Source organism: Scyliorhinus canicula, chromosome 14, assembly GCF_902713615.1.
Source record: "Scyliorhinus canicula chromosome 14, sScyCan1.1, whole genome shotgun sequence".
NCBI classification, from domain to species: domain Eukaryota; kingdom Metazoa; phylum Chordata; class Chondrichthyes; order Carcharhiniformes; family Scyliorhinidae; genus Scyliorhinus; species Scyliorhinus canicula.
In genome coordinates, this window is record NC_052159.1 from 153,857,677 (window position 1) to 153,981,216 (window position 123,540).

General features: G+C 43.3%; 1 protein-coding gene across 9 annotated transcripts; it reads left to right on the forward strand.

Moving 5' to 3' along the window:
• Positions 1-5,256: 5,256 nt before the first annotated feature.
• On the forward strand, positions 5,257-114,644 carry mbnl2 (muscleblind-like splicing regulator 2). Of its 9 annotated transcripts, none has more exons than XM_038818801.1 (10): positions 7,346-7,673; positions 39,304-40,158; positions 72,889-73,053; positions 75,304-75,507; positions 79,736-79,999; positions 88,154-88,198; positions 88,861-89,011; positions 91,706-91,744; positions 92,871-92,965; positions 100,528-100,547. In XM_038818801.1, the coding sequence occupies exons 2-10, from the start codon at positions 39,985-39,987 to the stop codon at positions 100,528-100,530; spliced, it is 1,140 nt and encodes a 379-aa protein (XP_038674729.1). In that variant the 5' UTR covers positions 7,346-7,673; positions 39,304-39,984; the 3' UTR covers positions 100,531-100,547. The 9 variants fall into 9 exon arrangements, with proteins under 9 accessions (XP_038674726.1, XP_038674729.1, XP_038674722.1 ...); XM_038818800.1 differs by lacking the exon at positions 100,528-100,547 and adding an exon at positions 113,599-114,644 and having other exon boundaries at positions 7,347-7,673; XM_038818798.1 differs by lacking the exons at positions 7,346-7,673; positions 92,871-92,965; positions 100,528-100,547 and adding exons at positions 5,257-5,274; positions 113,599-114,644.
• The last annotated feature ends 8,896 nt before the right edge of the window (positions 114,645-123,540 follow it).

Genomic DNA, 123,540 nt, shown 5'->3' on the forward strand with positions numbered 1-123,540 from the left:
AATAACTTAGCCTAACCTGCACATCTTTAAACACTGAGAGACAACTCAGCATGGCCAATCCACCTAACCTGCACATCTTTGGAATGTGGGAGGAAACCGGAGAACCCGGAGGAAACTCAGGCAGACACGGGGAGAACGTGCAAACTCCACACAGACAGTAACCCAAGGCCGGAATTGAACCCGGATCTCTGGCGCTGTGAGGCAGTGGTGCTAATCACTGTGACACCGTGCTGACTTCAATTAAATCATGGTTGAATTTCACATCAACTCCATTTACCCACCTTCGTTCCATATTTATTGATACTTACCAAACATCTATTGATCTCTGTTTTGAAACTTTAATTGATCCCCAGCATCCACAGCATTTTGGGGGAGCAGGTTACAGATATCCACTATCCTTTATGTGAATAAGTGTTTTCTGATTTCGCTCTCAAATATCCCTAATTTTGTGTCCTCTTGTTCTTGATGACCTCACTCAAGGAAATTGTTTATCTGTTTCTACTCTATCGAATCCATTTATCATTTTAAACACTCATCAATCTTCTCAACTCAAGGGAATACAAACAGGTTTATGCAACCTGTTCTTACAAGTTCTAAGCTTTTGACTTCCATGCTTGATCTTGTCCCTTCAGCACTACCTGTAGATTTGTCTTCTGTAGCTCACAATGGATTAATTATCCACCCATTTGCATTAATGGATGGAAAATCTAGCGCCGCTTCCTCCTGGTTTGATTAACTCTTCATTAACCTGATGCAACATTAATACATGTAGGGAGAATTGTACGGGAGAAATTTTAACCCAACTAATTTGGTTAGAAACCAACAGGATTAGGGCGGCATGGTGGTGCAGTGGTTAGCAATGCTGCCTGTAGTGCTGAGGATCTGGGCTCGATCCCGGCCCTGGATCACTCTCCATGTGGAGTTTGCATATTCTCCCGGTGTCTGCGTGGGTCTCACCCCCACAACCCAAAGATGTGCAGGGTAGGTGAATTGGCCATGCTAAATTGCCCCTTAATTGGAAAATAAAAATTGGGTACTTTAAATTTTAAAAAAAAGAAACCAACAGGTTCTGGTGGAATGCTGATATAATTCCCCGTCCAATGGGACCATTTTAAACAATCCTTTTAATTGGCCGCAATGTTGGTTTTCCACCCATCCCACTCAACCCTAATTCTACTCTCCATTGTAGACAATTGGCGCTATCCAACGGCCACGCTACGGCAGTAAAGCAGCTCGTCGCGGTGCAATGTGGCCAAAGGAAGCCAGGATACCCCGTTCCCGGGATCTACCCGGCTCACTACGTCGCTCAAAATCCTACACGATCCAGCCAAGGTACCTGAGGGTTGGGGATCTATCCCTTTTGCCTCAGAGACCTCGAGCGAGCAACATTCAGCACTGGTCCCCACAAACGGGAACCAAACGGAACGGCACTCGTGTGGGTCTTCCAGGGGATCGGAGGCCCTCAGCTGCATACCCTTTTGGCAGGGTGGTGCCCTGGCACAACTAGTGCCAGCTTGGCACCCTGGTAGTGCCACCTGGTAGCCACCTGTGTGCCAGCCTGGTAGCCACCTGTGTGCCTGCATGGCACCGCCAAGATGCCCAGATGGCACTGCCAGTTGTCATGGGCATTGCTAGGGTGTAGATTGGTACTGCCAAGGTGCCAAGCTGGCATTTTGTGCACGCGTACGATCGAGTCAGGAATGCGAGTATAGGTGCTGGGAGGGGTTGGCGGGAACCCTCCGATAGTGCGTTAGGGCTGAGGGGGGAGATCGGGGATCATTTTGGAGACCTTGAAGATCGGGAAATGGCATCCCAATCTCTTGCTACACTGGGGAGTTCCGGTGAGCAGAGCTCCCCACTGTACAAAATAGGAATATGGACGGCTTTGGCTGTTCAGGTTTCTTATACAACGCGAGTCGCGTTGAATAGGCACTGAGTGGCGGGGAACACGCGGCTAAGCGCATTCGCTAAGGGACTTTGTTCCCTTTTGGAAGAATCGCTTCCAATGTGTAATATTGGGCAGGGTGTAAAATTAGTATTCCCCATCACCCTTTGGGGTTCCCATCTGGTAAGTTAAGTTAAAATAAACTCCCATTTGTCAATAATAAAATTTGATACAACAAGAATGCACTTATATATATAGCATTTTGATGTGGTAAAATGATCCAAGATACTTTAGAGGATTGATTATCCAGCAAAACCTGTCACCAAGCCACATTAGGAGATAGGTAGTTCATTAACCATAGTCCGCAAGGAACTGTAGGTATCTCCCTTGAGTAGAGATGTTGCATAGCTTGGGGGGCACCATTCCACGTCAAGCATAGGTTGGGTAAGGAGGAATGTCCCAAGTCTACTTCAGCTGGAACAGGAATTAAACCTGAGCTGTTGGTGTACTGCACACTGGCCTTCGAGACAACTGAGTTAACCATCCTGCACGTAAAGAGACATTCGGACACATATCTTAGAGGTATGCTTTAAGGAGCATCTTAGCGGAAGAGGAAAAGGCACAGGGGTAGGGAGGGATTTTGGGATGCAATTCCAGAATTTAGAGCCCAGGCAACTAAAGGCAAGGGTGCGAAGGGTGGAGCAACGGAAATCAGGGATGTGCAAGCAGATAGAATTGGAAGAGTTGAGAAATCTTGGGGTTAGATGTTGTAGGGCTTGAGGACGTTATAGAGATAAGAAGAGGTGAGGTGATGGAGGGGTTTGAAATAACTTGAAATTAGACCAGGAATAAGCAAAGCCCAGGTCACTGGGATAGAATGCATTCTTTAGGTTCCACAGCCTTGTTTGAATTCACCCAGGAAGAATGTCCCTCCAACCACTTATGGAACTCTTCATGGTCCAAGCTTGGGAAGGCATAGTATGTTTTCTAGTGGACATTGGACCTTACTCCAAATCCACTTACGGTTTGACACTAAGAGGCTTAAAAAAAGTTGTTTTTCAGACAATGCGAGAAATTCTACTGGTGATGACCAAAATGACAATGCACGTTTTTGAAATGTGTAATTTCTATACTTGTAATTTTGTTGTGCAGGGGAAAAGAAATCAATGTCCCCAAAGACTAAGAGGGAACTTAACATGTTACCCACCAATTCCTGAACAGGCTCCAGGGCATTGAGCATGGTGGACTTTAATACCATAGGTGGTGGACTGCAGATGGTTGAATGACCTTGTCAGTCTTCAAGGATAAGCACTGCCGTCAAAGCATCTGTCATGGCAGAAACCTTTCCACACTACTGCTCCTTCACATTATTAGAGGCCACCCCTCCAGGAATAAAAGATTAATCTCCGGAACACTGCTGAGAGCAAACGAGGAGGAAAATAATAGGGGACTGCTTTCATTAATCAGTTGCATTTTTTAAAATGGGAGTTTGGGAAAAAGAAATGTTTGACCAAACAGTTGGAAGTCCTGCAATGATTACATCCAATTAGAGTTGGCTTCGTACACCATATTCAAATGCCTGCTGTGGTACAATAACTGCCTGGATTAGCTCCTATTGTGATTTGTTCGCCACTAGTGCTCTAACAACTCCTGAACTTTCCTTGCCATTGTTACACTGGGCTAAATCGCTGGCTTTTAAAGCAGACCAAGGCAGGCCAGCAGCACGGTTCAATTCCCGTACCAGCCTTCCCGAACAGGCGCCGGAATGTGGCGACTAGGGGCTTTTCACAGTAAGTTCATTGAAGCCTACTTGTGACAATAAGCGATTTTCATTTCATTTTTCATTTAATTTAATTTCTTTCTAGTCAAACATGCTCCTGGCCTTAGAAAATATATTTTCTTGTTCCATGGAGAGTAAATTTTAAATTTAGGTTCAAGTACAAACAAATGGGCCTCGCTTCATTGCCACAGTCAGGAGGGGTTTTCAGATTGCGACTATAACAGTAAACCATACATTTTAAATAGGCTGCCACGAGCTCAGTTTGATTGGCAAATCTAGGCCTTTGATTCTATGTATTTCAAAGTACTGGTTGATTATAGTTAATTTACATTGTCAAAGTTAACAATCTAATTTTAGAAATCGCAGTGAGGAGGCAACGGACAATTAATTTTTATTATTTTTCCATCCTAATGATTTTCATGTATGTCTGTTTATATGTGGTGCGCGATTCTGTGGACAACGGCTAAAGTTTTTTTTAATAAATGTTTTTTATTGGGTTTTTGAACAAAGTATATTTACCGTTATGTGCACAGGATAAAAGACAACGGTTAAAGTTTGGTTTCGGGCACATTTGGCATGGTATTTTTCAGGACACAGTGGCTGAGAATCACCCGGCTATTCAAAGGTGAGAAAGTCGACAAACAGCTGCCACCTCCGAGAGAACGCTAGCGTAGACCCTCTTGGGGCAAACTTTATTTTCTCGAGGCTGAGAAACCCAGCCATGTTGTTAACCCAAGTCTCTACACTTGGGGGCTTCGAGTCCCTCCACATTAATAGAATCCGTCTCCGGGCTACTAGGGAGGCAAAGGCCAAGACGTCGGTCTCTTTTGCCCGGGGGGGGGGGGGGGGGGTGCGGTGTCTTAATGGCCTGCGAGACCCCCTGAGGTGCCATTCTGACTGGTCCATGTTTGTGTAGGCTCGTGCTAAATGGCATCCTGGCAAGGTCTCGCAGGTGCAGCAGTTGCCTCCCGGGCGCTGGGTGAGCTGAATGGTGCAGAGCCCAATTTACCCGTTGCGCCTGGATCCGCGCTGGGCGCAATGCGGTCGCTGAATCGCACCCTTGGTTTTTGTCGTCTAAATTAGCTGAAAACTGTTTAAAACATTAAAAAAACTTGACAAATGTTTAATCAAGAACTAGCAACCCTTACTGAAATGTGTGTTTTTATATATATATATATATTATATATATATATATATAGTGATATCTTGGTAAAGTCCAGCCATTGACAGTACTACTGAGAAAATTCCAAATGCTGTGTTTTCCTTTAGGAGAAAAAAAGACTCAATCCTTACTAAATGCAGGAACTTTGCACGGCTGTGATGAGGGGCAACCTCAGTTTTAGTCCAGCTCGCATTCATCCTCATCCAGACACAGCTAGAGATTTGCTGGGGCTTGGTGACCCCTGCCCCTGCAAGCTGAAGCTGAAATATCTTCAAGCTACAGATTATCAGTCAGATAATGCAGATGAAAACTGTGCAGATTGAAACTGGGGGAGCCGGTCGGTGTTCTGGCATTTGATTTTTATTCCTCTTCCCAGGAAACTGTGGTACTTCTTTAAAAGTAGAATCGCACCAATGGAGGATATGGGTCAGCTTCAGCTGGAATTAGGTGAGATTTTAGAAGCAAAGAACAAGACAAAGCTGAAACAGCCATCCTACGCCGAGACATTTAATTATTTGCAGCAAAGAAATTGAGAAGAGCGGGTTTATATTTGGAGGGTCGGTTTGGTGACTGGGTGGAGCTGAAGGAGAGGGCAGGCCTTGGTGGGGTGGATATGTTCAGCTACTTTCAGCTGCGCGATTGGATCCGTCGAGCTTTTGCTACATTCCCGGTGGCGCAGCCGTCCACTTTGCTGGAAGGATTGTTTCCGGCACGGGGTTGGTGGAGCGGTATATGGACGCATCATGGGGGAGGAGCAGGTCTCGGTGGGGGAGGTGAAGGCCAGGTGGGAGGAGGAGCTGGGGCCCATTTTGGAAGAGGTGTGAAGTGAGTCTCTCCGTAGGGTGAATGCATGAGCACTGGAGTTTAGAAGAATGAGGGGTAATTCATAGAAACCTGCAAAATTCTAACAGGACTGGGCAGGGTAGATGCCAAAAGCATGCCCCTGATCACAGAGGAGTCCAGAACCAGGGATCATAGTCTAAGGATATGGGATCATAGTCTAAGGATATGGGATCAACCATTGCAGTCTGAAATGAGGAGAAATTTCTTCACCCCGCTTGTGCAATTTGCTGCCAGGTTAGAGGGATATGGGGAACAGATGGGGAGGTGGACTTGAGACTAGGAAGAGATTAGCTATGATCTGCTGGAATGTCAGAGCAGGCTCGAAGGGCTGAATTGCCTACTTCTGCTCCTAATTCCTGGGGCAGCATGGTAGCACAGTGGTTAGCACTATGATTTCACAGATCCAGGTTCGATTCCTGGCTGGGTCACTGTCTGTGTGGAGTCTACACATTTTCCCTATGTCTGCATGGGTTTCCTCCCACAAGTCCCGAAAGACGTGCTGTTAGGTAATTTAGCTATACTCCATTTGACGGGTCTCTGCCCACCCATTTAACCTATCTCTATACCTTTGTAGCCTCCTTACGTCCTCTTCATATCTTCCTTTACTACCTTTGTGTTATCATATAGGTGAGTAGATAGGGGAAAACTGTTCTCACTGGTTAAAAGAGCAAGGACGGCTTTGAAAGGCAGCACAGTAGCACAGTGGATTACTTCACAGCTGCCCGGGTCCCGGGTTTGATTCCCGGCTTGGGTCACTGTCTGTGCGGAGTCTGCACGTTCTCACCGTGGGTTTCCTCCGGGTGCTCCGGTTTCCTCCCACAAGTCCCGAAAGACGTGCTGTTAGGTGGATTGGACATTCTGAATTCTCCCTCTGTGTACCCGAACTGGTGCCGGAGTGTGGCGACTAGGGGATTTCCACAGTAACTTCATTGCAGTGTTAATGTAAGCCTACTTGTGACAATAATAAAGATTGTTATTATTAAATTGGCAAAAAAAGCAAAAGCAAAATGAGGGAGAAAACCTCAATGGTTATGGGTCTGCAATGCACTGAAGGGGAAGTGGAAGGCAGGTTCAGTTGAGGCATTGGGGAGGGAATTAGATGATTATTTGAGAGTAAACCATCTGCAGGGTTCCGGGGAGCAGGCAGGGGAGCTGAATGGCTCAATCAGAGGGCCGGCACAGACACGACGGGCCGAATGGCCTCCTCCTGCGCTGCAGTGATTCTGTGAACTGGAGAAACGGGCGGGGCGGACAGCCAGTGACAAAATCAACCAATTCCTCCCGCTCCCGTGGATCGAATTCTTTTTCAAACCGGTGCTTCGCATGCTGCGGCTGGGCGCGCCCTGCGGACTAGGCCTCGTTGCCAGGGTGACCAGCGAGGCCCCGCCCCATCGGAGTGCACCAAGTCCCCACCGCAGCGCAGTAAGAGAGAGAGAGACAGAGGGGGGGAGCAATCATCACCGCGTCAAATATGAAGCCGTCAGCGCCCCAATCAAGCAGGAGCAACGATGCAGTTGCAGTTTTGAAAAATATCAGCGTGATAGCTAGAAGGTGCAGAGGCGAAGTTGGGTGGGTTTTTGCAACACGACCAGCAGTGAGGACACCGTCTCCCCCTTCCGGGCTGCGGGGTTGGTGCGATCCGCCAGGCTGTCAATCACTCCGAGGGCGGGAGCGGCGCGCTGGCAGTCGGGCGTCTGACGGTGACGCCCGCGCATCGGTCCTGGAGGTGCGCCGCTGCTGCTCCTCCTCTAAATGCGTTTAAAAAAAACAAACATCGCCAATCCTTCTTTTTCTTCCCCGCTCTCCCTCATTTCGTATCCACCTCGTAAACAATATTCACCACTCGATCTTCCACCTCAAACTTGAAGTTTATCCCAGCCCACCCGTCCCTCACTTGACTTTCCAGCTAGGACCTGGGGAGCTGTTTTTCTCCCTATTATTATTTTTTTGCAAATAAATAACCGCAATCAACTGAAGCGTTTATCTGTGGGAGCGATGTCCCGGTAAGTTGAATTTCTTTTCATTATCTGTCCCCCTACCCTTGACTGACTGTAACTTGCTTTCCCTCATTTCTGTCTAGCCAATTTAAGACTCATTTTATAAACAGTCCAAAGATCTGCAGGTTAGGTGGATTGGCCATGCTAACTTGTCCCTTAGTGTCCAAAAAGGTTGGGTGGGGATAGGGTGGAGGTGTGGGCTTAGGTAGGGTGCTTTTTCCAAGGGCTGGTGCAGACTCGATGGGCCAAATGGCTTCCTGCACTGTAAATTCTATGATAAACAGAAAATATGCATTAGAAGATCTTGTTTATCTTATCCCTGTGTTTGGAAAGTCTTAAACCACAGATTTGATCTTGTTCTCCCCCCCCCCCCCCCTTTCCAGTTAAATGCTAAAACGGAGTGAGGACAATATTGGACACTGTCCTGGATTTTGCATTAGGCTAATTTTGCAATTGCAGATGGGTAAAAATAAAAAATTGCTCCGACACAATGTATCTTGTGGTGAAATTCAATTACTACCTTTGTGGTGGCACAGTGGTTAGCACTGCTGCCTCACAGCACCAGGGACCTGGGTCCAATTCTGACCTTGGGTCACTGTCTGAGCGGTCTGCACGTTCTCCCTGTGTCTACGTGGGTTTCCTCCGGGTGCTCTGGTTTCCTTTCACAGTCCAAAGATGTCAATTACCCCTTTGTTCCCAACGATGTGTAGGTTAGATGGGGTTACCGTATGACATAGGAACAGAATTAGGCCACTCGGCCCATCGAGTCTTCTCTGCCATTCGATCATGGCTGATTTTTTTCTCATCCCCATTCTCCTGCCTCCTCCCCATATCCCCTTATTAATCAAGGACCTAGCTATCTCTGTCTTAAAGACACTCAGTGATTTGGCCTCCACAGCCTTCTGCGGCAAAGAGTTCCACAGATTCACCACCCTCTGGCTGAAGAAATTCCTCCTCATCACTGTTTTAAAGGATCGTCCCTTTAGTCTGAGATGGTGTCCACTGTTTCTAGTTTTCCCTACAAGTGGAAACATCCTCTCCACATCCTCTCTATTCAGGCCTCTCAGTATCCTGTAAGTTTCAATCAGATCCCCCCTCATCCATCTGAACTCCCAATGAGTACAGACCCAGAGTCTCAACCGTTCCTCAATGGACAAGCTCTTCATTCCAGTGAATGTCCTCGAGACCCTTTCCAAGGCCAGCACAGTCTTGCTTCGACACGGGACCCAAAACTGCTCACTGTACTCAAAATGGGGTCTGACCGGAGCCTTGTACAGCCTCAGAAGTACGCCCCTGCTCTTGTGTTCTAGCCCTCTTGACATGAATGCTAACATTGCATTTGCCTTCCTAACTGCCGACTGAGCCTTCACATTAACCTTAAAAGAATCGTGAACAAGGACTCCCAAGTCCCTTTGTACTTCTGATTTCTTAAGCATTTCCCCATTTAGAAAATATCACATTTCCTAAGTTACAGAGATAGGGTGGGGCCCTAGGTAAGGTGCAGACCCAATGGGCCAAATGGTCCCCTTTGGCATAGTAGGGGTTCTATGTTCTAAGCAAAGTCTGAAACTGTAATCCGACTGTTACATGCGGGTCAATCAGTCGTGGCAACATTGAGAAGTTTTCTAACCATTCATTGCTGCTATTCACTGTTCTGAAGAAGAGTCACAGGACTCAAAGTTAACTCTTTCTCTCTTCACATAGTCTGCCAGACCTGCTGAGCTTTCCCAACGTGTCCTGAATTTATTTCACAATTTCAGCACCCGCAGTATTTTGGGCTTCCTTCATTTGTAAAGTGTATCGTTTAAAACTTAAAGGTCATGGGCTATTAATCATCTTCACACTGCCTTGGTGTGTGCTTTCTAACACTGGGGGGAAATAAATGCCACGTAGTAACTAGGTGACTTTATGTAGGGGAAAAATAAGTATTTTGCTCCGAAAACGTGTGAACGTGACATACTGTAGCCAAAATGCAGTAGCAGAATGTTCCTGGAAGTCTGCAATTTAAAAAAAATGCTGGAAAAACAGCAGATCAGGCAGCATCTGTGAGAGAGAGAAATGGCTATCATTTCTGACCTTCACAAAATGCAAACCCAACTCGTTTGGCCAATTCTGAAGTGAAGTTCAAAGAAAAAAGGGAAACTTTGCAAACTGGGATGAGAACGCTCAAACATATTCGGAACCTGAAATGAAAAAGTATTTTGTAAGATCCAGCATGCATGGTTACCACGTGCAGAAGAATAGGTTGAGCTGACCAGGATTAACCAACGTATAAAATTGCATTGTTCCATTCAAGCAACCAGTGTTTAACCTTCATAAAATGATGGTTCTCCAATTAAAGACAGACTCTAAAGCCACAGTGTTTTAAGCTGACTTCAGAAATATTTCATTTTTCAAGGTAGAGAATGATTTTGTTTCTGTGGTTTGTTTGCTGCTCCTCCCGTTGAATTTGAAGGATGCAGCGGAGGCGTGGCTAATGGAATTTCTCCAGCGCTTGTGTGTGGCGCCGATGCGCAGTTCAGGTCTCCGTGATGAGAACCGCTCTGTACACCAAGACTTTTGTTGACTTGCCGAGATCTTTGTTGTCAGACACTCGCTTCCGTGGTTTGTAGAAGGCCGGGCTGGGGCAGCTGATCCGGTGAACCCCTCGACACTAACCTTTTGAAAGAGCTGGCTGCCATGGTATGGGTGGTGGTGTATTTGGCTAACCAATTATGTGTTGATATGAGTTTTGTTTTGGCAACATATGAGGACAGGCTGAGTTTATTGCATGCAGAATGGAAGAGATCGAGAGTGACTTGCAAAGCTGGTGCAGATTTGGCAATGACACTACAGTCGCCCACAACTCTAGATCATGTATATCTATGGTGGTCAGTTTAGAGTTGATACAGAGACTAGCACCACAAACATTTGTGAAAAATTCCTGCAAAATCAAGTTTGGAATGTGCACTCTTTATTCCCATCAGCACATGTTCTCCCAACTCCCAAATGGCCAACGTTCCAGGTGAGGACAAGGAAAGCATTCTAAAGGTACTCTGAAGGCCTCCTTGGAGCATGGCAACATTAACCTTAATAACCAGGAGGTATTTGCTACCCATTTTTAGAATGACGGTAATCTATCCAAGTTGCATCACACTTCGGATGGGATTCTCCAGACCATTCTCTGGCGACGGGATTCTCTATTCCCGTCGCTTGTCAATGGGATTTCCCACTGAAGCCACCCACGCCACCGGGAAACCCGGCAGGGGTATGCTGCCAGTGGGAATCCCAGCAGCTGGAGAATTCTGACCTTGTGAGTCACAACATCTTAATCAGGAGGCAGAGTGGTGGCAGAGAGGGAAAAAGGAAGCAAATCCTGTGCATCTGATCCCCACTACCTTGTGGAACAACTTCCTCGTGTGCCCAAAGATCTGTGGGTGGTGAATTGGCCTGTTCAGTCACAAGAACACCGGTGCCAGAAAATAGTGACCCTGAGTAGATGCCATCCCCTAATTAAAGGACGGTGGATGACTAGTTTAAGACGTTGACTAGTTCTTTTGGGATTGCAGCTTTACGACTGGCAGACAGTGAAAGAGCAGAGAACAATTCATAAATGTACACGTTTTGCCAAATTCTATAAAATAATATCTTGGGTGCCAGAAGGATATTTATAGGATGTTCATTTCTGATTGATGTGTGGAGAAAATTATGATTTTCCCTTTTCTAGTGGGGCTCGGTTACGTTTTTTTGCAAATTGCACAATAGCGTTATTGATCTCAATCTTGTTATAGTTACAAGATTCTAGTTAAAAGGAAAAAAATGCAAAACTCAACTGATTAGTCAAATATTTCTAAAACATTTGTTTAACTTTTGAAGTTGCACTTTGTTCAATCGAACTTCATTTTATTCCTGCGGCATACGAGCTATGGTAAGAAGAGGTTTAATGTTTGAATGCTACATGGAAGGTAGAATAATTAAGAATCCTAAAATAACCATCTTGTGAAAATTGTACCAATTGGAATGTGGAAATGTTGAAGGGAAATTAGCTTGAGGTGGATTCCCAATATTGAGGGAAAAAATGTGCAGTTGTATGGTCCAATCAATGGTGTTTGGACGGTGGCAGAGTGGTTAGCACTGCTGCCTCAAAGCTCCAGAGTACCAGGTTCAAGTCCAGCCTCGGATGAATGTGTGGAGTTTGCAAGATAATCTTTTTATTGTCACAAGTAGGCTTACATTAACACTGCAATGAAGTTACTGTGAAAAGCCTATAGTCGCCACATTTCGGCGCCTGTTCTGGTACACAGAGGGAGAATTCAGAATTCTCAGCCGGTATGGGAATTGAACCAGCGCTGCTGTCCTTGTTCTGCATTACAAACCAGCTGTCTAGCCCACTGAGCTAAACCAGCCCTCCTTATCCCCATGTCTGCGTGGATTTCCTCCGGGTGCTCTGGTTTCCTTCCACAGTCCAAAGCTGTGCAGGTTAGATGGATTGGCCATGCTAAATTGCCCCTTAGTGTCCAAAAGGTTAGGCCGGGTTACTGGATAGGGTGGAGGAGTGGTCTTAAGTAGGGTGCTCTTTCCAAGGGCCGGTGCAAACTTGATGGCCGAATGGCCACCTTCTGCACTATGAAATCTGGTTGACAAGTTTAATTTAATTGCACAGGTATTTAAATAGCTTCTTGAAGCTTATTTAAATGGGATATCTGCAGTCTGTTTCAAATGAGGTTTTACGGCATTGTTTAGAATAGTGTCGGGCATGTTATTACTTGGCCTGTTATTAGTGCAGTTTATATCAGTTTTCTAAAGATCACCAATCTGCAGTCATCTCAACAAATCTATAGAGGACCTCACAACAGGCAGAGTAAGATTTCACAGCATGTTTCTCTAATTCTTCCGCACGACTTTGAACAGCAAAAGGTTGATGAGGGCAATTCTCAAAATGACTGATAAAAACAATTTATTGCTGTGGAGTCTGAGTGTACACATACCACAACCCATGCAATGTTTTCTATTCAATAAGCCAAGATGCTGGTCACTTCCCTGTTCAGATGCAAAATATCCCAGTGCATTATTCAAAAAAAGAAGCAAGGTTTTCCTGGTGACCTTGCCAACATTTATCTCTTGGCCCACACCATCAGAGCAGATTAATTGGCCATTCATCTTGTTGTTTGTGGGATGTATCTGTGTGCAAATGATTTGTTGTATTTGCCTATAAAGCAGTAGTGACTGCATTTCAGAAAACAAACTGGTTAGTTGTTTTGGGTATTTTGGAAATGTGAATATCTCTGCCATAGATATCAGTGTAGAGGTCGACCATTGGAGCCTCAAAAGACCCCTCATAAAAACAGGGGTCGACTATGAAAATGAATCACTAGTGTGCATCCGGGCAACCGCCATTTTGAATGTTATGGCCATCCAAAGCGAAGAGTGGCCATGCCTTAAACTCCTAAGCATCTTTGCAACACAGTCCATATTACCTACATAGCCTTTTGCACCCAGTTATAAGGTACTGATAAGTAAAACATACTTGAGGTGTGAGGTGAAAAATTGAGGCTGGTTACTAATGTGAGCATATCCTATCGTGGCTGAAAAGGGGAGTTGACTTGTACATTTGAGTATTGCAAACGTGATTTTTAGGATGCCTTATAGTTGTCTTCTACACCACCATTTATACTACATAGATTTAAGTAAAATATGCAAGTTGGAAGAGAATGATTCTGTGGTGCAAAGCAATATTAAGACATGTTGTCTTTATGCCATATGGTCAAAGATTAAATCCATTTTAATCCAGTGTTGTCAAACTCACTCCTTCCATTTCAAGCCTTGCAAAATGAAGAATTTTATGAATGGATTGGGAAGTCAGCAGAAAAGTGATGGTTGCACTGCTACTTCACTAATTTGTGCCCCAACCTGTTTCTCTACCCCCTTTATCTAGGTTAGGTGGATTGGCCATGCTAAATTGCCCTTGGTGTCCAAAAAGGTTAGGTGGGATTTTGGGGTTATGGGGATAGGAAGGAGGTGTGGTCTTAAGTATGGTGCCCTTTACAAGGGCCGGTACAGACTCGATGGGCCGAATGGCCTCCTGCTCTGTAAATTCTATGACTTTCTGCCAAAATACTTAATCAGAGCGGCATTACTTTGAGGTACAATTTAGATTCTTTCCTTCATCGGAGTCATCGTTGCTTATCATTGCAGGAGAAACAAAACTGTTAAATTTACCCATCATCCAATAAGCTAACAATCAGAAAATGCATGGTTCTTTGTGTATACATAATATCTACCTGTCTGTTTTAATTTTAAGATGAACTATTTCTGCAGTTAATTATCAGTGGGGATGTGAGCTATCCAGCAGCTGTTCTGAATTTGTTTATTTAACCAGAATTGTGCACACATTAGAACATAGAACATACAGTGCAGAAGGAGGCCATTCAGCCCATTGAGTCTGCACCAACCCACTTAAGCCCTCACTTCCACCCTATCCCCCGAACCCAATAACCCCTCCTTTTTGGACACTAAGGGCAATTTAGTGTGGCCGATCCACCTAACCTGCACATCTTTGGACTGTGGGAAGAAACCGGAGCACCCGGAGGAAACCCACAGACACGGGGATAACGTGCAGACTTCGCACAGACAGTGACCCAGCAGGGAATTGAACCTGGGACACTGGCCCTGTGAAGCCACAGTGCTAACCACTATGCTACCGTGCTGCCACTTAACATGGACTAGCAATATAAAAGGTTCCATATTAGTATTGTTGTTTCAGAAAGTTTTTTTTTTCCAAATGAAGGAATGAAAACGGCAATCAAGCCATGGCAGATGAGCCACCCCATGGTTCATCAAGTCTGTTCTGTATAGTTGTGAAGCCAAGTGTCGTCTCTTAAGCAGTCCTTCGGGATCAGGGTTGACTTCACTCCACGTCAATAGGTTCTGGATGAATCTTCTCCAATTTGGTCAGTCACAGACCATTACTCCCCAATAGGTGGCTGATAAGTCCAGTGCTTAATCTGCGGACTCTGCCATGGTTGGGGCAGGCTGTGCTTAAAGGGTTGGACCGAGGGGTTGTTTGAAAGTTTGTGTGCTTTCTCCACCTTGACCTCAACTCTGTGTGTTCCTGAATTGTGTTTTTTAAATTCATTTATGGGATGTTGGCGTCGCTGGCTAGACCAGCATTGATTGCCCATCCCTAGTTGCCCTTGAGATGGTGGTGGTCTGTTGCCTTCTTGAGCAGCAGTCCCTGAGGTATAGGTACCCCCACAGTACAGCTCGGGAGGGATTTTGACCCAAGGACAGTGAAAGGGGACAGTGATATAGTTCCAAGACAGGAGGGTGAGTGACTTGGAGGTGAACTCTCCAGGTGGTGGTGGTCCCAGGAACTGCTGCTCTTAATCTTCTAGATGGTAGGGGTCATGGGTTTGGAATGTGCTACCTAAGGAACCTTGGTGAGTTACTGCAGCATATCTTTTAGTTTGCACACACGGCTGTTACTGTTCGGTAGTGGGAGAGACTGAATATTTGTGGAAAGGGTGGTAATCAAGCTGGGCTGCTTTGTCCTGGACAATGTTGAGATTCTTGAGTGTTGTTGGAGCCGCACTCACCCAGGCAAGTGGAGAGTATTCCATTACACTCCTGACTTGTGCCTTGTTGATGGCAGACAGGCTTTGGGGAGTCAGGAAGTGAGTTACTCACCGCAGAATTCCGAACCTTTGACCTACTCTGATATGCGGCTAGTCCAGTTTGGTTTCTGGTCAACCCCCAGGATATTGATTGTGGGGGATTCAGCAATGGTAATGCCATTGAATGTCAAGGGGCAATGGTTAGATCTTCTCTTGTTGAAGATAGTCATTGCCTAGCACTTGTGTAGTGCTAGTGTTATTTGTCGCATGTCAGCCAAAACCTGGATATTGTCCGGATCTTGCTGCTATTGGACATGGACTGCTTCGGTATCTATGGGGTTGCGAATGGTGCTAAACATTTTGCAGTCATCTGCAAACATCCCCACTTCTGACCTTATGATGGAAGGAAGGTCATTAATGAAGCAGATTAACATGGATGGGCCCAGGGCGTTGCACTGAGGAACTCCTGCAGATGTCCGGAGCTGAGAGGATTGACCACAACCCTCTTCCTTTGTGTCAGGGATGACTCCAACCAGCGGAGGGTTTTCCCCCTGATTCCCATTGACTCCAATTTTGCTAGGGCTCGTTAATGCCATACTTGGTCTAAAGCTGCCTTAATGTTAAGGGCAGTCACTCTCACCTCACCTCTGGTATTTAGCTCTTTGTCCATGTTTGAACCAAAGCTGTAATGAGGTAAGGAATTAAGTGACCCCGGTGGAGCCCAGACTGGGTGTCTGAGAGCAGGTTATTGCTGAGCAAGTGTTGCTTGATAGCGCTGTTGGTGACTCCTTCCATCACTTTACCTATGATCGAAAGTAGACTGAAGGGGCGGTAATTGGACGAGTTGGATTTGTCCTATTTCTTGTGTACAGGACATACCTGGGAAATTTTCTACATTGCCGGGTAGATGCCAGTGCTATAGCTGTACTGGAACAACTTGGCTAGGGGTGCGGCAAGTTCAGGAGCACAAGTCTTCAGTACTATTGCTGGAATATTGTCAGAGCCCATAGCTTTTGCAGTATGCAGTACCTTAAGCTGTTCCTTGATATCACTTGGAGTGAATCAAATTGGTTGAAGACTTGACATCTGGGGACCTCCGGAGGAGTGTTCAATCCGGATGTGTTCAATGCCTTCCCGAATGAACCTTCTCCATTTCGGCCAGCCACAGGTCATGAGCCAGCAGGTATGTTTGACCTCAGGACATCCTTAAAACATTTTCACTGTCCTCTGGGGAGTAATGGTCTGTGACTGACCAAATTGGAGAAGATTCATTCAGGAGGCGCTGAACACATTTGAGAGAAAAGGAAGATGCCTCGTCCTCTGAATCCTTTTCAGAGGCTCAATATCCCCACTGTGTGAGATGGCGGAAACGGCATTTTAGCTGGGGCCTAACCAGGGTCTTGTACAAAATCAAAATGGTGGGCTTTGTTTTACAGTGATTTGTCCTCCAATTTAAAACTCTATTCACTTTAACTATAGCTTCATAGCATTGGCCATGAGCGTTCAAGAATGATGCACTGAGATCCAGATCTTTCCTTCACCACTGGCTTTAAATGTTATCTGTAGGGTAAAAGTATATAGTTATTTATCTTTCTTCATGAGTCCATCTACCCACATGAATAATACTGCTCTAAACTAACCATCTTTTGTCAAATAGCGACCATTATTCCAATACATTTTGCAGTAGTGGAGCATCCTATACAATCGGAACACGTGCACAAATCCTGGATCATGCAAACTTGCGAATCATTATCCTAGCAGCACCAGCTAATTGTGAGAATGGTTCTTCAACAAAGATCCCAACACCAATACTAGCAAGACACTATTGGTAATCTGTCTCCAATGATCCAGATCCATTGACTACAGCCTCCTGTGTCTAGACATTTAGCCAGTTCTCAAACCACTGTTGCAGTTTACCTCTAATTCTACAGGATTATACCTTTGTAGAGAAGCTCCCGCTGAGGTATTTTTTCAAAAGCTTAATTTGAATTTCAGGTGACGCTCATCCGTTAACCTGGTGATATCGTCAAAAACGGATAAAATGTTTCAACCCAATGGATCACCTTTTTCGGAGGTTGTGTTGGCTGTCCCTGATGAGGGATATATAGTGGGTCATATAGGGAATGTCTATAAAGGTTCCTCGCGCATATCTTGCCTATTAATATAGCTCATAGACCTATCGTTGCCCAGTTTCTGCCTGGTCACCCTTTCTAAAGCCTTTTAATTAAAAAAAAATCTTGTAATATTTATAGAATATGCAATATGGTAGCAGCACAGCTTTTATGTACCTTAAATATTATGTGTTTTTGAAGTGTTTGTGCTCCTTTTCCTCACCTGGAGATGGGGATGGTGCAAATTTGAAAATGGGCTTTTTATCCAGCGACATAGTCTGAAAAGAAGGCAGTTTAGTTACAGATTGCAGGGCCTCTGCTGTCTTTGAACAAAGAATGGTTTACAGTAAAGGAGAGTGGGACGCAAGTAAGCTGATTTAATAAATCTCCTTAAAGTTTATTCTTTTGCTGACTCTAATACTGGGAGGTGACTTATGCTGTCAGAACATATCCTCCCAGAATTGTGTAGGCAATGTATAAAACTCTCAGCCTGTCATTCCCGTATCCAACAACAATTGAATCAAATCAACCATATGTAGCTGAGTAGCACACCCATAGTAGGACTGGGTCTACAACCAGGTGCACTTCCAGGCAATCCTAGAGCAACACTTCCATTCAAAAGCTAAAATTGTGATGTTTAGCTGATTCTGAAGAATTCCAGTGTTAAATTTACTATCCGGGATGGGTATGAACAAAATGTGTAAATAGTGATTTCATGGCCGCTGAATAGGATTAATCCTTTCACTAAAGCATTTGTTCAAGCAACTTGGGACTGCCTGCATCACAATTGGCCAATTACGAGTATGGGTTTCGCGATGGGATCTGTAGTTTCTAAACCTTTTTGGGGACCGTCCCTACCTCCGAAAGGAAACCCAACCTTCAAGTTTCTCGGAAAATTAAAATGGAAATGGAAGCTAAAATGGAAATTGAAACTTCATATTTCTGGGAAAAGTGCAACTTGTTGAGACCATATAAAAGATACTGAGCACTCTTGAGCTTGGCACAGGCAGGTTGAAGAAGATGGAGGCTGAATCCAGGAACTGGGAAGAGGCAAATTCACTGTTTGCTGCAATCGTTTCTGTTACTTTGAAGGTAACATGAGAGTGACATCATCAATTCCACTGTAAAGTTCAGGAGGTCCTGCAGACTCGTGCCGTTTTGGTGAAGACAAATGTTTGTGGAACTCTGGGTACTTTTTTTTAACAAACATTTTATTGAGGTATTTTTGGTATAGAAATAACAACAAAATAGACAAGATCGTGTGGGTTTCCTCCGGGTGCTCCGGTTTACTCCCACAGTCCAAAGATGTGCGGGTTAGGTGGATTGGCCATGCTAAATTGCCCGTAGTGTAAGGTTAATGGGGGGATTGTTGGGTTACGGGTATACGGGTTACGTGGGTTTAAGTAGGGTGATCATTGCTCGGCACAACATCGAGGGCCGAAGGGCCTGTTCTGTGCTGTACTGTTCTATGTTCTATACATAAACATAGTGCAAAAGCCGTTTTACCTTTCGTACTGGCCCCACCCGTAATTTTCTCCATGCAGAGAAAGCTAACCATGTCCGATAGCCAGGTCTCCAACTTCAGGGGCTTTGGGTCCCTCCATGCCATTATCCGTCTCCGGGCTACCAGGGAAGCAAAGGCCAGAACATCTGCCTTTTTCTCCTCCTGGATTTCTGGACCTTCCGACACCCTGAAAATCGCCACCCCTGGACCCAGCAGCACCCTTGTTTTTAAAACCTTGGACATGACGTCCGCAAGCCCCTGCCAAAATCCCCGAAGCTTTGGGCATGTCCAAAACATACGGACATGGTTCGCTGGTCCTCCCGCGCATTTTGTGCACCTGTCCTGCACCCCAAAGAATCTGCTCATCTGGGCCACTCATGTGAGCCCGGTGCACAACCTTAAATTGTATCAGGCTGAGCCTGGCACATGTTGCAGACGCGTTGACTCAACTCAACGCGTCTGCCCATAAACCATCCTTTATCTCGCCTCCCAGCTCCTCCTCCCACTTGCGCTTCAGCTCCTCGGTCTGAGTCTCCTCTGACCCCATAAGCTCCTTTATAGATGTCCGAAACGCTCCCCTCCCCTACCCACCCTCTGGAAATTACCCTGTCCTGAATCCCACTCAGCGGTAGGAGTGGGAAGGTTGCCACCTGTTTACGAAGGAAGTCCCGCACCTGCAAGTATCTGAATTTGTTTCCCCTCGCCAGCCCAAACTTTTCCTCCGCCCCCTCGTACTCTGAAAGCTCCCCTCTATGAACACATCCCCCATCCTCCTCAATTCCCACTCTCCGCCATACCCAGAACCCACAATCCATACTCCCCGGGACAAACCGGTGGTTATCACAAATTGGGGCCCAGATCGATGCTTCCACATGCTGTCTCCACTGGCCCCAAACTCTCAGGGCCGTCACCACCACGAGGCTGGTGGAGTACCATGCCGGCGGGAACGGCAGAGGCACAGTTACCAACGCCCCAGACTGGTGCCCTTACAAGAAGCCGCCTCCATACGCAACCACGCCGACCCCTCCCCCACCCCCACCATCCACTTCCTGATCATGGCTATGTTAGCCACCCAATAATAATTACTAAAATTTGGCAGTGCCAGCCTGCCCTCTCCCTGGCTCCGCTCGAGCATTACCTTCCTTACCTGCGGGGTCTTGCCCGCCCAGACGAAGCCCATGAGGAACTCTGGGTACTTGTCTGCTGCTATCAGCTGGGGATCAGGCTAAATCGGCTGGACAAAGTGAAGCTGAAATTCTTCGTGAGGAAGATGGTGATTTGAGGACAGTGGTGTAGAGGTGGACATTCTGAGAAATCTGTTAAGATACATCTTTGTGTTGGCTACTTAGTGTAATTTATAGTTTCTACTCCGTATAATCTTGTTGTTTCCTGTTTAATTGATGTTGACCTTGGTTTAATTGTTTCAGTAGGCATTTTAATAAGTGAAACCTTGTCCATTGGTTCTTTCTGTTGGGGTCATTTTGGATGTTTGGTTCTTTCACGCTATTGGTCTCTGTGCGGATTGTAACAGTTAAGTCACATCCTTTTCGGGACTGATCTTGTACCAAATGGTGTAACAATTTGGAGCGATGATTAATTGAAGTACCACAGTTGGCTTTTAAATTCAGTTTGATGTACTTTTGTAGATCATTATAATAAGTCATAGCATGTAAATATGAAATTGTACAGTCATGGTGGGTATCTGCACAATTTCAGAAAGCTTCTCTCGTGTAGCATATTGATTAGAAGAATGTCCCTACCTAATGCTGAACTTCGAAATACCTTAACTTTGAAATATTTATCACTTAATTATTACCGTCAGTTCTTGTAAATAGCATCCAAATCAGACTTTTATTCATTCAGGATGTGGGCACTGCTGTCTGGGCCAGCATTTATTTCTCATCCCTAATTGCATTTGAACTGGGTGGCTTGCTAGACCATTTTGTAGGACATTTAAGGGTCAACCACATTACTGGAGTCACATATTGGCCACACCAAGTAGGGTAGCAGATGCATGATCAAATGCGAAACAACACATCAGCTTTGGTGGTTTCTTGTGTTTGATATCCCAGCAAGGATGTTGCTGTTGCAATCTTGTATGCTGCTAGTTGAGTTTGGGCAGTGACTTGTGAAAGCTGTAACAAAACAAACCGCCATAAAAGCAAGATGGTGTCTTCCAGCAGTAGTAGAAGTGTTAAAGATGAATGGACCATGGGTTTCCTATACTAGAGAATTGAGGATAACACTAAGTATCTTGTCCTTCAGATGAATTTGCCTCTTCTCTCTTCCCTGGTAACTTACTTTAAGATTGCCAGACGCATTGATATTGAAGAACAGTGACTTTCAGCTGCATTTTCTGACTGAAGTCAGTCATGTCAAGTTGCGCTTTTTAACTCCTATTTAAATTAGAAACTGTAAATTAAAGCACTAGCCCATCATTTTTTAATGTTTGACCTGGACTTGTAGTTTGGGGGGGGGGGGGGGGGGGGGTTGGAAAGAGTGAGGGTAAATTTAAAACACATCTCTGAGGATGCTGTGATCGAAGGGCTCCTCTGTGGATTGGGCTTCTCGGGGAGCAGAGAGGGTTGATTCATTCAATTGGACATTGGTCTTTTTTCAGAATATAATATCTTGAATAGAGTATATAAGTAATTTGAGGCATGACATAGGGAAAGTGTAACATGCACGGAGAGGACCAAGTGACTTGGGGGTAGTAGTTCCCAAAGCTCTCCCACTGAGGGTTTTCCTGGTCTCCTGTCTGGGTCTATTGCAGACTAATTGATAGAGATTGATGGCCATGCTGAGTCAACAACCCCATTATCTTTTTACGCAATTGCCAGCATGTTAGAAAGTAACTAGATCTTTTATCCTCCCGTAATTTCTGTTTCCTATACTCTTATTGACGTTACACGATATTTTTGCATATCACCATTCTGAACTTGCATTTTGAAAATGGCCGTTTTACAGCAACTTTTGGCACCAGTAAGTTTCCTGCTACATGGAATTAAACTGAGTTTTATCTAAAGAATGTCAAACCCATGTGTATTGCTGCCCCATTGAATATTCAATTAACTGTTTAACTGATTATACCTACCTTACTGAGGTTTGGAGTTCCCCTCCTTGCCAGCCACTTAACACGCCATTTTCTTATGTTTTCTCAGTAAAATCTTTGGTTCCCTCTTAACAATCCAAACAGTAAAACGGTTTTGCTGTACTTGCGGTGCACCATTATTGTGCACTAACCTAGTTGGAAAGTGTGATAAAATACTGGGATAGAATGTTGAATAACCTGGCAATTTATTATGGCATTAGGTTCCACCCCCACCCCTCCCAATGTCGTATGGAAAGTGTAACATACTCGAAAAGGAACCAGTGACTTGGGATGTAAAGCTTTCCCACTGAGGGTTTTCCTTATCTCCTGTCTGGGTTTGAATCCAAGCTTTGACTGTTCCACTGACTTTCTCTTGTTAAATACTCACTTGACTATTTTTGGTAGCGTAGTCCCTTCGGGGACAGGATTAGCGGCTCAAATGACTGGTCCGTCATCAGCCGCATGGGAGTGCCGAACCCCGGCCAGTAGCGCGTCAGCTGGGACAGAGGCAGAGTGAAAGCCAGAGCTGGGGAGTTAACACCTATATATAGTTGCTCTGAGCCAGTATCACACTAGCTTTTTGTCTGCTACGATAAACCCCTTCGGTTTACACTTAAAGCTTCCAGCATATCTGTCTCAAGCCACCAGACTATTCAAGTGCTCTCCTGACCATCTCCTACATGCTTCTATTTGTAAATTTGAGGTCATCCTAAACTCTTTGTCCTTCCTCACACCATGTCCCAGTCACCCATTGCCCCTTTTATTACTGACCCACGCTGACTCCCAGTTGAGCAGCGCTTTGATTTTAAAATTCTCGCCGTTGATTTCACACACCCCTGTGGCCTCGCCCTCCCGACCTCTTAACATCCTTGGGTCCCAGAACCTTACAAGATAATAGATCTGACCTCTTGTGCATCGCCAATTTTAATTGTACCACGATAGGTGGCTGTGCTTTCAGCTGCCTCCTTAAAGCTCTCCGCTTCCTTCTCCTCCTCCTCCTCCAAGGTGCTCATTTAAAAACTATCTCTTTGACAAACCATTTGGCCATCTGGCCTAATATTACCTTGTGTGGTTAGCTGTCAAATTTTATTTAATATCTCTCCTGTGCAGCACCGTGGGATGTTTTATTACATTAAAGATGCCAAGTAGTTGTGTATAACTGTGAGTTATACAATGCAAGACTGTTGGCACTCACCAGTTAAGTGGCTTGAAATGTTTGCTGATTTTTCTCACTCGTTTTGTATATTTTGGTAAAACTTTAAAGAAACATTGTTTCTCTGACTATATTTAGAACTTTAGCTAGTTAGAAGTAAATTACAGGGGTGCGGCACATGGCACAGTGGTTAGCACAGACTACTGTGCTGAGGACCCGGGTTCGAATCCTGGCCCTGTCACGTACACTGTCCGTGTATAGTTGGCACATTCTCCCCATGCCTGTGTGGGTTTCATCCCAACAAACCAAAGATGTGCAGGTTACATGAATTGGCCACGCTAAATTGCTCCTTAATTGGAAAAAAATAATTGGGTACTCTAAAAAAAAATTTTAAAGAAGTAAATTACAGGCTTATTGCTGACTGACAATTATGCTACTAGGAGAAGGTAAATTTCAGATGCTCTTGCATGCATTGACTTTGAGAAACTAATGAACAGTCAGTCTCTCTCTCTCTCTCTCTGTCTCTGTCTGACACTACTCCTGTGAAGTGCCTGGGAATGTTTCATTATGCTAAAAGTACTGTACAAAAATGTTACTGGGCGATCTAAATTGCAGCAGCAAAAACTAATGAGTAACAATCTTGAAATATCATTGTACTGCATTGGATTGTTAAGAGGGAACCAAAGATTTATGAATTTGTTCAGTTGGTAGTGGATAGCCTGGCATTGCCCATAGCAAACGAGTAGATGCTGAGTCTGTTAACTACATTTTCTTAGCGTTTCTTTCTGTGCTCTGAGAGGCTGTTGGGCCTATACTCTTTGGAGTTTAGAATATTGAGAGGCAATCTCATTGCAACACACAAGATTCTGAAGGGGTTTGATAGAGAGATTGTTTCCATTGGTCGGGGAATCTAGAACACTGGGACACAGTCTCTGGTTAAAGGGTTGATCATCTAGGGATGAGACGAGGAGAAATTACTTCATTCAAAGGATTGTGAATCTTAGGAATTCTCTACCTCAGAAGTTTGTGCATACTTAAAGGCTACGGTAAGACATATTTTTGTGTTCTCAGAATCGAGGGATAAGGGGAGCGGGCAGGAAAGGAGTTGAAATCCAAGATCAACCATGATTGAATTGAGTGGAGGAGCAGGATCAAAAGGCCAAATGGTCTATCCCTCCTATTTCCTGTGTTCTTTCTTGCTCTTTTTTTCACTCTTTTTTGGTCCTCCTTTTCTTTCGTCCCCTTCCTTGATCATTTTGATCTTTCCTCTTTTTAATCTTTGTTTTTCTCTATAACCTTGAGGCGCAGGTAATGGATGGAGGGCACAGGCAATTTTCCGGTGATGGGTGTGGAAAGGAAATCTCTCCCGTGTGAAGGAGAGTTCCCCCACTCTTCGAAGTAGCGGCCATGGGATTTTAAAAAACATCTTTCTAATTAAAGGTCAATTTAGCGTGACCAATCCACTTACCCTGCACATATTTGGGTGAGACCCATGCAGACGCAGGGAGAATGTGTAAACTCCATACGGACACTGACCCAGAGCTGGGATCGAACGCAGGTCCTCTGCACTGAGGCTGCAGTGCTAACCATTACGCCACCGTGCTGCCCCTCCCATGGGATCTTTTAATTCCAGCTGAGAGGGTGTAGGAAGGAAATCGCTCTTTTCCCCAATGACATTTAAAAAAAAAAAAAATTATGGATTCTGCTTCTACTTTTTCTGATGATCACGTACATTAATTCTCTGCATCAAAACATTCCTAACCTCATCCTTATTCCTTTGGTGATCTGAAATTCCTGCTCATTAGTCACTCGTGCAAATAGTTTTTTTCTTAATTTATGTTACTTACAAATGGAGGTTTAAATACCTTTCTTGGATCTCCTTTTGAACTTGTTTTCAATAATGAAAGTTTTCCGTGATATCAAATGAAATGTACTACTTAGCAACTCCAGAAATTAGTGTCATCAAATATAAGTGGCACCAGAGGATGATCAAGCTATGCAGCACCATCTGGTGATGTGACAGGGAGCTGTTACAGGCCAGTAGAGATATTAATGTTTGAGGTTCCATTACAGCACCTCCAGTGATGTAACTGGTAAGTGTTCATATTTGAACATTGGTATTCCTATCAGAAATGCGTGCATCGCAGGTTTGAGTGAAGCTGGGAATACTATGTAGGATCTTTAGGAATAGTCATCATGGGCAAGGTCTTGAGGAGTGTAACTTGTAGAAAATTGATTTAAAGGTACTTTGGACAATGTCAAAAAGCATTTCATGTTGAAATTTTTTTTTTTGCGAACAAGCAATTCAGTGTTGTTACACCTAGGGTACGAATGCGTGAAGCATGCCAGAAATGTACCAAATTAAAATGGTGGCATTGTGGGCAGTCTTTTTCATCTCGAGCAAATACTAACGTTGATAGCTACTGTGTTGGATTCACAACGGAAGTGCCATACAGGAAACCTCAGTCACAAAATAACTGAACTCATCAGAGCAGACTTTAGGTGGTAGACTTTGAGGGAGCATGTTTGCACTGATACGATTGCAGGTCAACCTATTTCATTTCTCTTTCCCTTAATAATGAATTGTTATGCTTATCAAAGGAGATAAAGAGGATTTGAAAGTATAAGGGTGAAAATAATCCTGAAAAGACAGAAAAAGCGTATACTTTGCTGTTTTTCTATTGAGAAATTGCTGTGCTGAGGCTGCCCGATCCATGGGCGTGGGCCAGCAAACAACAGGCTAACAGGCTTGAAGTAAACCTAACACCCGAGGTAAATTACTAGCGGGTGCTAGAAACTTGAAATATAAAGAGAAAATGCCAGCAATGCTAAACAGGCCAGGCAGCATCGAAGTAAACGTGCTGGTGACCTAGAAAGCTATTAGTTTTGGGACAGGGAATCTGAGTTCACTTCAGGGTTGCCACTGGCTGAACCCGACCTATGCCTTGGGAAGCAGTGACTGCTGCATTAGTTTCATGCAGCATGAAAGCAGCTTTTGTCTGGTGCCTTTCCCAGTTGTCACAATTATGCTGCTGGTGAACAAGACCGTCTTTCAGAATAATAACGGTATTTTTATTTCTTCTTGGTGGTGCGCGAGTATTGCAAACTTCTGATGCCATGAATTTTAAAATGGCCCTTTGTTGCTGCCAGCTTTAGCAGACCCAGCAAAGGTAACTTTGATGTTGCTTCTGGTTGTGTGAGATCCGTGTGTTTGGAGCCAGCAGCAGTACCAGCATGGCATTTTGGGGAAAGTAAAAGCACCGTTAGTCTGAGCTGACTGGACACTTTGGGCACCTAACTACCCGTTTATCCAGCTTGGTGTTCACTTCTTGCCTCTTTGCACCCACCCACCCATTATGTATTGAAAATACATAATGCAGATAATTCATTTTTTTTCAGTTTGTAATTTATATACCCATTTACAAAATGAACGAAGGAGCAAAGCAGTAGTGTTAACTGCCAGGTTAAACATTAATGTCTTATTTGCAATATTACCTGCCTGGAGAGAGAAAATTGCTATTCAGCTAATTTTTATTTTAATGTTAACTTGATCTGTGCAACACGGATATTAGAATGACTCCTATAAATACAGCATCGGAGGGGCAGCACGGTGGCACAGTGGCTAGCACCGCTGCCTCACCTCACTGAGGTCCCAGGTTCGATCCCGGCCCTGGTCACTGTCCGTGTGATGTTTGCACATTCTCCCTGTGTTTGCGTGGGTTTCACCCCCACAATCCAAAGATGTGCAGGGTAGGTGGATTTGCCACGCTAAATTGCCCCTTAATTGGAAAAACGAATTGGGTACTCTAAATTTCTAAAACAAAATACAACATTGGCTCTAACAATGATGAAATGGACAGCATCTTGGTTCAGATGTGGTGGGACATCCCCAAATGTTCTCATTTTGAAACAGCGTCTCGCACTGTATTGAACATGTACAAGCTATTTTCTAAATATTCAACACTTAGCGTAATGGGCAGCACGATAGCACAGTGGGTAGCACTGCTGCGTCACAGTGCCAGGGTCCCAGGTTCGATTCCCAGCTTGGGTCACTGTCTGTGCAGAGTCTGATCATTCTCCCTGTGTCTGTGTGGGTTTCCTCCGGGTGCTCTGGTTTCCTCCCACAAGTCCAGAAAGACGTGCTGTTGGGTAATTTGGACATTCTGCATTCTCCCTCTGTATCACCGAACAGGCGCCGGAAGGTGGTGACCACGGGCTTTTCACAGTTATTTCATTGCAGTGTTAATGTAAGCCTACTTGTGACAATAAAGATTATTATAAGATTATTATTATAAGCAGCTTGGTAATTGTGCTTTTTTTGAGCTACTCGATTCCATGTTCTAATGAAAAGCATGCTGTTTTGCTTTAATGGTGAGTTTAACTCAGTCAAGATGGCAAAAGAATATTCATCAACGGTACCACTAGCACAAAATAATTATTGCTGGAATGTGGAATAAATTTGCAGATTAAAGGAGAAGGAAAATCTTGGGGGGAGCATACTCCCTTCAAAGTAAACCAACCCCCCACCCCTACTCGTGCATGGGCAGAAGAGTTATAAAAGTATTTATTACATTTTCTAAAAGAATGTTATATTTCCTGCCCTATTGGGTGCCCATTATTTTGCGCCTCCTTCACGAAAGGATCAGCCCAGTGATACAGGGGGAGAAAAACTGACTTAAATTGGCTTCATTTGATTTATTTTGTGGAATTCAATATTTCAGACCACTTTGTGAGGCAACTTAACCCTGGGAAAACACCCCCGAGGCAGCGCGCACAGCTTACTCAGCCTATGGTCTCTCCAAGATTGGATCCTCTCCTTTGCCTCCCAGAGTGGTTTAGAGTAGCATTAAAATTAATTCCCCATTAATGCTCCTGGAGTGACCCTGTCAATGATGGGTGTTTGCTTAGGGAATTTGACATTCTCCAATTTTCTGGACACAAAAGTACTTTTTTTTTACATAATCGTGGAAGAGGAAATACTGTCTCCTATCTTCCCCGACTGTCCCTACCCCAGATTTTCCTTTCTCTTTAATGTTAGTGACCTTCCAATAAATGTGGACCAGAGGAATTTAAAGCTTTTAAGGTTTACTGATATCTTGGGGCTTAAACTTTCAGTGCTAACTCTGAACTCTCTATGTTTGAACCTGATTGTTGTCCAAAAACAATGTTGAAATGAGCAAACAAAAAAGACAGGATGTCCCACCCTTGGCTGTGATTTAAAGTGCAATCATTGCAGGATCTGTTCTGACAAAGCCATCCTGTTTAGAAAATGTTTCTACAAGAATGTGTAGAACTTGTATCTTTATCAGAAAGTGTTTATGGAATTTATTATGTGCCTTCGTGAAAGTTTGTCACCTTTTGCGTGAGGCTATCACAGAAAGAAGGGAACCATAATCTGCCTTTTCATCTGCAGTTCCTGGAATTGTTACTGTTACAGTATTAATTGAACCGATCCTTGGAAATTACTTTGGACTTGCCCAGGTTGTGTGGACTTGAAGTGGAGTTTTTTTTTAAAGACTGTTTTAATCCCTTTGCTCCAAGCAGCCAAAAACACAGCTCTTTGTGCAATATGAATTGACAATGTACAACCCAGAAAACCGAGCAATTTCTGGGGTGAAATAAATATTTCTGCTGCATGACCCATTCCATCAAGTTGCCTGCTTTATTCCTCCCGAGTGCTTCCTTGTGTGAGAGAGAGTGTCGTTGCACTGAATGTCGGATACTGCAGTTCTACTGCAGAATGAAAGAAGGCTCATTAAATTTCAAGGAAACCTAATTTGCACACTGAACAGATTACCTCGGCAATAAATCCAACGGCTGTTTGTTTTTTTGTCAACCTGCAGCTTGTTTGCATTTAGTTTTGCCAACTTTGACAAACAGACAGGCGAGAAGCCCAGGTTCCACATTGCAGGTTTCTTTCAGTGAAGGTGCCTGTCACTGTGGCCAGATTTTGGAATGAATTCCATCAGTTCTTGGCCAGGCTGTGCGGGTGGAGTGCTTTGCAATGGCAAACTTTCCGCTGGAAGGGGTGGAAGGAAAATCTGACAATGTCCCGAGTTATCCTGCCGCAAATACAGTAAGCAAGGGTGTGGTCTTTCAATTCCTTGCATAACCACTTGATTGTATCGTACTGTTTGCCCACCACAGTATTTATGGAGGGAATCTATGTTGGATATTACTGCAAACTGACTCTGCTGGGTCTATCTTGAAATGTAGACCGGGCTTTTTCCACCCCCTTTGTTTAAATTGGCTTGCATCTAAATGTAAATTGTGCGGTGGTCTCCTGCTAATCTTAAATCTGGATGAAGCGGGTGAAGGATGTATTAAAAGATTCTGCACATTTGTTGGTTTTAATTCGAACAGATAATCTTTTGGACCCTCTCTCTCTCCCCCCCCCCCACCACCACCTCCATATTCACAATGAGCAGCATACATCCTAAAAATGAAAACCCATTATGCTTCACAGTTTTTCACAGAATTACATGTGTGTACAAAGTAGTTAGGACTGTCCATACTATACAAGCATTTTAGTTAACCTGGGTAGGATACGTTGGAAAAAACAAAATGCACAGATGGAGTAAAGGACCCTTTCGATGGGAGTCTTTGCCACCTTTGCTGGAGTTGCATTAAATTTGGGTCAAACCGAAATGGCTGGCTGGTTCTTTCACTGAGTATCACTGCACCCTTCTGGAATCTATTTGGGTTGTATAACTGTGATATTGCAATTTTCACTTTGTTGCAAAAACAGGAAACATTAAATAAACCCTCAATGACTTGGAGAAAGTATATCACATATTTTGCAAGGTTTATTAGGTAGAGAAAGTTTTCATGGTAATGAGGAGAGCATTTTGTGTAAGCCGGTTCCCAGATGGGCAGCCAACATTGATCATGGCCACCCTGTTCTCTAATTACAGCATTTAAATATTAACAAAGATAGTATTAGCAAACACAATATGCTTTTCCAAATTATTCAGAAAGAGGAGGTTCTATCAGCAGTTGTGTTTGCCGAACAAACTTGCGCAACAGATTTGTCATTACCGTTTAAAAGATGAATTTGTATTTTGGGCAGAGATCTTTTGTCAGTTCTGAAAAGGTATGGCAGGTGAGCGTCTATCCGGAGCAAAAATACAAACCTACTGGAAACACTCAATCAGTGTGTGCAGATAGAACAATGCAGGTGTAAATCTTTCATCAGAACTAGAAGATATTGAAGATGAACAACATTCAAAAAGAAATAGAACAGAAAATGAGGGAAAGCACTTTCCTGCGCACATGAATGAAGAAACAGACTTGTAAAAAGACTGAAATTATTTTAGCATGAGGTACTAAGAAGCATAATGTGAGAATTTTGAGAGATGTTGAGTGAGGGAGGTAGAGATGCTCAATAACTGGCTACGTGAAGCAGTTGGTAGCAGCCTTGGAATCTAAGAGAAGGGAAAAACAGGTAATGACTGGAGTATGAACTGCCCTGGCAGAAGCCTTCCAAAGCCAAGTATCAACATGTTTCCCCCTCTCTTATGTTCTCTGCACTCCTTCCCCACCCAGTGCCTCCCCCACTAAACTAACTGACATGAAGTAGGGAAGAATTACAGATGAAGGGGTGGCACAGTGGTTAGCACTGCCACTTACAGCACCAAGGACCCGGGTTAAAATCCGACCTTGTGTGAATGTCTGTGCGGAGTTTGTACTTTTTCCGTGTCTGCGTGGATTTCCACCCATTATCCAAAAATGTGCAGGTTAGGTGGATTGGCCATGAGAAATTGACCCTTAGTGTCCAAAGATGTGCAGGTTAGGTGGGTTATGGGGATAGGGCAGTGGGCCTCGGTTAGGGTGCTTTTACAGAAGGTTGGTGCAGACACTGTGGGCCGAATGGCCTCCTGAACGGTAAGAATTCTATGGTAAGTTAAGGCCCCAAAACACTCGATGCAAAATATTCAGTGGATTGAATGGGCCAGCAACAGATATTTGTTTTAAAAAGTAAAAGCTTGACAAGGGGGCCCCATATAACACACACAACAATCAATTTTAACCCAAGACCAAACCCCTCCAGGACTTCAAACAGGTACCTCCTCGCCACCCTATCGAATGGCTTCTTGGCATCTCAAGACACTTATCACCTCTGGTGTGGGCTCCTGGGATGGGGGAGAACCACATTCAACAGCCTCCTGAGATTGCTTGACAACTGCCGCCCCTTGACAAAGCCTGTCTGATCCTCCACAATCACCTTGGGAAGATAGAGCTCCAACCATACTGCCAGTACCTTAGCCAATATTTTGGCATGCACATTTAGCAGCGACATAGGCCGGTATGACACTCTCCATTGAATCCGTACCATTTTACAACAGTGGTGAAATGGAGGCTTGCGAGAGTGTAGCAGACGAGGACCCTGGGACAGAGTCGTTGAACATGTCTACCAAAATCGGAACCAACTGATCTGCAAACTTCTTATAAAATTTGACTGGAAACCCATCAGGCCCAGGCATTTTACCTGTTCGCATCCGCCCAATACCAGTCAAAATCTCTGGACCTAATGGGGCCTCCAACTCCTCCCGTCTCTCATCCCCTACACTGGAAACTCCCATCCGCCAAAGAAAGTCTACATGTCTGCTCTCCCCCTACAGAGGGCTCTGATTTATAAAGATTCTTGTTAAAAAGCCTCAAATGTCGTGTTAACTTTATCAGGGGTGGAAACCAAACTCCCACTCAAATCCCTCACCTGAATAATCTGCCTGGAGGCCACCTGCCACCTCAGCTGATGAGCTAACAGACGCCTGGCCTTCTCCCCATACACATAAAAAGACCCCCCTCTTCTCCTCCCCCCCCCCCCCCCCCCGCCCGACCGCTGCAACTGTCTCACCACCTTCCCCGTAGACAACAATCAAACTGTGCCTGCAGCTTTTTCCTGCTTGCCAGGAGCTCTGGGGTAGGGGTCGTATGAGTACCTATGGCCCACCTCCAAGATCTCATCGACCAGCCTCTGCAGTTCTACCCTTTCCTCCCTCTCCATATGCACCTATAATTTATCCTCTAATCACCACCTTCAAGGCTTCCCAAAGCGTGGAGGGTAAGACCAAATCATTCTGATTGAATTCCACATACTCACTAATGGCCTTAGACATGTGCCCACAAAACCCCAGGTCCGCCAACAATTCTACATCTAAACTCCACGATGGATGCTGAATGGGGCGAAACTTCAGAACCGAATCTGCCAAATGAGAGTCATGATCTGAGACGACAATGGCTGAGTATTCTGTCCTCCTCCCCTGAACCAAACTCCACCCAAATATCCATATTGATCACATTCCAGAGATCAGCACCCCTCCTAACCATCCCCAACCAAACAAAAGGGCTAGGCTCATCGAAGCACTAAATCCAGTCCAACAGGCCGCAGACCACCCCCCCACTTCACTCGCGTTCGCTAGCTAAAGCTTTACCAGCTCCGAGAGAAAAGTGCCTCTACCCATCTCGGCTACCAAAATATAACAAAAACTCAGCACCCCTTCCAAAAATACGTTCCCACTGGGAGCCATATATTTCCGAATACAAGAGAAATATTGCCGTAAACAGTATCCCACAAAACAGTTATCCTCCCTTCCCCTACCATTTAACTTGTACAAAACAACCCCATCCCAGCCATAACGGAGCCTATTTTTCAATCCCAGTCCACACTCTAACAAACGCTTGTACCTGCCCCGAAGTATGGTCTTTTGACCCGAAGGCAACTCGCAGCCTCACAAGGTACACCACTCCAAACCTCGCTCCACTCTTGCATGACGCCACTTTGGCCTTTTTAAAGGCTGCCTGCTTCTTTACCAGCTCTGCACCATGACCCTGATATATTCAAACGTGACTTCCTTCCCATCTTGGGTCACGTTTCCCCTTGGCCAATTCAGGACCGGCTCCTTCTCCTGGAAGCTGTGGAATCTGGCTATCACCGCTCGTGGTGGCAAGTTCACCCGAGGCTTCTGCTGGAGTGTTCGATGGGCCCCATTCAACTCTGGACGGGACGCCAGTACCCCCTCCCCCACCATCTTACCGAACGTCTGCAAGCAGTTGGATTCAGGCCCCCCAGCACCCCACTGTTTCTGCGCCTTTGTCCCCCCGACTGATTCTCCAGGTCATCCACCTTCACCCTCTGATTCTTGTTTTTTCCGCCACCACCGAGATCTCTGCATCCAGTGAGGCGATCTGGTCGCTGTGCATCAACAAAGCCTCCACCCCTTTCTACACCTCACCGTTCCTTTACAGCCTCTGATGTCTTCTCCACCTTCTCACGAACAGGACCCAGTCAATCGGCACGCTGAGTGTCGAGCGTCACCCTGCATTGCCTCTCAAATTATTTCTCAAACTGTTTTTCATTTTCTTTTAAATTAAGGGGCAATTTAGCGTGGCGAATCCACCTACCCTGCACATCTTTGGGTTGTGGGGACCCACGCAGACACGGGGAGAATGTGCAAACTCCACACGGACAGTGACCCAGAGCTGGGATTGAACCTGGGACCTCAGCGCCGTGAGGCAGCATGCTAACCACTGCGCCACCGTGCTCCCCTTTCAAACTGTTTTTCTAACTTGATGGCCAGTACCCCCGTTGTCATATCTGCCGTGACCGGGGCGGGCCCGACTGCCTCACCCACCGCTGCCATCTTCACTACTGAGGCTCGACGTGGAACCTTCGAGTCAGTTGAAGGACTTACAGCCACAGACTTCTTAGTTGTGGTCTTTATCGATACGCTTCTCCTCCAGAACCCCTCTACTTTCTTATAGGAAGAGATTATCCATCAAAACCCCGGTGACGGGGCATCAAGGGCCAAAAGAACAAGTATCCTAGCGGGAGCTACCTAATGCACGACCTTCCACATGCCACCACCGGAGGTCTGCCCTCTGTCAACTCGACGTCAACCAAAACGGTGCCCTTGTCCGAAATCAAGTTCCATCCATCCATCACACTGTAGCCATTAACCTACATTGGCTCCTGTTTAAGCAACGCCTTGCTTTCAAAATTCCCACCCTTGTTTCCAAATCCCCCTCTGACCTTGCCCCCTCCTATCCCTGTAATTTACTCCACTCTCACAGCCCTCAGTTGGGGGTAGGTTTAGCACAGTGGGTTAAACAGCTGGCTTGTAAAGCAGAACAAGGCCAGCAGCGCGCGTTCAATTCCCGTACCGGCCTCCCCGAACAGGTGCCGGAATGTGGCGACTAGGGGCTTTTCACAGTAACTTCATTTGAAGCCTACTTGTGACAATAGGCGATTATTATTATTTTTATTATTACGACCTACGTTCCTCCAATTCTGGCCTCTTCCCGCATCCCTCGATTTTGACCATTTTATCGTTGGCAGCTGCCAAGGCCATGAGCTCTGGAATTCCCCCTCTAGGCTTGTCCACTCCTCTTTTTCCTCCTCCAATACCCTCCATAAAACCTACTTCGGCGACCCAAGCTTTTGGCCATTTGCCCTGATATCTCCTCATATGGCTCAATGTCCTATTTTGCTTTATAATGCCTGACGAGCCTGGGGTGTTTTATTATGTTAAAATCACTATATTAATATGACTTGTGGAGTTAAACTGGTAAGATGATGTAAACAAGGATAATCATGATGTTACAAATAATGGAAACCTGATATGTTTTTTATGTAATGTTGAATTAAATAGCATCCATAAACAGTCGCCTTTAAAAGTGGGGGTGAGATTGGTACCAGGGGATACTGTAGATTCCCTTTGCAAGATTTCTATATCACAGTGTTGGATACTGGATGGCTATTCTCAGCTTTATTTTGTGGTTTCCTCACCATTGAAGAATAATAGAAAACCAGATGGAGCTTGCTCTTTATAGGGCTCTTAAAGATACCTAGAAAAATATATGCCCTATTATCAGTGTCCAGAAGTGACTTGCTGAATAACGAAGATTAAAATTGGAGAGTAATTACCTTGAGCCACAATTTGTTCCTAAATGTGTACATTTCCTTTGATCTGGATCTTCTTCATCTTGAGAATATAGGAAGTGAATTGGTTGCACGAACTGGAATAGGCCGTTGCAGAAGTTTTTAAAATGTTAAACTAGCCCGGGGTTTAAGCCAGGAGTTGCAACATTGGGGCATTGGCCTCCCAGTAAGAATGGCCTCCTTCTGCACTGTAAATTCTATCTATCTATCTATCTAATTAACACTTTGGATCTGAACTTTAATCTGCTTGCCAGTTTTGGTGGAATTGTCTAGACCATTTCCTGGCAGAAATACCCATTGGCGCATATGGTAATATGGAGTGGGCAGGCGAGAATTATCTGGCTACCTGGGGATTAACTTGAGAAGAAAATACATTAGGGAGGCAGTGGACAATTTAATATTTGACTCTGCCATCACTGTTCCGCAATATTTTCCCTAGTTCTTTGCATCTCGTGAGATCAAAAGCAACAAAGTCTAACCGGCCATGAATCCTCATTTTAATGGCCTTGGATCAGCAATGTAAAAGCAGATTTTTCCACTTCTGGCTGTAGATTAATCAAACATTTGAGCACAATAAAAGATTTTTAAAAATAACTTTTAAATAAAAGTTTTGACCTTGTTCCAAATGTGTTATTGTGACCATTTAAAAAAAAAAATCAAAATACTGTTTATTACTTTGCTGCCAAAGTGCCTTTTTTTTTGAAGAGTTGTCAAAACCCTTTGCAGCACTGGGTGTAAGAGAAAACCAATTTCTATACTTGTGGAGATATAAATAAACCTTTATGCACTTTCAGGGATGTTTGCATTTATGAGCATGGCAAAGTCGACTCCAGATAAAGCTGTTGTTAATATTTAACCACTGGGCGATGCTGAAACACTAAAATATAACGTGGCTTAAATCGTGTCGCGTTTTTTTGATGCTTTCTTTCATTAATCAACACTGGCCAATTCTTACAACGTCGGTCCTGTAATCAGTGCTTCTGACGCTTAACGACCCTCTGGAATGGCCTAACAAGCCACTCAATTGTATTCAAGAAGGTGGCTCACCGTGACCTTCTCAAGGGCAAGTAGGGATGGACAACACCATGACGCCGACATCCATGAATGTTTAAAAAAAATAATGTAATCATTTACTCTCCTATCCTCCAAATCAAAAGCACATTTTTCCTAATTATGAAGATATTTCATGCATGCCACTGTCAAACCAGGGGAAGAAGGTAAATAAGCTGATGAGTAGAATTGCACAAGAATGTGCAATTTTAGAGTTGTGAGTGAGAAGGTTAGTGGCAGTAATCAAAGTAGCATGGGCCTTATTAGAGCTGATAAGATTGAGAGTGACATGTCACAAATCTTCCAAGATTCTGAAAGTTTATATCGGATAAATTCCACATTGAGATGGACACAAATTTAAGTTCTCATAAAATTGTTTGGGAGGTGGGGGGAGAACATGGGCAATGGCTGCGATGCAGACTTGTGCCGCTAGTTATCTCTGTTGAGGAGGAATATTTAAGCGGCAAAGGAAATCAGCAGGCGACTGAGAATTGACCCATGTGGTTTGTAGAAAAAAACAGGAGCGCAGAGAGAGACCATCGTCCCAAGAATAATCAGCAACATCTTCAAATTTACATTCTCCCTCGCTCTCCCCAATAATCCACAACTTTGTCAGCTTAAATATGTCACTGTTTCCTTAGGTAGCCCAGTGGACGTTTCTCTTGTAATTGTAATTATCTGATTCTTGAATTTTAATACACACACGTACAATTAATTTTGCCATCTAATGTTTTGTGAAATTCTTGTATTAATATTTTAATCATGATACAGTCATCAATATTGTACCACCGCATTTAAGCAGTGATTAATACTGAATTTGCTTTAGTAGTACTTTATCAATTGGACTGTAGCTTCAGCTCCCTTTCATTTCAGTTGTAAATGATTCATAGATAGAATTTACAGTGCAGAAGGAGGCCATTCGGCCCATCGCGTCTGCACCGGCTCTTGGAAAGAGCACCCTACCCAAGGTCAACACCTCCACCCTATCCCCATAACCCAGTAACCCCACCCAACACTAAGGGCAATTTTGGACACTAAGGGCAATTTATCGTGGCCAATCCACCTAACCTGCACATCTTTGGACTGTGGGAGGAAACCGGAGCACCCGGAGGAAACCAACGCACACACGGGCACAGACAGTGACCCAAGCGGAATCGAACCTGGGACCCTGGAGCTGTGAAGCAATTGTGCTATCCACAATGCTACCGTGCTGCCGTACGTTTACGATATTGCCGCTACGTTTAGAGTTGATGCAGACTGATGTTCTATGTTTGGTTTATAAGGCTGGTATATTTGTTCTTACCTATATTTGATTTATTTTTCCCTGTGACATTTTGAGCAATGAACTAACATATTAACTAAGATCAGCAAAGCAAAAAAAAGTTTGATTTAAATCCAGTGGTTCTTTCACTTTCCTCTTCGGTTTTCGGTTTCTAACAAGTCAGATTGTCTCCTTTTTATAAGTCGACAGCCTGTGGGTGTAAAGCCACATGTGCAAACGTTAAACTCTCTCAAGTTGAGCTCGTCGGATGCAAGCATCTTCAGGTAACCCTGAACCCCTTCATCCCATTCTATGCGCTACTCCCAAACTGCGAAAGTGAGAAGGGCAACTGTTACTAATCTTGTTAAAGAGGGCTAGAATTAGCCTGGATAGATCTCTGCCTAGCTTTCTCAAAACCTGTTGGTTGCCCCTGACGAAAGGATTTAGCTGCTGGGCACAGGTTGTGTGCACTCATGTGTAACCACTCCACACAACTTATTTAAAGATCAGCTGCAGGAGGGTAACATTATTTAATCTTGAAGACTGGTAATAAAAATACGCAGATTGTAAAAATGTCTGCCATTGTATTTTGTCCAAGGCTCTTGAAATGAACACCGTTTCCTCCTCCTGTGTTGCTCTACATTGTTCAGATTTTGATTATTGTATTGGTTTGGTACAAACAAGTTTAAACAAGACACTAAAGTTAAGCTTAGATATTGCTGGAGCACATGCTCCCTGGAACATGTAACAAATTGTTACAATAAATAATGCAGTGCTCCACCAGGAAGATGGATTATTAACCTGTGCAGTAGACTGTTAGGTATGTTTGTGTGTGGCTTAGCTCATTTGGCCAAATAACTAGAGTGTGATGCAGAATGATGCCAATGGTGCAGATTCAATCCCTGCACTGGCTGTGGTAGTTCATGGAGGCCGGCCCCTCGCTGTGCCCCACAGTTACGGAGTAGTGCCACTCAAACAATATAGAATCATTTAGAAAGAGATGCCTGTGGCTAATTACCTTGCCGTATAAAGGTAACGTTCAGTAATGTTTGAAAGAATAACATGCAGCAGTCAGAACATTGCATTTAAAACAAAATTGTAATTTAAGTGTGTGTATTTTCAAATCGGGTACTTAGCAGTTCGGTATCCTGCAATTATCCTGTCCTTGATCAAAATTGGATGTTTAGGTGTGCTCATTCGTGTTTAGCATTCACAGGGTTAAATCATGAAGGAAGTAGAATATAGCTGCTGCCTGTTTGACAGAATCTGCGCTGTTTACTTTCCCCACCCCCATTCCGTCATTACCTTCTGTGGTTCCCTTTCACTGCTCCGCGTCTGTAGATGTAAGTGTTCGCAGATGTTAGTGAAACATTGGCTGAATTACTGTATGTCCATTTTCTTCAAGATAAGGGAGCTGAAGGCCGTGACTGCCCTTTCTTTATTTTGGAGGGGAGGGGGGCTGCGAAACTGATCCTGAATGAATCAGCGGAATAGAGTTAATAGAAGTGCAGCGTGCAGAGATGAGTTTCCGATCAGTTTGAAACCAGGCTTACAGTACCTCTATGTAGCAGTGGGGCTGGTCTCATTGGGTCGAGGCATTTTCAATATAGAGAGCACAGTGTCATCTGGCACACTCAGCCATTTATGAGATACATCAGACTATTGGATTGCTGCCCAGAATATTGCCGCAATACTTGTTGCGATTGGCTGTTCCCCCCATCAAGCATAGTTTCACGAGGAAAGCCAACTCCTTTTTTAATCTGCAATAGCATGGCTGACTGCAGTATGCTGCCTTGTTAGTACTGCTTCCATTCTCATCTCGAGTACATTAGAAGTGATCAGCAACTTCGTACAATATAGCAGTGCTGGTTCGAGTAGAGTGAAAGTTACTGTACTAAAACATTGATTTTCCTATTTTTGTTTTTGTCAACAGGTCAGTGATAAAAAGTGCCTTTACTGAAGTCTGTGTTTCTTGGAACTGCTTTTAGGTCATTCTGCTCTTTTCAGACCTGTTTGTTGCCAATTAAACAAATGTCTGACCTGACGTGCAACTGAAAACAACACGTCTCTGCTGCTGCATCTGTAGCTGCTGCCTCATCTTAAACTGGCCGTAACATCAAAAAAAACTGGGACAACAATCTGCTGCAAGAGGAACTAAACCAACATACAGAGAGCTGAATGTGCCGAATGCAGTGAAATCAATAACTGGAAGTGACTCGAATGCGATTAGTATTCAATCAACGGGTGTGATTGCATCGAAATAACTTTTTATTAAAAGCAGTGAAGTGCTGCGTCAGCAGAAATACGTTATAAAACAGCCGGACCTGCCACCAACAAGAAGGGGTTAAAACCCCAAGCTGAAGGCCACAACTCCCAACTGGTGACCGATAACTTGCTGACGAGTTGTCTGTTTTAATGTTAACTAGCAGGCAGCAGAATAGTTCTCCTGCAGCGTTTTATGAAGTAATTTCCTGCTTTTATGACCATTAAGAGGCGTTTTTATATTTAAAAAAAAAGAGCTATATTTTTGACTTTAATTCTGACTGCTGCATTCTTTCCCCAAGAATCCTGATATTAAGTTGTTCTGAACCACGTTTCACTTTGACGATTTATTATGGCTTTAAACGTTGCTCCAGTACGTGATACAAAATGGCTGACACTAGAAGTGTGCAGACAGTTTCAGAGAGGGACATGTTCACGTTCAGACCAGGAATGCAAGTTTGCACATCCACCAAAAAGCTGTCAGGTTGAAAATGGGCGAGTTATTGCATGCTTTGATTCCCTTAAGGTAAGGAATTTTAATGTTGAGCATTTCAGTAGTGCAATTTCTAATTTTGTGCCCCAAAACCCATTGGCCTGCCTTGTAAACTTTGGTGATTGTAACTTAGAAATGTGAATCCACATTAGAGTTTGACAATTTTTAACATATTGAGAATTTTATTTCATGGTGAAGTAAACACATAATAGAAACACTTTCATGTCTTTAAGAGCGACAGTGGGGAAGGTTCAGATGATTTTTACGTATTTGCCTTGGAGCAAATTTGAAAATAAAGATTTTACCCAGCACTCGTCACTATTATTTTAAAACCCTCCTGTATAATCCATTTATATTAGTTAATCTTCAAATAATCCAGCCACTTTTATTTCTCTGTGATAGCATGTTCTAAAATATTGTTTGCCCTTCAGAGCTCTATTCAGACTTATTTAGCAAACTATTCTCAATACTTTCTTCCTTTTCAGTCATTTTGCTGCCCCTTATCTTTAGTGACCACGTGTAGCAAAATCCCACTCGCCCTCCCCGCCTCCCCCACCGATTTGTGTTTTGCCTCTTCATAAAATTGACTTGGCCCCTCAAGTTTCGTTATTGCTTATAGCCTCTGTGCAGTCACATTTGAGGCGAGCTATTACCATCAAGGTCTTACTCCCGCCCTCTTCTCTAAACCTTTGATGCCTTTTTTCCACCGAAAGCACGCACCCATACCCTCCCATCACTCATTAAAGCAAGACAGCATACATTTGTATTTCTGTTGAATAACCAATTTATCAATCTCCAGATCTATGTGTGCCATACAACAGCCTCCACTATTGCTATTCAAATCTTGGCTAGATAGACCAAAAACAAAGAACAAAGAAAATTACAGCACAGGAACAGGCCCTTCGGCCCTCCCAGCCTGTGCCAATCCAGATCCTTTGTCTAAATCTGTCGCCTATTTTCAAAGGATCTACTTCCCTCTGTTCCCCGCCCGTTCATATATCTGTCTAGATGAATCTTAAATGATGCTATCGTGCCCGCCTCTACCACCTCATGGCAAATGCTTCTCTTCTCCATAGCTAACCACTTCCTCAAACTGCTTCTGCCGTCTCCATATTTGCTTCCAACGTTCTGTAATTTCCTTAGGCCCTAAAATCCTCCCAAGATCTCTGCGCTCCTCTAATTCTGACCTCGTGGAGCTTTTTTAATCTTGGGATTACAGCCACCCAAGCAGCTTGCCTTCTCCGCTTTCCCACTTCCATCCCAGCCTCCTAATTTTTCCATCCCTTCATCACTGAGCTATTTTCCCCCATCATCCCTATTGTCCTCTTCAAAGTGCCTCTTCCATAGGATATACCACGGCAGCTCACCACCACCGTTTCAAGGGCAATTAGGGATGGGTAACAAAGGCTGACCTAGCCAGTGGCACCCACTTCCTATGAAAAAGAAAAAAAACTTAGCCCTCAAGTTCCACCCTAATTTTCTACCAATCCTAGCCCCCCAGTAGATGATTGTTAACTTTTAAACATTGTCTTTACCCATCAATATTGCTACGGACCACCCTTTACACAAAAAAAACCCCACGTTTGAGCCATCCATTGTCTCATAATAGGAAAGTAAAAGTAAAGTTGCCATAGTCCCAGTTGATCATAGGCTGCTTTCCCCTTTGAGGGGGAGAGCTAACTGGTGGTGGTTTAACCTGAGGGTCACCACACCTCAGGCGAGGGGCAAGGTTGAGAAGGCGGGACCTTCGTGAATAACCTCAGCCAGTTCGGGAACTGAACCCACACTGCTGGCCTCGCTCTGCATCACGAACCAGCTGTACAGTCAACTGAACTAAACTGGCACCTGTTGTCTCATATTCTCATTTCCTCTTTAAATGACCAGAATATGTTGGTTTCCCCATTCCATGACAGCCTTCATAATAGTGGGCATGCTGCTGTGTACTTTCTTCACTGCCTCAATCTTTTTGCAGAATCCAGATGCTCCTATGCTCCTGTGGTTCTGCCCTTGTGTGGTTCTACTGTCCAACTGGATGCTTGCCTTTTCTTCCCCGTTTTATTGTCGCGGGAATCTACTGAAGATCTATCCATACCCTCTTCCACCTTTTTTCCCAATTCCGATGCTGTCCCTTTATGGTGACATCTGCTGGCATGGTCAGCATCCTCGTGCATGGTGACAACATTAAGCTGCACCTTCATACCTCTCAGCACTTCAGTGCTGTCAGAGTGCCCATCAAAGTCTTGGGGAAAGTTACAGGTCCCTTCGATTGAATGTCAGGGAAACCCAAACCGATGTTTGCGATACAAAAGCAGAAAATGCAGCACTTTCTGGTTTTTGTTTCAGATTTCCTGCATCTGCAGTATTTTGCTTTTATTGCCATTGTTTTCAATGCCCTCCGCACATATCTGTCTTTGATGCTAACTCTTGCCTTCTTCCCTGGCCTTCCTTTTTTAATTTAACAAACCATTCCGCTTGATCCTGAGATGGACTTGAAATCACATATTATCTCTGAAATTGCTTACCTCTACCTCCGCATATTTGTCTCTCTTTCCCCACCATGTCTCTTCCCAGGCTGAAATCCCTCAAGGTTTTGCCACCTTTGGATTTGATGTTCCAAAGCTCCCTCTACTGACTTTCCTTTAACCACACTCCATAAACTCTCAATTTATCCAAAATGTAGTAGTGTGTAACCTGGGCTGCACTACGCCTGTCGAAAATCAGTACTGCGGATGCTGGAAATCTAGAAACAGAAAATAATGGCAATACTCCGCCTCTGCGGGGAGAGAAGCAGTTAACCTCTCAGATGGATCACATTTCATCAGCTTTGGGAAAAGTTAGAGTTGTAATAGTTTTTGAGCAAGGGATGGGTAGGACGAGGGAAAAGTAGGAAGGTATATGATAGGGTAGAAGTCGGGGACGATTGAATGACGGGTGAGTTGGTCTTCAAGGGCCAGAGGGAATGGTGATGGGGCAAGAAAGAAAAAAAATATATGCTTCGAGCAGATTCCGAATGATCTATGCACTATGTCCACTTGTCTATCCTTGCAGACTTGCAACACATGAACATCTGCCAATGCATTAACATTTAAAGTTGTCATCATTTTCCAATCTGACCATGTCCTCCTCCACTTGTCAGACTTTGCCTCCCACATCCTTCAATCTTCTAGCTTCCATACCACTCCATCTGTCCCACTTTTGGTGGCAGAGCTTTTAACGCCATCTTGTTTGGAACTCCATCCCAAGATCTCTCTACTTTGCCTTCCTCCTTGTTAAGAAACTGGCTCAAAGTCCATGTTCTCGTACTAGTTTCCCTAATTCCTAAACTCTTCCTGACCCAATCCAAGATAATCCTAATGTTCCTTGAAGCATCTGAGGATGTTCTGTACATTTAAAGATGCTATATTTATTTTTATTGTAGTAGGAGTGTCAGCTATAATTGAAGTGCTTTCTATCTCATTTTGTGACCTTTGAGAAGATGCCGTGACAATGTTTACATATTTAATTTGACTGCTGTATTGTTTGTGAAAACGTACCTGATCTGATAGCTACAGCAGAAAACCATTGAATAATGAAGATGCAAATTTTGATCCTATCAGCAACTGGCATTCAAAGCCACTTCTCTCATTTGGGTAAATTTAGATTAGAGAGTCGTTCACTAATCTGCGTTGGTGCTGCATGCTATCAGACTGCACTGACGGGGTGGAGGGGGGGGGGGGGGGGTGGACTGACATGGCTGCAAGCCGCTTTGGTTGGGGTGGATGAGATGCGAAGGTGATGAGAAAATAATTACCTCATGCAGATTCTGGCCGGTCACGAAACAGTTTTAATAAAAGAATCATATTGACGCCTAAGCGATCAGACCATTCTGCTCAGTTCAAGGAAGCATAACTTTTTTTGCTTTGATGGATAAGTTGAGACTCACCAATAAGAGTGTGTGTTGCTAATGTTCTTTCACTCTTGTAAAATCCAGTCTTTGGTGCCCAGGATTGCAAAATAGCCAGCACTCTGTTAGAAAGTCCATGTTGTTGAATAGCCCCACGATACGGACATTTGATTGCTTATTTTCCTCATTGTATGTATTTTCTTTTAATGATTGTGATTGAAATGCATTATTTTAAAGTGCTAAACTATCCATCTGCTGAACTGCAAAATGTTTCTCCAGATCAGTAAAACTACTAAATTTAATCCAGGGAAAGACCTTTCAGTGTAGCAATTACTTTCCATTTGCTCTTGATTCCCAACCCAGCTAAGAAAAGATGTTTCACAAACTAGCTTGTTTTCAGTAATCTGTTTGCTGAAGTTATTAGAAGTCAGTTCATTGCTCATTTATCTGAAAGGAGACCCACAGTGTATTTGGAAACCTCACCTTTTTTATACTGTAATGATAATTACATGATCACAAACTCGCTATTCAGACCACTTTTCCATTCAGAAAGACCTTGCTCCCTGTCCTCTCCTTCCACAGCATCCAACGGTCCTGTAAGTAATTCCAGGGAGATTTCTTCCATTACTTTACCCAGAAATCCATTCGCTATTTATGTGAAGAAATTTTCATATCCTTCCAAGATTTTTTTGTCTTTTAAATTTAGAGTACCCAATTCACTTTTTCCAATTAAGGGACAATTTAGCGTGGCCAATCGACCTAGCCTGCACATCTTTGGATTGTGGGGGCGAAACCCACGCAAACACGGGGAGAATGTGCAAACTCCACATGGTCAGTGACCCAGGGCCGGGGTTGAACCTGGGACCTCGGTGCTGTGAGGCAGCATTGCTAACCACTGCGCCACCGTGCTGCCCGTTATCCTTCCAAGGTTAGCTATTGAGTCATTTGGACTTGTGCTAGTACAGTTATTGTTTGATTTGACTGTAACTGTTAAAAATCTATATCTCTGCAAGGATGAAAAGGTCAAACTTTCCTATTTTTCCTGGTGAATGGTTCTCTTACTGCCCTGGCCACAATTTCCCCACAATTAACACCATTAAAAATTGATTATCTGTTAGTTTACCCAGTTACTGTTTACTGGGTAAAATGGCTTTTTGTGCAAAATGGCCTTGCGTGCAAATGGTGTCATATTTGCCCCACTAACAATCCTTTTTCATGTCTGTGTGCTGCCCCTCAGTGACACTATTAGGGAACGGCATCTGTTTCTATGTGTATGCTAATGACAACCAATTCTATCTCACCACCACCTCTCCCAATCTCGTCACTGTCTATGTTGTCACTGTTTATTCAGCATCTAATACCCGGTGAGCAGAAATTTAATTAAACTAATTACTAGGATAATAACCTTTGTCACAAGTAGGCTTACATTAACACTGCAATGAAGTTACTGTGAAAATCCCCTAGTCGCCACGCTCCGGCGCCTGTTCAGGTACATTGAGGGAGAATTCAGATTGTCTCATTCACCTAACTTTCGGGACTTGTGGGAGGAAACCGGAGCACCCGAAGGAAACCCACACAGACACAGGGAGAACGTGCAGAGTCCACACAGACAGTGACCCAAGTGGGAATCGAACCTGGGATCATGGCGCTGTGATGCAGCAGTGCTAACCACTGTGTTAACACAGACCAAAGCCATTTTCTATCCTCAGTAACCTTGAGATTATCTAAACTCCCTGTCCTATCTCAGACCAAGTCCTGTTCACCTATCACCCCTGTGTTCACTGAGCTGCAGTGGCTCCCGGTTAAGCAATGCATTGATTTTAAAATTCTCCTGGTTTTCAGATCCCTCCATGGCCTCACCCGTTCCCAAGATTTCTGCGCTCCTCCAATTCTGACTTCTTGCATTTCCTCCATTTCAATCACTCCGTCACTGGCAGCCTTGCCTTCAGCTAGTAATGCCCTGAACTCCGGAATTTACTCCCTAAATCTCTCTGCCGCCTCTCTGTCCTACTTTTTGGTCGGTTGTCCTAATATCCCCTTGTGTGTCTTGGTGTCCATGTTTTTCTGACTCCCGGAAAGTGCTTTGGGATGTTTTCCAAATGTTAAGGGTACTATGTAAGTGTAAGTTGTTGAATTCAAAGTATATAATCGTGTACAGAATGCTTTCTGTGATGTGTTCAGCTACTATATGGATCTAAGTTCTTTTATTCCCCCTCTTAAAGCTTTTTCTTTCTTTTGATACTATGATCTATCTTCTGGGGCTTTTATGCGCAGCTTCCAGGACTTGAATGGTTGTCTTGTGACTCAGTGCCCACAACTGGACGCTTTACCAAAGTGTGATTTGATGAACGCACTCTATAAGTGAGAAATGTCAGGAATGAAGAATAGAATACATTTCCAGCTCTTGCACTCAGTACCAACACGAACCAGTCCCCAGCCAATAAATTGCACCCAGTTGCAGAGTGAATCTCAACGATTGTCTTAAATGTGAACATCTGTGACATTTTTCACAATTATTGTCCTTATTTAAACTAGCAGTTTCATTTTACTATGGTGAACTCGGGAAGCTGGTGCTGTGGGGTAGGAACTAGATTCATATTGAAATGATTTGCTTCCTTGGGACCCCTGCACCTTCTCATCGGTGAGGAGCAGACTTAACTCATTGCTGTTTGTCCAGGACTTTGCAGTGTGCAAGTTGGCTGCTGCATTTCCTGCGTTGGGGATTGCATGTCAGAAGGACATCATTGATTTTAAAGTGCTTCAGGGTGTTCTGGGGGTGTGAAAAAAGTGCTGTCTGAATGCAGGTTTGTCTGGTCTGGTCTCTTGAGTTCAGCTCTGCTCCTAGAGGTGAAAGAGCCACCATAAACCTACTGTTGTTGAGGGCATGTTTGAAATTGGAGCAGCTTTTGTGCAAAACGCTTTTAGGCGTTTTCTATTTCTGTTTTAAGTTGGCTGACTTCTCCAAGTGGGCTGCTGCACAAAGATTGTCATTGGGTTGATTTTAACGTCTGTTTACTGAAATGTGATCCAACATTCGCTGACATGCTTTCGAGATGAAACTATTTTATTAGCCAGTTTAAACAAGGTACTGAGGTGACTGATCTGTCCGTCCCAGAAAACAGGAGATAAGAGTGTCTGGAGAGCTAAGCCCCGAAGGGTAAATACTGAAGTCATTTCATAATGTTTTTGACAGAGTTTTAAATGTTACTCACAAAGCAAACAGGGTTCTTTGCATGCCTGTCAAAACTCTCCTAATCTCATTTTGGGTCCTGGAATGTATGAATAAGGGTTGAAAATGTAATGGGAAAGATTTGTCCCCCGTCTTATTTTCTACCGTCTGCTTCTGCAATGTAAATCAAAGGTATAGTAATGTCGAAAATAGAACTAAATCTAACCATTTTACTTTCAATATTAGAATATTGAAAATGGTGCGGTCAGCACCAACAGCAACTTGCATTTGTATGGCGCCTTCAACTTGGCAAAACATCCCATATGGTATTTCACATGAGCGTTATCAAATGGAATTTGACACCCACCCTGCCACATAAGGAGATATTAGGTCAGATGAACAAAGGTGTGGTCTGAAGTAGGCTTCAAGGAAGGAGCAGTAGGGAAGCTGATTATGGAGGAGGATAAGAAAATCCATTTGACGCATGTTAATCTATCTGAAGATTCTGACCCACTTCCTCCCCTCTCTCTCCCTAAACCTCATTTCAGTGGCCAACTGTATCACGTAAGATTCCAGCTTTAGACCTTGCACTAATCTTCCTAGAAATCTATCTTTTATGGCCGATTTTCAGGCATAAAGTGACCCTGTATCCCCATGTCATAATCTTACTACTTCAGTTAAAGGAATATTGTGGATGAAATACTCAGTAGGCCAGGCAGCCTTTGTGGAGAGGGAGTCAGTGGCCAATTCAAGAAACTTTCATTAAAAACATTAATATTCTGGGTTGATATTTTCGATCAGCAGATATCATCGAGCGCACCTGTAAAAGATTGCTTTTCAGTTCGATTCCCGGCTTGGGTCACTGCCTGTGCGGAGTCTGCACGTCCTCCCCCTGTGTACGAGGGTTTCCCCTGGGCACTTAGGTTTCCTCCCACGTGTCCCGAAAGACGTGCCGTTGGGTAATTTGGACATTCTGAATTCTCCTTCGGTGTACCCGAACACGCGCCGGGCGACTAGGCAATTTTCATAGTAACTTAATTGTGGTGTCATTGTAAGCCCACTTGTGATGCTAATAAAGATTATTATTATATCTGCGCTCCCCCAATTCTGACCTCTTGACCATCCCAATTTTGATGACCCTACCATCGGTGGCTGTGCCTTCAACTGCCTAGGTTCTAAGCTCTGAAACTACTCTGTCAACCTTTCCAGTTCTTTTCAAGATGTTTCTTAAAACCTTCCTCTTTGACCAGGTTTTTGGTCATCTGCTGTTATGTCACCGTATGTGGCTTGGGGTCAAATGAAGCCCCCGGAGACCTTTTACTACATTAAAGTTTCCATATGAATGCAGCTTGTTAGAGACTTGAAATAAAATCCATTTTCTGTCAACAGCAGTGAGCAGTTTCTCAAGATGGGGCTGGCCCCATCCTGAATAGTATTCTGACTCTCGCACTGTCCTAGAAGTTCAGGAAACACTGAGCTTTTCATGGCAGTAGATCACCAGGGCAATGCAATGTGGAATTGGTAGCAGTAATCCAATGGTTAATAAATGTTCAAAAAGGGCAGAAATATATGGAATTCTTTGTACGCCTTTCAGACGTTTTAAAAGAATGCTAGGAATGTTTGCCTGCAGCTACCCCCCCCCCCCCCCCCCCTTTCCAAACCAGTGATCTTATCTATTGAGCCCTTTCTAGTGAAATAAACGTTAATGGTTCATAATTTGATACTTGTAGAAACAGCTTCCACATTTTCATGAGAATTGTTCTGTTTCACTTTTGCATTTAAAACACCTATGGTACTTTTGTCTACTATTAATTTACATCTTGTCTGACTTGTTTAAGGCCTGGCGATTCCCTGCCTCGACAAAAGTAAAGTAAAATATGTGGGTTAGCCACTGTCTTCCTCTGCAGCCAATGTGGTGCTGCCATGCCAAAGTGGCACTCCTGAGCCACGTCAGGCGATGCTTAACGTGCATTTGACCACCACATGCAAACCATTGTCTTGCGAGATGAAAGGCTACCAGGTAAATCCTCGGAATGGGTTCTAATAATAACAATGAACATGTCGGGTCAATCTTTTTGTTAATGAAATTAACACTGACCTATTTTTGTTTGAAGCAGCTGATTATGGAATTTTACAGCATAGAAACAACAGACCATAATATGTTTCATGCTCCATCCCCCACGTCTCTTCATCTCTCCTTATTTCCTTATCAGTATATGCTTCTATGCCTTTCACTCTTGTGATCTCTTAAATGCATCTATGCTATTTGCCTCAAGTACTCTGTGTTAGTGAGTTCCACATTCTCATTGCTCTGGAATAAGAAACTTTCTCCTGAATTCCCTCTTGGATTTATTAATAATAATTTATGACCCCTGATTCTGGTCTCCCCCTCAAGTGGGAATATCCTCTCTACACCTACCCTATCAAGCCCCTTCATAATTTGAACAGCCATCTATCGGGTCACTCTTGATCTTTGTTTCCCTCAAAGAGAGCACCGGCCTGGTCAGTCTTTTAATTTAAAGTAATTGAAATGAAAATGAAAATCGCTTATTGTCACAAGTAGGCTTCAATGAAGTTACTGTGAAAAGCCCCTAGTCGCCACATTCCGGCGCCTGTCCAGGGGAGGCTGGTACGGGAATTGAACCGTGATGCTGGTCTGCTTGGTCTGCTTTAAAAGCCAGTGATTTAGCTGAGTGAGCTAAACCAGCCCCTGGTTAATTTGCGGTATAAGAAGAGACCAATCGGCTCATTAAATCTTTTTTAAAAGTATTTTTATTGGCATTTTCCAAATTTATAAACAGTTGTATATATTATTTGCCACGTTAATTTATTGTATTGTACAGAAAGGTTTATCCTGTCCTTTCCTTAATTTACCCGATGTACATTTTGCCGTCCTCTGGCTCGGCTTGTGTCCCCCCCCACTTGTGACCTCTCCCTTTCTCTCTTCTCCCCCCCCCCCCCCCCCCCCCCCCCTCTCTTTTCTTCCCCTGCCAACTTTGGCTATGTTTCCCCTGTATGGGGGGGGAAGAGACAGAGAGAGAGTTGCCTCCTCCCTCCCTCCCACATTGTTCCCGTTTTGTGACTTTCCAGCATGCGATTAGGGAAGCGAAAGCAAGGCGTCGGTCCTCTTCCCCATGTGTAACTCTGGCTTCTCCGATACCCCGAAGATTGGCACAATTGGGTATGGCTTCTTCCTCACCCCCACAACCTTGGACATTGCCTCGGACAATGCTGAACAGAACCCAGCAAGCTTGGGACAAGCCCAAAACATGTGGGTGTGGTTGGCCGGGCCCTCTGCACCGCTCACATTTGTTCGGCCCGTTAAATCTGAGCCAGCTTTTAGTAAGGCAATCCAGTCAATCCCATTCCTCCACTCTATCCCTTGCAATGTAGCAGAATGAAAATTATAACGCATAATTAAGATCTTAAATAAGACATACAAGTTAATACAACTGTTGTCATCCTTACCATCGGTGAATGATGATGTACAGTCAGCAATTCAAATGGGTTGTCTTCCTATGGTGCACTTTTGCTAATGGCTGAAGAGGTCATTCCTGGGGAGGTGAATTCTGCCACAAGTGCGGTGCAGGAAGCTACTGAGTGTTGTTTTCGGTGTTGATATCTTGCCACGCCGCTGTATCCGCTGGTCACCGTGATGGTGTATGCCAGCCTGCTGGACCTGTCACCATTTTCCTTTGCTTTCAGCTAGTGACACCCAGGTACAATAATTAATGTCTAGGGCCTTAATGTCACGCTTGCAAGCATCTTTGAAGCGGAGCTTTGGGCATCGTACTGGCCATCTGCTTCCAGCTACCTCATTACGCAGCACAAAGTCCTTGAGTAAGCCACTGTCGTCCATCCTGTGGTGTGGTCCAATGCACCAAAATCGCTATCTCTGAGTGATAACAAACTTACGAGTTCCGCCTTTGAGGGGACTGCCACAATTATGACGTTGTGCTGCCAGGATGTACCCATTATCTGCTGCAGATATCCAGGATGGAAATCGTTGAGCTGTTTTTCCTACTAGCTATAAATCGTGGATGTTTCACAGTCACACAACAAGGTGCGGAGAGCGCAGGCTTCATAAACCTGGCCCTAAGAGTCAGCTTGATCATGTTTCATGTATGTTTCATGAGTCTACCAAGGTGGTAGCTGGTGTGTGTATGTGTGTGCGTGTGTGTGCGTACACAGCCCTGCTGTACTCCATACTTCACTCTGGCAACGGCCTGAAGTGGAGCCATGACACTGCACAGTGCATGTTGCCATGGAATCTGCATGATGAAGCTGAGGAGCTTTGACGGGCAGCAGATTTCCCCAAAATCTTACAGAATACTGTTCTACTGATGGTGTTGAATGCCTTAATGAGATGTAGAGATGTCCTCCGTTACCTATGCTTCTCCATATGCCAGTTACAAGAGAAGATCATGCTTTATAATGAGGGTGTCATTATTTCTGGGAGATTTACTGCAGTGGTCAGGGGTTTATTTGGCTGGTTTTACTGTTATGGTGGGATTTAGTACTGAAGGTCCCCCACTAAATCTCTTTGCCACAGTACTAAGCCCCCAAATCCCTCAACAAGTCTGAGACCACAGCTAATTCCCCCCCCCCCCCAACTAAAAAAACCTCACCACACCACAGCAAGAAATCCCCCCCACATGAAGCCCATCCCAACACTAAACCCACCAAATAAACCTCCCACCACAACACTAAATCTCCCAAAAATAACTCAGCAGAATCTACCCCCCCCCCCCCCAAATAAAGTAATGACCCCTCACTGAGCCAGCACTAAAACCAGGCTGGAGAACATTCAACCTCTGGTCATTCAATGAGGCCTCCTCTGTCCACACGAGGGCAGCATGGTAGCATAGAGGTTAGCACTGTAGCTTCACAGCGCCGGGTTCGATTCCCTGCTGGGTCACTGTCTGTGACGAGTCAGCACGCTCTCCCGTGTCTTTGTGGGTTTCCTCCAGGTGCTCCGGTTTCCTCCCACCATCCAAAGACGTACAGGTTAGGTGGATTGGCCATTCTAAATTGCCCTGAAGTGTCCAAAAAGTGTCATAACCTGAGGAAGGAGCAGTGCTCTGAAAGCTAGTGTTTGAAACAAACCTGTTGGACTTTAACCTCGTGTTGTAAGACTTCTTACTGTGCTCACCCCAGTCCAACGCAAGCATCTCCACATCCAAAAAGGTTAGGAGGGGTTATTGGGTTGGGGGGATAGGGTGGAAGTGAGGGCTTAAGTGGGTCGGTTCAGACTCGATGGGCCAGGTGGCCTCCTTCTGCACTGTATGTTCTATGAGGACCTGATAGAGCAGCCCCCGGGGATTGCTGGAGGGAATGGCAGCCCTCCACTCCAGTGCATATTTTGAATGTTGATAGTATCACATTATTATAAAGTCAGATTTAAGTGAATGCCCTTTAACGTTGAGCCAGTGTGCATCTTGTGCGAAACCCCTGATTCATCATCTCAAATTGCTACCTTGCAGAGAGCGACATGTCGCCACTTGTATTGTGTTCCACCGTTTAAAATGTCCTCTTTAAGCACAATCCAAATTTAAAAGGAGAAAGTCTGCAATTATGCTGCTGGGTATTTTTTTTCACCTGTCCACAATTCGGCTTTGTTTAAATCCTGGTGGAAATTTATCCCAGCACTTGAGTGCAAACAGGTTCAGTATTGTTCGGGCACTTGATTTGCGCTATTGCAGATCTGCACATTGCTATTATATGACTATTATTGCAATTCACTTGTATTCAGAAGCCGCCAGGGTTTGCTGGAGTGTTTTAGATTGCATGGATGCTGGATAGAGCCTCTGCGGTGGTTTTACTTTAATATAGTATTTTAAAATGAATTTTGTGTCCCTGAAATGAGCAGACAAAGGGATAAAACCCAGCTGATTGTGCACAAAGACCATTAATGGGTGACCATTTGTCAAGATGGCTATATTCCTGTTTCCTTTGCATACCAAATTCAACATTGATATCATATTCGGCAGAATAACTAGTAATTAGATTATCATATTCAGGTGTGGTTTGTGGACCCCCCCAAACTTAATTACATTGCAGGTTTGTGATCCCTTCCTGTCTGCCATTCTTGACTGGTTTGGCCTAAATGTGGCTCCATTACCGCACAAACATGATTGGCTCTGAACTGTTGCTGAGCAAACCGCTTGTGTCAAACTGCTGCTGCAGTTCAAGGGGGGAAAATGTCCACCTCCTTGAGGAATTGAATGATGGGTAATAAATGGGCACCTTATCGGCAACACCCAAGGAAAAACTCTCTAAACTTACGTTTGCCTGCTGGGCATTTCTCGTTTACTGAATGATGTTACAGTAGAATTTATCCATCTGATGAGTTCATTGTCCGGCCTGGATGTCCAGACTTGGTTTTGCAGAGTAATTTTTTTTGCTAAAGATACAGTATTGAGCATTTTTTGGCAGTCCGTTTTGCTGAACTCTTCCAAGTTTCAAAGTTCAATAAAAAAAAAAATCTATATATTGTTTGCAAGAATGGTGTTGCCACTTCACTAAATCGTGTGTGCAGTATTTTGTAATCCATTCTTCCTTTTTGCTCTTGTCATATAGAAATTGATTGTATTCAGTGCCGAAACAGCAAAATATATATCCATTCTGTTAAAGCTGGTAGTATTCAAACTGTGGCTTCTATAATGAATACAGCAAACATTTTGATTGATTCTGTGTTGCTCTATCAAAAGTGTGCAGAAACCTAAATTACATGAGATAGAAAAAGTATAAATCCTAGTTTTCAATACTGCAGTAACCTACCTGAGCTGTAGACAAAAAACAAAGAGCTATTTCAGAGTGGACCCTTAGTTAATACTAAAATAAAAAATAAAGTGATGGAAAACATCAGGTCTGGCAGCATCAGCGGAGAGAGAAACAGTTAACGTTCCTTTTTTAAAGTGACCAATTCTTTATTTTTCCAATTAAGGGCAATTTAGCGTGGACAATTTACCTGCCCTGCACATGTTTGGGTTGTGGGGGTGAGACCCACGCAGACATGGGGAGAATGTGCAAACTCCACAAGGACAGTGACCCAAGAGTTAATGTTTTGAGTCCAGTATGACTCTTTGGAGCTGAAGAGAGGCAGGACTGCGAATATTTGAGGAATAATTCTCGGAATATTGGAGTCCTATTGGACTGTCATGTCTCCACTGATGCTGCCAGACCTGCTGAGTTTTTTCAGCACTGTTTTTTTTTGTTCCAGATTTCCAGCATCTGCAGTATTTTGCTTTAATCTTTGTTAAAGCGAATTTTGCCAGATTCAGAAGGAAACGTGATCCAGACCAAGAATATCATCATCTGGAAAATTTGGCAGGATAGAAGGAGTTTTCTAGTTAGACCTGCAAAATCGGGGTACAGCATGCGGTGGACATGATATTGAAAGAGGAAGGAGAAAGCAACATAGAAATGTTCAATGTCCTTTTCTGGAAAAGCAAAAAATGTTTTATTTACAGTATACAGCTAAGCCAGAATCCTGAGTAGTCACCACAATAGAATTTCCCTTCAATAATAGAGTGGTTGCCGAACTGCAAAATATTTGAATATATAGATTGTATTGCTGGTAGAGGAATTTGAGGGAAAACTATTTTACTGCATGGTAGCAATTAGATTAATTGTGAAATTTTACAATTAGCTTACTCATTACAAATGTAGCTTTCAAGATTATAGGATACTAACAATGTGGTTACTATAGAGGTGACATCTGCAAGGAGAAAACGCTTCAAACTGTAACGATCATGATCTGAAGAGCCGGAGGAGGTGCCACAGTCATCTTTTGTATCACTGTTGTTAGAATGTATGTTTAAATTTAGAATTGTAACCATTATGCTGACGATAAGTGTGTTATGAGTTGGGGGTCTGATTTTTTTTCAGGGTACGATAGCAGAATGGTGAAACTGTGATAGTGTTTCAGCGTACCATAAGCAATTGTGCTGTGATACAAAAGAGTGTTTGTAACGTATGGAGATTTTCAAATAATTGTGGGAACATTCAAGTCTTTGTTTTGAATGATTACACTGTTCTGAAGCTTTACAGAAGAAGGCACTATAGAATGAGAAAGGGCCATTTAGTTTATCTTAGCATTTTTATATCTCCTGACATTATAGACCTTTCACTTGAGAAAGAGATAAAAGACATTTCAGAGTAATAGTTTAACCTTAAATATACTGTTTGTTGGGCAGTTTCTGAAGTAGTGGTGAGACTTGACAATTAGTTGAATTTGCATTCCACCTTTTGGTAAAACAGCCCAAGGTACTTCACAGGAATGTTAGCAGACTAAATTTGACACTGAACTATAGAAGAAATATTGCTAGGGGTGGCCTGAGGTTGGTCAGAGATGGGATTTTTTTTTCAGAACACTTTGAGGAGATGCTGTATCTCCCCCTACTGGATTAGTTTAAACAATTCATTGAGAATATTATAAACTTTATCCTCAGCACACGTGCTGTGCGACAAGTTGATTTTAAAAAAATTATCTTTTCCTGTTTCTCTAACTTAGGTTCTCATTGTTCATGGTGGCTCTCTTCCCTCCTCCTCCATTCCCCCCCTCCCCTTGCCTGTCCTTTTAAGGTGCTATGTTCAGAAAGCACCTAACCGTCGGTACATGAGGGGTAGGAAGGTATGTGCTTGGGTTCCTGTGTAAGAGTTGGTGGGGAGACATGAGAAAAGATGAAGGTTGCAGCTGTTCCTTTTGGCTCACAGATGATGTCTGTGAATGAAGAGTTAGCCATGTCCAACTTGTATGTGCTAGTCCTGCGACACTCTTATTTCAAAATCCCCTTTATCTTTTTTAAAAATATTTTCATTGCCATTTTTAGTATTATGTACTCTGCAGTTCATATTTGTTTATGGTACAGTACAAAAGGTTTTCTTGTGTCTATTTACAATTTGTCGCCATCTGACTCGGTGCTTTATCCTTCTCTTCCCCCCCCCCCCCCCCAACCTCCACAATGCCCTCCCTGCTTGTTCGGGGGGGGGGGGGGGGTGTGGTGGTTCCCCTCCACCTCTCTTCTCCTCCACCTCTCTTCTCCACCTCTCTTCTCCTCCACCTCTCTTCTCCACCTCTCTTCTCCTCGACACCCCCCCCCCCCCCCCCCCCCCCCCCCCCGTTTTTATCAACGAGTAAGTATCCTCGCAGCGCCGAGGTCCCAGGTTCGATCCCGGCTCTGGGTCACAGTCTGTGTGGAGTTTGCACATTCTCCCCGTGTTTGCGTGGGTTTCACCCCCACAACCCAAAATGTGCAGGGGAGGTGGATTGGCCACGCTAAATTGCCCCTTAATTGGAAAACATTAATTGATCAAAATTGTTTTTTAAATCAATGAGTAAATAGATATATGCTTTGTCACCGACTCACTGTTGATGTCTCTATCACTAATTTTGAAAAGGAAACATTTGCAAGGGAGGGAGATATTTGGATATGCTCTTTCAAAGAGGCACAACATCTGAATGGCACTATCTGTGATTTTACTTAAAGACCACAAAAGGAAATCTCACTAACTGTAATGTAGCTGAACAGGAAATGTTCGCACCTGAAGGAAGTTGACTGTTAATAAAACCATGTGTGAAAAAAAAACTGTTAGTGAGGCTATGGACAGTAACATATTGCAACGGAAAATAACAGTTATGGGTAGATGATATTCTGCAGCAAGCCATTTCTGTGTCTCAGTCCCTCTGATGTTGTGTTTAGAGGTAAACCATTATACGTAGCTATGGCGCCCCACTCTGCACAAAGAAACTACAATTTAGACAGCATTGGGATCGTGCATATCTGATGAGAGCATATGGAATTACTCATGTACAGTTTGTTATCCAAAATCCCGATTCCCGTCACCGCTGAAGAAAGACTTGCATTTATATAGCAGCTGATGATTCGATTGGGTTTTGTTTATTGTCACGTGTACCGAGGTACAGTGAAAAGTATTTTTCTGCGAGCAGCTCAAACATCATTTAGTACATGAAAGAAAAGAAAATACGTAATAGGGCAACACAAGGTACACAATGTAAACACATAGACACCGGCATCGGGTGAAGCATACAGGAGTGTAGTATTAATCTTTGATTATGCTGCCCGCCTACCAAAGGCAGCGGGAGGTGTAGACAGAATAAATGGCTGAGAGGCACGTTTGTGTGATGGATTAGGCGGTGTTCACGACTCGTTGAAGATTGTTGCGGTCTTGGGCTGAGCAGTTGCCATAGCAGGCAGTGATGCAGCCCGATGGGATACTTTCTATGGTACATCTGTAAAAGATGAAGCATATTTCCTTAATTTTGGCACCCAGAATTAGACACCGTACTCCAGCTGAGGCCTAACCAGTGATTTAATAAAGATTTCGCAAAACTTTGCATCGCACTATGCTTCTATTTCATTGCTCCTGTTTGCTTGTTTTAAAAATAATTTGTCTGATCACCTTCAAATAAACTTGCATGCAGCATGTCACTTTGATGACCATTCAGTTATGTTTGGTAGACTATCTACAATTTGCTTAGAGAATGCTTACATGGACCCGGGAGTCAGAAATTTTGAAATCTCACACATTCCCACGGTTCTATTCTCAGAAGTCAGGGGATATGCTGAGCTGTCCTCCAGTAATGGCATGCATAGATGAACACAAGCTCCAAGAAATTACCACTTATTAGAGCATCAATTGCACGGCGCTGCGGAGCCAGGTTCGATCCCGGCCCCGGGTCACTGTCCGTGTGGAGTTTGCACATTCTCCCCGTGTCTGCGTAGGTCTCGCCCCCACAATCCAAAGATGTGCAGGGTAGGGGATTGACCACGCTAAATTGCCCCTGAATTGGAAAAAAATAATTTGTTACTCTACATTTATTTTTAAAAAGCATAATTTGTGCGCCCATCAGTTATCCCTGTACAGATGACTGCAGGTACTGTCTGATAAAACCGAATCTGCACCTGACTGGATTGGATTGAATTGGATTTGTTTATTGTCACGTGTACCGAGGTACAGTGAAAAGTATTTTTCTGCAAGCAGCTCAACAGATCATTCAGTACATGAGAAGAAAAGGGAATTAAACAAAATTAAAAATACATAATAGGGCAACACAAGATATACAATGTAACTACATAAGCATTGGCATCGGATGAAGCATACAGGGTGTAGTGTTAATGAGGTCAGTCAATAAGAGGGTCATTTAGGAGTCTGGTGACGGTGGGGAAGAAGCTGTTTTTGAGTCTGATCGTGCGTGTTCTCAGACTTCTGTATCACCTGCCCGATGGAAGAAGTTGGAAAAGCGAGTAAGCCGGGTGGGAGGGATCCATGATTATGCTGCCCGCTTTCCCCAGGCAGCAGGAGGTGTAGATGGAGTCCATGGATGGGAGGCAGGTTTGTGTGATGGACTGGGCGGTATTCACAACTCTGAAGTTCCTTGCGGTCCTGGGCTGTGCAGTTGCCATACCGGGCTGTGATGCAGCCCGATAGGATGCTTTCTATGGTGCATCTGTAAAAGTTGGTAAGGGTTAATGTGGACATGCCGAATTTCCTTAGTTTCCTGAGGAAATATAGGCGCTGTTGTGCTTTCTTGGTGATAGAGTCGACGTGAGTGGACCAGGACAGATTTTTGGTGATGTGCACCTCTAAGAATTTAAAACTGCTAACCATCTCCACCTCGACCCCGTTGATGCTGACAGGGGTGTGTACAGTACTTTGCTTCCTGAAGTCAATGACCAGCTGTTTAGTTTTGCTAGCATTGAGGGAGAGATTGTTGTCGTTACACCACTCCATCAGGTTCTCTATCTCCCTCCTGTATTCTGACTCTTCATTATTCGAGATCCGGCCCACTATGGTCGTATCGTCAGAAAATTTGTAGATGGAGTTGGAACCAAGTTTTGCCACGCAGTTGTGTGTGTACAAGGAGTAGAGTAGGGAGCTAAGTATGCAGCCTTGCGGGGCACCGGTATTGAGGACTATTGTGCAGGAGGTGTTGCTGTTCATTCTTACTGATTGTGGTCTGTTGGTCAGAAAATTGAGGATCCAGTTGCAGAGTGGAGAGCCAAGTCCTAGGTTTTGGAGCTTTGATATGAGCTTGGCTGGGATTATGGTGTTGAAGGCGGAGCTGTAGTCAATAAATAGGAGTCTGATGTAGGAGTCCTTGTTTTTTTACACTTTGTTCAGATATAGGCAGCACTCTGTTGCTCACTAGACAGTGGTGGTCACACACTACTGAGTCAATAAGGTATGTACAGAATTGGACAAGCCCACAACCAACTTTTGGCTAAACTGAGCGTGAGGTCAGGTATAGTGCGCAAGGAGCTGGATTAGGGGTTTGTCCCTGTCCACACTGAGTTCTGGCATTGTGACTCTGATAAAGTAATAAAAAAAATTTTGTTCTGAAAACATGAGAGGGCAAAAATGGCAGTGGATCGTAGCAAATCTGCACCTTTTTGTAAAATTTATTTGTTTTTGATGAATGTCATACTTTTTTGCTCCTTCGTTGTGCAAAGTTGCCCAGAGGCAAACAGTGCCAATATTGTGGGTGGGACAGTTTAGGGCAGCCTTTACTTCACAGTCATAAGTTGCAATTTGCAAATGGTTGTCTGTGTCTATAGATCTTTGGTCGAGAGCATGCCCTCGTCTTCAGTGAATCTCCGCCTTCTGCTTCACTCGTTTATCATGTCCCGTGGCTGACTCTGTTAGGTGCTTGTCTTCTTCCCCAGGGAATGGTCTCCTTCTTTACTGTGATACATCCACCAGTGTCTGTTGTGCCCATACTTTCCAGCAAAAAAAACTCTCAAATACTTTTCACGTCTTTGATTAATACGATGTGTTCTGAATAATTCAAAATGGTGTTCAACAAAAATGAATTTTCCAATGATTTGAATTAAAGAGCGTAAATAAGACAGCAATTTGGGAAAACTTCAGTTAATCAATAAGAAAGCTTTAATCTTCCTGTTTATTTAGCTTGCTGACAAGGTGCAGAATGTTCACCTTATTTTTTTTAAAAGATCTCCGCTGTGAACTAGTGCACAACAAGGTCCCAGATTCGATCCTGGCCCCGGGTCACTGTGTGGAGTTTGCACATTCCCCCGTGTTTGCGTGGGTCTCATCCCCATAGCACAATAAGATGTGCAGGCTAGATGGATTGGCCGTGCTAAATTGCCCCTTAATTGGAAAAAATGAATTGGATACTCTAAATGTAGTTATTTTTTTAATAAAAAAAGAATTTGCCCAAGTTGATCCAATCTGGCAAGTAAATAGCTATGTTTTTGCTTCTGTTATGTTGGAATTTATTGCAGGATTGCAAATATTTAGAGGAGCACTAAACATGGACAAATTTGGCCATTTGTGCTTTTCCCTGACATGGATAACGTTGTTGATCCAGAGTTACCCTTATCTGGAGTCCATAATAATCTGAATATTCATCAGGGAATGGTTGGAATCAGTGCATTTTGCATTTGGAAAATAAGAAGGCTCACATTCCAACATTCCAATCTGGGAACAGACCTATTTTGGTAAGTGCTTATAACTTTGACAAAATGGGACTTCTCAATTTCTGCGCAACAAAATCGCAGTCCAGAGATTCCTGTGGCCATTTTGTGCATTCAGTGGTTCTGGTTTCTGCCACACTGCAAGACTAATGTTTTTAACCTCCCTGTTTGCTTCTCTTCCTAATTTAGTGTTCACCCGTCTGCCATGGGCTGGCTGCCACTTCACTCCCCCATTTCTCTCTCTCTCTCTCTCTCTCTCTCTCTCTCTCTCTCTCTCTCTCTCTCTCTCTCTCGCTCTCGCTCTCGCTCTCGCTCTTCTCCCCCCCAACTGCCACATATCCTGGTTGTCTCTTGCTCACTGCTCACCAGACATGGGTCCCTACAGGGCAAAAGGAGACAATTCAGCCCATCGAGTCTGCACCGACCCTCCGAAAGAGCACTCTGCCTAGGCCTTATCCCCCACCCTATCCCTCTAACCCCCGCCTCAGGGCAATTTAGCATAGCCGATCCACCTAACAATCCAGATCATTCATTGAATCATATCCTTACAATACAGAAGGAGGCCATTTGGCCCATCAATTCTGCACCAACCCTTCTAATGAACACTGTACACATGTCCATTCCCCTGTCTACCCCGCCCTATCCCCATAATCTATCCTGCACATCCCAGGACACTAAGGGGCAATTTATCATAGCCAATCCATCTAACCTGCACGTCTTTGGACTGTGGGGGGGTTGGAAACCGGAGCAGCCGGAGGAAACCCAAACAGACACGGGGAGAATGTACAAACTCCACACGGACAGTGGCTCAAGACCAGAATTGAACAGAGGTTCCTGACGCCGTGAGGCAGCAGTGCTAACCACAGTGCCCCCCAGTCGCCCATTCTCCGGGTGCCATGCTCCATTATTGATTTTCTTCTAAAAAGTGTTAAGAAAATAACAGGTGAAAGTTAGCAATTCTTACAGATGTAATTTTGTGAATATTGGGGCAGCCATTTTGGATTTATTGTGGCAGCCATTTTGCTAAGATCTGTAAAGAGAGGAATGTCATGCCCTTGTTTTTTTAAGGACAAAAACCTCGATCGTGAGAAAAACTATTTAAGGAGCAACAGGCTACATTTCTGTTTTACTTAGTTTGCTGATTGAAACAAGGCTGATGGGTGGAAAATGTGACTGGAAAATGTCTGCTTAATTTTTTTTGATACGCAGGCAGCTGTACTGAATGCTAAACAATGAGCTTATGTTGACAACAGCTGCAAAAAAAAAATGCCACATCCACAAGAAGATGCTTCAGCTGCTTTTCATAACTGTCAGTAATGAGTTACACGGAATATCATCAATGACTCATGTGTTGAGCTGCAGCAATGTGCAACAAAGGAAAAAAAGTAACCTGTTACTAGCTGCAGCATTTTAGCCCACTTAAAATGCAAGCTAAGGGAATTTCTGTTTGCTTAGCTTCAGAAGACTTGGAGTCAACGTTACAGAGCTTTATTCTGGAACTTTTTAAACTGTAACTTTCCTTTTGCACTCTTTGCTCAGCCCCGCCACTGAGTTATGACGGTATACAGCTAGGGGTTAGAGGGATAATGTCACCAATTCTCTGCAGCATTCTCCTTGGCTGTATCTTCAATTTCCTCATCGTGTGCTTCCCAAGAATATTCCAGTCTAATCTCTTGCTGCACAGAATTGGATATTGGTTAGAATCCGGAATGAACTGCCCGAGAGTGTGGTGGAGGCCGAATCAATTCGGGTTTTCAAAAGAAAATTGGATAGTTAGCTGATGAAAATAAATCTACAGGGCAAGTGAGCGGGGCTAGCCGAGTTGCTCATGGAGTGAGTCCACTCAGACATGACGGGCCGATGGCCACCCAAGCACGATTCTGTGATTGGGCAGCACTTGCTGGACAATCCTAAGTGTGTAAGGAATTCTAACCACCAATTTAAGATAACCAGTCAGACTCTCAATATGGCTCATTTAAGCTTACCAGATGGTGTAATATTCAAACTTGGGGAATTGTTCTCAGCAAGTAGAAAGAACATGTTCAGGCATTGCGCCTTTTTGACTTAGAGAAGCACTGGGGGGGGGGGGGGGGGGGGGGGGGTTGTTCCCTGCTGCATTCTCCATGGCAATGCTGTGACCAATCAGATTTTCCCACTAATCAGCACCCTTTTATTCATGCAGCATGAATTGCCCCTTTGAAATTTGGTATTCATGTCTGTTCTGATGAGTGCAAGACCGAAAGCTTTGGTGGCATGTCTTTTTCATCAATACTCACGTTCGCTAATTCTATGATAATGTATTTCTACGATTAAAAGACTCACTTATACAAGGCAACTTCCGATATGTCCAAAGCATGTTAATGGTTCACACAAGTAAGTATTGATTGTCCTTTGAAATCCCTCAATTGACTTTGCAAACATGGTATCTAGAGCAGTGTGTTCCATGATCTTTACTTTGCGATAATCATCCTGAATTTGATTCTAGTCATCACTTTGTCTCCTACTAGAGGCAAGTGCCTTTCTCAATTGATTTCCTTCATTATTTTCATGCCTTGATCAGATAATTCCTTAACCTGCTCATCGCTAGGGAAGATAAAGCCCAAGTTCACTCTCTTGTAACTCTGTTTCTTTTCTAGATATCCAGATTAAAGCAGCACTTTGCATTTATAAATTACATTGAACACTTAAGCATCCCAAGGTATTTCACAAACAAGATGTAGGGAAATGGGACTCGGAGTCAGAAAGATAGGGGTTCGGGGTTACTTAATGTAGTGAGAGAGGGATTAGAAAGATGGAAAAAGAGGTAATGTAATTTATGGAGGGAATTCCAAAGAGTGGCACCAAGGCAGTGAAAGCTGTTCCACCAGTACAAGACTGCACAAAAGGCCGGCATCAAAGGAATGAAACATTCGGGAGAATAAAGATGGGGTGGGGCAAGTTTAAGTTTAATGTGGGTGGCACGGTGACACAGTAGTTAGTACTGCTGCCTACTGCGCTGAGGACCTGGGTTCGACCCCGATCTCGGCCCCGGCCCTGGGTCACTGTCCGTGTGGAGTTTGGACATTCTCTCAGTGTCTGCGTGGGTTTCACCCCCATAACCCAAAAGTTGTGCAGGTTAGGTGGATTGGCTACGCTAAATTGCCCCTTGATCGAAAAAAAAGTAATTGGGTGCTCTAAATTTATTTTTTTAAAGTTTGCATTTAATGCATTGAAGGGCAAGGAGCCACTGTAAGCCAACGTCTGGGTTGTGAGTGAGCAAATAGGATTTAGTGTGGGACGAGACATCTATTTTCTTTCCTTGTATAGCTTTTTCCATCCGATCTATAAGCAGGTTGAAATCCCCCATTACTTATCAATTTGATCACCTTCACGGCCTTCCTAAATGCCATTCTACATTCTTCTTCAGTAGTAATTTAGGTGCTCCCTCCGCATGCAGCCCTTCCCCTCCAGTTCCTTAACTTGACACGTAATCATTCCATCAACTCATTTAGTGTTTCCCATTCTGCCACTGTTTTGGTCTATTTTATTCAAACTTCCCCTTATTTTCTTGACTTTCCAAGTCAAATTTTGCTCCAAATTTTGCTGATGATGCAGTCTTTAATTCGCACTGCATCGTACCGCTCTAGTTGCAATTATGCTTCCAGTTCTTCTCAGTTATTTCTAGCATTCATGGTATTAATATGTAGATGGTTGTTTATTTTTCCCCCCCCTGTTGATTTTGTCACATCTTGGCCTTGCCTCATGTGTTTGGAAATGGATTGGATTTGGATTTCTTTATTGTCACTTGTACTAAGGTACAGTGAAAAGTATTTTTCTGTGAGCAGCTCAAACAAATCATTCAGTACATGAAAAAAAAGAAAATACATAGGGCGTGATTCTCCAAAATGGAGACCAAGTGTTCGCGCCGTCGTGAAACGGGCGCAGGGACAACCGATTCTGGCCCCCACAGGAGGCATCCATGGGGGACTTCTTCAGCACGCCGGTCCCTATGCAACATGGCGTGGGGGTTCAGGAGCCGGCCCGCGCAACAAAGTAGGCCGGGGTGGGGAGAGAGGCCGGCCCACCGATTGGTGGGCCCCGATCGCGGGCCAGACCCCATCGGATGCCCCCGGGAGGACGGAGCCTCCCGAATCTTTGCGCAGAGTTCCCGCCTGCAGCGACCAGGTGTGGACGGCGCCGGCGGGACTCTGCTTTTTCCGCGTGGCTGCTTGGCCCATCCAGGCCGGAGAATAGACGGCCTGGCCGCGGACAGTGACCGGCGCTGCGTCAAATGTGCTGGCGTCGGGGCGGCGTGGCGCAGTTGCGGTGATTCTCCGGCCCGGCGGGGGTTTCGGAGAATCGTTCCCATTATAGAGCAACTCAAGGTATACGATGTAAATACGTAGGCACAGGCATCGGGTGGAGCATACAGGTGTGTAGTATTTAATCGGGTCAGTCCACAAGGCTCATTTAGGAGTCTGGTAACAGCGGGGAAGAAGCTGTTTTTGAATTTGTTGGTGCGTGTTCTCAGACTTTTGTAACTCCTGCCCGATGGAAGAATTTGGAAGAGTGAGTAAGCCGGGTTGGGGGGGGGGGGGAGTCTTTGATTGTGCTGCCCGCTTTCCCCAGGCAGCCGGAGGTGTAGATGGAGTCAATTGCTGGGAGTCAGGTTCGTTTGATGGATTGGGCTGTGTTTATGACTCTCTGAAGTTTCTTGCAGTCTTGGGCCGAGCAATTGCCATCCCAGGCTGTGATGCAGCCAGATAGGATGCTTTCTATGGTGCACCTGTAAAAGTTGGTAAGAGTCCGTGTGAACATGCCATATGTCCTTAGTTGTCCTTTAGTTTCCTGAGGAACTGTAGGTGGTAGTTTGCAATATCTGAAAACTGTTGAAGATGTGTTTCTTTTAAGAGGAACAACCTATGGCTGTTTTGTGTTCAGTTTTGATTCTCCATGTGCAACACTGTAGATCAGTCAGTATATTTTTAAAAGTAATTTTATCATTATCTCCACTAAAGCAATGTATAGAATCAACTGTTTGTGATGTCAGTTTAGTTTTTCTATTCAAATTAAGGATTGCAAGAATATTTAATATAGAATTTGCAGGTTAATTACAGTATAATGGGGCAACTCAAGTTCTACATGCTGCTATTTGAACACGTGTGGACAGATCATTATTTATGTTATTGTAACTATTGACTGGTTTGCTACAGTAGGTGCACCAAATGATATGTTCTTTGTCAAATAAATGAGCATGAAAAGTAAATACAGTATTGCAGTGTGCTATGTAGATAACTCAGAATATACTGTTGCAGAATTTAATATTGTCAGCCTCTGCTGATGAAATCATGGCGAGCCGGATCATTATAGTGGTAGGAGGACACTGCAGCTACAATAATAATCTTTATTAGTGTGTCATGTGAGAGTACCTTTAAGAAATGGATGTTTAAGCAATGTACCTTTAAGAAATGGAGCAGCTCATATTGCTGAAGTGATGTCAGAGGAGGGAGCTGAGCTCACATCTGCTTTTTGGGAATTTTAGTTTCAGTTTTGTGGAAAAGAGCTTGGGTGTGTCTGTGTTTGCAGTGAGTTGGATCTGCTGTTATCTCTGCCATGAAAGACTATCTCTGAATCATTTGGGTGATTTAAACTCACAATAGTAATGTCTTCAACCGGATATGTTTCTGTTGTTAAAGGTGTCAAGTCTTTTGGAGGTTTAAAGGAACGTTTTGAGGGATTATTTAGTGTTGTATTATTTTCGGGGTTATCTTTGGAATAAGGGGTGGTAAAGGATCCAATGTTTATTTTAAAAGGTTAAGTTGAATTCATGGAATAAACATTGTTTTGTGTTTAAAAACCCACATGTCCATAATTGTAATACCACACCTGGAGACCAAGCCGTGTGCTTCAAAAGCAACAATACATTAAAGGGAGAGGTTGGTTGAACTCCATGATACATTTTGGGGTTCTGAAAACACCGCTCCCATAACAAGTGTCACATGTGGGCTTACATTAACACTGCATTGAAGTTAGTGAAAATCCCCTAGTCGTCACACTACACCACCTGTTTGGGTACACACAGAATTCAGAATGTCCAATTCACCTAACAAGCACGTCTTTCGGGTATACAAGTGTAGTGTGATAGATAATCGACAAGGACAGGATGTTTAGTGGGCGTCAGAACCACACCCCATAGCATGAAAGAACGTACTAATCTGATGTGTGTTCTGTGACCAACCCACCTGGGTCCTCAGTGCCATGAGGCAGCAGTGCTAACCACTGTGTTCCTTAACTGAAAACCAAACCAAATGTGGTAGTTTGTGAATGAGCTTATGCGCTAAATAATGTTAAGATTGCATTCTCCATTCATTGGAGTGGACGGCAGCATAATAAATGTAGCCTACATAGCACTTGGTGCAGTCGCAAATTATGGCACATCTTATCAGAAAGATCTGGGCAATTGTCATTTCATTGCAAATGATAATGACAGTAATTCTCTGTCCTTCCTGCAGAAAGAGTGCATTTATCAATTAGATTTTGCGAACTAGAAAAAATAAAAGTGGATTTAAATATTTAAAGAAAAGCCTTTAGTTCACTGCTGCACTTCACTGTTCCGGGTCTAGTCTGGTTTTTAACCTCCAGTCATATAGTGTTAGTAATAATTCTGTAATAAATTATGGTTCATTAAAAGCTGGAACAAAACAAAAAGTGCGTGGAAACCAAAAAAAGGGGGGGCCGCTTTGGATTTCTAAATGTAATCTGAGCAGACTTCATACTGAATTCCATTTGAAGTGTCCCCATTCTTGCTTGGAGCTGTGGTGCCCCAGCCAGAGGGGTGATGTCAGCTGGCTTGTAGGTACAGTTGCTGATCACAGGAAGAAGAAAAGGGAAATCAATGAAGATACCGTTATGCATTTTCCACTGCCAACTCCGTACCTGATTGAGACGTCTGCAGTTTAATACCATTCTGTGTATCGCATGATGGAATGATTCCTTCCAGGCATCTTTTGCTTAGTTGGTAACTCTCACCTCTTGAGTCACAAGGTTCCGGGTTCATCTCCCACTCGAGGGTCCAAGTACAAAAATCGAGGCTGACACGCCAGTCACTGTCAGAAGTACAGTAAGAAGTCTTACAACACCAGGTTAAAGTCCAACAGGTTTGTTTCAAACACGAGCTTTCGGAGCACGGCTCCTTCTTCAGGTGAAGAAGGAGCCGTGCTCCGAAAGCTCGTGTTTGAAACAAACCTGTTGGACTTTAACCTGGTGTTGTAAGACTTCTTACTGTGCTCACCCCAGTCCAACGCCGGCATCTCCACATCACTGTCAGAAGTGCCACCTTTCAGATGAGGTGTTAAACATGGCGCCCACCTGCCTGCCCAGAATACCTGGTTGTTAGTACAGTGTTGCTTTTGGGAGCTTGCTGTACATGTATTGGCAGCCAGATTTCCTACAGTACAACAGTGACTACAGCTCCAAAAGATTTAATTGACTGTAAAGCAGTTTGGGGCATCTGATGGTCACGAAAAGTGCTAAATAACTGCAAGTGTTCCTGTCTTTCTTCCAATGTAATTTGGTGTTCATTTCAATTGCGATTTTGGTTGTCATGTTATTGAAAAAAATAACTTGTTAAGGGTGATTGAGGGCAAAGTAATACTGCAACTCTTGTTGGGATCAAAACCACTTAATTAATTTAACTTCATTACTCCAACTGCAGTAAGAAGTAGTTGATTAAATATCAAGGCTTTAAAAGTCAATGTGTAACAGTACTTGATTATTGCTGCAGGAGGTTTAGAATTCTTGGTCTGGCCCACTTAACTTAAAGGGGACGGTTGTCTGTCTTTTATTATTAATTTTCAGTCTCCGACAGTTCCCAGACAAGTCTTCAATTGTGCAGGTGTACAGTCTTTGGCTTTGACTTTTTTTCCCTCCCCATTCACCAGCTGACTGGAAGGGTTCATAATTGATAACTGGAGCAAGTTTTTTAATAAACATTTTATTGAGGTATTTTTTACAACAACAAAATAAACAATGTACATAAATCTATTAACATAGTGCAAAAGCCTGCTTCCTCCCTTACAGGTCCCACCTTTATTACCCCCTACTCTAAGCTAAACTAACCCCCCCCCCCCTTTAATTTTCCACGTCGACAAGCGGCTGCCACCTCCGGGCGAACCCTAACAGTGACCCTCTCAAGACGAACTTGATTTTCTCCAAACAGAGAAGGCTAGCCATGTCTGATAGCCAGGTCTCCGACTTCGGGGGCTATGACTCCCTCCAAGCTAATCGTATCCATCTCTGGGCTACTAGCGAAGCAAAGGCCAGAACGTCTGCCTCTTTCTCCTCCTGGATACCCGGATCTTGCAACACCCCGAAAATCGCCAGCTCTGGACTCGGTGCCACCCTTGTATTTAACACCGTACACATGACATCTGCAAACTCCTGCCAGAGTCCCCTAAGGCTTGGACAAGTCCAGAACATGTGGACATGGTTCGCTGGTCCTCCCGCACACTTTGCACACCTATCTTCTACTCCAAAGAACCTGCTCATCCGGGCCAGTCATGTGAGCCCAGTGTACGACCTTGAATTGTATCAAGCTGAGCCTGGCACATGTTCTGGACGCATTGACTCTACTCAATGCGTCCGCCCAGAGACCATCCTCTATATCTCCTTCCAACTCCTCTTCCCACTTGCGCTTCAGCTCCTTAGTCTGCATCTCCTCTGACCCCCGACATCCGTTTCTAATGAATCTGGAGACATTTTTTGAGATAGCTGGTTCACTGAAAATGTAGAACTTAATGCGATCATCATCAACATATTCCGCATAACTTTGACCTGGGCACTATTGAAAGTCGCCATAGTCCCCGGGGGCCATCGGCTGCTCTCTCTTTTGGGAGAGGGTTGACTGGGTGGTGATTTAACCTGAGGGTCACCACACCTCGGGTGAGGGGCAAGGTTGAGAAGGATAACCTCAGCTGGTGCGGGGATTGAGCCCGTCTTGCTGGCATCTCAAGCCAAATCATCCAGCCAACTGAACTACTATTATCAGAGAATTAAGATCAGCACAACTGTAGCAGGATTTCTGTAATAATGTGCACTTGCATTGTATGACTGAGAAAACCTATTGGGTATTTCAGATTGAAATGTTGGCAGTTTCATGCTAGCTCCTGTGTTTTTTTTTAAATGGTTCATGGGATGTGGGCGTCGTTGGCTGGGTCAGCATTTGTTTCCCATCCCTAATTGCTTTTGAACTGAGTGGCGTGATGGGCCATTTCAGGGGGCAGATTGCTGCAAATTTGGAGTCACAGGCAGTTCAGACTAGGTAAGGACAGCAGATTTCCTTCCTTAAAGGACATTAATGAATCCGATGGTATTTTATTATCTCTGGATTACTAGCTCAGTGACGTTACCACTCCGCCGCCACCTCCTGCTGTTTGTAAGCTTTTTAAAGAATGCGCTCACAGTTTTAGCACAATGAGGACATGAGGAAAATACTCGCACTTCTTAGTGTGAAACTAGTGCCACGGTTACACTTTTCGGGCCTGTCTTGGACATTTGTGCAGGCTGGCATCACATGCCTCTCCTACAATTGTGCCCATATCTTCCAAGTTCAATAAATTATTTTGGCTACACAATATCTGAACCAATATCAGAATCAACACCACGGTAATCAGGAAGAATGTAACAGTGGGGCCTGTTTGTCGTATGCATGCACATGCGCCTCCTAATTTTCTGAAGGGTGGATTGATTTTAAATTCACTCGGTTCCGCCTTTGTAATTAAAAATAAATAAAAGTACAACATACTGCACTGGTCAGCTCTTTAGCTTTAGACTTGAGCTTTATCTGCCTCTCTCAACGGTCATTACCAATTAACTGAACGGGTGTTGATAGAACGTTAGGTGAGACAGTAAGCTCTTGAGGAAAATACAGAGGCTGGAAAAGGGTCTGGGCTGTTAAATGTGTGGACAGGAATTTGGAAGATTGAATATAATGTGGGGAAATATGCAACTGTACACTTTCAGGGGGGGGGGGGGAATAGCAAAGCAGCATATTTTCTAAAGGTGAAACCGGGAAAAGCTATTCGCAGGGGCCTGCACTGACTTTGTATACCCCAGTTCCCAGAAAGTTAACATGCAGGCACAGCAAGAAATTCGGAAAGCAAGTATTTTATTAGCATTTATGACAAAGGCATTGGAGTACAGGAATAAAGATGTCTTTCTTCAGTTGTAAAGGTGCCTTTGGTGTGACCAAACCTGGATTACTTGTTTGCTCTTCCCTAGGCAGAAAGATCATACTTGCCTTGGGGTGAGTGCAATGAGGGTACGTCAAACAGATTTCTGAGATAAGAGGATTATCCCCAAGGTGATCTCATTGAAACATCTAAAATGATAAAGTGGGTTGACTGGGTGAATGCCGGCTGGGTGTTCCCCCTGCCAGGGGATTCTAGAACAGGGGTGATCACGGACTCTGAATCACAGACGGCCAATTAGGACTCGGATGAGGAGAAATTTCTTGTCACAAAGAGTTGTGAACCTGGGCACTGTCGTTAAGTATGCTTGAGACACAAGTCATTCGATTTTTTTGATACTTGGGGAAATATGTGAATAATGCAGGAGTTAGAGTTCAGGTGAAAAATTAGCCATGATCCTATTGAATTGCAGAATAGCAGTCTCAGGATCAAATGACCTACTCCTTTCCCTATTTCCTATGCTCTTATGTAGGCACAGAGGTTGGCCAGTATAGCTACATATTCTTGAACTGGGTTCTGGATAGGAAGGAAGTTATGGTGCGCCAATTCTTAATGTGTGAATGATTACTGGCAGATTTCTTAATTTATTCTTGGTCCAGCAATATGTATGGCCCATCCCTATTGCTCCTGAGAGCAATAAGGGTTTTAGGACTGTACATGTAATGGTTGCAGGTCCCATTCCATGAAGATGAGCCATTGTATTTCTCCAACATAGTTCAGAAACCTCTGTGCTCACTTTTCCAATGCTAGCCCACAAATTGTTGAATTCCATTTCACAATTTGATGTAATAATAATCTTTATTGTTGTCACAAGTAGGCTTACATTAACACTGCAATGAAGTTACTGTGAAAATCCGCTAGTCGCCACACTCCGGCTCCTGTTCGGATACACAGAGGGATAATTCAGAATGTCAAATTCACCTAACAGCACGTCTTTCGGGACTTAGAACATAGAACATAGAACAGTACAGCACAGAACAGGCTTGTGGGAGGAAACCGGAGCACCCGGAGAAAACCCACGCAGACACGGAGACAATCTGCAGACTCCGCACAGACAGTGACCCAAGCCGGGAATCAAACCCAGGTCCCCGGCGCTGTGAAGCAACAGTGCTAACCAATGTGCTGCCGTGCTGGTTTCTCTACCTGTGCCATAACCATGATTAACAATGAGGAAGGAGCAGTGCTCCGAAAGCTAGTGTTTGAAACAAACCTGTTGGACTTTAACCTGGTGTTGTAAGATTTCTTACTGTGCTCACCCCAGTCCAACGTCGGCATCTCCACATCATGATTAACAAAGCTGATGCACCAGCAGCTTTTGCATACGTGCAGCTCTGTTGGATGTAGTTGCAGAATTGTCCAGCTCTTTCTGAAGGTAACAGAGGGTATTGGATACTTGAGACATTAAAAAATGTTAAACCTGTTTTATATCATATGTCTCATAGATCAAATTAGAAACAAATCCCTCATTGTGGCAATAAGGCATTATTTAACACAATTTTAATATGTAATGTTCATGGATATATTCAAGAGGGAGCTGGGCGTGGCCCGTGTGGCTAAAGGGATCAATGGGTATGGAGAGAAAGCGGGAGTGGGATACAGAATTTGCATGATCGGCCATGATCCTATTGAATGGTGGTGCGGGCTCGAAGGGCCAAATAGCCTACTCCTGCACCTATTTTCTATGTTTCTATAGATTGGGCTTCACTAAGATAGAGAGCTCGCTATCTAAGCAAGAGTTTACAAACCGACATGCAAAGTCACTCGAGTGCTTGCAAAAAATAACCATGAGAAAATAGGAAATTGCAAGAATTGTGGACAGATCCAGTTGTTGTCAAAGGTGCTTTGGTTCCGTTGCTGATCTTTTTGTCATTGTTTCACATTATTAGATGAATATTTGCAACCACTTTGGAGAGGGGGTGTTTGGGTTGGGGATAGTTATCAAATTTGTACATCTGTTATACATCTGCCAAATTGTAATATTATAAATGTTTCTAATCCTCCTCTAAAATGTCTCCCATATCACAGGGGCGTTGCACCAGAGAAAACTGCAAATATCTTCATCCACCAATGCATTTAAAAACGCAGTTAGAAATCAATGGACGCAACAATCTTATACAACAAAAAACAACTGCAGCTATGCTGGCACAGCAGATGCAGTTTATGATGCCAGGTGCTCAAATTCAGCCAGTTGTAAGTATATATTTACTTAAAAGCTGTTTTCCCTCTTCCCCGACCGTGTCCAAAAAAGACCCTTGTTTAGTTCCTCGTCGTCAAATGCACTAAGAAAAAAGGGGTTTTAAATTTAGAGTACCCAATTCATTTTTTCCAATTAAGGGGCAATTTTGCGTGGCCAATCCACCTACCCTGCATATCTTTGGGCTGTGGGGGCGAAACCCATGCAAACACGGGGAGAATGTGCAAACTCCACACGGACAGTGACCCAGAGCCGGGATCGAACCTGGGACCTCTGCACATGAGGCTGCAGGACTGACCCACTGCGCCACCGTGCTGCCCTCCTTTGGGTTTTCTAAGTTGCCAGGATGGCTGAGTGGTCTAAGGCGCCAGGCTTAAGCAGACATTGAGGACTTGATGATTTCTGGTCCCTTCCTAGGGCCGTGGGTTCAAATCCCAATCCTGACATCCCTCCTTTGGGTTTTCTTAAGATCCCGTTAGTATAATGTCAACCTGCTGTTAAATAATAATAATAATCTTTATTGTCACAGGTAGGCTTACATTAACACTGCAATGATGTTACCTAGTCACCACATTCCGGCGCCTGTTTGGGTACACAGAGGGAGTATTCATGTCACTTACTTGACAGGAATTTATTCGTTCCTGGGATGTGGGTGCCACTGGCGAGGCCAGCATTTGTTGTCCACCCCATATTGTGCTCAGGAAGGTTGGGGGGGGGGGGGAGCTACTTTTTTGAACCGCTGCAGTCCATGTGGTGCAGGTACACCCACAGTGCTGTTAGGAAAGGAGCTTCAAGATTTTGACCAGCTACGATGAAGGAATAACGATGTGTTTCCAAGTCTGGGTACTGTCTGCCTTGGAGAGGAACTCCCATGCATTTGCCATCCTTGTCTTTCTTGGTGGTTGAGGTCATCAGTTTGATAGGTGCCGTTGACAGAGCCTTGATTTTTTTTTTTTATAAATTTAGATTAGCCAATTATTTTTTCCAATTAAGGGGCAATTTAGCGTGGCCAATCCACCTACTCTGCACATTTTTGGGTTGTGGGGGCGAAACCCACGCAGACACGGGGAGAACGTGCAAACTCCACACGGACAGTGACCCAGAGCCGGGATCAAACCTGGGACCTCAGCGCTGTGAGGCGGTTGTGCTAACCACTAGGCCACCGTGCTGCCCGACAGAGCCTTGATGAGTTGCTGCACTACATCTTGTAGATGGTATACACTGATGCCACTGTGCATCGGTGGTGGATAGAGTGGACGTTTGAGGTGATGGCTGGTGTACATTAGAACATTTGGCTGACAAAAATAAAAAGCCCGTTTAAATGTATTTTCTTTGAGAAGTGTGCGAACTGCCAAATAGATTTACATTAGCAGCTGGTTTAGCACAGTGGGCTAAACAGCTGGCTTGTGATGCAGAACAAGGCCAGCTGCGCGGGTTCAATTCCTGTACCAGCCTCCCCGAACAGGCGCTGGAATGTGGCGACTAGGGGCTTTTCACAGTAACTTCATTGAAGCCTACCTGTGACAATAAGTGGTTATTATTATTATTTGAATGAATCATTTCACACTACAACCATGATTGTGCTCTGGTAATAGCTGTACAGCATGTCCTTTTGTATGCAGTTTTGAAAATAAGTTTATGATTATATTCAATTTGTATTCACATTGCTGTTTTGTACTGAACAAGTATATAAACGTGCAAACACTTCTGTTGCTTTTTTGCCACATTCAGCGACTGCAAAAGTTGATGTCCTTTGTTCTCTGTGGACCATCAAAATCTTAGCTGTGCCTTTTTATGTTTGGGGAAATCTATATTTTTCAGTGCAAAACAAAGAGGCAAATCATCTTGGGTCTGTCCAGAATTGTTAATAATTCCCATGCATTTCTCTATCCTCATTTGCATCCCGCTGGAATCAGTTGATGCTATATGGCTTGATCTTGACAGTGCCCTGTTGTATTTTCCATTACATTTAATTGTCTTCATTAATTTTTTTAGTATTGAATATGCTGAAAAGACAAAGCCACCATTGCCTGGTTTATGCAGTTTTTATTGTTTATTTTCTCAATTGGCAAAGCCCCCTGTAGAAACAAAATCTCTCTTCCCTTGGAATTTCTCAAACGCTAAACAATATTCTAAAACAGATGCTGATTCTACTTGGTTTAGTTGGGGAAAATGTAATTTTCTGTGCTACTTAATCCATTTAACTTTATTTTGCCCAAATGTATTTGTCTTTTCTCTCTCCATAGGCCACGTTTCCGATGAATCCTGGCGCAGGAATGAATCATCATGCTTTTAGTTTTAGTCCTTTTCTGGCACCCATGCCTCACGGTGTTGGATTAGTTCCAACAGAAGTTCTCTCTAGTGGCCCTGTCCTTGTCCCTGGAAGTCCACCCATTTCAGTTGCTGGATCAGGAAATATGCCGAAGAACATGAGGACAGACCGATTAGAGGTAAAACAATTGGGCCAATTTAATTCCACAGTGTAAATGTAGTGCAGGCATATCCCATTTTTACAGAGTACCGTTTAATCAAAAATGCTGGTTTTATGGAATGACCGTGATTGAGTTGAAAACTGACAGTTGGCACAGTCTGCTCCCCTCAACCACATGAAATCATTTGAACACGGCACTTCTCTGTTCAATAAGTTGTGGAAGCAAGCAGAGAGAGTGGCTCTCGGCAGTACGACTCTTGGGGAGATGGTTATTCCCAGGTCCGAGGAGGCAGCAGCTCCAGAGGACGCAGCCGCTGCAACTAGTGACATTGACTCTTGGTCTTGTCCTGAGATCCAACTTCCCCTCTCTGTTACAAGAACTCTTTTTTTTTTATTGTTTAGGGGACAGATGGAGATCCATTAATTTCCCAGCCTCGTGTTTCCCCAGCTAGATTATAATTTTTAAAAAAAATTTCAAGTACCCAATTATTTTTTCCAATTAAGGGCAATTTTAGCATGGCCAATTCACCTACCCTGCACATCTTTTTGGGTTGTGGGGGTGAGGCCCACACAGACACAGGGAGAATGTGCAAATCTCACATGGACAGTGACCCAGAGTCTGGATCGAAACCGGGCCCTCGGTGCCGTGAGGTAGCAGTGCTAACCACTGCGCCACCATCTCGCCTAGCTGGATTATAATTGACCAATTTGTCCCCATCCATGTACCAGAGTGAGAGGCTGGCGGCTGCTGATCCTTAAGGAAAATCCTTTTTTGTAGCATGAACTTGGCCCCAACCCAGTCCATGAAAACGGGATTTGCCTGTGTGACTTTCGGTGCATCTTGCTTTTGTCCTTGTATCCATGTTCATTCATAATGGGGTTTGTATTTACAAATTATGCTATAGTTGTTATAAAGTCAGCCAACTTCTGAAACATATGTTAACATTTTGTATGGGCTCTCCATTGAAGCTGGCAAGGTTAGAAGGACAGTCACTTTACAGACCATTGCGATTTGAGGAGAGAACAACAGGCCAAGAGTTCAGATTTGCTAAAATCTTTACACTAAGGATCGAGTGTAAAGAGATTTTTTTTTCCCTAAGGGGAGTTAAACAGGCGTCATCTCAGTTAAGTACGTGAGACGAGCTGAAGATCTAAAAAGGTGAGTCAAACGTGGTTTCAAACTGAACGGAAAAGCAACCAAATGATGGGACAATCTGACGAGACGTTGAAGACCAGTAAGACCTAGCGTTGTTGAATTGGATGTTTGAATCAGCGAAGTGAAGAACACCCAGGCGAAGGATGCGGAACTGTTTGTTGGCTGGGTTTTTCTGTCAACTGTGAAGTGACATCCCTTGCCACTGATCTTGAAGAAAGTTGACCGCAAAGATCCAGCAGTCCACATGACACGGATTTCCCTTTTCCTGATAGTTTGAAGTCAAAAGGGTCTCAGCTGTGTGCGTGTGTGAACTCATGAAGCTGCTGTCGCTCTCTGAGAACTAATGATGGCAAATGCTGACAGTTCCGCCGCTGTCGCTGCCACAAATTCCAGGCTGTTGGAAACTTGGTTGGCGTAGTTCAGGAGACCAACGGTGGAAAGATCAGGTATTGGAATGACCAGGTGCACATAGGTCAGATGGAACATCTGACTTGAACTGCATTTATGGTCTCAAATGTGGTTCAAAAAACCAGGACATGCAGATTTTAAAAAAATTTCATGCAACAATAATTAATGTAACATGACACATGACTGACATTCCAACTTATTATGTCAAAGAATTGACTTTATGGACTACTAAGTACATAGACTACATCGTGCACAAAACTGAAGAATGTCCATGTAAGATGCTACCTCACGTGAAGAGGGTATTTAGATTGGAAGTTGATTAAAGAATCCCAAGACAGGGGCAGCACGGCGGCGCAGTGGTTAGCACCGCTGCCTCACGGCGCCGAGGACCCGGGTTCGATCCCGGCCCCGGCTCACTGTTCGTGTGGAGTTTGAACATTCTCCCCATGTCTGCGTTGGTGTCGCCCACAGAAATCAAGAAGATGCACAGGGTAGGTGAATTGCCGCTTAATTGAAAAAAATTATTAAGAATAAATAAATAATCCCAAAACAGAATAGTGATGATTTGATGTATTTTGGACTGGAGGATTTTAACAGTCGTGTTTCCAGTGATTTGGATTATATACATTATCAAACATTTGCAGGCAATGCACAAATAGGGAGGGTGATTACCTGTGAAGAGGGCAGTGAGTGATTTCCGGTTGGTAAGTTAGATAGATGGTTATCTGATGTAGGTTGATGCAGAGAAATTAGTTAATATTTCAGGAGAAAAGGAAGATGAAAGGATGCCATGTGGTAAAACATTAAGAGAATAGAGAAGCTGTGACTCTCTAAGTTCAACCAGATAAATCTTTAAAAGTAGGAAAATAAGTTCTCTGAGCTCAGTATTTGGAAAAAAGATCCTAAGTTTTAAAAATATGCGGCTAAAAGAAAACAGGCTAGAAAGTTATGCGCAGGTATGGGCAGCCTACCTTTACAGAAGATTTCAAAGTCGTGGACAGGATGCAGAGGTGATTTACTAGTTTGTCAAGGATGAGGGAAACTATAGCTTAACGGAAGAAAAATGGTCAGGGAAGTTCTAATAGAGCTCTTCAAAATTATAATTGAATTTGATTAAGTAAATATGAAAAGGAATTTCCATTAGTCGGTGAAGAGTAACTGGAGGACAGAAGAATGAAGATAATTTTTTTTCCCGGCACAGATCATTAAGATATGGAACGTTCTGCAGGGCGCTTTGGTGGAAGCTTAATAAATAACTTTTCGAAAGGAATGAGATATTTGATGACAAAACATTTTTAGTGGGTATCCAGAAAGGGACAGGAGAATGGGGTTAATTTCACTGCCATTGTTTCCGAGAGTAGGAACTGACATAGTTGACTGAATGATAGCTGCCTCTGCTCAAATGGTATCAGGGATGCAGAAGGCCCCGCAGTATCTTACAGTTAATTCTTAATGTTGGAGCAGCAAATCTCAGCTGGCAATTTGACCGTGAGGTTGGTGAGTGCACTGTTGTCAAAGCCAGTTTTGTCCTCACTAAACAGACGTGTACTTTGCAACGCCAGTTACTTCATCGAGGCCGAGGGTGGGAAATTCTGGCTGATTATTATTTGTTTGGCTCCAGGAATACAGTGGTGACTTGTATCTGCTTGTTGCCAGTCACATCTGAGATCAGCAATCTTTGTCACAGGTCAAGAAACAAATCTGAAGCCTCCCTGGATTATATGACTCAGTAATATAATATTTACTGAACCATTGGGAGCTTAGAAACATGCGTTTAACTGAATGTAATTTGCTTTCCTTATCTTTGATTGATTAAGAAACATTTTGATCAATTTGATAAGCAGTTAACTTGGTAAACAATTTCTATACATGATGGACATAAGAAAACTAAAAACATTTTGCATTTATTTTTCGGCGTGCTTTTGAAACCGTTTCTACAATTGTAACCATTCAACCCAAACAAATCATCATTGTCAGCCAGAGCTTCCCTTTTTGTAAAAATGTTATTCCAGTTAAGGGACAATTTAGCGTGGCCAATCCACCTATACTACACACCTTTTGGGTTGTGGGGGTGAGGCCCACGCAGACACCGAGTGTAGCTGCAAACTCCACACAGACAGTGACCTGGGGCCGAAATCGACAGCCTTCCCACCACCCGCCTCTTTGAAGTGGCTGCTGTTTGAAAGTATGAGGCCTTTTGAGGAGGACAGAACTGGCTTCACTGTTTCTACCATTTTTATTACCGATTTGCATTTTTGTTTTGTGGTAAAGCCCGTTGTCTTCTGGTCCAATGAAATAAAACCAAGTTTAGAATGTTCTTGGAGCGCAGTAAGATTATCGGAATGCAGAGATGAGCAAATCACATGTTGATCATGCTTAACTGTGCTTGCATATCGTGCAATTGCCATCTTCAAATGCAAAATTAATTAAGTTAGCGTGTTTAATTTTGCCCCAGTAATGGAAGATCTCCCCAGATTTTGTGTGGTTGTTACAATCAGCAATGTATACTTCGAGACAATAATGTACACAAGTCAAAATTTTTACAAATACCAAATTAGAATTTTACTCATTTGATCCGGACTAAAGTTTAGGTTGACGTTTAACTTCGGCTTTAACCGTAGAATGGTTGCAAGTTAAACCGCTTCACCAAATCTAAGCACGACACTGTCTCCTCTTTTGGTAGGTGTGCAGGGAGTTTCAGCGAGGAAATTGCACACGAGGTGAGACCGACTGCCGTTTTGCTCACCCCGCAGACAGCACAATGGTGGACACCAACGACAACACTGTGACTGTCTGTATGGATTATATCAAAGGTCGATGCTCCAGAGAGAAGTGCAAATACTTCCACCCTCCTGCTCACCTACAGGCCAAAATAAAGGCAGCGCAGCACCAGGCCAACCAGGCTGTGGCAGTAGCTCAGGCAGCTGCTGCAGCAGCAACAGCAATGGTAAGTTATTTAATGGGACAGCAAATGTCACCGATCAACTTATTGTGCAACACACAAGGCTAAGTCGGATTGCAGTTTAGATAAAAGTCACCCACTGATGCTCTGCAGCTGATGCAATTGTCCGAGTAGTATTTTTGTGCGTAGAGATTGTAGCGGAGGGTGAGAAATATGAAAGTTGATAAACAGCATGTTGGTGTTCACCATTCTGAGCACCACCAGCGCCATATCGAGGTACATTTAAGCTTTTAAGAATTTCTATCCTTGCCGTGTAGAGGAGAAAGTAATTGTTTTTCATAAGAAATTAAGCAACTGGATGGGAAGAGCAATTAATTGTTGCGTGGAATCTGTTGGGTGATAAATCTTGTTGGAGTTAAACTGGCAATGATCAGAACTGTTCATTTGCAGCTGCTTCTTTAAGCAGGATTATTTGGCACAGATAACTATAAAGCAGTAACATGGTAATTCAATCAAGCCAATATCGAATTCTATTTAAATAAGCCAGCATTTTTGTAACATTGTATACACCATTGTATGGCTGGATTCTGATGCAGGTTTGTTATGACAACCAATAGACAAACACAGTAAATTAGATTTTTTTTTAAGTTATTGAAATTTGAAACAATACCATCATTGGGACTGTGATTTTGTTTAGTTGCACTATGACTTAGAGTAATGAAAAAAAATGTGTTTTCCACAATGCCTAAAGGTCCTCTTTTCTGCTTTGTTTCAGGTTTGAAGTTACAGTTTCTGCTAATAAATTCTGTTTTGTTGCAGCATATGCATTTTTATTTCTCTGAGCAGTTTATCTGCTGTTAGCGGTGCACGTAGATAAAGTTAGAATCTACTTCTGGCTTGTTATGTGGCCAAGATGGGAACAAACAATGAATTTTAACACAATGTTAAAAGATTCGGCTTCCTAAAAGGCAAAATAGATGTTGTCTGATTTTGTTTTTTCCAATCATTCATTTTAAAATCCATATAATGAACTTGAAATAATCCGGCTTTGGTAGTGGAAATGATAACTATCTGCGTTACATTGTCTGAACGGTAAAGTTTTTGGCTTGAGCAGGAACGGTTTAAACACTTGTGTAGTCACTAGATAATTAAATCACCTGAGGGTGCAATATTATTCCATTTAAAGCAAAGGGGATGTACAGTGGGAATAGTCCAAATCAATGTAGAGCTCTGATGTCTCTGAAGTATTGCCTTTTCAAAATGAGGCATTGGCTGAAATATTCTAAAAGAGATGATGGTTTACTCCATTATTTATGGAGCTTGAATCTACAGTGTTTGAATTATGCTGATTCATTACAGTTGGCTCCTTTGCCACCACCTCCTCTCTCTCTCCCTCTCCCCACACTACCCTTCACATGCTCAGCCTTGTATTTATTTTTTAAATGGCTGTCATCGGTGATCCCAGATTTTTTTGCTTCCAGGGAAAGGTTTTCACCCCATTAAAAAGTGGTTTTCAGATGATGTCCTGTTGCCTGAAAATGATCGAATGGCTGTGCTACTTTACTGGGCCATCTATAGTGAACAGCATTTCCCTCTCTGCTAAAGTATTAGCTATGTAGGTTTTTGATGCAGAATGCATCGCTAACATTTGCATAATTGCTATTACTTGGGCCTGTTAATCTAGATAACAAATTTGGAACGATGTGTTACTGTGGTTTTCCAGTTACAAATTGATTTGTGGGTTAAGCAGTGTTAAAATGTACTAAACCGTGGGGGTAATGCCTTGTAAAACATCTTCAGGTATCAATAATCCCAAATTTAAGTGCATTGGCCTCAATGTCCATACAGAAGCATTTATTCAGACAACAGTTATATACTGTAAATGTACTCCACTGGTGCTCTTGTCACCAAGGGTATAAGAATGCCATTACTATGGGGTGTGTCTTATTATTTCTGCCTGAGCCGTACACTGTAGCCAAATTTGATATCATTCTGGGAAAATCGCTTGCCGAATACACACACGAAAATGTCATTGTGACCTTTTCTTGACTAGATTGGCAGCACTGAAAGTGGACTTTTATTGCCATGTTGCTGAAAGCACCAAGATCTGTCATTGTGTCACCCAGCAAAATCTTTCCTCTAATGTTCAACAGTCTTTCACTAGCAGTTTGGGGAGAGACAAAGCCATATTTGCACTTCTGTTCCTGTGAGGGTCCAAATGAAACATAAATAAGCCACCATAGAGCATGGTGGAGACGCCCAAGCCAGAATTCCAGAAGTAAATCTAATTTACTTTGCAAGCAGTCTCGCCACTCGAGGTTGATGGGTGCTTTCATGGCTGCGCTCACCATAATTTTTATTGCGAACTCCTGATTTATTCTGTTGCGAAACATGTAAAGAAGCAAAGGTGCTCCTATGCTTAATCCCATCCTGGTGTACAGTATAATCAGGAGGTCAGCTACTCTTGTATTTTGGCTTTGATTTCTGTAGCTGGAATAAACTTGCCTAAGGAAAAATATGCTGATATTGGAGGCAGTTCAGGGAAGGTTCACTCCGTTGATCCTGGGTATGGAGGTTGTGGGCTTGTACTCATTGGAGTTCAGAAGATTGAGAGGTGACCTTATTGACACATATTGGATTCTCAGGGGGCTTGAAAGGGTCGATACTGAGAGGTTGTTTTCCCTTGTGGAAGAGTTTGGGACCAGAGGGCATAATCTCTGGAGTAAGGGGTAACCCATTTAAGACAGAAATTAGGAAGAATTTCTTCTCCGAGAGAAGCAAATTTGTGGAATTCTTTGTTGCAGAGAGCTGTAGAGTCTGGGTCATTAAGTATGTTCAAGGCTGAGATAGACAGATTTTTAATCGGTAAGGGAATCAAGGGTTATGGGGATAAGGTAGGTGGGAAAGTGGAGTTGAAGATTATATCAGATCAGCCATGATCTCATTGAATGGTGGAGCAGATTCTATGGTCTAACTGCACCCGAGCTGTCGTCTCCAGCTGTGGCAGGAAGTGTGGCATCTTGATGTGTTCAATTTGGCCCTATGCTCAGCCTCCCCCTTTCTTCTGCCAAAACGGTTTAATCCTGTCACCAATTCTCTACTCGCCCCTGTGACATTTGATGTCTTAGCTGTGTTTTGATATCTCTCTTTAATGCCCCCTCCCCCTGCCCTTGCTGGCCTCCCAGCTTCAACTCATTGAATTATTCACCTACACTTCCATCAACCCACCAACCAACTCTCCACACTCCATTGGCTCGCCTTGCCTCACCGTGCCAAGAGCAAAATGTTTTCAAATCTCTTGATGGCCTTGCCCCCAACTTGCCTGAATACTTTTCTCCCACGCAAGCCTCCAGACGACAGTTTCTGACCCATCCGTTGCTCTGCTCCTGATGGCTTGTTCAACGTCCCCAGTGCTACCCTCTCAAATTCTTCATCTAGCTCCTAATCAGTTGTTTGACCGGACTTTCTGTGTTCCATTCCAGCCTCCTGCATTGCCAGATGCTCCCTGTTCATAGTATCTTTTTATTTCTTGTTCCAAAGCACACGGGACGTCTTATTGCTCATAAAGACGACCACATAAATGTGAGCCCAGTTTCACGTGACACTGAACGTTTGGAATTTATTTCCAACCTTTCTTCAATGCTGGTTTAAATCATGTTTCCACTTGAGTTCACATTCTGGGTTTTATGGCTTCTTGTTATCATTCAGTCATCACCCATTTGTGCCCAACTCACCTCTCACTGGCTCTCAAATGGGATGGTAATTTGTTTTTGTACAGTTCAGTGTTTTGAATCTTTTCAAACATGGGAATTCAATTTTCTGGAATGGAAAATTGTGTTGCTGTTATATATGGCTGAAACAAGATCGTTTGGCATTTGACAAGCCACTTCTCAAACTTTATTTAGGTTAAGAAATTGCCCCATTATCCCCCTTACTGCTACAGAAGTCAAAACTGAAATGATTTTCCACAGTGATCATCATGTCTTCACGTGCTCCCACCTCCCTGCAGACCCCGTGTTATTGTCTCACTCGTATGGTAGTGTCACTAGACTAGTAATAGAGGCCCAGGCTCTGGGGACACGGGTTCAAATCCCACCACAGAACAAAGAAAAGTACAGCACAGGAACAGGCCCTTTGGCCCTCCAAGCCCGTGCTGACCATGCTGCCCGTCTAAACTAAAATCTTCTACACTTTCTGGTTCCGTATCCCTCTATTCCCATCCTATTCATGTATTTGTCCAGATACCCCTCAAATGTCACTATCGTCCCTGCTTCCACCACCTCCTCCGGCAGCGAGTTCCAGGCACCCACTACCCTCTGTGTAAACAAAACTTGCCTGGTACATCTCCTCTAAACCTTGCCCCTCGCACCTCATGCCCCCTAGTAGCTGGCAGAATTTAAATTCAAATCTGGAATTGAAAGCAGGTCTAATCATCGGTTGTTGTAAAAACACATCTGGTTCACTAATGGCCTTCAGGGAAGGAAGTCTGCCGTCTTTAGCTGGCCTGGCCTACACGTGACTTTGGATCCCACAGCAATGTGGTTGACTCTTTGGAAATGGCCTAGCCAGCCAGTCAGTTCAAGGGGCAATTCGGGACGGGCAACAAATGCTGGCCCAGCCTGTGACGCCCACGTCCCATGAAAGAATTTTAAAACAATTCTGATTGTTCCATCCAGATCTCTAAATAGTGCAACTATCAACACATATTTGCTAAATATTTTTGAGATTTAACTGGGACATATGATGCTTTTGGCAGAGTAGTCCTGACAGCTGGTGTTGTAGTTTTTTTGCCGGTGTCCTTCCTCCGCTTGCACTACTTGCTGTGTTCCTACAGCGCACGTGGACGATTGAAATGAGAAAAGGCGATTACCCATCGGGTGCTGTCATCCTCATTCCTTGGCCAGAAACCTACACAAGCCATCAGTCCCTGTAGGCGTATAATGTTGAGACAGGGGGGGTTAAGTGGGTTGGTCACGATTTGCAGTTCATTAAAGATTAGCTCGGGCTGGCAACAGGACTTGGGACAGTTATGTAAATTCTGGAGTTATTTGCATTGTAGGAGTCAGTGATGTCCTGAAGTACTGCTTCTCAATAGCCAACGTGAAGGCATTTCCAGCTGCATACTCTGCAAGTGGCTTCCGAGAGCCCATCAAGCTAGGTTATACTCCCACAGTGTGTCGAAGATGAAGCGAGGACGCCACCAGATGGATAATCTGTCTTCTCGCAAACTATCCATCTGGCTCGAGCAAAGCATGTGTATCAAGACAGGTTTCAACAGAGTTTAATTTTTTATTTCAGAGACATGTGGCATGCCAGTCATAATATTTGTCCAAGTAAAGAGATAAATTCAAGATACATATGTATAGCAAAATAATTGGTGGGATACATTTAACTTTAAAAAAAAAAATTGGTTATTATTGACGAATAATTTTCTCTGAATTAATGCTGGTGTTGAATGCAACCTATGGGGTAAGTTAGCTCAGTTGGCTGAGTGGCTAAAGTGTGATGCAGAATAATGCCAATGGTGCTGGCTCAAGGCCCTTACCAACTATGGTAGTTCATGGAGGCCTGCTTTCAATTCTGGCCTTGGGTGTCTGTGTGGAGTTTGCACGTTCTCCCCTTGTCTATGTGGGTTTCCTCCAGGTGCTCCAGTTTCCTCCCACAGTCCAAAAATGTGCAGTGGACTGGCCTTGCTAAATTGCTCCTTCGGTGGGGGTTACAGGGGTAGGGCAGGGGAGTGGGCCTCGGCAGGGTGCTCTTTCAGAGGGTCAGTGCACCGTTTGGCCTCCTGCACTGTAGGGATTCTGTGATCTGACTGCAGCTCATTCTGCTTCTCTGTCCAACTGCTTAAGATGGAAACTGTCTTTCTCTACAAGACAGCTATATGAAGCAGTGACATAAAAACAGCAATGTATTGATCTGCTCAAAATGATCGGCATTTTGGCACATCTGTGGTCAATGATTGCCTTAAAATGAAGTAACTGACATATTCGTGTTATTGTCCAGATTAGTGTCATTTAGTGTGTATCTAAATTAAGTGAAGGAAGAAGAAGTTAATGTGCTCCTGCAATGCTGTGGGAAGGAAATAGGTTAACCAGGTGGCTGCTTTCTCCCCACAAAAATGGGGAAAATATGATTTGGGAGGTAATGTGAAATCTGTTTTATCTGCGTTATATGTTTTCGGAACTTCACTGCCAGTCCCCCCACAAATCATCCGGTTTGATTTCAGCAGAAGTTTTGGGTCGCTGGGTAGCGTGCTTTAATTGTGCATCTCTCTTCAATTGCACCGCAGCCAGGATAGAAGGCGAAGATTTAGCTTGTTCGATTTGCATACCGACAGTTTGATCACGAATTGAAATGCAGTTCAAATGCATTTTTTTTTTCCTGTGACAGTAGCTGAGGGCATTGCAAGGTGTTTGATGTCAACACGAATATAACTCGGGCTTTATTAATCATGGTCTTGCGAGCATCAAAGGTGAGATTCGTAGGTGCTAGGGACAGAATGTTTTTTCACTTCTGTGTGGGAAGTGAATGCTACCAAATAAATTTAGTGTAAACGGTTGCAAATAAAAGTTTCCCGGCCCAGCAACTCTTTAATTTCAGAATTAAATGAGCATCCCTGTTGTGCAAGTGTGAAATTTGCTTTTCGTATTAGTGGGTTTTTTGGCTCGTGTTAAAACTTGCCAATTTAGTTGCAAAATTATGTACAGTCTTTTATTAATTACTCTGGACTCGCTCTGCCAAGGATTTAGTTTGATCATTTGCATGGAGCTCTTGCAGCCGGTAAGAAGGTGATACTTTCATTAACCATCTGTCCAATGTGGATTCAAAGCCATGTTCTACGGGGCTGCACAGTGGTTAGCACCATTGCTTCACAGCTCCAGGGTCCCAGGTTCAATCCCCGGCTTGGGTCACTGTCTGCGTGGCTGCCGATCACGTCCAGGGCTCTCTGCTCAGTCACAGTGAGGGGCCTCAGGTCAGACGATCTTTCTCCCGCTACCGGCTGTTGTGCTTAGCACTGTTACTTCAAAGCGTCAGGGACCCGGGTTCGATTCCGGGCTTGGGCCACTGTCTGGGCGGAGTCTCCCCGTGTCTGCAGGTTAGGTGGATTGGCCATGCTAAATTGCCCTTCGTGAAAAAAAAGGTTAGGTTGGGTTATGGGGATAGGGTGGAGGTATGGGCTTAAGTAGGGTGCTCTTTACAAGGGTTGGTACAGACACGATGGGCCGAATGGTCTCCTTCACTGTAAATTCTATGATTCTAACATCCAGTGACTCTCCGATACGAGATTGCAAACCTGGTTGTACTGTATTCCGGGAGGCTTCATCACGGGCCTGCCATTGACTTCCCGACATGTCAAATTGTCATTCTCATGCCAGTTAACCATCAGTGGCAGCTACAATACCGTCAATGCTCTTGTGTCCCAGAAGCCATTGTACCATTCATGTGATTTTGCCAAAATGCGTGTGAGCCGGGGTCACATTGCAGCCCAGCTGAGAATCTGACTGGGGTCGAGTGAAAGAACAGAATGTCTCTTGTGATTTTTCTCACGGGAATGTCTGACAGAGAGTAAATTTTATTTCTGGATCATTTCAGGGCAGTCCCGTCGGCCTGATAAGCCTTTGGGAATCCCCACCAGCGATTTTATTTTCATAAACTAAATTTATGATAGTTACTTTAATTGCAAGCATGGTGATGAGGATAGACTCCCAAGACCTGTGGGGCGGTTTGGTTTGCTGGGTCGGAGAGGGGTAGCTTTTAATGTTTTACTGCCACCTAAAGGTACTTACAAACGAGCAATGCAGAATCTAGCCATCTTTGTGTACTTTCATATTTCATATAAGACTGGTCCAATATAATCTTGTCTGATTATTGTGTGCACACATATTAGAAATAGTTAAAGGATATTTGTGTTGCTCTCTTTTATGTTTTTAACAAAGGTACAGTAAATGCTTATTTTGCTGTACAGTACTAATTCAGTATTTGTAACTGCAACCTTTTGACAACTCATTTTATGCATGCTCTGTGATGTATGTTGTATACTGCATTCAGGGTTTTTTTTTGTTTTTTTTTCTCCTCACCTACCTGCAATGTACTGCTGTTCCCATGACGCACTTCTGCTTGCTGTTTACCTGTATGTTAATACGCTTGAACCCCATTGGTCCATTGCCATCATATGCTCGCTGCCTGCTATTTAAGACTCAGTCGGCTGTGAAACGACCCCTCGAGGCAACCTTTGACCTGGTACTTTGACCTTTCACCTTCTTGCTTTGCATGCACTGTAGTGATAGTAAAATAGTTTGATAACTTAATAGATTTTATTTTTAATTTTATTATAAATGCTTCTAATTAGATGTTTGTTGAAAGGATATTATGTTCATACTAACTAAATGTCATTAAAAAGCCGCAATTTTAAATGTAAAAAGTTTCTTTTTGGAATGTCAGATATTTGCTTCTTTGCATTTCAGGTATAGCAGCAAATAGCCTTCACTGCACACTATTGAGTGTACATATTATAGTTTAAATTCATGATAATTAATGTGTTTTGATACCATTATGATGTGCGGATTTTGTACCAATCTGCTCCAATTAAATCGTTTAATTGCATTTCCAAATTCCAATATAGTGAGAGTATTTTCATTAAATGTACATTTTTTTGGTTAAGGACCAGTTTCCTTTAAAATAATGCAGACGGGTGTTCTGCAATGTAATAATTTTGAGTATCACAGCATTGCTTGTATTTTTTTTTTAAAAACTACATTTGTACCTTTTTGCAGAAAACTTGTCGTCAGGCAAAAGTGTTTTCCGTGCTACTTTGACTAATACAATACTTTCGGTGCATGACAGGAATTTCATATTGCCTTCTCTGTATATCACACTTGTCTTACTAAATCCCTCGTTCACAGGCCTTCCCACCTGGTGTCCTTCACCACTTACCAAAGAGACCAGCCCTTGAAAAAAGCAATGGCACCAGCACAATCTTTAATCCTAGTGTTTTGCACTACCAACAGGCGCTAGCCAATGCACAAATGCAGCAGCCAACATTTTTTCCAACAGGTACGTTCCATTCACCATTACTGGGAGTATTATAACACTGCGCTGTTGACTTGATCGCATAAAATAATATCGCCGTTACCGCATGAGTTAAATGTTCAAAAATGTATTTCTGATTGGTACGCCTCAACTTTGCTTCGTGCTAGCACTTGCAACTGCATGTTACATGAGGGTAAAAATGGCTTTAAATACTGTGCTTAATTTATTCCGATGGGGCAAGCCTCAACGTAAAGCACCTTTGATGTACTTTAATACCTGCCCTTCCTTTGAATGTTTCCATTGAACCCAGTTCAAATTATGTGAATCATTCATTTGTTTGAAATTGCATTAAATCACTTGGTGGCAGGTTGTGTTTCTATGTGGATGGTCTTTAGGGACAGCTTCACTGTACTTTTCATCAAAAAGAATTTCTGTAAATATTACATTTGTGATGATAGACGTACCTGAAGCTGTTTTAAAAACAAATAATTTTCTTGAGATCAGTACTTGCAAAATACCTGCATATTTCATTTAAAAGATCACACCATGTCAACCAGTAACACTTAACATCAAAGGATTGTTTAGTAGTTTTTAGATATGCTATATTTTGACATCTTTAAAGCTTCTTGATTTTCTGTGCATAGTGCTGATGATGTGCAGCTTTTAAGCCTAATGCCTTTGTTGCTAGTAACTGATTAGCACCACTGATAAACCTCCCTAACTATCCCTTCAGCTATTAAATGTCAATTAAAGTATTCAAATGGCATAGTCTGAGAGAACTCTATTTAAATATTAACAGATGAGTCTGTGGGTTTTTTTTCATTCTAATCGGCATTTAAAATCCCACCCCACAGAAGACAGAGAGTTGGCCCATCGTGTCATTGCCAGCCCTTTAAAGCAACTAACCAATTTAGTCCCACCCCAATGCCCTTCATTTCTTGCAGGGGCGGCAGGGTGGCACAGTGGTTAGCACTGCTGCCTCACAGCACCAGGGACCCGGGTTCAATTCCAGCCTTGGGTGACTGCCTCTGTGGAGTCTGCATGTTCTCCTCGTGTCTGTGTGGGTTTCCTCCGGGTGCTCCGGTTTCCCCCCACAGCCAAAATGTGTGCAGGTTGGGTGAATTGTCCATTGCTAAATTGCCCCTTAGTGTCCAAAGATGTGCAGGTTAGGTGGGGTTACGGGGATAGGGTGAGGGAGTGCGCTGAAGTAGCGTACTGTATCAGAGGATCTGTGCAGACTCGATGGGCTGAATGGCCTCCTGCACTGTAGGGATTCTACTCAATGATTTTCAATCCCTCTAAAAATAATCAGTCACTTCTGCTAAACCATGATAAATTCTTTATTGGTGAAAGAAAATCCACGGTGATAAATTTAAGTATTTTCTGTAAACTATGCTACCACAGGAGCAATAATATCTGCATTTTAATGTTTGAATCTTCTTTTCCTAACCTTTATTATTCTTGAGGAAATGCAAAAATATACACTCGAGCTAGGCCAACAAAATTATTTAATTAATGTGAAATGCCTTGAATACCCAGCTGCAATGCAAAACAATTGTATTTTAATTCCAGTAGTTGACCCATTGAAATATTAATGGGATATAAACATAAGAAAAATACTTGAAAAATATTGATCCATTGATTAAATGGCAATTTGTTGACATGGAAATCGATGGAGAGTGTTTCGCTGTCAACATCATTGCTGCAAATTTAGTAAATATGATTCATTCAGAATTGCTAATTATATTTGGTGTGCGCTTTTTAAACTGTACAGCAAATTAGTCTAAATTTAAAATAAATAATATTGCTGATGATCAAATTGCATGGAAATTAATCTTTTTGTTAGTTATGCAAACAAGTACTAACTCAGAGCAGAGTCCAGATCTAATGAAAATTTTTATTATGAATCTGTTCTTCAGATTTCATTTAATAAAACATATTGCCATATAATATTAAAAATAGACACTTTAATATTACTGTGCATCAGTTAGCTCAATTGGCCAGAGTGTGGTGCAGAGTGACGCCGACCGCAACATATCAATCCCTATTCTGGCTGCGGTAGTTCATGGAGCTCTGACACGTCCCACACTTGATGTGGTGTGTTGCACCCCAAGCTTTATAGGCCTTTCATGGGCTTTGGCTAATTATCAGTGCCATTAGCCTATAATATTTCAAGAGATACAACTGTTTTGTGACTTTATCCTCAAACATAGTTCAGAGTAGTGTACAATCAACCATGCTCTGAATGAGATCACCAGCCCCTGCTTTCTGCTTTTAGCGCAGTCTCTCAAGCTTTTGTTTATATTTGCAACTGTCTCAAAGGACATTAAAACTCAAAATAGCCCTAGTTTCACCTCTGCTTTCATTGTGCTTTCACCACATGTTCTGCTCTCGGATATCAATGTTCTGTATGTCCCCTGGATTATCACAAGGACTTCAATTATGTTTTTAAAAAAGAGCATGTTACTGAAGAACTCTGCTTGGTGTAAAAATAAATTACTGTACCTCATTTAAAAAAAAAAAAAATGAATTTCTAAGTGGGAATAGGAGCATTTTGCATTTTGAGCTGAATCTAGCAGTGTTTAAAAACTAACAGAGATGTGGAAGTTTGTTTTTCAATGAATTGGCTTTGTGATCTAACACTAACCATGCATTTTTGATACTTTTTTTCCCCCCTCCCAAATTCACCTTTCTAAATGTTCCACTGCATGGTTGCAGGGTCGGTGTTTTGCATGACTCCTCCGGCTACAACTGTTGGTAGGTTTTACCTTTTGTTTCCTAACCTTGAATGTAATGATATTTTAGTGAGAAGCTTTTTCTTTTGTTTTGGTTCATCCTAAACACTTTAATTTGCCATGAAAATAAATATGTGCGTCAAAATGGAGAATTAAATCTTCAGTGTTATTTCTTGGGTTAACCTGAAACTGAAGAAGTTAATTTTAATCCGGAGCACGATAGAATTTGTTGCACACCTCCGTTTTGAACTAAGATTATAATCGCCGTGTGCATTTTTGATACAATAGTTAAGAATTAGGGAAAGGTGATAAATTACAATTTTGAGTGACACAAGTTGCTGTATCAAATCACGGCATGCTTTTACCTGTTGTCTTGAATTTATGACTGACGTTTTGGAACAAAGACTGGCTGAGAAACGTTGTTTGTTTTTTGCAGTCCATGTGGTGGGTATATTCCGCATCCATAATCTATAGCCTGTGAGGCCATAGTTGGGAATAGAAAACCTGTAGTACAATTAGCGTGAAATCCAATGTTCCGTCGTAAAATCCTTCTATATATAAATATCTCTTTAAGCATCTTGGTTTTACTTGATAACATTGAACCTGTTCAAAGTAAGTTAGAGAATCAAGTCTTAATATATTATGTATCAGAGTCTCCCAGAGAAGTTCAGGAAGGTACATTCTTAAAAAACCTCTCTTACTAATGAACATTTGAAAGCAACAAAACCTATCGCCGGCATCATGGACTTTATTTGACCCATCTTTTTTCAAAGGGTTTTAAGTCCATAAAAGTTAAAGTAATGCCAAAAGAAAGGAGGAGAGTTGAAGAATATTTGCAGTTACTTTCTCCCCAAGCCCCTAGCTTCCTATTGTATGTTCTCTGGGAAACACTGATTATGTTGGCATTGGTCCTTTTTAATTGTGATTGTAATAAGCTTTTTCCTTTCTCTTTTTTTTAAATTTTCTCCCATGCTTCCTTGCTTTGCATTATGATTGCATGTCACCCGCTGGTGTAACCTCCTCCTCCCTCCACGATGGCTTTCTGCTATGTGATATCTGCCATGCCCAAACAAAACAAACCCACATGGTCACGGTTGCCATGTGCCGCACCCTTCTGTTCATTGCTTCCATGGTTCCCTTCCTGAAAGTACCCTTGATGCACAGTGCTACGCCCGCCACTGTCTCTGCAGCAACAACACCTGCCACAAGCGTTCCCTTCGCCGCAGCAGCTACAGCCAATCAGGTTTGCTTCTTTTACAGCTTTCTTTCATAAACCCTCCCCCCGCCCCCCACCCCACAACTCTAAACGAGCGCTCGTTTCTGAACCTTGCCAAAATTCTGAATGACCCGATTGCGGGGGAAACCAAATTAAATAGTTGCAGCAGGTGCTTGTTTAGAGTTGTCATTTATCCCAGACAACAGTATGTTTTTTGTGTGTTCTGTGCTGCATTATTTTTCATTAATTTCAACCTCGCTGTACTAATCACATTTTTTGTTAAAGTTCATTAAAACAACATCGAACTGTTGTTGCGCCATGCAGCAAAACATAATTTATTAAGTAAACATTTTGATGTGAACACAAAAATTGGAAAATATTTCAATCCTTCTGGAGAAGTTCCTTTGTTCCTGAACATGCCATCTATTTTAGAGAAAATTTGTTGGTTTTTTTCTTTTAGAACTACAGAACTGCGTTTTCAATGTAACTTTTCACATTTCTGTAAGTGAATCAAAATGGCATGATGAGTCAATACTGTTTTATATTGATGTATGTGCAAATACCTTGTGTTTTTTTGCAAGAATTTATCTTGGAAATGTGAGAAATTGGTTATTCAATGGAAGCAGGAGTAGTGTTTACTTTGTCGGCAGAAAGGTGCAAGTTGTAAATTAGCTGTACCTAAAGTCCACTGCTGCAGTTGGATGGTTTTTTTCTATTAACTCGTAAAACGGGCTTTTGAATGGAGTGTTGAAATGTATTATGTGGACCCTTCTTCGAGGGGAAGAGGGAAGATTGCTTTCATCAAACCTGTTGGACGTCAGCAGCCAGCAAGAATTCCAGCACCACGTTGGTCACACTTTCTCTGTCGAAGGCAGGGTAGCAATGGCTGATTTCTAGGGTCTGTTGATGCTCATTGCAGCAGTCTCTCCGAAGTCTTCCTGTTGTCTCTATAACTATTTTTATCCTGTTTCTACACCTCCGCATGTTACGGAATATACAGAAAGATAAAATAATGACCATAAAAATTGATAGCTCTAGCTTCAATTAAGTCTTGCTAATACAAAAAATTTGGAATTTGGTGCTTTTCTTTGACTTTGACCTTTGTTTAAAATTACTGTACCATTATGAAAAAACATACACTCAGTTTTGTGTGCACTTTCTTTCTGTACCGCACCACCCTTAAAAACACATTTGTTTTCTGAGAAATACATGCGCTTCAATGCTTATATTATCAAACAGCCCTGGCTACTACCAACTTTTAATGTGCTTCAATAAAGAAGTCTGAGGAATAGGCCAGAAAACTACAGTCCGCTCAGTCTGACTTCAGTGGTGACACTTAGGCACAATTGATCAGGGATAGTCAGCATGGGCTTGTTAGGGGAAGACCGTATCTTACTAACTTTAATAGAATTTTTTGCGGAAGTAACAAGGAGGATTGATTGATGGAAGTAGTATATTGGATATTGGGGCTGTTTAGCTCACAGGGCTAATCGCTGGCTTTGAAAGCAGACCAAAGCAAGCCAGCAGCACGGTTCGATTCCCGTAACAGCCTCCCCGAACAGGCGCCAGAATGTGGCGACTAGGGGCTTTACACAGTAACTTCATTTGAAGCCTACTCGTGACAATAAGCGATTTTCATTTCATTTTCATTTCATATTGTCTATATGGATTTCAGTGAGGCTTTTTTACACGATCCCACATGGCAGGCTGGTCAGAAAATTGAGATCTCATCGGATGCAGAAGAAGGTGGCAGGTTGGATCCCAAAATCGGCTCGGTGAGGAAACAAAGGATAATGGTCGATGGATGATTTTGCAAATAGCAAAAGGTTTCCACCGGGTTCAGTGTTGTCACCCTTGTTGTTTGTGGTACATTTTGATGATTTACTTAAATGTGGGAGACACAATTGGGTAGTTTGCAGTGGAAACAAAAACTGGCCGCATAGTTGATAGTGGAACGGATAGCTGTCTACTCCAGAATAATATCAGTGGCTTGGCTGATTGGGCAGACAGGGTCAAATGGAATTCAATCTGGAAAAATGTATTTGGGGAGGGTAAACGAATCAAGGGAATACTCAATAAACGGCAAGATATTGAGAGGGGTTGAGGAAGTGAGACACATTGGAATGCATGTCCACAGGCCCTTGAAGATAGCAGGACAGGTGGACAAGGTGGTCAACAAAGCTTTCCTTTATTGGACAAGGCATCAAAGACAAAAGCAGGGATGTAATGCTGGAACTATGTAAAACGCTGGTTAGGTCACAGTTGGAGTTTTGTGTCCCACATTACAGGAAGGGCACAGCTGCTCTGGAGAGAGAGCAGAGAAGATTCACAAGAATGTTGCCAGGGCTTGAAAATTGCAGTTATGATTAGAGATTGGATAGTCGAGAGTTGTTTTTCACGGAACAGAGGAGGCTAAGGGATGACCTAATTTAGGTTTTTTAAAAAAAAAATAATTGGGGTAGACAGGATAGAACTTGCTTCCTCTAGCTGAGGCGTCAGTTACCAGGTGGCATAGATTTAAGATGATTGGTAGAAGGATTTGAGGCGTCATGAGAAAATATCTTCCCCCCCCCCCCCCCCCCGAGGGTGGTGACGTCTGGCAGTCACCAAAACTGGTGGTCGAGGCTGAAACTCTCAACTCATTTAAAAGGTACCTGGATCTGCATCTGGAGTGTTGTAAACTGCAAGGCTACGGACCAGGTGCAGGTAAATTGTACTAAAATGAGCGACTAGTTTCTATTTTTTCTCTCTGTTTCGGATGGCGCAGACACATTGAACTGAATGGCCTCTTTCTGCACCCTGACATTTCTGTGGTCCTGGGTAGAAAAGCCTAGTTTTGATCACAGCTGAAATATATTGCAGAATGTTGACTTAACTTTAAAAATATTCTTAAGTTTAAAATGAAACAGGGCAGCACGGTGGCCTAGTGGTTAGCACAACCGCCTCACGGCGCTGAGGTCCCAGGTTCGATCCCGGCTCTGGGTCACTGTCCGTGTGGAGTTTGCACGTTCTCCCCGTGTCTGCGTGGGTTTCGCCCCCACAACCCAAAAATGTGCAGAGTAGGTGGATTGGCCACGCTAAATTGCCCCTTAATTGGAAAAAATAATTGGCTAATCTAAATTTTCAAAAAAAAATAAAAAAGTTTAAAATGAAACATCAGTAAAGTATTCTTAATTCTAAACAGTGGTTCGTATGCTGTTACAGGTGTTTGATTCCATATAGCTGAGTGAAAGAAGGAAAAGCTAAATCTTGAATGAGGAATTTGCACCTTTCCTACTTGCATGAGCCAGGAAGCAAAGTGGAAATGGGGCATGGTATCAAAACATATATATCATTTTCTCTTAAGAGATCACAGTTTGACCTTTTTATATTTATTTTTGCTTCAAAGCCATTCTTGTCATCATAGTTGATGGTGGGGCAACATGGTGGCACAGTGGTTAGCATTGCTGCCTATGGCACTGAGGACCCGGGTTCGAATCCTGGCCCTGGGTCACTGACCGTGTGGAGTTTGCACATTCTCCCTGTGTCTGCATGGGTTTCGCCCCCACAACCCAAAGATGTGCAGGATAGGTGAATTGGCCACGCTAAATTACCCCTTAATTGGAAAAAATAATGGGGTACTCTAAATTTTTTTTTAAATCATAGTTGATGGTATGATTTAGATTTATTTTTGGTTGCTCAATTGCACAAAGCTGCATGTGCACCATGTAGATTTTGAAAAAGGTGAAGCTTTGAGGCTTGTACAGTAGGTTTCAAAGCTGCGTTGAATCTTCTGGCTTTAGGGGCGGCACGGTGGTGCAGTGGTTATCACTGCTGCCTACGGCACTGAAGACCCGGGTTCGATCCTGGCCCCGGGTCACTGTCCGTGTGGAGTTTGCACATTCACCCCGTGTCTCCGTGGGTTTCACCCCCACAACACAAAGATGTGCAGGTCAGGTGGTTTGGCCACACTAAATTGCACCTTAATTGGAAAACAAAATAATTGGGTACTCTAAATTTATTTTAAAAAAAGGGAATCCACTGACTTTAGTCCTTTGTTTATCACCCCTTCCGAGCTAGAACTACCTTTTTAGATTTCATGTTTTGAGCCCAGGTCTGGTTTCCCCAGCCTCAGGCAGGGCTCCACTGTGATGAAGCGCAACAGATGATTTTCCAAGCCTTTCTGACTCAGTGGATGAAGATTTGATCTTGGTTTCATTGCACCCACGTTATTTTGGACGCTGAAACGACGGTGTTTGTTCCGTTTTCATCTTTTAGTAGTTTTTTTTGTATCCCTTTTGATTTAGAATTATTGCAATGAGTCACAATGTTAGTCTGCGGATACAGCAAGTAATTAAGAAGGGTAATGGAATGCTGTTCTTTATTCCGAGAGAAATTGAGGAACATTAAAAAATAAAGATGTTATGCTCCAGTTTATGCAGGGCACCTTAAATACGGCGCAGTTTTGCTCTCCTTATTTAAGGAAAGGTGTAAATGCATTTGAAGGCGATTTACTAGATTGATGCCTGGAATTAGTGGGTTTCCTCGGGAGGAAAAGTAGGACTGGAGTTATAAAAGTGAGGGGTGACTTGATTGATGTATACAAGATCCTGAACGGTCTTGACAAGGGCATGGAAAAACAGTTTACTCTTCTGGGTGAGTCAAGAACGAGGAGAGCTGTTTTAAAATTAGGGGTCACCCTTTTGAGGAGGGAAATGAGAATTTATTTTCTGAGGTTCTTGCGACTTTGGAACATTCTGCCTCGGTGGTAGAAGTGGGGTCACTAAATATTTTTGAGGCAGAGGTAGATAGTTTCTCGAGAAAAGAGCCCCAACCTATTCATTCTTTTCTGGCAATTATAACTTCGATTCTGATATCACCCTTGTAAATCATTTTTTTTAAATTGCAGCTTCTCTTTTAGCTCTATCTCCTTTTTTGTAATATGGAGACCACACAGTACCATTGTACTCCCAAGTGTAGTCTAACGAAGGTCCAATGAAAGTTGTACATAATTTCTCTGCTTTTAGTTCTATTCACATGGAAATGAAGCTCCATGCTTTGTTTGCGTTTGTTATGTCCATTATTAGCATGATTTGAGTGTCTGTACTAAAGGATCCTTCCACTTTAATACACCGTTCAGACACATATTTTCCAAACAGATATGGTTCCTTATTCCTTCTGTCAAAATAGGCATCTCCTGTTCACTCGCATATTTTATTTATACTTGTGTTACGTAGAATCCCTACAGTGCAGAAAGAGGCCATTCAGCCCATCACGTCTGCACTGACCCTTTGAGAAAGCACCCTACCTAGGCTCAATTACCTGTCCTATCCCTGTAACATCACCCAATGTTTGGACACTAAGGGGCAATTTAGCACGGCCAATCTACCTAACCTGCACATCTTTGGACTGTGGGAGGAAACTGGAGCACCCGGAGGAAACCCAAGCAGGCATATGTATAGAAATGCGTTTGCCCAAATACATACATATTCCGTAATTCTAAGCATTGTCGTATCTTTTCGCATTCTTCCTCGGGTTAAACCACGCCATCTCCCCCACTCTCACTCTCCCACTCTCACTCCCCAGTCTCCAAATTTTTCGTGATTCACAAAGTTCAAAATTGTAATTCATCATTTGAGCATATGGATAACCACCCCTCCAGACATTTAGTTGATCACCTGATGGCATCCTTACTGAAAGTTTAAACTAAAGACAATTATATATTCCCAGAATTTAACTTCCTATGGAGTTATTAGGAAATTAGATGTTTAAATTTCAGAATTTGTAATATTTGGTATCAAACTCCCTTAATTGAATCAAAATGTTTGAATTATGCCAGGTAAAACCTTTCTCCCCTAAATATACCAGCGTGGATTTTTTTTTTTAGATAACACCTTTTAAAAGTTGGAGAATTTGAATCAATGTTTTCAGAAATCCCTACGTTGATCCAGCAGTAATGATTGATCATCATGTTGCCAATGTCAACGGTTAAACATACTTGCTACTTTTAATGCTATTTCATTCCAATAACATTTTCAGAATCGAACACTGGGAGGAAAAAAGTTCTATTCCATCTGTAGGAGAAGTCAAGCAATCTGTTCTCAAACAATATAAACCATGTTGAGCAACGGGTTGTTCCAGAGCATTTCTCAAGTGCCAGTGTTATTCTTAAACCATTGTGCATCATTACGGGCGATTGGTTATCAATAGGATTTCTTAAGTTTGTATTTGCTTGGAACTCTGCAAGTTTCAATGGTTATCAAAAGAATGAACTGTAACTTTATTGCTGCATTTGAAAGCAGAACTGTTGACACATCACAAAGCACGTTCTGAACAGTTGCAGCATAAGTAGAGCCAACTTGCTTTTTCTTCAAAAAGTGTTTGTTGCTTACTAATAGATCATATCCCTTATTTCTGGATCTTTTAATCTTTAAGCCTGCATTAAAACACAGTACACTCTTGTCCAGTAATTGATGTAGAATAATATTTCCAAGGAAGTTTCCCATAGGGGGAGAAAATGGGTATTTTAGTCGAGAAACCTGTAAGTTAGAAGTTTTATAATAGTGGATATTTGGTGCCAATGATGGGCAACAAAAGCATTCCTCCAAATCAGCCGGGAGTCCAAATCAGATTCACTGAAGCTGAAATTTTGTGTGTTTGACTCCCATTTGTTGGTTATTTCCTGGTTTTATCAGATTGCTGAAAAGGTTCTTGCTTTGCATCGCATTGTACACTGTGTATGGAACTGACTCGTAGCCTTCAGTTACGTGAAGGTGAAGAACATTGAAATAACGAATGCCCATATTTTAATATAATTAGAAATCTTAAAGCAGCTGAAATCTATCCAAAGAATTAATTTTAAATTTGGATACATTTTTTCCCCCACATGAAATGCCACAGATTCCAAACAGGGGTGAACTTCCTCAGTTATTCCATGCACATCAGTTTAGTCATAATGATAATTTTCCACTGCTTTCATCAAAGCTTCTATATTGCTTATGCAGCTGTGTAGAGCTTGCATGCCTTCTTCTCGATTCACTAAGGACATCAGTGTTTAAATTTGCCCGGATACCCGTCAAACTTAGAAGTTATTTCTGGCAGTGCATCATTACAAATAGTTTTCTTCCCACCCCACCCTTGCCCCGTTGTGCTCAATTGGATCACACTCCTAATTTGAAAAAGCAAGAAAATGAGTGTTTGTATTTGTCAGGTGCATCTCACTGACAATGGATTGCAATAGGTTCCTGACTAAGCTGTTAGTTTGGGTTTCTGATGCAGAACATTTTCACAGATATGCATAATTTAAATTTACCTTGTAAATATTTAGTCCTGAATCCAGAAGCTTAATGGTGTGTTTCAACCACCTTGAGAAAGTTAACCTTTTGTAATCATGTGAGGACAATACTGATTAAGTTGAAAGCTGTGAAAGTCTTACCTACATCTTTGGTGTTTCCTTTGTTTTGTGTTTAAGACTGCCTGTTTCTGTCATTGCAATGCAAAACTAATGCTAGCACTGTTTGTTGGCTTGTTATACTGACCTACCCTCTTCCCCTGTGGTATGTCTTTCAACTAACTTTTGTTCAACCTGCTAACCCTGTCCTTTATCGAAGTGAGTGGAAGCTTTACCCATCTGTCGTGACTTCAATTCGGGCCACTGTTCTTGCCTAAACTGCTGCTTTCTGAAACATGGGAAAGGTATGCTATAGTGATTTGGCTAGGTGTGTGTGTGTGTGTGTTTCATTTTTAAACAACGGAGAGAGCTGCTGCTATTATGCTTGCCATATTCATAATGTTTTATTCTGTAATTATGTTGACGAGCTGGCTGTAAAGTGAAACTATATGAAGTGATCAGTGTAATCAAATCATCACATCCCTAATAACTGCCTGCATGAACTTGAAAGCTTTAGACGGCTCCTGTATGTATTTGCAATCTGGTTATGAGAATATTTCATTGGCTGTGTTTTTTTTTAAATGATGACTGAACAATCCAGTTTCTTGCATTGCTGTTTTAACTTTGTTTAAGCAAAGCTTGGCGGTTAATTGTCAGTTAACTGTTGCATTCTCTCTGGTGACGCCACTACCAATCAAGAATCCCTTCTCATGCAGTATAAATTATTGCTCCCTTTACATATGGTATTCTTGCAAATTGTTCTGATGAGTGAAAGGTGAAATGCTTCGACAGCATCTCTCTCTTTTCATAAATACTCCAGTTCTGTTTTACCATATTGATATAGTTTTCATGTACTAGATTTTTTCAAGTACCAGAGAGACAAAACTGGAGGAACACAAGGCTCAGCATATTTATGAAGTGGCTGGCATGCATATTGTCTCTGCCAGTTTAACTGCCGATTATTCTTTATACATTTTGCTAGAAATGTTCAGAGTTAATAAAGCCCCAATGTTTCTATTTTACATTCAAAGGGTCTTTAAGCATTTGCAGATTAATAAATGGGGCAAATGTACAAAGCTTTACCCATGTAATCAATATAATTGGACAGGAATATTCTGAGGTTACCTATTTAGCGGCAATATTGGGGTAATTGTATTCTCAAATTCCAGATGTCGATTGCCTAATTGAGAACATTTTGTCATATTGCAAAATCTTTGGCAGTAGTAACTCTTTTTCCTCTATTATTCTCTAAAATAATAGAGAAAACCTCTACTATTTTCTCCAGTCCAACGTTAATGTTGCGCAAAATGTTAGTAATTCTGCTCTTTATGACTTCAGCTTCTATGGTAGTCCATTGTTAGCAGTGATCATTTTGTTTTTCTTTGTGACTCCATGATGTGAATCTCCTGATGTGGCTCTGATTCTGAGTTTGGGCTGGGTTTTTTTGAGCAAGAGATATTTGTGTCTAACCCCTAGGTTTATAATGAATTGAGACAGTCACAGCCATACGTACACCATGCATAACTTAGTTTGCAGCTTCTTCAACTTATTCTGCATTCTACTGATTTCAAGACATTCCGATCCCTTTTCAAAATCTTGTATTGCAGCTAATGGGGCACCTAACTGTAAAAAACATACACACGAGTAACTATGAAAACAATTTAACTCTTAACTATATGTGGTGTTTGCTTCGGTTTCCAGACCCAGAAGTTGGATCTCTGGTGTTAGAATGTCGGACTATTTCTGTACAGCAATCTGGATTGTATTTCTAGAGGTGTTTGCCACCTGCAAAACCTCCTTTGGACTGAAAACAAATTTTCTTCAGACTTCAATAAATGGGCCTAGTAATCCAGAATTGCTACTTGCATTTAAAACTATTGAACTATCTGATGTTTAAATTCAATTTAAAACAATGTAAGTAAGAGCAAAATGGGCATTGGGTGCTAAAATAAATGAATCGTCATGTAACTCAAAATTAAGCAACTTTGAATTGCAAGAACAAACAGTACTTTGTTTCCTTAGACTCTCATCAAAGTCAGATGCTTTGCCAATGAATGGCTTAAGGACCTGCAACAATATCTGGTTGGTGATGTAACTGAAGGTTGAAAGGATTCAGATTTTCTGCAGGACATGGTTGGTTACTGTGTTGAGGGAGGATTGGGAGTGCGGAAGGGTGAGTGTCTGTAGAAGGACGCAGGCAAGAATTCCGTCATAGAAAGGCAAACGCGCACACAAGTATTCTGCAATTTCACCCAAAGTGCCTGTGGATATCGGCAAACATTTGTGTAGACTTAGAGCTGATTAAGTGGGTGAGACAGAATCTCTGGGGTGGATCCGTGCCAGCGTAGGGTTTTGATGAGCCAGGTGGCTACCAACCTGCAGGAACAAAAATGTGATTGTGAGAGAGGCTGGGCAAAATCTGGGCTGGTTCATTCACAATGTTGGGATCTGGAGTGTATTACTTTATATAGCATCTTTTGAAGTAGTAAAATGGCCCAAGACTCTTCCCAGGAGTGTTATTAGTTAAATTTTGAATACTCAGCCATTTGAGGGGATATTAGAAAGGTGGACTAAGGTTTGGGTCAAAGAGAGGTTTTGAGGAGCACCGAATGGTGGAGAGAGACTAGGGATCTCAGAAGGAAGGTGTGGCCTCCAAGGGGGAGCAATTAAAAATCTAGGATGCGCAGGGTTCCATAATTGGAGCAGTGCAGAGATCTCTGAAGGCAGTCAGGCTGCAGGAGTTGAGGCAACACCTGAGCCACAGAGGCATGACCAAAGGTAGTCTGAAGAAGGGAGCAGTCGGCTCGGTGCACAGGTGCAATTCGGTTGACACCTCTTATATTCTGTCCTTGTTTTTGTATTTCCAAATTCCCATGTGCACATTTATGACAGAAACTGGCAAATAAGCTTGCTGAGTTGTTATGACATCCAACGACCAGCGGTCAATTTCAATGTTTGAACTTGCCTCATTACATATTTGCAGATTTGAGAAATAGAGGGAAACAATAGAGCGAGACAATGAATTAAACGTTGAAAGTTAAAGAAATAAATGTATAACTAGAATTATTTCATTGGTCAGTAAGTTCATGGTGATAGTCAACAAATTCAGTTTAATTTAGTATTTAGGTTTGATATTGAGAACGAGAGGAATAGATTTTGATGAGTGGACCAATTCAAAGATGGACAATTCATCAATTTAATAGTTAATTAGGATAGATTACCTAATCTAGCCCTTTGACCATGCTTTTGATCATCTGTCCTAACTTCCCCAATAGCTTCAGAAAGTGCTGGGAAAGCTCAGCAGTTCTGGCAGAATCAGCGGAGAGAGAAACACAGTTAACATTGCGAGTCCAGTATGACTTCAGAACATTCTGAAGAAGATTGATCTGATTGTGGTCTCAACTCCACTTTTTAGTCCCATAACTCCCTCGTCAACCAAGAAACTAACTCGGCCTTGAAAATATTTGATTGCCGGTCTCCACCTCTCTCTGGAGAAGAGAATTCCACAGCTCAACGAGAGAAGAAATTTCTCCTTATAGAGCTTTTACAGCACAGGAAGAGGCCCTTTGGCCCATCATGTACATGCCAGCACCAATTTACACCTCATTTTCCAGCACGTGGTTTGTAGCCTTGTATGCTCTGGCAGTTCAGATGCTCCTCTAATTACTTCTTAAATGTTGAGGGGTCCCACCTCCACCGCCCCTTTCAGGCAGTGAGTTCCAGATTCCCACCACCCTCTGGGTGAAAAGGTTTTCCTCACATCTATAAACCTCCTGCCAATTTATCTTTGATCTATGCTCCCTGCTTATTGGCCCCTCCACTAAGGGGAAACGTTTCTTCCTATCCATCCTATCTTTGCCCCTCATAATTTTATACACATCAATCAGGTCCGGTCTCTCTGCTCTAAAGAAAACAACTCCAGCCTAACCAGCCTCTCTTGATTGCTGAAATGCTCCAGCCCAGGCAACATGTTGGTGAATTCCGTCTGCACTCTCTTGAGTGCAATCATTTGCTTCCTATAGTGTCTTAAATGGGAGACCCCTTATTTTTAAACCGTGCACACCCAGTCCTAAATCTCTGCCACAAGGAATTGCACAGTAAGAAGTCTTACAACACCAGATTAAAGTCCAGCATGTTTGTTTCAAACACGAGCTTTCGGAGCGCAGCTCCTTCCTCGGGTGAATGGAGCAGTGCTCCGAAAGCTAGTGTTTGAAACAAACATGTTGGACTTTAACCTGGTGTTGTAAGACTTCTTACTGTGCTCACCCCAGTCCAACGCTGGCATCTCCACAACAAGGAATAGCATCCTCAGCATCCACCCTGTCACATCTCCTCAGGATCTTGTATGTTTCAGTAAAATTATCTGTAATTCTTCTAAACACCGACTGTTCAACTTTTCCTCATAGGACAACCCCTTCATCTCAGGAATCAGTGGAGCGAACCTTTTCTGATCTGCCCTTCTCAAGGAAGGAGACTAGAACTGTACACTGTACCCCAAATGTGGTCTCGACAATGCCCTGTACAGCTGGAACAAAACTTCCCTACTTTTATATAATAATCTTTATTGTCACAAGTAGGCTTCCATTAATGGCAATGCAGTTACTGTGAGAATCCCCTTGTCGCCACATTCCGGCGCCTGTTCGGGTACACTGAGGGAGAATTCAGAATGTCCAATTCACCTAACAGCCCGTCTTTCACACTGTGCTACCGTCAGGGCCGGCTCAAGGCACCGGCAACTCGGGCAGTCGCCCGGGGCGCCATGTGCTAGGGGGCGCCAGAGACTCTGGTCCCGCGCATGCGCAGTTGGGCCGGTGCCAACCAGCGCATGCACGGTGGCCACCCTCCCCCCCCCCCCCCCTCTCGGCCTCCCCCCCTCGCCCCCCCCCCCCCCCCCCCCCCCTTGACCCCCCCCCCCCCCAAGGGCGCCGAAGTTCAGCTTACCCGGGGCGCCAGCAACCCTAGGGCCGGCGCTGGCTACCGTGCTGCCTGTATTCCATTACCCTGGCAATGCATTGGCGCTGTGCTTTTCACCTATTGAAATTACATGCACAATCTAACGTCCATACTACATGTGACCAGCTCTTCCCACTCCCAGTAAGCACATGTTATCTTGTGAAAAGTTCAGTTGTTGGCACAAAGTCGTGCTGCAGAATTAATTATAGACATTATATTTGCACATCTCCGTACCACTGCCACCTACTTACAGCCTGCAGTTGTACAAATTCTGTAGGGTTCAGTGACTTATCTGATATAGAAATTTATACTTGTGTTGAAGAAAAGAAAACAATTAAAAGTCTTGGTGATGTTGCTTTTGCATTAGTATGTCATTTGCTTTTTACTCGGGGGGGGGGGGGGGGGATAGATTTGGCTATTTTTGTTCTTCATTCCTTCATGTGATGTGGTGGGTATTGTGGCAAGTCCAGCACTTCCTGCTCATCCCTAATTGCCCTTGAGTGGCTTTCTAGGACACTCCAGAAGGTGTTTAAGAGTCATTGCTGTGGGTCTGGAGTCACGTGTAAGCCAGGCCAGATAAGGATGGCAGATCTCCTTGCCTCAAGGATATTTCGTGAATCGGACGGGTTTTTGCAACATTCAATAACAGTTGTCACCATTACTAATTGAGCGTGGCCAATCCACCTATCCAGCCCATCTTTTGGGTTGTGGGGGTGAAACCCACGCAGACTCTGGGAGAACGTGCAAACTCCACACAGACAGTGACCCAGGGCCGGGATTTGAACCCAGGTCCTCAGCGCCGTAGGCAGCAATACTAACCACTGTACCATTTGCTGCCCTATGGTCACCATTACTAAGACTACCTTTACATTCCAGATTAATTAATTGTATTTAAATTCCACCAGTTGCCATGGTGGCATTTGAACCTGTGTCCCCAGAGCATTCAGCCTGGGTCTCTGGATTACTGGGTCAGAGACATTAGCACAACATCAATTGAATAGCCCCCTCCGAAAAGAGCATGTCCGGTGATGGTTTATAGAACTACACTGGCTGCACACACACAGTATCACATGAAGTTACACCATTGTTCCCAACTACCTATGTGTCCTGAACTCTGAGATGCCCCTTTTCTCAAACAACATCCAATATTATATAACTCCTGAGCTAAATCCAACAGATAATTACCATGCCCAGGTTATTTGTCCATGTTTTGGAAAACTGTCTTCAGTTTCAGCAAAGTCGTAGTCTTAATTCAAGTTTTGGGTTTTAAGCAGCCGCCCTTTTAGCGATATCTTGTTTGCAGGGGAGATTGATTTTGCAGCTGGAATGGTAGCTGCTGCTACTGTGTCCCTTTCTCCAGTTATGCTATGGGTGTCTAATTCTTTGCCTTTGATGTTACCCACCCTGTGGACCGGCTTTTAGCATTAACGTGCCAATTCCCTTATCTCACCACTTTGAAGTTACCTTTCCTGCACCCCATTGTTCTCTTAGTCATATAGGTAAACACTTGCTTTTCCAGTATAACTTTTTTTTTAAAAGTAGGGTGCTCTTTCTAAGGGTCGGTGCAGGCTCGATGGGCCGAATGGCCTCCTGCACTGTAAATTCTATGAAAACACACCTTCAGACAGCTGCCTTTATCAATTCCCCTTATTTTATTTCATCCCAGTTTAATTTTTTAATCTTTATTTTCCCCAATTCTTAACACCAACAATTAAGAGTGCGATCACTCTGTAGAGAAATAAAAATTAACTGAGAAGAAGGACCCAGTTCATTTGAAGGAAGTCGAATCTGCTAACTGGCTACAACAGTGACTTGGATTGTGATTATGCATTTTCATCAACTGCCTCATTGGGCCTTAATTTTTCAGATGGTGGAGTCTTACTGCCTGCCATCCAAATAGTTGGCAGGGAACACATCCCTGCCGACTCTTGTCGTGCGGCCATTTCATACTTGAATGAATGTTAAGTGACTGCAGGTCCGACTTCTACCTGGCGCTTAGGATGAAATCCTACCACTTGGATTATCGGGCAGCTCTCCAGCCCCTGTAGTGACAGCGCTGCAGTGGGCAGAAGAAGAAATGCTGGAGCCCACGTCCGGGCACCAGTGGCCCAGGTATGTTCAAGGGGTCCTCGGGTGGGGGGAGGACCACAACTGGGGTCCTGCGGAAGAGGGGGGTCCAGAGGCCCCCAGACCTGAAAGGAGGGTTGGGCAACTGACTCTTGAAATGGGCTTCTGATGGATATGCCACCCACAATGCAGCTCTTTTGTTTTCAACCTTCTCCCATGCAAGTTCAATCCTCCTGCCAGCCTTAAAATTGAGGTTGGGTGACAAACAGCCCTTATGGCCAGTAAGCTTTAATTGGGGCAAGGGTTGGCTTCCTGTCCAAGGCTCGTCTACCCCAGCATAAAATGACTGCATGGTCGGGGTGGGCAGGAAGGAAACCCATCCCTTTAATTTCTCTCGCTCGTGCTCTCTCTCTCTCCCTCGTGTGTGCTGTCTCGCCCTCCATCTCCCTCTCCCTGTCCCTCTCCCCCTCTCTCTTTCTTGCCCCCCCCCTTCCCAAACCTACCAGTGGGGAAGTATAAAGTTGTGGCCTTGGGGATTTGTTTCAAACATCACAGACCTATCTCTGAAAGACGCTGCTGAAGGTTAGTAATAGGATCTTCCTTGTGGCTGTGTACATATGGTACCCCTGAGCGTAACAGTGGGTTCTACCTTGTGAGGTTGAGAAGTACTGAGCAGTGTCACAAAATTGAATAGCTTTTAAAGTCGCCCTTTATCTTTTCCCGTCTCATCTACCAATACAGTGGGAGCCCACGGGTGTAATGAAAAATAGAACGGATCTCGTCCTTGTACAGACCAGGAAATGTCAAATATTGTAGATAATAAAAAGCTGCTCTCATCAGTCTTCATGGGGCTTTTAATATGGTGTCTAATATGGAAATCCATTAAGAAGTTGGAATTATGAGAGGGCATGACCAGAACTTGAGGGGAAAAGAATTTTTCTGGAACGTGTGCTCTGGATTTGGGATTTTGCATTTCTCAGAGAATACTCTGCCCATTGTGACATTTAATAAGGTTCAGGCAGCGTAACCAAGTCACATCATCTGCTTTGGACATTTCTGGAAGAACTGATGTATCCTGTCAGTCCTATAGTGGTAAACTCACTTGAAAAGTTAGATTTTCATTCGCATTTTGAGGAGTAAAGTTGACGGTGGATGTCCCGATTCGTGTGGTTCTTAAAACACTGAGACGATGATAAAACTATTAATTGGAAGATTTGTTTTATTTATTCATGGGATGTTGGTCTTGCTGACTAGGCCTTGCGTTGGTTGTGCTTTACCTCCTTGCCCTCGACGGTGAGCTGTCGTCTTCGGCCATTGCGATCCTTGTGGATTATACGCTTGTGGTAGAGGTTTTGATACAACTGAGTGACTTGCTGAGCTGTTTTGGAGAGCAGTTAGGAGTCAACTGCATTGCTCTGGATGGATCTAGAGTAAGGATAAGAACCGCAAATATCCCTGAAGTGAACTGGATGGGTTTTACAATGGAGCTTTTTATTCCGGAGTTATTTAAGTCATTGAATTTAAATCCCCCTCCGCTGCCGTGCTGGGATTTGAACCTGTTGCTCTGGATGATTAGTCCGGTAGCATAACCGCTATACCATGCCCATTAAGCAGCACCTTGCCCATTTGTTAATTAAAATGCATATCTCTGGGTTTACCTGCTTCCTACCTTTAGTGTGGATATAGTTATTTGGGACCATGTTGATCCAAGGACAAAGAACAGATTGGGCTCACTTCTCTCTGCAGCGCAACTGAGTCATATCCCTGGTATTGCTTGTGCTGTACAAGGTGTGAACTTTAACATTTCACCTTCAAGGTTGAAACATGTTGGGTATGTATTAGCAGAGCTGGTACGTGCAAGATCCAGAACTGAATTTGCGGCAAATGAATCGGCCTTCTGGTGACCGGAACTTCTTGCTTTCATCGTGACCTGAATTAAACAGCTTGGAGTGAATAATTTGGGTATCTGGCTTTGCACTTGAGTAGCCCATCTGTTGCAAGCTTGCCTTGTGGGGCCTCCTACCAGGCTGAAAGTGCATGTGGCAATAAATTGATCCCAAAGTTCAAAAGTAGTACTTTGGTACCAGATCATTAAAAATTCATACAGGAACAACATTGATCGGAAGATATACCTCGGCAATTTAACGCAGTACAAATTACAATAAGCTGTACAGTGACACAGGAGTAGGCAGCCATTTGCCCCTCAACCCTGTTCTGCATACAGTTGGATCATGGCTGATCTGTATCTCCACCTTGGTCCCATGACCCTTAATCTCCTCACCCAACAAAAATCTAACATCTGCAACTTGGAGATTTTCAATTGGCCTCCAGCCTCAGCAGCGTTCTGCGAGAGAGCCTTCCAGATTTCCATATCCCTTTGTGTAAAGACGTGCTTCCTGAAATTGCCCCTGAACCAATCTAGATTCTTTCTCATCCCCCCTCCCCCCCCCCCCACACACACACACACACACACACAATTTGGACTACTTCCACCTGAGGAAATAATTTCTCCCTATCGATCCTGATCGTCTGAGAAAGTTCAATTCAATCACTTTTGTTTTGGTATGGATTCCTTCGAGGTTGTTGGCGAGGCCGGAATTTACTGTCCATCCCTGGTTGCTCTTGAGAAGGTGGTGCTTTCTTGAACTGCTGCAGTCCATGTGGTGTAGATACACCCAAAATAGTGGCGCAGTGGTTAACGCTGCTGCCTCACGACGCCGAGGACCTGGATTCAATCCCAACCCCAGGTCCGTGTGGAGTTTGCACAATGGATTGGATTGGTTTATTGTCACTTGTACCGAGGTGCAGTGAAAAGTATTTTTCTGAGACAGCTCAACAGATCATTAAGTACATGAAAATAAAAGAAAAGAAAAAGAAAATGCATTCTCCCCATATCTGCGTGGTTCTCCCCCAACAGCCCAAAGATGTGCAGGTTGGTTGATTGACCACACTAAATTGTCCCTTAATTGGAAAACAAAATTCCCTTTGAAATAAAGGCCACATTGCTGTTAGGGAGGGAGTTCCAGGATTTTGATCCAGCGACATTGAAGAAATTGCGATATGGTTCTGACAGGATGGTGCATGACTTGGAAAAGGAACCTGCAAATTCTCATAGAATTTACAGAGCAGAAGGAGGCCATTCGGCCCATCGAGTCTGCACCGGCTCTTGGAAAGAGCACCCTACCCAAGGTCAACGCCTCCACCCTATTCCCATAACCCAGTAACCCCACCCAACACTCAGGGCGATTTTGGACACTAAGGGCAATTTAGCAGGGCCAATCCACCTAACCTGCACATCTTTGTGACTGTGGGAGGAAACCGGAGCACCCGGAGGAAACCCACGCAGACACGGGGAGGATGTGCAGACTCCGCACAGACAGCGACCCAAGCCGGAATCGAACCTGGGACCCTGGAGCTGTGAAGCAGTTATGCTATCCACAATGCTACCGTGCTGCCCCAAATGGCGGTGTTCACATGTGACTGCTGCCCTCGTCCTTCTAGATGGTAGATAGGACACAGGAGCAGAAGTAGGCCATTCGGTCATTGAGTCTGCTCTGCCATTCAATATAATGGCTGATCTGATATAATCTTCAACTCCACTTTCCTGCCTTATCCCCATAACCCCCGATTCCCTTACTGATTAAAAATGTCTATCTTAGCCTTGAACTTACTTAACAACCCAGCCTCTACGGCTCTCTGTGGCAGAGTTCCACAGATTTACTACCCTCTGAGAAAATAAATTCCTCCTAATCTCTGCCTTCCTCTGAGATGATGCCCTCTGGTCCTAGACTCTCCCACAAGGGGAAACAACCTCTCAGCATCGACCCTGTCAAACCCCCTGAGAATCCGATATGTCTCAATTAAGGTTACCTCTCATTCTTCTAAACCCCAATGAGCACAGGCCCAACCTACTCAACCTCTCCTCATAAAATCCCTCCACACCCGGGATCAACCTAGTGAACCTTCTCTGGACTGCCTCCAATGCCGGTATATCATTCCTTAGATAAGGGAACCAAAACTGTTCACAGTATTCCAGGTGTGCTCTAACTAGTGCCTTGTAAAATTTTAGCAGACCTCCCTATTTTTAAACTCCGTTCCCTTTGAAATAAAGGCCAACTTTCCAATTGCTTGCTGAACTTGCATGCTAGCTTTTTATGATTTATGCACGAAGACCCCCAAACTCCTCTGCTGACGTTTTCTGGCCGTTCTCCATTTAAATAATATTTAGTTCCTTTATTCTTCCTACAAAGTGCATAACTTCACATTTTCCTACATTGTATTCTGTCTGCCAAGTTTTTGCCCATCCATCTAACCTGTTGCTATCCCTCTGTAGGCTCCTTGTGTCATCCTCACCACTTGCCATCCCACCTATTTTTCTGTCATCCGCACACTTGGCTATTGTTCATTCACTTCCCTCGTCCAAGTTGTTAATATATATTGTGAATAATTGTGGCCCCAGCACTGATCCCTGTGGCACTCCAGTAGTTACAGATTGCCATCCTGAAAATGCCCCTCTTATCCTAACTCAGTCTTCTCTCAGTTAGCCAGTCCTCTATCCATGCTAATGCCACTCCTAACGCCATGGGCTCTTTTCTTATTCTTATTAAGTAGTCTTTTGTGTGGTTCCTTGTCGAACAACGTCATGTATTTGGAAAGTCTGTCAAGGGAACCTTGCTGAATTGCTGCAGAGCATGTTGCAGATGGTGTACACGACTACCACTGTGCATCAGTGGTGGAAGGAGTGAATGTTTTTAAGGTGGCGGATGGGGTGTTATCAAGCGGGCTGGTTTGTCCTGGTTGGTACTGAGCTTCGAGTTGGAGCTGCACAGACCCAGGCAAGTGGAGAGCATTCCATCAGATTCCTGACTTGTGCCCTGTTTACGGTGGACAGGCTTTGGGGAGTTGGGAAGTGAGATACTCACTGCAAAGATTTCTAGCCTCTGACCTGCTCTTGTAGCCCCAGTATTTACATGGCTAGTATTTACGTGGCTAGTCCAGTTCAGTTTCTGGTCAATGTTAACCTCTCCTTCCGCACCACATTCCTCCCCCCCCCCCCCCCCACCCCCACCACCTTCCTTGCTTTGTGCTAGGTATGACTCCAACCAGTGGCAGGTTTTGTCCCTGATTCCCATTGACTCCAGTTTTGTTAGGGCCCCTTGATGTCGAGGGCAGTTGCTCTCACCTCACCGAGATTCGCGAGAGTACAACCCTGTGCTACGCAACCTGTCCTCATAATTTAACTCTTTCACCCCTGTACACACTTGTCTACCTAACCAGGGCTCAAATCCAGTGTTTCCCAGTTATTTATTTGATTACTTTTTACCTAGAAGGAGTCAAGCATGCCTGTTGTTCCGTAATCTAATAGTTGAGCTGGGTGAGATTTCTTACCAAGGTACACTATTGTTGACTAGTGCCTAGCCAGTCTGGCTCAATAAAAGAACCTGTGGGGTAGACCCAGCACTGTATTCATGGGACTTTTGGCAGGCAGATCCAGATAACCCTACAGACCAGTTCCCAAAGACATGGTTTGGGGGGAAAAAAAGTAGTAGGAAACTTAGCCAAGCCCCACCCTGAGCTTCATGGTGTTTGGTGGTTAAGTTCCTGCAGTACATGTGTGAACCTGAGGCTTTGCGAATCTTGGCTGCTCCCAATTTTCAACTGTGATCTCCATGCTAAGATAAAGGAAGGTCAGTGAGCACTGGTAAGGATCCAGAATCTCTGCTTTTGTGGATTTCTCAAAACTGAGCCATAATCATCTTGATGGGTTTCCATTCACATCAACTAGGTACACCACCAGATCAAAGCAGAGGGCAGTCGATTTTTTTCAGCGCCCAGCGAACTGGAACTGAAACCATGTGAAGACGGACGATGTTCCTTGTTTCCCTGGTACCGTGCTCAGTCGGCATAACTGGACTAGTCTGTGCTACGATCATGTCTTCATTTGTGGACCCACCTGTCAAATTTGTTCAGACCCCAGCTGAAGATTTAAATTGGTGCATTTGCTGTCCTCCAGTTTGAGATTTTCAGATTGCAGCTCGGCACAAAATTAATATTCAGTGGTAGTTTCTAAATTTCTGGTAATGATCAGAATATATTTTCATGCAATACTTGCTCTTGCGGTCTCTGTAGCAACCTGCATGTTTTGTTTAAAGTGATCAGGACAATTTATTGATTTTTTTTTTATATAGGTCATTTCACGTCATTGCAAATACTTGCATAGCTGTGTTATGTTAAACCTTGTTAAATTCTTTTTCTTTTAAATATCTCTCAGGTCATACTGAAATAATGAACCAGAAGCACATGAATCCGCAGGACGTCTCTATGGAAACTCACGAACAGGCTTACTGTAAATACTATTCTCTTCCCTCCCAACCTGCATCTATATTAGGCTTACCACAGCCAGCATGCTAACCAAATTAAGAGAAATTCTATTTAGATTGAGGAAGAATACAAAATCGTGATGGGAAATGCATCATACACCTTAAGGATATAGATGAGTTTGGATGCATATTTAATATTCATATATCCTGTAAATAACCCTAGCACTATGACAAATGTTACAATCAAAGAAATGGTATATCTACTTTCTGATGTCTCATTTTGTGGAGATGTTTCACCATTACATTCTGTAAAGAGTGTGATGTGGTTATATTGTTAATCTGTTATGAGATCATTGTGTACAAAAACAAAAGCAGCACCCACAGGGTTGGAAGAATCGATTCAGACATTTACAGACAGGACTATACTCCATGGACAATTAAATCCCATTTTGAAAATTACAGAGTAAAACAAAATGGGTATTTAAATCTTCAGTAGTAGCCTAATTAATCACTGTGGGCGAAAAATAGCATTTGATCATCTTTAATTTTTTTTTAAACAGGAACAGTGACTTTAACGAACTACAATAATATATCAAGTAAACACGATGGGTATAGAGATCATATTAATCTCAAATTTGCACCGATATAATTTGCCTTCTCATAAGGTTTTATTTTGCATTCACGTTGTTTTTTTTTAATAAACAATTTTATTGAGGTAGTTTTTGGCTTTGTAAACAGTTACAGACATCAACAGAAAGAAAGCAAAAATGTGCAAACATCCACGGACATTCAATACTTCAATCGTAACATACTGCACAAGCCCGCTCCTCTCCGGGCTCCGGGTAGTACCGGTACTACCCGCAATTTTATCCCTCCTCTACTCTACTCTAACCCCCCCCCGCTGACGCTCACTCTCCCGCAAAGAAGTCAATAAATGGTTGCCACCTCCGGGCGAACCCCTGTACAGATCCCCTCAAGGCAAACATCATTTTTTCCATACCCAGGAAACTCGACATGTCCACAAGCTACAACTCAGTCTTCGGGGGCTTTGAGTCCCTCCACGCCAATAGTATTCGTCGCTGGGCTATCAGGGAAGCAAAGGCCAAAACATCGGCCTCTTCCTCCCCCTGGACTCCCAGGTCTTCCAAAACCCCAAAAATTTCCACCCCTGGACCCATTGCCACCCTTGTTTTTAGCACCTGGGACATGACGCCTGCAAATCCCTCCCAGTACCCCCTAAGCTTAGGGCATGCCCAAAACATGTGAACGTGGTTTGCTGGTCCTCCCGCGCACCTAGCGCATTTGTCCACTATCCCAAAGAATTTGCTCATCCGAGCCACCGTCATGTGGGCCCGGTGAACGACCTTAAATTGAATCAGCCCGAGCCTGGCACATGTCGCGGTCGAATTTACCCTACTCAGGGCCTCTGCCCACAGCCCGTCCTCCATTTCCCCGCCTAGCTCCTCCTCCCATTTAAGTTTCAGTTCCTCCGTCTGGGACCCTTCCTCCCTCATGAGCACCTTATAAATATCAGAGACTCTACCCTCCCCTTCTTCCCCCCCTAGAGACTATTCTGTCTTGGATCCCCATTGGTGGGAGGTGTGGGAAAGATGGGACCTGTCTACGAACAAAGTCCCACAATTGTAGATACCTAAAATCATTTCCCCTTACCAGCCCAAATTTCTCCTCCAAGCTCCTCAAACTCGCAAAGCTCTCTTCCAGGAACATATGCATTCACATTGTTGATGGTCGTCATGCCTTTGTTAACGAATGTGAGCACAGCGTGGAAGGATTGTCTTTCTTCCCAATGCAGTGTGCGGTTAGTTTTGGGTAGCTATAATCCTATATTGGCATCAGACTTTGGAGGATGGTTTAGTTTGCTTTGAGCGACTTATTTCAAAGTTTGAACCCTGTCTAAATCTTAAAATCAGTTTCTCAGCACCCGTCCCTGTAATTGCAAAGGGGGTAAGCAATGTGGAGCTGCAGAGGACATGGCTGGCCACAGAGTCGGGCGGGAAACGAGGCTGGGTCAGTCTGTCTTGCTGCGGCTACAGTTCAATTTGCCCAATGTATTTACTCTGTTACCAAAGATTCTTCCAACTCTGAAAGGTGTACCATATTATAAAATCATTTATAATGTAGAACATGATATATGTAACAGTGCCTAAAACAAAGGGGGGGGGGGACAATTATTCACAAGTATGTGCAAAAAGCGTATATTGTACCAAAATTGTATTGTGTGTTTTCTCATGTTAGCAAAGCAGACTGATTTAACTGGTGCGATTTGGCGAAAACATAGTTGGAGTATATGATGAGAGAAAAATTAACGTTTTTAAAAAAAAATATTCTTTTTTCTAACAAAAAGGCTCTTCCCAAATAAAATTGCACCCTAATTTCACTCCTTTAACCGGCAAAAGTGCAAAAGATGGGAGATGGTGATTTTATTTTTCTTTTAAACCAAATTATATCCTAAGACTGTAAACTCTTACCAAATTTATTGGTCCATTTTGCAAGTCACCTAATCCAATAGTGACTCTAATTGTAAGGTTTAGAAGAGGCTTTGAAGATAATTTTGCAACATAATTTTGTTGAATGTTTTGTGTAAAATATTAAGCATAGAAAATACACAAAGGTGGACTCCGTACTGTAGGATTACCTTTGGATCCAACCATCATGTTCATTTTAGTGCCAGTAGGGTAATCCGTAACCACAAAAAAAATCAGAATAAAATCACAAAAAGCAGACCTTAAAAGAAACGTTTATTTTTGTTTTTTTAATTATAGCCTATATTTAAGGAATGATTGTTTCAAGACTTAGCAAAGATTTTAGCTAGATCCATCCAGTGTAATGATTAGAAATTAGTAAATAGTTTGATTACGATCTTCATTGTGTTGAAAGTATATCCCTTTTTTGTAATAGGTTTATCTTTTTATAAGATTGATTTTCTGATATGAAATGTTTATGGTTTTCTAGTAGGATTGATCCTAAAGATAATGTGTATATTGATTTTTTTTTTCTTCTTATTGAGGGTTAGTAGTCATGTTTTTTTTTTAATCCTACACTTATGCTACACATATGGAGCTCAATTAATTACAAGTCGACTGAACCTATGGTTATACGTGGTAAGATACACCATTAACATATCGGAAATTATATCACAATGTGGCTTTCAGATGTCAGTGCAAGTTTCCCGTTGTGATTAGTTCAACAGCTATTACGTCATAATATATTTTTCGGGTGTGTGTTTCTTTTTTTTAAAGCTTTGTTTCCCAATTCCAAGTATACTCATTATTCCAGCAAAGTTACGTTTCTTGTCTTCTGTGCAGCAGCACAGTACTCTTCATCAATTTTATGATGTAATAGCAATAATTTCTGCTATGAAATAGTGTACTTGGCTTAAAGGCTTGTTGCACTATAGTAAAAACGCCTCCCTTTGTGGCCACAGCACTTATCCAGCGCACTTAGGTTATTTTTTTATGTTAAGGCTTCATACTCCACCCCGTAACAATCTTTCTTGCCTGATTAGAATTTTACTAAGAATTAGAACTTCAACGTGAAACAATTGTATGTCACAACAAATAGCATGATAACGTGTAACATTATGCATTTTCTTTGGGTTTTAAGAATAGATGAAGTTTTATGTTTTTTACATCAGTTTTCTAGCTTGACAACGTGGGCCATTTGACCTGAAGATATTGACTTGTAGTCATTTGCATACTGTCAGATGGCAAAATATTGATACAGTTTGAATATTTTCAAAAGGTGCACCCAAGGAACCATTTGGTTTCTGTGTTCCCTTTTAAATACAAAAAAGGGTTTGTTGTTCTGGAAGTGTTGCAACTGTCTTGGAGTTGGCAAGCAGCTGAAATATTTGATCCTGGTGATGTACAAATATGGATAACATATCTTGTTGCACTTATGTACATAGTAAATATGTAATAAAGCTGTCTTTATATTGTAAAATGAACAGCAGAGGTTTTTAAATAAAAACTAAATAATACTCCATCCAAAGCGTTCTCATGAGAGAGGCAGTTGTGTGTGAATTGTAACTGTTTACTGAAATATAATATATTTCCTATTGGAATATTTAGCAGTTAACACTTAAACTGTATTTTTAAAAGCTATATATGAAAATTGTATGCTGTCATTTTTATTTGTTCAGAAATGAGCATTCAAGCTTCTATTGGGGTGTACTAACCATAATTAATCTCTCATGCTTGTAGCTTTGAGCAAAGATAAAATATTCAAACCATATCATGAAAGCCTGACAGTCAAACAGCATCCCTCACTAGAACGGAACATTTTTAACCAAACTCTTAAGCAATCTGTGTTCCCTGATTTACAACTTACTGGATTGTAACAACGACATTTGGCCTAACACCACACTACGAGAGTCTGGATGTTTATAGTCAATTTTGTTGTGATGTCTGATATTCATTTTTCTGGTCTGAAAATGATCCATCAGTGTGTTAGGTTGGAAATAATTGCTCGCGTTGTTTCGGCGAACATACGCCTGGAAAGTTCAGATCAATGTTTTACAAAACCGGTTTGAACTTGTCTAGTGACAGCAGCCAAATATGTTTTCTAGCTGTGATTTCTTTTTTGGTGAATCTTTAGCAGATGAAGAATGTAATAGCTCCGCGTGTGCGCGCACACACAGGCAAGCACACGCATAGACGGAGCACAGTTGGTCATTCTCGTGCCATAGGCTTTAGTGATATGCCACTTTGCAATGAAATGATTTGTCTGTATACAGCTTCTCCATTTCCCAGGTATACCGTAACTGACTGGTTTTACTCTGTATTGCGGCCAGATTATACTGTTTATGCTTCAGTTATGTCATACGATAAATGAGATCCACTTGTTATGTTTCCGGAATACAACTATTTGTTTTATGACCATTGAGGGGAAAATAAAGAAATATTTGGGAACAAAGTGTTGTGTTATTTCAGAATTGTCGGTAATCAAATTCTACACGTGTCAATTCCTGCACGTATCCTAGAATGATACACGTCAGACTTTTTAATCATGCTTTACCTGCCAACTGTGTAGCAACACAAGGAATCCAAAGATATTTTTTTTAAAGTGGGTTAACTTTGGGAAAACTAAAAAGCAGAAAATGCTGGAAATACTCAGGAGGTCAGGCAGCTTGTGTGGAAAGGTTAAAGCTCATGAATTTAACTAATTGAAAATCCACTTTCATTGACGGTGTGAGAGTCCGACTGTTCAAAGTTTCATGTTGGTGACCTTTCACCATTACGGGGAGGATTTGGAGATTTAACAGCCTCTTAAGCAGGTATAGAGCCAGGGAATGGTCTGTAATAGGGCAAACAATGAGAGCATTCCAATGAAGAAAGGGGTGCTGGTGCATGCCAAAGGTGTGGTAATGGGTTAAGTAATGGAACAGAATTAGAACATAGAACGATACAGCGCAGTACAGGCCCTTCGGCCCTCAATGTTGCACCGACATGGAAAAAAAACTAAAGGCCATCTAACCTACACTATGCCCTTATCATCCATATGCTTATCCAATAAACTTTTAAATGCCCTCAATGTTGGCGAGTTCACTACTGTTGCAGGTAGGGCATTCCACGGCCTCACCACTCTTTGCGTAAAAAACCCACCTCTGACCTCTGTCCTATATCTATTACCCCTCAATTTAAGGCTATGTCCCCTCGTGATAGCCACCTCCATCCGCGGGAGAAGGCTCTCGCTGTCCACCCTATCTAACCCTCTGATCATTTTGTATGCCTCTATTAGGTCACCTCTTAACCTTCTTCTCTCTAACGAAAACAACCTCAAGTCCATCAGCCTTTCCAACAACCTCAAGTCCATCAGAATTGTTACCAGATAAAAGGAAACCCGATGGCCCGTTCTGTCTGCACCTGGCTCACCTAATGAACAGTTCATGGTGCCATCACCCATCTTTAGTCTCACCTTTTCATTTAACAGTCTCATGTGAATGCCTCAGTTGAACCTGTCTCCACCACACTCGCTGTGCATTCGCAGACCTTAACCACTCTTTTTGTATTGAAAAAGTTTTTCCTCATGTCGCTTTTACTTCTTTTGCCAATCATCTTAAATGTGCACCCCCTTGTTCTCAATCCTTTCAGTTTCTCCCTGTCCGCTTTGTCCAGATTCTTCAATTTTGAACGCCGCTATTAAACCTCCTCTTTGCTGTCTTTTTTTCCCAAGAAAAACAGTCCTAACTTCTGCAACCTGTCTTCATAACTGAAGTTTGCTCATCCCTGGAACCATTCTTGTGAATCTTCCCAAAGTGCGGCACCCAGAACCAGACACTACTCCAGCTGAGGGTGAATTGGTGTCTTATACAAGTTCAACATAACCTCCTTGTTCTTGTACTCTTTGCCCCTATTAATAATAATAATCTTTATTGTCACAAGTAGGCTGACATTAACACTGCAATGAAGTTACTGTGAGAAGCCCCAAGTCGCCGCATTCCGGTGCCTGTTCGGGTACACAGAGGGAGAATTCAGAATGTCCAACTCACCTAACAAGCACGTCTTTTGGGACTTGTGGGAGGAAACCGGAGCACCCGGAGGAAACCCACGCAGACACGGGGAGAACGTGCAGACTCCGCACAGTGACCCAAGTTGGGAATTGATCCAGGGGTCCTGGCGCTGTGGAGCAAGGTGCTAACCACTGTGCTACCATGCTGCCCTTAAGTAAGCTTCAAGTTACGGTATTATTTATTAAGCACTTTCTCAACCTCTCTTGACATCTTTAATGACTTATGCACATATACACCAAATCCCTCTGCTCTTCCACCCCCCCCCCCCCCTTAAAGTTGTACTCCTTATTTTATATTCGGCCCCCATGTTTTTACTACCAAAATGAACCACTTCACATTTCTCTGCATTGAACTTCATCTGCCACCTGTCTGCCCATTCCACCACCTTGTCTGTCCTTTTGAAGTTCTACGCGGTCCTCTGTTCACGATGCTTCCAGGTTTTGTATCACCTACAAATTTTGAAATTGGGCCTGTACAGCAAGGCCCAGGTCATTAATATATGTCAGGAAAAACAAATGGTCCCAACAATAATCCCTGGGGAATGCCACTAAAGACTGCCTTCCAGCCTGAAAAACGCCAATTAATCACTGTTTCCCGTCACTCAGCTAATTTCATATCCTGTGGCTGCTGTTTCTTTTATTCTTGTAGGTTTGCTCACAAGTCTGTTGTGCAGCATTGTATCGAGATGGCTGTAAATGGCAGCAGCTGTCTTTATTTTTTGAAGTTTTTTTATTTACTGCTGCTTCCTTAGACTGGATTTTGAAAACATTACACTTCTGGAAACACTTTTTGAGTTTCTGACTGCTTAGTGATAACCACTTTGATGAGTAACAGGTATTCTAAAGTAAGCGGATTTTAAAAAGAAAAGCAAATTTCAGGCAATGATTGAAAACAGAAAATACTGGAAATGGTCCATGGGTCAGACAACATAATCATATTTATTAGTGTCACAAGTAGGCTTACGTTAACACCGCAATGAAGTTACTGTGAAAAACCCGAGTCGCCACATTCTGGCGCCTGTTCGGGTACACTGAGGGAGAATTCAGAATGTCCAAATTACCCAACAGCACGTCTTTCGTGACTTGTGCGAGGAAACTGGAGCACACAGGGAGAACATGCAGACTCTGCACAGACAGTGATCCAAGCAGGGAATTGAACTTGGTACCTTGGAGCTATGAAGCAAGGTGCTAACCATCAACTGGAAAAGTTAACGGATGTGACCGGCTTTGAGAACGTGCAGGGGCAGGAGGAACAAAAAGGAGGATTTGTGATAGCGTGGAGGGTGAGCGGGATTAACTGGCAAAATAATGAAAGGGCGGCATGGTGGTTAGCACTGCTGCCTCATAGCATCAGTGACCCGGATTCAATTCCAGCCTTCAGTCACTGTGGAGTTTGTACGTTCTCCCTGTGTCTGCGTGGGCTTGCTCCGGTTTCCTCCCATAGTCCAAAGATGTACAGGGTAGGTGGATTGGTCATGCTAAATTGCCCCTTCGTGTCTAGGGATGTGCAGGTTAGGTTATGGGGTTGCAGGGATAGGGCGGTGGGTGGAGTGCTCAGTTGAATGGTCGGTGCAGACTCGATGGGCCGACTGGCTTTCTGCATTGTAGGGATTTTATGGTGAAAGAATAAATGTGTTGGTAATGAAACAAAAGTTTGGCTTGCAGGAGATTGCACAGAAAACAGAATCATCGCCTGCTGCTGGCCAATGAAAAAGTGACAGAGGTACGTATGGTCTGAATTTCGGAGTCTGGAAGAACTGCAAAGCGTTTTACCCGAAGTGTCTTGTTCCGCTATCTTACATTGAGCAGCGTAGGAGGCCACGGACACGAGTGGAACTGAATTGGAGAAATAAAACGGCAGGTGATAGGAAGCTGGGGGGCCAAGAGTCTCTGCAGTGCAGAAGGAGGCCATTCAGCCCATAAGAGTCTACACGACCCTCCAAAAGAGCACACCACCCAGGTCCGCTTCCCCCATACACCCCATCCTCGTAACCTAAGGGGCAATTTAACATGGCCAATCCACCTAACCACATCTTTGAGGAAACCCGGAGGCAGACACGGGAAGAACGTGCAAACTCCGCACAGACAGTCACCCAAGGTCGGAATTGAACCCGGGTACTTGCCGCTATGAAACAGCAGTGCTAACAACCATGCCACCAGTTCGTGCTTATGGACTGAACGGAGGTGTTCCATAAAACAGGCACCCAATCTGTTTTTGGTCTTCCCAGTACAGTGGAGTTTGCATCATGAGCAAACGGTAGTTTTGTTAGCTATAAAACTCAGAGTGCACACCTACTTCTCTCACCCTCACAGTTACCTTTTTCTCTTCTTTGCATAAGAACAAAACAAAAATACAAACATCAGGAGCTGTAAGGAAGACGGACCATGATCACAACGACCCCAAGGGAAGCGAATAAGCGTTCCTGGACCTGTACTGGTTCCTTGATTACTCAGCTTTCAATTGCACATTGACTGAAGCCACTTCATATCAGTTGAAATGAAATGAAAATCGCTTATTGTCGCAAGTAGGCTTCAAATGAAGTTACCGTGAAAAGCCCCTAGTCGCCACATTCCGGCGCCTGTTCGGGGAGGCTGGTACGGGAATTGAACCCGCGCTGCTGGCTTTGGTCTGCTTTACAAGCCAACTATTTAGCCCACTGTGCTAAACCAGCCCCAATACAGTCAAGTGAGCTAAAAGGATTTCTAGGCGATATGCACTCTTCAAGGATCACTGTTCTGTAGACCTATTTCTAGTTACATCTCCTTGAGAGTTCGAAGATCATGCTTTCAAGTTCCCCTCCAAATATTTGAGCGCATAATCCAAGCTGACACTCCCAGTGCAGTACCTGAGGAGGGTTGTACTGTCAGAGATGCTCTCTTTCAGATGTCTGCTCACTCAGGTCGCCGTAAAAGATCCCAAGGCCGTTCTTTGAAGAGCAGGGAATTACTGTACCTGGTGTCTTGGCCAATATCTGTGATTTCTGTACCCAGCTACTGTTGAGAATGTAGAGCTCGCCCCCCGCGTGGAATAGTTGAGAAACGTAGCATTGATCGCTTTACGGGGAAGCAAGATTAAGTGTATGAGGGAGAAAATGCGTTGATGCAGTGAGATGATGACGTGGGAGGAGGCCGGATGGAGGGATGATGCTTCCTCTGGTTGGGATGTCTACAACAAGGGGTCACAGTGTAAGGATGCGAGGGAGGCCATTTAGGACAGAGCTGAGGAACCTCTTCACTCAAGGAGGTGAACCTGTGGCATTCCCTACTACAGAAAGCTGTAGGGGCCATGTCACTGAATGTATGTAAGAAAGAAATAGATTTGTAGACTCCAAAAGATGTGCAGGTTAGGTGGATTGGCAATG

Bases quoted from the DNA above. Each gene is read 5' to 3' on its own strand.
- mbnl2 (XM_038818798.1), top strand. From the start codon at position 39,985: ATGGCTTTAAACGTTGCTCCAGTACGTGATACAAAATGGCTGACACTA. The intron at 40,159-72,888 runs GTAAGGAATTTT...CCCATATCACAG, and splicing joins CATGCTTTGATTCCCTTAAG to GGGCGTTGCACCAGAGAAAA. The intron at 80,000-88,153 runs GTAAGTTATTTA...CTGCTATTTAAG, and splicing joins CTGCAGCAGCAACAGCAATG to ACTCAGTCGGCTGTGAAACG.